This window comes from Neopsephotus bourkii, unplaced genomic scaffold, assembly GCF_033783945.1.
Source record: "Neopsephotus bourkii isolate Nb327-2 ecotype Australia unplaced genomic scaffold, CSIRO-AGI_Nbou_v1 NB_745, whole genome shotgun sequence".
Classification (NCBI taxonomy): Eukaryota; Metazoa; Chordata; class Aves; order Psittaciformes; family Psittacidae; genus Neopsephotus; species Neopsephotus bourkii.
Window position 1 is genome coordinate 1,133,891 of NW_026901243.1, and position 144,179 is coordinate 1,278,069.

Sequence of the window (144,179 nt, forward strand, 5' to 3'; positions counted from 1 at the left end):
CAGGTGGGTTTTTCAAGCAAAACTATAACTGTTTCTGCTTTCCTGCTCCAGGTTTAAACTGAAACGAGATCGTGTAGCATCTTCCTCTTCATCATCAGATTTTTTATTCTTCCCACAATACATGCTTTTGTTCACAAGAGTGTGTTACCAGTTTTTTGTGTTCACTGATTTGGCAGGAACTAGGGTAGCTGTGTCAAGGACAGATTTGGGTGCTGGTGTTGCATCCATTCATTGAATGTCCAGGTTCCCCTTGGCAATGCCTCTGTAGTCATCACCTCAGACCTTTGCAGAGCAGTTCACATACATTGTGAATCTCTAAATCCCTTCTTTACAATTTGCATGTAGCACATTCTAGGAGAGGAGGTCTTTGCATGGTGAACATTTTACCACTTTCAAACGGAAGAATTGGTAATTTCAATGTCTTCTCTGTTTTCGAATTTCCAAAGTCCTAAATCAGACAATCTGGGGTTATTAGAGTGTATTATGTCTCTCAATTGCCTCAATTCATCTGCTGCACCTAGTCAGATGAATTTCCCCCTAAACTGAGTTAACTACACTGACAAAAGCTCCCTAGAAAGGAGTTCAAATGAGTGCCTCTGACATTAACAACTGCATAATAGATACTTAAACAGTGTGAGAGGAATTTCTCCCAGAAAGTCAATACTGCAGGAAGAATTGCTCTTTGCTTTCTGTTTACAAAGCTGACAATAGTTTTTCACACTCTGGCCCACTTATCAGAGAGAAAACATTGATGATCTATGTGCAATGAAATGTGGTTTTTCAGCTTCTTGTCTCTGCAGAGAGACAATGGCTGTATGGAGAGAGACATTGTGTGGAAGGTTCTTCCACATTTGGTGGCTAAATTCAACCTACAATTGAATGGGATCTATCAGATGTGTTTTCCTGGCTGAGGCTAGGAATTTGTACCTGCCCTGCTAAGATTATGTGAACAAAACAAAGTTATTTAATGGAAGTGCCCATATCTGAGGAGGGCGGAACAAGTTTAAATGGGAGTTTAGAATAAATGAGAGTTCAGGAGTAATGGGAATCTGGATTGCCCTCCTCACCAAGTTACACTGCATTGGTTTTAATTTGCTTTTGTTTTGGTCCACAAAAAAACCCTAACTTTGTTAATAAGTTTCTTCAGCCACATTCTCTGTACAATACTGAGGTCTCTGTAACGAATCTTCATCACTGAGGTCCTTCATAGTTTTGTGCCATACTACACTTCACCAGCACTTGGCAAATCCTTTGCTTTTTCAAATACTTGTTTTTCTTCTGACAATGGATGTGTTCTAGCTGAGCATGTATGATCCACTTGGAACCTGTCTCAAGTGCTCCCTAGAAGTTTATCCCTTGCTGCAGTAATTACTGTTTTCCTCTTTGACTTAATAACATCTAAAAAACTTTTTTACTGTGAACAAGCTGCAGCATTTTAGATAGATAATACTGAATTTGAAGAATTTCACTCTTGTTCAAGGATTGGAGAACTTTCAGAACTGGAATATTACTATGGATCTGAGCAGCTTTCAAAAGAATCTTCCATTAATTTACATTCTGTAGTGAAATTAGGTTGGTATTTGAATAATTGAAGTTGCTGAATTCTATATATCTCTTGTTGACATTAGGAAAGTTGCCCATTGACTCTTAACACTGCTTAGCTCCAGAGATGTAATACTTAGCATGTCACTTCTAACATTTTGTTCAAAATAAACCACAGCTTTTTGGATTTTGGTTTGGGTTTTTGGTTTGGTTTTGTTCTGGCTTTGTTTTTGTCTTTTTTTCCAAAGCAAAACATGTATTTTTTTCCTTTTCCCTTCCCTTTCCTTCTCTTCCCTTCATCAGCCAAACCAATTCAATCAGTTATTCATGCAGGTCCTAATAACCAGTCCAGCTGATAAATGCCAAAGCTTTCCTCTGAGGTGGGGGAGCTGGGGAAAACCCAGAATTGAGACCTAGTCTGTAATTTTGATTCCAATCTTTATCCTGGTCCTGCTCTGGCCACAGTGACAGTAATCCTCTCAGAGACTGCTGGTGCCTGGCCAGTGATTGAAGCAAGAAAGGAGAAAATCATCCAGTCTTCTTTCCCAGCTCACAGAAATGACTGTGATTATAAATAATCTTCTAATTTACAAACAGATCCTTGGAAATGTGACTGTCATGAGCCAAGGAAGGGGCGAGTTCAGACTTAGCCAAGAGGACAAGACATGATTTGGCAGTGGGAGGATCAGGCGTTATAACTTGCATTTGTCCCTGCTGCTCTCAGGGAGATCTCTGCTGAGCTGTGAGATGCATATGGACCTTCTCTCATCATAGACCAACATCCTTGGCATTTCTCAAAAGCCAAAGAGCTTTGCTGGAATAGATCCCCAGGAGTCCTCTGTTAGACTCCTACCTATGACAGGGAGAGAGCACTGGAGTTTAGTGGAGAAATAGATCACACAGGCACTGACTTGATGGGAAATGCATGATGGGATGCAATAATAAGCTGCACCCAGTCCAAACCAGAAATCACATTACATGCATAAATTTATTACATGTAATAAATTCCTTCATCACTGCAGACTGAAGCCTTATTTCTATCAGATCCCCATATTTTTTAGCTGTGAGCAGATAAGATGTAATTAAATATTATAGTTTCTAACTGCTTTATGCCAAAGAGTTCAGAGTTAATGGTTGATAAGAAACAGCCATTGATTAGGTGTCCCATTGAAGTAAATCTGTAAGGGTTGAGGGAGTCAGGTTCTTGGCAACAGTGGCCAACTTAATATTGGGTTCTTGCTGCTGCTTATTTTCCTCCTTTGTCAAATATGATTCACATGTGGAATCAAGTGAAAACTGACAATAGGGTGCAAGCAGTTGTCAGGGCATGCCAGAAAGAAAGGGAAATATATACAAATGAGCTTTAATTTTAGGTGGGAAGAGTGTAGGTGAGGTTCAGTTAGTTGTCTGATGATCAGGGATGGAGTCTAAGAGAGAGTTCATCACTGAGCACCGTAAGCAGGGCCTAATACCATATACATGCATCATAAGGGGGGACCAAAGCTCTTGCCTTCTCTGGTCTTTGACTGCAAGGCCAATTTAGTTCTCAGAATAGTCTTCCAATATATATAGCAGTCTCCCAGTACATATAGCAGTCTCCAAATACCTAAAGGGGGCATACCGGAAAGTTGGAGAGGGACTTCTGACAAGGGCAGGTAAGGATAGGACAAGAGAGAACGGCTTTAAGCTGACGGATTAGATACTAGGAGCAAGTTCCTGAGTGTGAGAGTGGTGAGGCCCTGGCACAGGTTGCCCAGAGAATCTGTGGCTTCCCCATCCCTGGCAGTGTTCAAGGCTAGGTTGAACAGGACTTGAAGCAACCTGGTCTAGTGGAAGGTGTCCCTGCCCATGGCAGGGGGTTGGAACTGGGTGATTTTTAAAGTCCCTTCCACCCTAAGCTATTCTATGATTCTATGAATACCACCATCTGGGAAATGGCTATTTTGAGATAACATGTCAACTTTCCTGGTTTTGCTTGTATGATCCAACAAAACATTAAATGCACAGGGAATTATACCAGTACAAATGATTCCTCTGCAAGCATGTGCTGAAATCAGAAGAGATTTTAAGGCTCTCAAAATGTATGGTATTACAGCAGTGGTGCAGTGCCTAGGCTCTTTGTGGCACACTCCCTCATTAGAGTCTTTCTGGACTTAGTCTGAGGGCAGACAGACTCTTTCTGTGAACTGCATTGAGTCACAGTTCAAACTTTACATCCCCAGTGGGAGGGAATGCAAGTGGTTGCATGTGGAGTAAAGATAATTTAACCACTAAATTTGATTTACTACATGGGAGATTGCTTAAATGTCGTGATCATCATGGAAGTCCTTGTCCTGGCATTTTGCCATGGAAACCACAGGGGATCAAAGGAAAAGGATGCCATTGGCTGTTTTTAATCATGGCTCTTTCTGATGGAGAATTACATTTTGTAGTCATGAAAAGCCACTTCACCAATGAACTTACACAAAGAAGCTCTAAAAGCCAAACTCAGAAATTTCCAGACACATGATAGCGTTTTCTATCAAATTCAGAATAACAGTGTGTGTCTAAGAAAAGCAATGCTATTCTCATTGTAAACCAGGAAGGACGGCTTCTGCATGGAGAACACACAGCAAGGGTCAAAGATGGTTGGGTTGATTTTTGCCTCAGACTTCTTAGGGAGTTAAGATTAGGCTGGAGAGGGTGCTGGGCCATCTAGTCTAGGTCATGCTTTGCCTAGAAAGGTTGGACCAGATGATCGTTGAAGTCCCTTCCAACCTGGTATTCTATTCTATGTTACATGAATATATATGCACATGAATACGTATGTACACAAATATATGTACATGAATATATATGTGTATGTACCTACAAATATAGGAATCATTTAACATCTCTTGATCCTGGCAAAAGAACCATACTGTGTTTGCAGTTGCATTATTATTGCCTCCATGAGTGAGTCTTACCTCTGAAAGATATTCACCTAGCTCATGCTGTGGTGTTGCTTCATTACAGTGGATTTGGGGATGCTGGGGCTGGTACTGATTCTTCTGCTGGTACAGATGAACTCAAAGAAGGTCTTCCATTTTAAGAGTGATTTGATCTATCTGGCTAACCATGCAAAATCTGAGATCATTATGTCCAACTCTAAGAAACTGCCTTACCATCTCATTACCTCCTTCTTAGCCTTTCCTTTGTGTCTTCTTCAGGACTGGTAAAAATAAATTATATAAAATTTAAAAAGTACATTAAAGTTATATATTAGGAGTAACATCTTAGACACAATGTCTTCATGATGGTTTTATTGCTTGTTTTCAGCAGTTTCAACCACACAGAAGAACTTCCTCTGAAGCAAGGAGATGAACCAAATACAAAGAAAAAATAGCCAATTCATTGCATATGTACAGATTCAGAACCAAATAAATAACATTGGTCAAAAGGCCATGAAACAAAAGACAGAAATTTCACCAGTGCTGAGCAAGCAGGCCTGTTCTCACTGGCATGAAGTATACATCACAAGCACCTAGGTATATAAAAGTCCACAGAAACAGTGATTCTCTGTTCACAGCCAGTTTTTCTCACTCTTTGCTGTCAAAGCCTGTTTACAGGACGGCAGAGCAGAGGTGCTTAGTTTGACTGAGAGGAATCAGTTGGCACCAGCTACTGAACAACAGCTTGAGGTGTTTGAAACAGAGTATGAAAAATGCACCTTTGAATTCAAAAGTGCCTTTTTGAACTTACCATTTTCAAAGTATCAAAATTTTTTTTTATTTCTTTTAATATGCTATAGATTTCCTCTATGTACAAATTTACAACATCGACAAAACCAGGGTATAAAACACTAGTGCTCTGCTGATGCCAATTCGCATGTCCTAAAGGCATGGCCCTCAGAACCCAAATGACTGTTGTTTCCCGTACAGACCTGTCATGTAGTTTCCAGCCACAATGTTTGTCTTCTTCTATGTGATTTCACAGTATGCTAGAAATAACCAGGATTTCAAACCCAGGGTTCTTCAGTATATAGTGCAATACCATGTAAGCAAACAAGGAGTTAGGATGTTCAGGCAGTAGGAAGTGGAAGAGACAGTCCATTGGCCTGGAAAACTCCTAATTCTTAAAAGCCATAGTTTACAACTATACAGGTCTCCAGGGGAAATAACAAGATCAGCCACTGTAATTATATGTCATCAGACTGGTATATAAATGCATGGTTTGGAGGTGGGGTGAAAAGTTGACTGAAAAAAAATGGATTGAAATCCATGATTTTGGGACATCTGACTCCAGTCTGGGACTTATTTTCCCTATTACAACAGTTTAGTTTCAGAATGATAGCAGAGTCATTCCAGATTGATGTGGGTATCCGAGGTCAAGAGTTTGGTCTCTTGCTCTTCGAGGGTTGTCTACAATCAGGAAGCGTATGGTCCTTGCCTCCATGAGCATCAGTGTGTGGAAAGTGCAAAGTTGCATTGCAAGTCAGGGAGCTTAGGACCGCAGTCCTCATCTCCAAGACTATGGCACATTCATTGGTGCAGGGATGCCTCGGTAGGAAGCACAGGGCTGTGCCTGGGCTGTGCCAACACGCCAGTCAAGATCCTTTCGTCAGTTCAATGCCCTACCTGAAAGCAGAGAGGCTGGGATGTGGTGGGGTAGAAACATGTTTTACATTGGCTTTGGTGTTAAATCTAGGTTCATCTTCCAGAGATCATCCCTGGCAGTGTTCAAGGTCAGGCTGGACGGGGCTTTGAGCAACCTGGTCCAGTGGAAGGTGTCCCTGCCCATGGCAAGGTGGTTGGTACTGGATGATCTTTATGGTCCTTTCCAACCTAAACCATTCTGTGATTCTATGATTAAACATTGCTTCACAACCTCCTTGCTTCTGACCCAGCATGTATTTCCATAGACCATTTATCAAACCAAGTTGAACTTGTGCAGACAGAGTAAGATAAGCTTCTCAAAGACACATATTGGCATTCTGAAGTTTGAGAGATTCACTTAGTCTGAAAACCTGCCAGTTTTTTCCTAGTTTAAATGCAAGGGTGAAGGTGGAAGGAATGGAGACAAAATAACCTCAGCAACGACCTTTAATCCTTGCTATGGAGCCAAGTGATGTTCACTCCTGAGCTTTCTTTCTGCTTTATAAAACTGTCAGTCTTCTGATAATCAGCAGGTGCATCTCTCCCTAGAGCTGAGATTTGGTCTTAGTTCATTTGCTTTCATAGCCCTGTGACACAGACACCATGCTGCCTTTTTTTGCTTCTGAGCTGAACAGGAATCAAGTGGGATATTAAGAAAGAAATAAATCTGCCAATCCGTTAATGTAAAAAGCATATTTTCTCCATTGACACCATCCTTGAAAAAAACAAAACTGTTTCCTAGGCAAAAAAAATGACAAGAAATGAAAGTAAAAGAAATGAAAAGAAAAAAATAAAATAAATGAAATAAAATAAAATAAAAAAATAAAATAAAATATTCATGTGTTTCCTCTCCTGGGCTTTTTTTGGATAAACTGCTGTAATGATGCATATAGATTTTGGTTTTAAAAAATAGTTTCAATTTAATGCCCTGAAATTCTGCAAAAGCCTAGAATTTCTCTACTGCTCTTTTTTAAACTCTTAAACATGCTCACGTTCTCATTTCTTTTTGCTTATGAGAAGGCCACACAGTAATATATATCCCTGCTGAATAGAAATATCTATAGTCTAATGTTAGCATTCAATCTTGTACCTCTAGACTTTGTGACAATAATTTGTTTTTTATATTTTAATTGTTCCATACTTATTACTAATTGCTTAATAGTTTAATAACTGAAATATATAGTGACTAATTAACAGGAGGGTCTTGATCTCTCACTGGCATAAAAAAGAAGCACACACTTCCAAGCTGCAGATATAGGTATTATTTTGAAGGTAAACTCCAGTTCAACTCTGATGTACCTCAGGAGTCACTGTCATGAACTGATTTTGGTGCATGTGGATCAGAATGTAGCCTGATTTCTCTTAAGGAGTTTGGGAGTCCAAACTAATGCTCCTCAAACATACCTAAAAGCCTGTCACATCCAGATATGCCTCTTAATCTTATTTTGTAGCAAATTAATGCACATGCCTTCACTAGAGTCATTCCTGTCTTACATCAGAGTTAAAGGGGTCAGGCTGGTGGTTTGTGAGGAACAGTGGCAGTCCTGAGCACTGCATTGTGTATTCTGTGTGAGTTCAGGACAATACAGTCTGGATTGTTCTTTGGAGCTGCAGTGAAGTCTCTGAACTCTATTTTACTATTGAGTTGGAGGAAAAACAGAGGAAAGGAGGCCCCCAGCATATGAAGTCTCTCCCCCAGTATAAGAAGGATGTGGACCTGTTGGAACAAATCCAGAGGAGGCCACTAAGATCCTCCAAGGGCTGGAGCACCTCTGCTATGGAGACAGGCTGATGAGGGCTGGAACTGTTCAGCCGGGAGATTACGCCAGGGAGACCTTAGAGCAGCTTCCAGTACCTAAAGGGGCCAGCAAGCAAGCTGGAGAGAGGCTTTTGACAAGGGCAGGCATCCCCCCTTTTGACAAGTGGGAATGGCTTTAAACTGACAGAGGGGAGATTTACATTAGATACTAGAAACAAGTTCTTGACTGTGAGGGTGGTGAGGTCCTGGCTGCCCAGGTTGCCCAGGGAAGCTGTGGCTGCCTCATCCCTGGCAGTGTTCAAGGCCAGGTTAGATGGGGCTTGAAGCAACCTGGTCTAGTGGAAGGAGTCTCTGCCCATGGCAGGGGGTTAGAACTGGATGAGCTTTAAGGTTCCTTCCAACCTAAACCGTTCTATGATTCATTCTATGATTAGCTATTGGGACAAATTCCAGCACTATGGCAGTTAAAAGACACCCTGATCTGAATGCCATTATTCACTTGATTGTTCATATATCCCCCGAGTGAAAAGCCCTGATTTAATCAATGACTCCTCTATTCTCTTGAAATATGAGGCCAATGCAGCTGGGCTGGCAGCTCTGCACTGCCTGCATCACTAGTATTGCCATGCCTGTCATAGCAGGTATATTCAGCACATTCATTTAATTTCTCAAACACCCTTGACAGCATAATGATATGTCTGGATGTTCAGTGATGAAATAATTGCACGTAGGCTGCCTTGGGGCACTGTTGCTGGCATGCTTATGTAGTCAACATTATTTTGAAGGAGCCCCTCAGTTTAGAACACATCCTATCTTCAGGCTCCAGTGAAGAACTGCCTGATGGCAAATCTCATGGGCTGCAGAAGGCCCTGTGGCATGGGTGAATAACCATTGGATTTTTTTCCTGTCATGTTTCTAAAAGTCAAGCCCCTTCTTGCTGCCTTTGGCCTATGGTTGATGCTGGCACAGGTTAGCATAGGGCTGAAACTGAAGAGAAGCTGTAAATACAAAGCAGAAGGTCATCCTGAAAATGTTATAAGCACAGAGAGACAAAAAGGAAGGTGAAGAACAGAAAGAAAATGCACCGTGTGTCCCACTGCTCAGGGCTCACAGACATGGACCTTCTACCCCAGCAAGGCTGCCTAAAAAAAATGGGTTTCCCTCACATCTCACAAAGGAGGTTGCTGGCAATGCTGCATCACTTATGCTCAACAGGTCTGTGCTCAGACTCTTCCTCTGGTTGTCTGGTACCTGGGATCCAAGTTCACACCTTAGGCACCTCACTGGATGCATTAACAAGATTGGGCAGTGCTCCTGTGCAGCTCATCAATTTTGTTGGGCATAAATAGCTACCATGATAGATAAAGAGTGCAGATGACTTTGCAGCCTGATCAATCAAATCTCTCACAGACTCTCACTGCTTCCAAAATCTGAACCAGTGAGAGGAAGCATTTTACATGTACAGAACCACTCAGGAGCTTCCTTGCAGCTAGCCATTCACCCAGTGAAACGTAGCACTATGTCAAATCCTTGCTTTGAACCAGGCACAAAACAATCCCCGGCATCTTCTGTGTGAGTCCTAATCGAGGTCTGAAAGCACGCACCAGAGCAGCACTAGCACCAAACACAGAGAGGGTCCTTGCATCTGAGAACCTCATGAAGATTTCAATGGGTACCTTGTTCCTGGGGTGTCAGGGCATAAGTGTTTCAATGCAAGCAACATGGGGAAACTTTAAGCATTCTCTTGGTTCCTCTGGAATCAGAGATCTGCAAAGAGAGGATTTTGATGATCTTATGGTACATCCATACTGGATTCTAACTGCTGATACAGTTTCAGTGTAACATAGCCATAACCAAGATGGCTTGCATCTGACTAGCCTGGGGTGTCATCAGCTCTTTAATTCCAGGACCATTGAGATCATTATGACTATCTTCAGAGTATCTACTGATCCTTTTAGGTTTTGAGGGCTGGGTAGCCACAGACACACTGTGACAGAATCTGATCTAGCTCACTGAAAACTCCTGACTGCTGTGTTTACCCTTCACAGCAGTTGTATTGGAGTATCTCATGACCCTTCCTGACTTCAGACCTCTATGCAATTCTCAGTACCACATGTGGAGAAATACTTTGGAAGCATCGAACTCAGATGGTAACAGGTACAGCTCTAGGGAGGATTATGGTATGGAATAACTGCCCCACCAGAACTGAGGAAGGACCTGGATGTCCAAGTCTGAAACATTCCTCCTGGGCTGTGATTTGTTGGCAGTGAATCACAGATGATTAAGGCAAGCAAAACAAACCTCAAACCCACCAAGGTTAAGATGCTTCCCATCAGTGAACTACATTTCACTATGAAGAAAAAGAATTTCAGGTGCTGTTAGCACTTGGTAAATGAGTTGAGACCTCTTAACCCTGAAAGAGGAATGTACATGTACATGCATTGGAGACCCAGATTCTCCTTTGCAAGGACATATTACAGTAGGATGACAGCCCAATTAATAAGTATACGGAAGAGCTGGGCAGGGATTTCCCACCCTCAGTGTAAAACTGGTGCAAGCCTCTTTGATGCAGTTGGGTGGGACACAAACACGGGCATCCACATCTGTGTCGTCTATCTTCTGACTGGGTTTGGGACTGTGGGGATTGTCTCAAATGCAATGCCTGGGAGTGCAAGGGGCATCTGATGCCCTGTAAGCTACCAGCCTGGCATATTGCTTTGACACCTCTCCTTTGCCCCTCCACCAAGAAAAGAAAAATTAAAAAATTACTGTTCCCTTGGTTTTAACAGGATCTATGTGCATTCTTCAAATAGGGATTGCCCCTACAGAGGCATTAATAGGCCTCTATAAATGAGGCAAAATACACATGCACGTCTTAAAGATCTAACAATGCCTTTATCACAGGAAGAAAGCTCCCCTCAAAAGGCAAAGAAGAAATCAATTTAATAGCTGCTTCACTCCTTCCTGACTCCCGGAGTGCCAGTTATATGCTGAGACAAACTTGCTCCGATGAAAGCAATTTTGTTTGCTGCTGTGAAGCACATCTGGAGAGTGGCAGGTCTTATTCAATTAAGGATTACAGGGTTCTACATCTCCCTTCCCTGGCAGTGTGTGCTAAGTAAGTGCAAACGAATTACAGACCAATTGTTTTCCCCGATCCCTTGTGACCCTGGGTAAGCTAATGCACCAAGATCTATGGGTGAACTTCAAAAGAATGAAAAACGCAGCCATGCTCTCCTTTTGGCATCTGTACCTGGATTTTATACATGCAAATTGAGTTACCTATTCATTGAAAACAACCAAACAAAACACAATGTCATGAATGTAGTGCAGAGAAGGGCATTCATGCTGCTCCTTCTCAGCGACCTGCTTTTTCCAGAGGGCACCCACGGGTGCTTAGAGAGCTTTTGCTAAGAAGGATGGTGGGCGATTAGTGAACACACACTGCAGCACTGTGGCATTCTCCCAGGGTCTTTCCTGGTGCTGCAGCTTAATCTTCACACATGTACAATGCAGAGGCAAGTGCTGTGCACGGGCCTCTCCCCTTCCTGCTCATGTTCCTCCCATCCCTTCTCCTCATGTCCCTGACTCTGTCTCTGGTACCTTATCGCCACTTCTTATGAATAGAACCTTTGGCACATTCATATGTTTGGCTCCCCCCCCCCCCCTCCTTGCCTCTTCTTGCCTCCTTCTTTCCTCTACTGGCTCATTTTTTAAAAAGTGCAATTTATCTGTTTCAGAGATGCCAGTTCTGGTAAAGCCACCAAGGACTCAGTCTCTCCCCTCCCTTACCACCCGTACTTCATTGTTTATGACACTTCAGGATCTCCCAGGCTCTCCTCAAGTGACTGGGACCTTTACTTGTAGTTATCAACCCCTGAGGGCTTGAAACTTAAAGAGTGAAAGGTCTGAAAAGAGAGAGAGGAAAAGTATCTCTCTCCCTCTTGGCTTGTCTGATCATGTTCTGGATGCCAGTGGCTCTTCCAGCTTTGTGTCCTCTGTTGGCTCATGCGGAGCATGTCAATTCACAAGGATTTGTCATTGTATCACTGATTCCTGGGGGATTCTTCTGTCTTTCAGTTTGTCACTTGGATGCTCAGTTCTTGGAGAGGCTCTCCCCATCACACCAGAGAGAATTCGGCCTGGAAGCCAGAGCACCGGCGTGTCTTTGGTGAGCACTTGGTTAGCATGGAGATCTGGGTGCTGAAGTTGGTACCATTGCTGCCTAGGGAAGGGTGGTGATACTTCATGTCTGAACCCAGGAACCGCTCCAGATGCCACCTCCGCCACTTTCGCTTGAGCTCAGCTTGGACCTAGGTGATGGGAAGACAATAAAGTCAGCAGAGTGGAGCATTTTGTATTGCTCTGGCATGACTGTGTGAGCAGCCATGAGCAACCCATCTACCGAGGGGCCAAGAATTATTTTATAAAGGTCACTAAACTCAACCTGGTCAGAACTTTCAGACACATAGAAGAGAGGTGACACTCCAGCAGCATCTGGAATCAGAAATCCGAGCTTCAGCAGAAAGGTGAGCACAGGGAATTTCATGTCTGATCCAGTGAAGGTGCCAGACTACTTAACTTTAATGGCAACATACACTATACTTTGTGAATACAATTCCTTTTTTTTTTTTATTGCCCTGTTTTTGTTCAAATACAAATGATTTAGTTACAGATTGTTTGTAAAGCTGTCCATTCAACTGTCCTTTTTTGATATAAGTTACTTGTTCCTGTTCAGGGAGTTTACAGATGTCATCTGTTTGACACTGTTCAGATTCAAATCCTGAACAAATCTGACCACTATCCCTGTCCCCTCTTGCAGCCTTCTAGTTCAAACTTATAGATAACAGTCTGAATCAGACAAACCAGCTGTGTATGAGGGTCTGTGGGATCAGCAAGCACAGGAACAGTACAATACCAGGATGCAAACCCCAGAACTGGAAATGTGGGAAAGGCAAGATCAATGCCTGTGATGTAGAAACATGTTTACCTGGCACTTGTCTGTGCCTAACAAGTCACGTCAATGCCTGTATTGGTTTTGGGTCATTCATAAGTTTGTGTGGTACTGCCCTGCTCTGCTCAGGGTTACTGGCAATGGTCTCTGCTGGAGCTGGGCTCTCTGCCTGCATGCCACTGTGCAATATGCACATGGTATCAGTATGTCTGAAAGCAGCACCAGAGCTGTAAGAGAGCGCTTTGTGATTCTGGACACCCTTCTTCTCCCTAGGAAGCTGGAGCACAAACCCAGATCACAGCTTCTTATTTCTTGCCCTTGGTCAGTTTATTGAGCTGAAAGTGCTCCAGCTCACAGCAGCTCCAAGTTTTTGGCTGCTCACACCTACTGGGTAGCCTTAGGTATGAGTTTAATCAGTCTCTGCTGAATTTCTTATGGACAGATGGAGCATGGTACAAAAATATCACTGCACTAATGAGCCTCTACCTTGGCAGTGGGCCTGATTCTGTGTAGGATTCTTTGAGGTACTGAACATAAATACAGCTTAAAAGATGGCTTTTAGCCTTCCCTGCTGAAGTGGTCCTTTTGAATCAGGGTTTATGCATAGTCATATGGGAGTTCTGCTTATGCTATCCCATGAGTAAAGGACAGACTCAGGAGCAGCAACCCTACTGTGCACACAAGATTCTTGATATGTTTATTAATTGTGCTGGCAACTGACAGGCAAATGGCTGAGTTGTTTTTTTCTGGAGGCAGTGATTTGACTTGGATGCTTCCTCCCCAGTATGGTAACATCAGGAATGGCACACTTCTTAATCCGCTCTCCACTATCATTCAATTTGTCTTACCTGCAAACATAATCAAACAACACTGTTGATCTTACCTCCCCGTTGAGAAAACAGTACAGAACAGCCACCACAAATCCCTAGGGAAAAGGAGAGAACAGCCTTTTAGCACCTCTCAAACTCACTGCAGCCTTGGAAAAAGGGCACATTGCTGGGGGACTGCTAAGACTCCCATTAGAAAACACTTGGTTACACTACATTGACTAAGGTACCTTGCAACAGATGTATGTATGGATGCCAGTTCAAAGATTGCTCCAGACTGGTATTTAAAGCCATCCACAGTCAGCTCAGCTCAAAGACGGCACTTGGTCATTCAAACTGAGGCAAAAGGATGGAATACTAGACCTAGCTTTCCTGCTTGGTCTTGTCAGCTGAAATTCAGGAGATCTAAACATGCTCACTACTACATCATCAAGGTCAGAATGATCTTTGACATGATATAGTGCTAAAATTCCTTTTCATCTCCCTTGCAGTAACACTTCATTTTTAAGAATCGCAGATCTCCCTGAAAAAAAATAAACATCTCTAGTCCTTATGGTTGTCAACACTAAAGACAAGGAGTGAGTGTAGATCCACTTGTCTCTCACAGGAAAGATGCTGGAGGTGAAGTGATGATGATGTAGATGGGGACGTTAACTCATTCACTAGTGCAAAAAGCATGTCACTGACACATGTATGGTACACAGTGACAGACACATCCTGCTGCGGGCTGTGAGAGAGCAAAGTGGTTATTGCTGATTAACAGATGAATGCAATGGGACAAAATACATAAAGAAGTGCTTCTTTTCATGGAACAACAGGTTAACAGCACAGCCCTGGAACTGACTGAAGTGAAGCATGTAGGGGGCTCTAAGAAGCAAACTTCATCAAGGATTTCTAGAGATTAATGTGGAAGACAGCACCATTGCCCATCCTCACAGGGATTCCTATGCCAATGAACTGGAATCCTGCTTAAGCAGAATCTACAGGCTGGACTTGGCTTCTTAACAGAGGATAAATTTCACTCAAGTCAATTGGCTGAAGACAGGCTAAGCTCCTGTAAATGGCCAGAAAGACACTCCTCCCAAAGGTGAATTATCTCATCTCACACCACGTCAGTAATAAATAAACTGAACGGAGGTGCTAATTTTTTCCCTTAAGTACAAAAATACCCCAGGTGACTAACTTCTAGAGGTACATTTTCTTTTCAGGTGCTTAAAATGAGGACACAAAATCTCCTTCTGGAATTCCAGAAGGCAAACTATAAAATTATCTTCCATCCTGGCCAAGCAAAAGTATAAGAGCACTGCACGTGTCCAGAAAAAACCCATCTCACACATTTACTTATTCCCTTGTCAATTTTGTTACATTCCTCTCTGCCAACAGACCTGGTGGCCCAAAGGGTGGCTTACCTGGAATGACCCAACCACGAGCTCAAACACCAGCTTAACTTCTGCTTTGAAATTGTCAGGGAAGAAAGCAAACATGATGTAGTGAATGCCAAAGAGAGGGATCAGCAGCAAGGTGGACTTGGCCAGCCTCCTGTTGGAAAGACAAACATGAATCATAGGGAGAGAGGGAAGAGGAGCTAAAGGGCTGATGAGAAATCCTGCAGCTGAGCCCTATGCAACCCTGAAACTTTAATTTGCTCCAGTACATATTTACTGATTACCTGGATCTTGATGGTGTAGCCTGTATCATGCATGTTAAGTGCCTTTGTATGCCCTTAGGAGATGTGATATGCGCCACTTATGCTGAGGTCCTGGGAACATCCAGCCTTTTAACAGCAGTCTCAATGAGGCAGCACAGGAGGCTGTCTTTGCCCAGAAGGTAGAAGTGTCTGGGCTACAATGATATGGAGAGTACTGGGACAGCTCCTCACAGCCTAATCTCCCCAGGATCCTTCTGACAACCTGGGCTGGGATCCAGTGACACATGGAGGTGGACCCTCAGCTGGCCACAGTCACTGTATGGCAGTTCAGACTAAGCAAGGATCATGCTGGGAGCATTTCTGTGGGCTTGCTTTCCTCCTCATTCACAGTTCTCATATAAATATATATGTGCCTCCACGTAAGGCAGAGTGAGTAGCCCTACTTTATTTCCCCTTGGCCCACAGACTGAAGATGGCTGGTGATTTCACATATGGTGACAACATAAAATGTGACATCTTTATTCCTAGTAACTACAATGGAGGTATTTCTTTATCCCTTCTCTCTTCTTCCCCTCCCACCAGAGATCTTTATTCATCTCTACAGACTAAATCACCAGCTAGCACTGTCTTTGTTTGCTTGGGATTTCTGAAAATTACAGCTTCTGGGAGAGAAATGGTATGTTTAGCTCAGAATAATAACATGCTATTGCACAATGAATGTCTCCAAAGGAGGGGGCTGAGCAGTATTAGTTCTTAATGGTAGCAGGCTAGGTAATCAGAAGTCTAATTAGGAAGAAGATATTATAATTTATTAAATATAATCATTATTAAAATATAGCTGATGGAATAAAATAAATCAAGGGCCTAAGGAAGTTTATAGGGTTTTGGCTCCCTTGGTCACCCACATCCTCCCGCATCCTCCTGTCCCAGAGGCTTCTGGAGGAATTGAAGCTACAGCTGGGATGTTTGAAATACTTGTTCTTCCATCTGCAAACCCTTCACCTCCAAAGTCTCATCAGGCTCAGTCCCATCAGACCATCTTCACTTATTTGCCATCTGCATAAGCCCACTGGGAAGGCTGATGTGCCAGCTTTATGCAGATGACGATCATCACTGTATCTCCCAGCAGACCTTTTCAATTTTCCCTAGGCCTGGACCAAAGACAGCTTGACATTTAAGGCTGTTGTCAGAGGCTGTGGTTGCCCAGGGGAAGGCAGCTGGGTGCATCTAATTCCAGACAAAATGACTGCCTGTAGGTAGCCGAGGAACTTTCTAGGAATTTGCCTTTCCCACATCATTCTTCACTGGCAGGTACATCCCTGCTCCTAGTGAGTAGATCTAGCAACTGAATCCTCTCAGATGTGTTGCTCTGCCAGAGGATTGTCACTGGTGACTGTCAGGGTACATGATCCTCACTCCTAGAAGCAGCTCTGATCACTGTGATACATGCTAGTATGACCCAGCCCTAATTCCCTCAGCTCCCAACATACAAGAAGGCAACTCATTTTCTAAGCAGATAACAGTTCAGTGAATGCCAGCACTGGCTTTGCAGAGATCTCTCCTCTCTCCCTAATCTTTCAGGAACAGTAAACCTAGAGGATATTGATGTGATGCTATCCCAGTGTACCATATTCATAGGTACACTGTTTGCAAGCTCCAATGGATGAGAAAATGTCATTTTATCATTGCAGATAACACTGGGGCCTGGATTGTGGCAATTAAAAGGTCATAAATGCCAAACCTTAGGAGCCCCCTCCTCTAGTTTGCACAACACCCCAGAACAGTTCCCAGCACTGTGCTTCCCAAAAATATGATGTTTTATATTTCAGTTTGGCTTCAAGGCAAGCTCCCTAAGGTCCTGTGATATTTAAAAGACTCCCCCCCTAAAATGCTGCAATGAGGAGGATCATCATCTTCAGTCATGGTGTAATTTCTTCCAGAGAGCTAAAGCCTGGCTGTACATGAGGCAGAACTTGCTTGGGAGATTGTCCAAAGCTGGTTACAACTACCCGCTGGTAGCCAAAAACCTCCTTACTTGCACACCCAGCACAGTGCACACTTCTTAGATCCACCCTCTCTGACATGGTGACAGTTAATTTAGTGAAAACACATATCCACTAGTCTGCACTGAGTCTACTCCGCTCCTTGGGGAGGATAAGAATGAACCGATATTTAGTCATCATCCTTGAACACATCACAGAAAAGTTACCCAGAAAACTTTGATGGTAATATTGATCTATGAACATGTACAGAATAGAAACAGATTAATTTAGCTCAAGATTTCTGTCACAGAAAACAACTTCTATTTGCCTGAAATATTGCTGTCCCATTCTTGCACACCTGTCATTTTCAGAAAAATGATCTGGGAGACTTGTTTTCACAGTTTTCCAATGCATTAAAGCCCAGTTCACTATCCGTCTGTAGCATTAATGAGTGAGTCAGCAATGCACCTGAATTTCCAGCCTGCAGCTAAATTGAAACTGGTTGGAATTGAACAATACCGTCAACATGTCAACTCATCATATTTTTATAAAATAAACCACATAAAATAAACAAGAGAAGGAGGGAGAAATGCAAATGAGAGATCCCTGATGTTGTTAGTTTAAGACATATTTATCTCAGATTTGGCAGGAGGAACACACACATATCGTTAGCGTCATGTATGAGGGTACAAGTCTCCCGTAGGCCCTGGTTCCTATGTGTCAGGTCCAGGCAAGTATTTAAAACGTTCTAAAGCATCTTGTATAGCTTGGACACCTATAAGCGAGCAACTTATTCCTGTCCTAATGGAACTTGGATGGTTTTTTTTCCAGGTGGAAACGGAAGGTGAGGAACTGTAGACAATATTATTTGTACTTCAGGAGTACCTCCTGTCTGGCAGGCCAGTCTGCGTTACTTACAGCCAGGTTGTGCTATGTTTGTTTACAGGCAAAGAGAGCTTTCCTGGCAACTCCCACTACATTGGAAAATGTGAAGTAAAAAGCCCTGAACCCAAAGCTCAGCATGACCTCTGAGGTAATCTGGGCATGACCCTTCCAATGCATGTTGGCAGCACTTCTACTGAGATGAATGGGAGCCAACTGCTCCAGGCTGCTGCTTAGTACTAGAACATATTTCAATATGTTGATTTAATCTATGTACCTGTCCAAAGCTGTTGCAATCCTGGGGGTACAAAGATACAATTCCTAATTGGAAATACATAAAGGGAGGTGAAAGAAAGAACAGGGTCTGGTAATGTTGGTGTGCTATGATGACAGAGAAAGAGGTAATTGCCTTTGGCTGCTGCAGGGAAAAGTTAAGGTCAAATACTGGAATTTCCTTACACAAATCTGAGACTCTCTTGAGGTAAATGAAATGCATAATTTACCATAACAGGAGAGAAAGACTAAGTGTGGAGGCTGGTCAGTATTTAAGGAGATATTGATAGTGTCTTTCATCTTGCAGAAAGATGAACTAGGCTCAGCTTTGTCCGGGTGCCTAAGTGCACAGCTTCCTCCAAAGACAAAGATTTAGGAGCAGTGACCATGCAGACACTGGACTTTTATGTTCTCGTTTTTTTTTCTAAGAAACATTTAATAAATATCCAGGATAGTTGGAATGCTGAGCCAGGACAGTGGCAAGAGTCAAAAATATTCTGGGCTGAACTTTCATTTGCATTAAAGCCAGAATAAATTAATGCAGATAAACACATGACTTGCAGTCTCAAAATACTGCAGCTAAGACCAGTCTTGGCCACTGAAACAGCACTGATCTTACTTGCATGTTCTTAGTTATAAAAAGCCCCATTAAGGCCACCTTATGTCCCTGGAATAGAAGCATTATGTCAAGCAAAATTTCTGAGACAGTGCTACTTTTCAACAGGGAAGACAAATGGATTGAATTACTGAAATTATCATTACTGTTGCTCTCACTTCTTCACTGTTAATTGCAGGAGAAAGCCTTCTCACCTGTCTGTTCAAACTGATGTAAAACATGCCCACCTGTTTTAGCAAATCCTCCTTTTTCTGATTTCTGATCAGCTTATTCAAATAACAAATGCTTGATTCTGATCAGTGCAGACAGATGCAGTAATGAACTAAAAGTCAAACGGGTTTCCCAAAAGACATACAATATGGTTGAAAAAATCTAGGACTTACGAGTATTGGCTGGTCTCATTGTGTCCAACATCTGGGGAATGCAGCTTTTGGACTAGGATACGGATGATGCAAATGAAGAGAATGAAGTTCACCTGTTGGGGTGGGAGAAAGGAAACAGAGAAATAAAAAGTTACTATTTTGCTTGGGTGAAAACAGCCCATCCTTAGAGGGGACTTCCTTTCACAGCAATATTTTTGCCATGGAGCAAGCTGCTGTTAAAAAGCCATGAGCAGAGAAACCCAATCTGGGAGCACAAAGTAAACCGACACAGGATGCAGCCATCTTGGGCCTGACATCAGTCTGCTTGGGACTTTGTGTGATACATCCCAAGTATGATGATGTCAAACCCATAGAGCACAGCTATGCACGACGTCCTGCTGCGTGGGGGAGTGCCGACGACAGGGTAGAGAAAGAGCCTTAGGAGTTAGTGGAGCGACGGATATCAAAGCCCTCAGGAGACGGTGACATGGGACCAGATGCTGAGCATGTCAAAGACTGAGGTGATGAGCCAAGGAAACCAAAACAAAACACAAAGCAGTACCCATTCAATGCTATCGGGCATGTCTACTCTGGAAAGAAGCTGGAGACCTATAGCAGGAACAGACCTCACTGACCTAGAGGGAAACATTATCTCCTAGGATGTTAGACCAGGAGTCTAGCTACTACCTAAATTTTAAATGATGCTGTATCCTCTCAGAGTGCTCCACCAACATACTGAAGCAATGTAAAACTTATTTAATAGCAAAGGTTACAGCTAGGAATTGCAATTCCTTAATGGCATGTAGTAGATGGCATGAACTGAATGCAGATCTACTTGCTTTTAAGGTCCTATCCATGGAATCATGCTGTTATTTATGCAATGTATACAACAGAAACATGATAAGAAACCTCTGTGGACTTAGTTTAGCTTTAGTTTGGCAGGCAACCTTTTTCTTTATCTTTTTATGGTTAGAAAATGCACAAATGATTCTGATTTTGAGAGACCCAATGGCTGGAAGGGATTGTGTTAACCAGACAATCCGATTTCCTGCAAAAACAGACTGTAAAATTTCCTCCAGCAATTCCTACATTTGTCTCAACAACAGGTGGATAAAGCAGACAGCAGCACATGTCTCAATTAGACACTCCTTTTTTCAAAGGCTTTGAGTGATTCAAAATTAATTGTATTTCTTGGTTCTGGTGCATTGCATCACTTTTTATCTATCCCATGTCATTTATCATAATTTCTGTTCATATTTATTTGCTTGTAAAAATGGCTTGTATTGACTTGGTGGCAAGTAAAATCTATCAGCTCAAGACAGCATTATCTAGATTAATTACTCTAATAAGCTTTGATAGCACACAAGCTGCAGCAAGGAAGGTAAGATCAGAGAGATTGCTCATAGTGGTCAAGAGCAAACATTGGGACAGAACAGTGGTGAATCAGGTGGAGTGTGATTTATAGGCTTAGTACAGCCTTAGCATTGCATGGTATGGCCATCAGGCTGCTGGAGAAGTTGTTTATTTTTCAACCTAGAGTATAATCAAAGGCACTTGATCTGTTCCCAGTGATTAATCTCATATATATCTATCTTACATATCTTATATATTTTATGTATCTGTACTTCTTCCTTCCAATGATATCTATGCTTTATTCCCATGGATATGGAGAAAATGTTGCATTCCTCCCTGAAGAAACCTGCTTTTCATCAGATTGCAGTTATCACTCCCTTCTTTTGTGGCAGGTTTATATGATAAGTGCAGAAGGATAGTCAGAAATTTCTGGGTAAATTTTGTTTGGCAACAAGGAAATGATTTATTGACCATATGCTGGCGAGAACAGCATGCATTTCTTGACCAAAAAGATTATCTTGCTAAAGGAAAAATGCTATCTATAGCTTTTTATGATAATATAAATATTTTGAGATGTGTCATCTAAATATTGTATTTATTTTCAGTGAGGTGAACAGAGTAAGATGGAATTACTCAAAATGTTTCAGTTTGGGATCCCTGTATGGCAAATACTACAGAAAAAAGTCTTCTTCTAAAGGTCATAATGTACTTGGAATAAGAAAAATTTATGTCTAAGAAAAGATTTCTGTTTAAAAGAGGCATATTTGGTTTGATTTTTGTTGCATTCTTTTTCTTCCCTTCCCACATACTTGAATTTATTTAAGAAAACTCAAAGCTAAGTTTAATTTAAGTTCATTTTAAGTTTTGGCTTGATACCTGACAGAGGAAACATGTAGTATTCAATGAGGATGGAACAACTCTAAGTTACTCAGAAGTGTCATGGTTTCTGTGGGCAGAATTGGTCATAGCCAGAGAATTAAAAAGTCAAGTGCTTCTGTGATTTATCTGGACATTAGCCAAGCTTCTAAAGGACTTACTTCAAAACCACAAGTACATGCTGGATGCTATAGTAAGAGGCAAATATCTGCGGAAAGCACCTAAATTCTTTTTACCTAGGTAGAAATTTGTGGTAGGACTCATCCCAGTTTTACTTTATAGTGTTGACATCTATAATTGAACAACTGGGCTCTGCATATGGTCAGTTCAGAAAATAAAAACATTAATGGCACGATTCATCTGATGTAATTTAGACATCCACTGATTCATCAGACAAGATGAGCATTTCCTGGATCTCTAACCATGTTCCTCAGCCTCCTTGTGCTACACACACCCATGGCCACTGCCCCAGGCAACTAGCTGAGATGGAAGTGGTCAGTTAAATGAAATGAGCTCCACCTTGGTTGCCTAGTCACTCAGACTCTTCCTATGGTTAAAGTTGTTTATCAGGAGGGTGAACTTCCTCAGCCTAAACCAGGCATGCAATATACAGTGGGATTTTATCTGCCAGTGCATTTCTGTTGGACATTTACAGAACACTTCTCAACACCTCTTCACCCCCCCCACTTAGTATTAAAGATGGCTTTGCAGCCAGCAGAATGTGTTGATACTTTACCAAAATAGACACCAAAATAGGAGTTTTAATGATCCACCAGAATGGGGATTCCACTATTTCCTCCCAGCACCTGAAAAGAAACAAAACCAGACTTAAAACATCAAGGAAAGCAAACAAGCAGCTATGTAACCTTCTCTGGTACTTGGTTCCCTAAATACTGAAGATAGCTATGATAGATTATGTGAAGAGGAGTAAATCTGGTGTGCATGAACTGGGAAGGGCTAAAGACTTGCTTTGCAGCGGCTCTGAGTACTGGGAGTTAGGAGGTGCCCCAGACGTAATGCTGTGGGCTCCTTTCCCCTTGGTAATGGAATGGGCTGGAGAATGTTATGTCAGTATGAATGTGGGGGAGGATGGTGATTCACTTAATTTCTCCTACACTGAGGTCTGATACAAGGAAATGCCATCAAAATCACAGATTCATGAGGCCTCTGATGCTATCAACTACCATGGACAGGGGTTTTGTTAAGCACAGAGCAATTGGCACCATCAGAAACAAAACCAACCATGCCCTTCTGAAAAAGATGATAGGCACCCTGTGGCAGGTTTAGTCCAACTAAATCTGTATAGCTGCATGAGTTAGGGATATAGTCAGAAAAGTCCAGAGTCCAGGGTATGATTTATTTCATCCTGAAGCGAGAATTGTCTGCAAACCACACCACTCACCTAGGTCATTTGGAAGTATATTTTAAAGCTAACAGGGAAAGGACAGAATAGGAATGATGTGGAAACAACTAGCATTGCCTGGGACACATTTATCTTCAGACCTTACAGGAGTCAGGTGGCAGAAGGAGCATTTTTAGGAGGTCACTGATGAAAATTGGTCTGCGTTCATGTTAGAAACAGATTAGTGGACTCTACTGCAAACAATTTCACCTGCATTCAGCTCATCTAATTCAAAATGTTGAAAGCACAGGTAATAGATAAGGAGAGGTACTTTTAGGGCACAGTTCTTGAGACCTATTTTTCGCATCAATTTTGTGATAAGAATAGTGCTTCATGGACTGCACTGACTAAATCCCTAGTAGCTATAAAAGGAGACTAAAATGAACTGCTCACACACAGATGTTTATATTTTATCAGGTGCATGTTGCCCATTCATTTAGAATTAAAGTGGCCCTAATTATCTCTAGTGCACTTCATCTTAAAAATAAGATGAATGAAGGTCACTTAAGTTAGAAAGTTTAAACAGAGGCTTAATGTTGTTTAACCCATTTTACATAATTAGATTTTATTTAATCTGGATTCATTTCCTGTAATTTCTCTCTCTAGGCAATTTTAGTATGGAAAAAAAAAATCTATGTGGTATTAGCATACCCTGTAAATTCACACTTTGTTCAACTTGGCACAAAAATGTAGAGCTTTAAAGCCTCCAGAAAATGCAAAGAAGTCTGCATTTTTATTAAGAATTGCTGGAGCTGAGTGGGAATATATGGTAAGAAGGATTGGTATCCAGACTGGTGGAATCCTTTGGCCTCTATCTCATTGTAGAGGCTATTTATTAGCAGAGTAAATAAGGTCAGTTTTATGCAGACAGAGTGAAACCATAAAAGAAGTCAGTAGCCCTCAGGAAATGTGTTAGCATGACTATAAATCAAAAATGCAATGAGAAGTCTGAGCTGCTTTTCTTACTGAGATAAGGACAAATCAGGACACATCTGGAGAGAGAGAATGCAAAGGAGAAATGGAGTTAACCATATGTTGCAAATGCAAGAAACAAGGGCATGCACAGTGAGTACATAATAAGAATCAGATTCTGTAACTCTGGAGCGTTTCCTCACATAAGCCTTACAATTACTACACTTTGACTACTTAAGTAAAGGAGGATTGCAGGATCGGGTCCTATATACTTGCATATATCCTTGAACAGCTCTGATATCTGGCTCATTTACTTAGCTGTATTATATCTGCTCCTTAAAATACTAAAAGATGCTACTAGGTTAAAGAGGATGAAGAACAGATCCTAAGATCTGCCTCGGAAAACAAACAAACAAACAAGTAGTTTTTAGACATCTTCTGTGGGAAGAACTAATGGGAATGTTTATTAAGTATCTGCTGCCTGGGCATATGCAGGGTCAGTTCTGTAGGATGCAAAACTCTGCTCTGAGCACGGGACAGCTGCTCAGCTGGTATCTTTATTATACACAGGATCACAGGGCCAAATGTTACCATCAGGGCTTGTTCACAAATTCCCTGCAAATATCCTGACCAAGGGATTGGGAAACAGAGGCTGAGCAAGTTGACATAAAACATGTGTCTTCAGGAAGACCTTGGAGTGTTTCCCAGGTCTGATTGCCACTGGGGTTAGGGAAGGATGGCTGGGTTACTAAAACTGCAGGGCACTCCTTGGCCTTCCTTAGAGATAAAGGAAGGAAAAATTATAAAGGAAAGTTAATTGAGTCCACAGGCTTACCCAACATCGAAAAAGTAAATCCTGACAATTGTCCAAGCAGTGATGAACACAGAGGGGGCACCTGACAAGAGAAGAGATGGTCAGAAATCATTATCCAAGTTTCCAGGGCTGTTCTCTCCCAACTCTCCAACTCTCCTAACTGACTGAGGTGATGCCTTCCCTGAAGAGTCAGCAAAGGCTTCACATTCTCAGTTCTCACATACCAAACAAGCAACATTTGCCTTTCTTTCCTTTATTCATCTTCCTGTTGCAGTGCCTACAAAAAAACCCAACCTTCTGATGGTGAAATGCAAGGAATAGGAACCAGCTGAGACATCTACAGTTTGGACACCTGTACCTAAGCCAGTCACCACAGGCTCTCTTTAGCATCAATGTGAAGAAATATGTACTCCCAACACACAGAGCACCTGAGATACTTTAGATGTTTGTTTTAGGACAGGAAATATGCTCTTGACTGTATTGCCTGGTCTTCACAGACGATAAAGGGAGCTTGGGGTGACAGATTCACATGTAGATGTCTGTAGTTGGCCAGATGATCCCGCCTCTGCTCCTCACTTCCACCTGACTGGTGTTGCCTTTTCCACCCTTGTGATACCACTTTGTCTCTTGTCTTTGATTAGATTTAAACTGCAAATACTCCAGGAAGGACATGTTCTGTGCTAGTCACAGCATTGCATATTGTTTTTTATCAGTGATTTCTGAGTGCAATGGTAATAACAGTAAGAACTGTAATGACTGCATCAAAATTATTAATTCCTGCACAGTCCATTTTGAATCCATCACCAATGCCCTTGCAAATGATTGATGACTGAAAGGCCAGAAGATCCTTCAAGCATCTATTATTCCCTTGAATTGTCCTTCCTCATCCAAGCAACCTCAGAATACATTACAAGTGCAAGATATTCCCTCTGATTTAAAATCATTAGCTTCATACATTTTTCTTTAAAATCTTCCAGCTCTGACGTACTGGAAGAATGGGTATCTATGCACAAAACAGGTTTAAAGAAGGTCTGACCTGATTAACGGCATCTGAAACAAAGCCTGCTAACATCATCTCGTCTTATGCTTACAGCACAGAGAACTGTGTCTCTTCTGCAGTGTGAACCCAAGCATAACTCCTGTCACTTTCAATGGAACTTACTCTATGGCTAACTGAGCAAATCCCGAGTCCAGGCATAGCCCTATACATGACACAATTTTATTTTTTCTTTTCTTTTCAAGATTCTTCCCTGCTCTAATTACTTCTCAGTTTTAGCTATTGAGAGCACGTAATAGAAAGACATTTCACTTGCATAAATCTTCAGCTAATGGCTTAAAGGGGAAAAGAGGTCTCTGTTTCTTCTTTGGAGAAAGAAAAGAAGTTGATTGGGTAGGATTAATTTGCCTAAGTTTGCAATCCAGCTCTGACTTACTTTGTGAAGAGTTTAATTATGTCTTTATTTTATTATTTTATTATTTTATTTTATTATTTTATTTTGATGTGTTTGAGTGTAAACTCATATTAAAGCTGGAGAAATCAGTAAGCAGAAGGTTACCAGCATTAGCACACAGGTGATGGGATCTCAGGGTAGCTAGCTGGCCTGAATTCAGTAAAAGTGAGAGTTATGGACTTCAGTGTCTGGTTCATTCCAGGAGTCCTGCTTTGCTGGGATCCATCTTTACAATTTAATATCAATGCATGATACCAAGTTTGGGATCCTAGTCAGGATTAAAGGGTTAAATGACTATAAAGATGAGGAGGACTTTCAGTTCTTAAAGACACTGAGGTGCTCAGCTACTAATTTTCCTAGCACAAATTAAGTTCTTAAATGCCTTTGAAGATCTAGGTTAATGGAATTAGGCTAAACTCTCCTGGCCATCACTTGATCTTGCTCCTGGTTGCACTAACAATCCTTGGCAGCAAGGTTAAAAGTCTGTGTATCAAACTGCTGTTAAAAATGCCTGTCAGGATCATCCCTTCACACAGTTTTGAGGAGATGCGTACCCCAGCCAATCAAGATGTACCACCAAAAGTACTTCCTCTCTGAAAAGAAGGAGATGACCAACAGGGTGTGAAGATACAGCCCCTCCACCAGAAGCCAGAAGAAGTTGGCCATGACGCAGTACTGGAAGAAAACCATCATGGCTTTGCAGCCTACCTGGAAGAGAAGAAACGAACAGTGGTGAATTGTTTCCATAGTAAACACAAAGAATTACCAGTAAACCTTGCTGTGTGCATATCTTTGGGATTGCTTTGTGCAGCACCTGAAGCCCTTAAGGAAAAAAAAATAAAGCCAAGAGTCCTAAAGCTTGCTTGGGGTGGACATGCTTGATACACATTAAGCCCTGCATCCTTGATAGACCCAGCTCATGTCTGGATGCTGCTTGACTTTGTGAGGCTTCAGATACCCTCAAGCTTGGAAACCCTGTTAAGAGTCACAGACTGATATGCTGGACCCTGATCCCTACCAGCATGGTTGCTGCTCTCTGTAGGTTTTGGATGTATATCTGTTGGAAGTTGACTTAGTGGCAGAGTGGATGCCAGAAGGTCCTGCCCTGAAGTGTAGCCACTAGCCTCTCTGCTCTGCCAGACAGGGGTCCATAGGGCTGAGCTGTGAAGCAAACCATTGCACTAGTACAGAAGAACCTTCCAAAAAAGGCACTACTTTGAACTGAGAACAACCCATTGACTGATTTATGGTGTAGCCAACAAACACTTAGGTCAGCATGACTGAGTGATCTGTACTGAAGAATAAACAAGAATGTGTGGGAATTTCTTATGGTATTTTTGGCACTAAAGTCAGCGTCTTGAGATATGATGCTCTGAGTGACTTGGACATTATAGTTCCCTCCATCATTCTCAGTGGTGCTGCTTGCTGGCATTACCTGGCTCCTTAAACCAAAAGAAATGAAGCCTCTGACTTGAACAAACTGATTTCCCAGCATAAAAGAGCAGCAGCAACAACAAAAATCTATGTTAATTAGCCCTTGAAAATGAAGTCCAATTGTAATCAATCCACGGTAGATACAACAAAAAAAATGAAGGAGTCTGAGACATGAGTTTGAAGAAAGCCGAGTCTACAAAGAATCGTGGATACTCACTTGGGAAAAGAAGGACTGGAATACATATTTTAAAAATAAAGAAAAGGATAAGAAGAAGAAGCAGGGGAAATACTAATGAGCACGGACAGATTTGATTGCATTGGAAAGGGTGATATTTGAAAGGGAAGGAGGATTGTTTTTCTTCAGGAAATGAATAATTAAACACAGTAGCTTGCTGTGTGAATATTTCACTGCAGCACAGGTAATGGGAACAGCCATCTTATAAAAGAAAACAAAAAAAAAAAGGAAATTTCTTTCTGACACTTGAGAGGCCAAACTCACTGCAAAAACCCCAAAGGTAGAAATCAGCTGCTCAACAAAGTATGTCAGCCCTGGCCATTGTCCCCGCATGTGATGTATCCAGGTTCAGCTGTAGTCTTACAGGTGATCCTTGGCTGCATTGTTACACACATCCACACTGTCTAAGCATCCTTGCGATGTTGATTCAGTGATAGTGTCATTGCATTCTGTGAGCCTGCTTGGGTAATACCCCGTATTTACTAGGGCAGGGCTACAAACACCTGCCTGCTAGCACTTTCTGGTTAGTGGCTCTTCCCTGGTATTCTGCATATGTAACATGTTGAATTTAGAGTAATAATTGATTTGCAACAGCAACAAGCTCATATTTGCCCCCCCCCTCCCCCCCACTGCAAACAGTTGCCATGAAACACACTGATTAAAGAGAAGCTTGGAAAGTGTTTTCTCAATGCCATGTGTTTTGTAGAGGGACTTGTCCCCACCGATCACTCAAAATTCATTCAACCCTCCCTTACCACCCATCAGTATATCACACTGGGTACCCTCATGGGCTCCTCCACAGCAATTTGTATGTGAGGCAGACAGCATAAGCGGAGAGATGCTGCAGGGTGGTGATGGGGGAAGGTGGAGGCAGAGAAGGAAGTTAACTCCCAGAGAGGGAAGCTGACAAGGGCTGGAGATGTAGCAGCATCTTCCCTACAGCATCCCTATTCTCTTCATTTCTCCCTGTCACTCTGTGTGTATGGATATGGGGCATTGTCACACTCCATTTCTTTTGCCCAAAACCTGACTGCCTGCTTGGTGTGTCTACAGCCAGTGGGAATATGTGGGTGTCAGCCCTGCTGGGGTTACTGAATTCTTTCATGGTTTCACTTTATCAGTATTTGGCCCAAATTCAGCAGCTCACAGATGAGACCTGAGGTTTAAGGAAGCAGTTTTGATGCATCTCGACCACACAGTCTTCAAACATGGATTTGCTTTGAGGATTAAACATTGGGCAACCCTTTCTGGATGGTTGTCTTAAAGCTATGGCAGAGGCATGAGGCTGGAGCACATCACAAGGAGCTGCAAGTCCTCATGGGACCAGGAAAGGCTACTCACAAGAAGTGCACTCAATTTCTGCCTAATAGAGACTCTCAGACAGGGATGCTGAGTTTGTAGAGCTATTGCTGTCAGAGAGGAAGTCATGATGAACTCAGTCTGTGGCAGTAGAAGCCACAGAATCTTGGGGGTCCAAATCCATTACCTCTTCTCCCAGTACCCAGTATTAGCAACTGTTGCTTCTGTGTTAGTACCTGGCTCTGCCTCCTTCCCTAACCTGGTGGTAGCTTGTGACAGACCTGAGGTAGATCATGCACATTGGCAGCAGCTGAGTTTTGGCAACTCCTCTGAGGGATCTGTAGCATTGATTCGACATCATCTACAATTGATGCAGATCAATTCTTTGCTCCATGCTGAGGATTTTTTTGCTATTTGATCAATTGCTACCACTCCAGGCATTTTTTTGTTTTACCTGGAAAGAAGATATTTTTATACATCATTTTAAGCATGCAACACTAGCCTATTCCAGCCAGGGATCCCCTGCAGCATGAGGATCTCCTGCACTGGAACAGATTTGGATGCACTGTCCCATCTTCCAAATTAAATCATGGTATTTTCTTGCTGTCTGGGCTTCTTGCTACTATTGCCAAAGATATGTAAGTTTAAACTAGACCAGATATTTCTACAAGAAGTGCAGTTTAGCTGCAGTTTAGTTGACTGCAGTGTTCTTCCATTCTATGTTGTTTAACAGACAACTCAGTGACACATTTGGAAAACAGTTCTTCCTGGCTTTTGAGAGACCTTATTACATGCAACACTTGGTAATGGATCTCTACCTTACTGATCAATTGGATTCAGCTTCAGAATGGCTGTTATAATGCTGGGAAATAAAATCCACATTTAAGTAAGATGCTTTGCCCTTTAGATGACAGACATTACACTGAGATGAGCTATTACATCTCATAGAAGATTTTTTTTCATAGCAAGCAGACCCATTGATGTGTCAGTGTTGAAAAACTAATATAGGCTATGTTTAGAAAAGGTATTTTCAGCAGGAAAAGCAGCATTACAGCACTGCTTTTTCTATTCTTGCCCTTTCACTATCTTATTTACAACAGCTTATTTCCCTGTGTTTCCTCTGGGATCTTGCCCTGCTGATGTCCACATAAGCTGTTGCTACGGAAGGACAGGGATTTCCTGTGCAGACCTTTGGGATATTCACAGGCATTTTAAGGGCTATGAGAATTCCATGCTTAGATGGCAGAAGTCTGCCCTGTAGGAAGAATCCTTGCTGAAGTAGCAAGACAGGGAAAAAATGTACATATTGCATTGTACTGTTGTCCTAAAAGGCTGTTTCCTCAAATATAGACAAATCTTTGAAATAATTTCTATAATTTTCACACCTGTACCTGAAAAACACTGTCCTGCTGGTCAGGGTGTGTTTAACATTCCCTGAACATGGGTGTGAATGCCTACCTTCTGGATAGGACCCAAGACTATAATGACTTAATTTCAAATGGAGGTGCATTACTCAGGCCCTCAGACAGAGCTGCCCTGAGTATACAACTATTTATTGCCTAACAAGGCAATAGAGAAGGCAGAAGATACCACACTTGCATTGAAAGAGAAAGCGACTTCTTGTGGTCATTTTAGGGCAAATATTTAATGAGCTGTTGATACTTAGGAATGTCCACTGTGCTTTCAAGAAGAAGATGGATGAGTGGGGACAAAGCACGTGGTTGGTTAGAAAGCTGTTGGGATGTTGAAATGTACTTGGTTGAAAACCGGGCCAAAAATGTTTGGGTGTCAATAGTGGGTCAAGTTGAGAGCTTCATGGAATGATGGGGAAAGCAACCAAGATACTCATAGCCAGCATGCAGCACAACATACATGTGCTATAGCTACTGTGAAAAATACAGCCCAGGTAGGAGGTGAAAGATCATAGGAACACTGCACTCAAGATTCTACCAGACTTTCTGAGAAAGAGGCAAGAAAAAGGGACATAAGGTTGGGAATAACAAGACCAAGCAATAACCTTACAAGCCTTCTTCCCTGTGCTTAGTAGCACTTTGTATGCTAGCCATGAGAAAAACTTCTTTCTCCTAAAATTGTTGTGGTGAATACCTGATCAACCTAGAAAATGCAGTTCAGATGCTGGAGGAAGTAATTAACTCAGAGCTGAATCTGATAATACATTAAATACATATATGTCATACTTCTTAGCGATAATAACTCTGTTTGAGGTATCCCTGCTCATTAATAACTGCTATCGATTGTCAGTCTTGACCAGCTGCTGAATTTTTCTAGCTCAATATAAGCAGCATAGCTGGACAGGAGTCAGTCTGAGGTTTTGAGGTTGGTCTAAGGTTGTGACACACAGAGTCAACACATGTGCATGCATCAGCCTCCTGTGAACGCAATAAAACTCTACCATAAAAGGTCAATCAACTGCACAGACACACTGCAGTCATCACAGAGCACCACTGCACTAACACAAGCCTCCCTTGTCTTCCTTATTGGGCATATGGTGTGTTACAGGTTTAGGACTTGGGTCAAAGAACGATTTATATAAGAAGTATAAAAGGGCACTTGAGTGATTGGGTATTCTCCCACCTGCCATAGCTGGCTTGTGAATACACTGTGATATAAATGGTCTGATTGAGTTTCTTTGACCCAGTCACAGGAATCCCCATCATGAGACTTGACCTGTCCCTTTCCAAATATGACCTATCCTGTACATGCATGCCAGTGCTGTGCAGAGCCCATGATCTCTCCTCGTACCCTTAAACTCTGCGGCTTCCTGTGGCATGGAAGGTTAGTGGCAGGACACCAAGCCATATTAAGTCACCATAAAGATATATTTAAGACATCATATGCAATCCTAGGCAAAGCTGCAGCTCCTGGCATTATTTATGAAGTTGGGACAGTGCCTTTGGCAAAAGCATGGGCTCAGATTTACCTCAGTCAAGTCATGAAACTTCAGGAAGCTTCAAAATCCCCTTTAAGGTACTTAGGTCCTTTAACTGGGGCTACCACCTCCATGAAGGAGGAAGAGATTTACACAGAGATTTCTGCAGGCCTCTTTGACAGAAGACAGATGACAATTGTTTTCCCAGTGACAGATTTATCCAGCACTTTTCTTTTATGCTGCCCAGAAGACATGACCTATCTGAAGGGCTAGCTGCTGAGTGACTGATGTTGAATTTGCCCACAGCAACAGCTGCTCTTCTCCCCTGCATGGTCAAGGAGGCTTCCTTCATCTTATTTAAAAGCTTTTTATAGATCCCAATCTGATCCTGCTACCAGGATGCACCTGGAAGATAGGGCACCACTGATCAAGCACTGAGATGCTGAAATTTAGGTCTTCAAGCCCAGGCACTGGCCTAACTCTGTATTGCCATAAATATAGGGCCATTTTAGACACTCATAATCATAACTAAATTCAGGAGTCTCAACCTTGAGCTGATTCCCTCATGCCTAAATTAGGTTGAATAGCATCCCAGGTCTTATTCTGTTGAGATGTCCACCTTAGGCAAAGCATAATGCTATCTGTATTGATGACGTAATAACAAACTAATTGCTCTGCTTGCAAGATTACACAGTATAATTAATTCCCTGTCTAACTGTCATGGCACTGGAATTCATACAACTGACAAATTCCCAATCATATCATAACCTAAATATTGTACAGCACTGCTCATAGCCATGCATTGTCCATTAATTTTTGTGCATGTTAGAGATGTCAGGACAGACTTAGTTTTCAAATACTTTTTTTTTTTTTTCATGGGGTATTTCTCCATTAATAAATGTATTAACTTTTATTTTACAGAATCATAGAATCATTTAGGTTCAAAAAGACCTTTAAGATCATTGAGTCCAATTATAAACCTAGAACTGTGAAGTCTGCCACCACATCATGTCCCTTAGCACCACATCTACACATCTTTTAATTATCTCCAGGAAGGGTGATTCCACCACTTCCCTGGGAAGCCTGTTTCAGTGCTTGACAACATTTTCAGTGAGGACATGTTCATACTATACGATCTAAACATTCCCTGGTGCAAGTTGAGGTGATTTTCTGTTATCCTGTTACTGGTTGTATGGGATAAGAGACTGACCCCCACCTTGCTATAACCTCCTTTCAGGTAGTTGTAGTGATAAGGTTCCCCCTCAGCCTTCTCTTCTCCAGAATAAAAAAAAAAAAGAAAAAAAAAAAAGAAAAACCCAGAAAAAGAATGTTAACTTATCCTTAGCACACTAAACCTTTTGTGTAACAGCAGAAAAAACAAATTAGTAACAAACAAACAAGACTGCCTGGCAAAAAGCCATCAGTTCTATTTTTTCCCCTCATTTTAATTGCAGTTGTAGCCTAGAGTCAACAGGTTGGCAATAAAAAAGCCCCGTAAGGTTTATGTTCTACCATGAAAGGGAACTGAGGTGTATTCAAACAAGAAATCTCTTTCAAAACCAATTGGATGCCTTTGACTTCTTCCTTCCTTCTCTATCATGGAATCTGACAGGCCAGTAATTTCAAATTATTAATTGCTATATTAATAGGTGTAAATTTTCCTGGAAGATTCATGGGGACTTTGGGAGTTGAGGACTTAACACTACCTGTGAATAACGAAATGTGATTAAAGAAATTCTTAAAATGCTGTTTTGATAATATCAAAATGACTTATGATCGAGGCATATAGCCTTCAGTTTGTGAGGGCCTAAATTACCAAGCCAAAAGCCTCAATTAAAGCAATTTCTCATCTATTAGGAATTATAACAAAGACCTTCGTGGGAATAATAATCTTATATCTTGATGATGGACCCTTCAGCTCCTGCTGCCTTCAGGGGCTTCAACTGTAAGTCAACCCTACAAAAAGTACAGCAGATGGATTAACATAACTGATTTCACGGTCGCCATCTATCTCAAGTGCAGGGATAAGAGGCCTCAAACACACATTTTCTCTGTTAACATGCTGCTCTGCATTCGTGGTACCCAAGAAACATTATGCAAGAGTGCTCTTAAGCCCTGGCAATAGCAAATTAATTCAATTTATCCTAACCTGCTTTCCTCTAGGTCACAATACATTGCACTTTCATGTGCCCATCATTTCCTGAAAGCACACACTGGAATACCTACTCCATGTCAGCTGTCACTGGGCAATTTATTAAGCCATTATAACCTGGATTTGAGTCTGAGCTTTTTGATTTGTTGCCGCTTTCATAAAGCAGAAATGCTATTTCTAGACTTATGAGCTGTGCTGTACAGCCATACACATGCATATGCAGACTATTTCAGCAATCTAAGTCTTGCCTGTTCCCATCAAGACTGTTGAAGGATGGAGACATTAGGAAGAACCTATTGGGCTCAATTTCCATCTCTCTCTCCAGTACCACCAATTCCACTTGTACTAGGGCTGGGCCACTACTGAACATGGGTAAAATATTCTTTTTCTGGTTAGAGTATCACTTCTCTAACAATAGAGAATCCATCCACCCATATGGACTTCAAAGTCCCATGAAATAACCTCAGTCTTTCTTTGTGCTTTCACCTCTTTAACGCCAGCTGACAGATCATTGAAAATAATAAGGAATTTAAAAGTGTGTCTCTACTAATATGGGAGTTACATGAGATAATCTCTGTTTTATGTGCTCGCAACACAGCAGAGCATAGCAGGGTCAGATCCTGTACTTACAGAAACCTTGAGAACTGCATTAAAATAAATGGGCCTGTATCAGTTTACACCAACAAAAATATGGTCTGCACGACTGCACTTTATGCCTTGCCCACTTCCCATACAGGCTTCCTCAAATACAACGCTATCTGTTGAATTCAATAGGAAGCTCTTATGTCTGCTTTGCCTCACATAAGAAGCAAGTTTAAGTCCCATGACTGTACCCTCAAGGCTATTTAAGCATTTCTCTTCCACTGATCTTCACAGGGGTTATGTAACTGTCAGTCTTTGAGGTACTTGGCCTTCCTGTTTTGTCTCCTAGGAATTTCTGGGGGCAGCGTGAGTATTTCTAAGATGGTGATTAGCTTTAGCTGCTCTAGCCTCTGCATCAGATGACTCAGAGTTCAGTTTAGACATAAAAATAAAATTATCTTGGTAAATGGGGTAACTGTCCCTATTTTGTGCTCTTCAATCACAGAATAATAGCACTTCTAAACACATCTTCAGTGATAAGGCAAGTCAACCGCAAGGCAGCAACTACAGAGAGAAGGTCAGTGGAGTTTTGATAATGCCTTTCCTCACACTTATCACATTTTCTTTCATTATTGGCAGTACACACAATTGCTTTAAGGTGCCAGCCTGTGACTGTAGCACCGCTGTGTCGAGGATGACGGTCACTTAATGAAAGTTCCTGGTCCAGAGTTCTTCCACAGTCTTTCTGCCTTCACTCCTGGCTTATTTCCAGCAGCAAAGGAAAAGGCAAGGAGATTACTCATCCAAGAAAAAATGTGCAAAACCATGTTAGAGCTTGGTGTCTGTGGTCTAGGCCTTCTCAAGGGTTGCCTGACATGAGCAGTTCAAGGAGCAGAAGGTGCATAACCTCCAGATACTGGAGGAATGGATAACTTTATCCATGCTCTGTGGGCCTGACCTGTGGCCAGCTGTCAGGGAGGCAGCCCAGCCAGAGCTACCACCAAGCTCACCCTCCTGCTTTCTCTTGGTTCTGTTGTGGGACTAGTTGGTGAATATCTGTGTAGGGATATCCATGTTGGACAACAGATGGCTGAAACACTGCCCTTTTCCCCTGCTTCTCCCACCTTTCTACTGAAAACCCCATCTCTCTAAAGCAGAATTCCAAACCCGTGTCACAAAACTTCTTCACTTCCTAGCCTGGCATCCCTCCAGCACCACACATGCAGTGCCTAGCTTCATCCCTCACTGCCATCCATCCTTTCTCAAAATGCTGATGTTTCACCTTTAGCTTCTCTGACACTCAAGGTTTCCTTCACTCTCCATCACTGCATGTCCCTTGCTTCCCCAGCTCAGACCTGAAGACGTCATTTCCTTCTTATCCCACATTCTTTCATCAGAGCTTCACCTCCTAGCACCACAAACCTTCTTCCCAATCCCTTTTACTCTTTACTTGCAGCTGCCAGCCCCAACTACGGTTGAGTCTCTGTGCAGAATATGGTGCAAAACCCAAGGCTTCAGGTGTGGCAGCCATAAACTGCTGTCTCACCAATACATAAGTAACTGTTTGCCATCAGCTCCACAGCAATTACCTGCATTCAGGCCCTCTCACTTAGGTCTGCTTTGTAAGTGTCTATGGGGACTTAGGCAGGTAGATGAATTATGTTCAGTCTAGAAAAGATAACATGCTCCTGGATTGGGTATTGCTGGACAATTTCAAAATCCAAGCAAGAACATTAAAACACTCTTAGGTGGATGGTTAGTCCATTTCCCATGCTGTTGGCTGCTACTGGCCTTGGGCAGGTAGCATCCCAAACCTCTTATTTATAGCTTCTCACTACTTCACACACCCTTCATTCACTGAACTTGCTGCTAAATCCTTAATTGAACACTGGCATTGATTTTTGAAAGCATGGTTGAGGCATGTAGCTTCAGCACCTTTGCCTCCTCTTCCCACCCATTTTTTGGTCTTGTCTAAAAATGTCTCAGTACCTTAAAGTGCTGGTGTGATATTTGAAAGAGAACCAGAAAACATACAATGCCTCCATTCCTCCCCTCTTCTTTCTTCCATTGTTTTTTACTTCTTTGTATCATTTACAGGAACTTTCTCTAAGTCTTCATTTTTCTTTCCCCTCTGTCATTTGTTTTGTAAAACTTACAAGTTTTTAGTGGTGATCGGCAGATATGGAGATATTAGCAGGCATGGAGATATCAGCAGATATGGGGACAATATTCCATAGAAGTTTTCTGGCAGATGCCAACCTCTTAATCTAAACTGTTGGTAAAAATGTAGACCAGGGAGATGGGTGTGTTAAGTTTGTGTTGTGACAGCAATTTCACTGCAACACCAATCTCCTGAAGCCAACAAGAACCATTTGGCTGGATGTCACAGGAATTTGTGGACAGGGTGTGGTGGTTCATGTCAGACACAAGTGGAAGAGCACAGTGAGAAACGTACACTTCACATTAGCAGTGATCTTTGCTTTTGCTCCTTGTGCTCCTCTTTGGGATGAAAATCAATTGTGGCTGCTACCTATTAGGTTGGAAGACTGAGGGTCTCCTTCACTCTACATAGCTGAGAAAACAAAGTGAACTACATTTTACTTTAGGCCTCATTTCTGTTGCAAGACAGACAGACTGTAAAGCACTTCCTTATCTCAGGCAGCACCTTTGCGCCTGGCTGGTCCCACTGAACTCAGTGGTTGGGGTACAATTCTGCAGGAATGGGCTGAGTAACTGAAAAAGTGCCAGCTGATGTATTTGCACATTTTGGGGACTGACCCAACTCCAATTAAAGTCAAGGGAAAGATTCACATTATCTTCAGAGTTCTGCCAGGCTGTTCCCACAAGCTAGTCAGCCAAAGTTCAGCTGGTCTGTGCTAAGAAGGGCTTACCCCTCCTCTCTGTAGGTGGGAGTAGATGTCTTTCCCAGAGGATGTAACTCAGTGAAAAGGATGAGTCTCTAATATTCATTTTACTTTTAGACAAGTGCATAAAAAGGCTTCTGCTCTTCCATATCTCCAACAGCCTGCATACTGGTGCACTCCCACAAGAGCCAGAGAATGTGGATTTGAGTAGCTTCAGATGGGGCTGTGCCGGAAAAGAAAATGTGTTTGTCTTCAACTTCCATGTATAAAGTTGACTTAGGGGCCTGTAGATATTATCAATTTGGCCTGAGGAAAAAAATCTATTTTTCACGCTGATAATATATGTTCACAACTGCTAGGAGTCCCCCACTCCTTTGCAAAGAATTTTTTGTTGGAATTTTTTACTGTAATGCGAAAGGAAAAAGAGAAATGATCTAGTCTTCCTTGTCTGAATCCTCACCAAAGGTAAATTTGAAGAGCTCAGAAAAACTCTCCCTAAATTCAATCTAAAGAACCTGATCTTTCTTTGTATCAAACTGAAAGTTTCTTTGTCTTCAGCTAGATTGGAAATGTAAGTGGCACATCATTATGCAGTCAATATATAATGGTAATGAAACTATATAAAAACCTATCCATAAATCCTCAAAATATCAAATGAAACGACAATCATATAATCATACGATTTTTGGGTTTGGAAGGGACCTTAAAACTCATCCAGTTCCAAACCCCTGCCATGGGCAGGGACACCTTCCACTGGACCAGGTTGCTCAAAGCCCTGTCCAACCCGGCCTTGAACACTGACAGGGATGGGGCAGCCACAGCTTCTCTGGGCAGACTGTGCCAGTGCCTCACCACCCTCACAGGGACTAAGTTCTTCCTAATATCCAATCTAAATCTCACCTTTTTCAGTGTAAACCCATTCCCACTTGTCCTATCCCTACTTCCTCTTCTTAAAAGTCTCAGTACTCACTCTGAGGAACATCACTTGTCGCTCATCTCCACTTTGTCATTGAACTATTATCACAACTCTTAGGGTGCAACTATCCAGCCAATTCTTACTGATTGAGTGCTCCATCCATCAAATCCATGCCTTCCCAATTTAGAGACAAGGATCTTGTGCAGGACAGTGTCAAATGTCTTGCACAATTCCAGGTAGGCTGTGTCAGTTGCTCTTCCCTTATCCACCAACTCCATGGCCCCATCATAGAAGGCTACCAACTTGTCAGGCATGATTTGCCCTCATTGAAGCTGTGTTGCCTGTCACCAACTACCCCCTTATTGTCTATGTCTCTTAGCACAGTTTCCAGGAAAATCTGCTCCGCAGTCTTCCTGGGCACCAAGCTGAGACTGACTGGCCTGTAGTTCCCTAGGTCTTTCTTTTTTGCCTTTTTAACAAAAGGGGTTCCAGTCAGCAGGAACTTCACTGGACTACACCTTAATTGAGCAATTGAAGTGCTCAATTCAATCTTTCTACCAGTTTTGTTATTTTGGGTACTATGTTTCACACCATGTTCTCCAGGGAGAGAAGGGAAGAGGAAGACAGAGTGTGGGAATTCCAAGACAGAAGAAGGTCACTAGGCCTATTAAACTAATGTGAAAAACTGAAAATTGTAAGGAGGTCCCTTGCATCTGGCAATGAAAAAACAAAACAGAAGAATGCCAACAACTGCCAGCTGTAAAATGGCAGTTTCTCATGCAGTATATTAATCGCTGGATGCAGCAAAGCCATGGGTAGCAAGTTTTCCGTTAGAAATGACTGATTGCTGAGACAGAACATATTCTGAATGAATCAAAATTAATAGTTATAGAAGAGGTTTGAGTGGGTGATTTCACAGACCCCTTCCCATTTCTACATCTGAGTGCTTGAAGCCCAGATTGACTAACACACTTTAGTATATGCGCATTCTTAAGCAATTTAAGACAACAGGATGACTCAGTTACACACAATTACAGACATACTTTATGACTGAATGCATAACAGAGAAAGTGGTTTTGGTCTACTAACGACTATTGGTACCTCGGGCAATATGCTGTGTGTATCACAGCCATCAGACTCCTCTGCTGTTCCTACCTCTCTAGCAAATTCAAGGTCCCTGCAGTTCTTTGTTTTCCACTGGAAAATCCAACAGTGGGTTTTTAGAGGGACAGTCTACATGCTTCTACATGAGCCAAGGGATCCCCATTTTGACTAAGAACAAGCCTGGTTGATTTGGACAGCTGGGGAGAGGAGAAGGTATCAGGGACATTTGTAAAGGTACTGCTGCTGAGGCTTTTTGGTGCAGGACAAAAAGCCTGGGCCACATTATGCAGGTCCTGGGACTGATGATCATTTAAGCTACATTTAGTTTTGAAAAAAGCCTTGCTTGCCAACTCAGTGCTTCTGCCCCATAAAAACAGACTGATTTTTTTCACTCATGCAGCAAGACTTTTCTTTCCACTAGGAGTGGGTTTATCAAGGGATAAGGACCAAGGAATTCAAGGAGGCTACAGTTGCCACACATCACTTTGTAAACACCACCCAGAGCATGGTGTGCATTCTGTTTCACATGATGGTTCAGTGTTGCCCATCACATGTCTTTTGGTTGCATTATCCCTGAAATGCTTACTGCCACATTCTCAGGTTCTCTGGCTCACAGAAATGCCCAAAAAATTTCATTTTTAGGGTGTGCATGTTGAACTCAATGGTAATGAAAACTATCTGAATTTAAAATGGCATAGAGTTAACACTGTAACTGAGCTTTCCTACACTAGGTAAAATGAAGTGAAAACGCAAAGCCTATGAATAATTTATTTTCTACTTTATATACACCTACATGTAGTGGAGTTCCTACTTGATTGGAGTACTGACACATTTGTTGGTGGAGAGCTTAAAATATTTTTGTGTGGCTGGTGCATGAAACATAATTTTAAGTCTTATTACTGCAACAGGTAATGCCAAATTCAGGAATTTTGTCCCTTCACCAGAAAGGCTGGGAGAGACCTCTGTCCATTTATAGCCCTGAATCTGTGCCAGAACAGGGGTGCCTTTATCCTTTTTTTTCCTTAAAGGAACTAAATGCAGTACTTTCTCTTCTAACAGAACATTATTATAGCTTTGGTTGTGACCTTTCCTAAAGCAGCACAGCAGTGAAAGCATTCAGTAAATTGAATTGATTGTTCAAATCTCTCCTCAGACTGAATGAGCTCAAGGCCATACCTACCTGTTATACACAAAATCTTCAATAAATTGTGTATTAGGCCCTGGGTATATGAACTAGTACCCAGGTCTCCCAAGTTAAAACTTTATCCTGCAAGTCAAAAGCATAAAACATCCAATTATTTACCCTAACCCAAGTCAACCTAACCCAACCAACCCCATATAAACACAATGGATTTTATAACTATTTCCGTAAACAGATGAATATTAGGAGAGGCATTTTGACTGCACTTCACGTAGCTATTTTTTCCCCTATGACCTAGAAGGTTCTCCAAAATGTTGGGTCAACACGAGTACAGATTTTGCAAGGGGTAGGCTCAGCATACTGTGTCAGAGACAGATTTGTTCCACATAGTTTTATAACCCTTGTGTATCATCCAGCCATTCACCCTGAGCTGGCATTTAACATGAAAATCCTCTGATAGGGAGAAATTCACACAATGGTGGTAGCCATGGGTCTGCCAGAAAGCACACTGGCTTCCAGGAGCTGTGGGTTCTGAAGGCCAAAGTCCTGTGTTTATACACAGAAGTGTTTCTGGATGGATGGTTGAAGCAAATGCTTCTCACACAGCTTTTCCCTCACACAGCTTTTTCCTCACGCAGCTTTTTTGCAGTCATGCCCCAGTCACAACCCAGTGGAAACTCTTGCAGGGGTGAGAGGTTAGTTCAAACTCCATGGCTCATTGGGTTCTTGGCTTCTCTGCCCATTAGCATTGGCAGTTATCTGTGGCAGCAGACAGCAGGCAATTGATTATTCCCGTTTATATTCCATTCTAACTATTCAAGGACCTCCACAATAAAACTACAAAAAAAGCAAACTATTGATAAAGAACACAGATACCAGTAAGCCACAGAGGGCAGAAGGGGCAGGAACCAGCAACAGAAATGTATCATGCTGCAGATATTCTCAGGAAAACGCTGGCAGCAGTTGATATCAAGTGAGAGGTGCTCAGGCAGAAAGGTCATGTAAGAGCAGGGATGGGACTCAGGGTAAGGGTATAGAAAGGCCGGAAGGCAAGGAAGAAATTGGATGAAAGAGAAAAGCAAATCTTTTTCTGGTGCTGCATGACATAAAAGATCCCAGAAGGGATCTGCTGGACTGCTGTGCTGTGATGACTTCTGATCACAACTCTTTATTTTGATGACTTCAACTTCCTGCCTGAATTTATTCATGACCAGTGTCCCCTTGCGTCAATATTGCCTTTAGATAAACAGCTCTTCTCTCTCCTTAATGTTTGCTCCAGCTGATAACACTGAGTTTGAAAGTGGAAAACATATCCCAACTCCTTTATTCCCTTCATTTATCATCCAAGTTGGGAAATCTCACAGTTGCAGACAGCTGGTGTGGGGTACAGATCCGGATGAAAAATAGACAGTGATGTCTACATATAGGCTTCCTGCCTAAACTCCTACAGAGATATGGTGACTGAAATCAGTGCAGCCCAGAGAGCCATCCAAATGCAGGTGCCCTCTTCAAAGTGAGGTGAAGCACTCTCCAGACTCCAGTGAACATATTAATTAGAGCTTGGCTGACTATGGTTACACTTTACACACATAGCTCATGCAGAAGTACTTACCCCGTAGATGCCTAAAGTATCTGGATCTGACTCCCACCCTCACTGAAGGGAAAGGTTTTACTGAATCCCAAAGCACAGGACTGAAAGTCTCCTTTGACCAGCATGTCCAAGAAATTAGCATGGGACTGGGAAATGAACACAGGACTGACAGGAGGTCCAAAATCTTGTAGAGCCCTAGCTGTGGGTTTGACCTCAGAAGACCAGATGCCTATAAACTTTTGACCCTGCTAATTTATTTTATGTTTTTTTCCATACAAATTAAACTGCAACAGTAACACTTTTGTTTCTTTTGAGTAAGAAAAAAAACAACACCCATGAGATCTTCCCAAAGTGCTATCTCATACACATTTGCAAGGTAATTTTTGCTGCATTGCTTAGGAGTGCAACAGAATAAGGTGCAAACTTCAATGCGCATGGCTACTTACTGAACTCACAAAGCAGTGTTCAGATTCTCCACTTTCAAACAGGATGACATCTTTTATGAAGACTGCGATGGCTCTCATTATAAAGGACATGAAGAGGTGCATATGAATATAATTTCGCGTACAGTGTAGCTTTCTGTTGGGAAGAAATGAAATAACATTTCTGAATAGCAAGGTTTCTCAAAAGTATTATTTATTTCTTTATGTTTCTTCTGCCAAGCCATCAACTTACAATTCTGATGTGAATTACTGTAAATCCATTTAAGCCTTTTTAAATACACAAAACATGTGGCAATCCATACATCTGCAGCAGTGTTGCTGCTTTTCCAATTCTCAGAAAAAAAGGTCAAAATACAGAATGACAGAAAACAGATCCATCACACTGCTCTCCACTGAAAATGTTTTCAATTGAGCAAACTGTCCACGATACAGGTCTGTTTTCTACAGAATGTCTGTACTGTAATAATTCTTTTCAAAGTGAAATGGTTCTTCAGGAATAGAAATAGAATCTTAGCAGCTGCTACCAAAATTAACACATATTACAGGCTTTCTGTAGCAATACAAAATATATTTCTATTTAAAAAGGACTCATTATTAATGATATTGAGGACACCACCACTATTTTTCTGTCCCTTGCCCACTAATATTTTGAAGATTAATTATGATCAAGTAGGCCTTTTTTCCAAGCAAGACTTTGTATCAGCTTAAGCGAAATGCCTAATACTCTGGAAATAGGTAATTTGTACAGTCATCAGAACCATAACAAACCTCACTCAGGAACATGATCACATTACCACCTCTTAATGAGTCACTGTGCATTGACAGAGCTTATGCTCTTAACCTCTGACAATGGCAAGATAATGTGACGAGCTGAGTTCTCTGTGCTTGTAGGGGAAGGCAAGTCAAATTACACTGTTTCCAACAAATGGAAAGTGTGAAACAACAGTTTCACCAGCTTGGCTGGCACCTTGTATCTTGCTAAGATGAAACAATTTGCCTATGTGTCTGATTCATGCTTCCCTTGTAGGAGGAGTGGCGAGAGTGCGTGTGCTGAGAAACACAAATATCTTGATGGTTAAAGCCAATCTTCATGTAAGTGTGAGAATAACCCTAGAACATGTGTTATTTCCTACAGCTTTCTCTGGGGGCAATGTCTGACCAGACTGTTATAAATTGGACAACCATATAACGCATTTCAGGGAAGCCACTGGAAAGTGGCATAAGGAGATAGAAGTTTCTTCTGTCTCATGGAGGTCTACTTTTTGCTGTTCTCCCTACACATAAAAAACATTATAATAGGAGATTATCTTATATATATCTTCTTCTTTGGAGGCATCCAAATTTAGATGCCTGAATTTATTATAAACAATAAAGACTGAGGATTAATTCATTTGCTGCAGTCTAGACATCTAATGCTATTTGATATGGTGTAGAGTATCTGCCCACCAATCCATACAGGCCTGGTTCTCCTGAAGATGCTGCATTAAATGTGCCTCCCTTGTGAACACCTCAGAGGCTCTAGCATACCTAGAATGGCTGTGGATATCTATATCTTGCCACAGAACTGTAGCAGGAAACATTTCTGAAATAGACTTTGGGAGGGAGTTTTAGGGTGTAATCACCTGCACCATTTTTAATACCAACTTTAGTAGAAATGCATCGTTCCATAGTATCCATATATACCATACTGACTAGGTCTCTGTGGATTATAACAATTATGTGATAATGGCCTCTAACACAGAGATCTATCACGTAACATTAGTGAGATGAATCCCCCCATAATAACTGGATTGGGGTTTTCACTCTCACACAAAGGCCACAAGCAGCAAGCCAGAAAACTGTGGCACCGAAAGACTAAGGAACTTTTCTCTCTTGCCCGAGATTTAACAGAAGTCCTTTGCATCTATCTGTCTTACAGCCTGTAACTTAAAGAGCCACTATGCCCTGTGAGTCATCCCCTTACCTATGCCTTTTTTGCTCATAGTCTTACCTGAAGAGACATAAAATGATCATAGCAGCTGTGAGAGCAATGAGAGATAAGGTATGTCCAATGGTGTAGCCAGTCTTGACAGTGCCATAGAATGCCGTTTGCTAATGTGAAGGAAAGAAACAAAACATGTCTTTCAAAGAGCTGCCAACATGTATTCCTAAATACACCGTCACTGAGCTTTTATTAGCTTTGTTAGCGAGACAAGGAAATCATCCTGCTACAACTCCTTCACACTTTAAAACCACATCCAATAAAGTACATGACTCAAATACTAGCAGTGTGAATATGAAGAATGAGTCCGGCTGCAGTAGAACTTGGATCACTCCAAAACCAGGTTAAAATTTATGCAGGGAAAAATTTATGCAGGAAGGAGTCTGATTTGACACTTGCAGAGACAGCTACATGGTTATAACCTTGTGGAACAAGAATGACCAATGTTCACTCAAACAGCACGGTGACACATTAGCTCTGAGGTGATGAGTATGATGAACTTCAATCTTGTTAAGGAAGTTTGAAGACAGAACTGGTCTGGAAATTGGTTTGCTCTTTTGGAACGTAGACATTGTGTTTTATCAAGTAAAAGACTAAAATTTTCTCAATGAAATCACAGGTACGTTAATTCAGAAATATATATTAAGTTGGAAATTAGTTTATGGTTTTTCTCTTTGAAAGCACATAGAGGGCATCTCTGAGCATGGGGTACCACAAGACTTAAATCCAATAGGGAATCCTGGTAAAAATAAAATGTGTAAGTATGGCAACAAAACTCCAGCCCTCCTAAGGTTCTCCAGCAACACTCTGAATCAATGCATTTCAGTTTTCAGCTTAAAAAAAAAGGGCAAAAGATCACTTAGTATTTGTTTTTTATGAGTTTTTATGAGATAAGTTTTTATGAGATTCTAGCTCAGTTTGTGGAAAATCTTATTTTTCCAGGCCTTGATATACCCTCCTCTGCCCTCCTTGTCACTATTTTCTATGAAAAATCCAAACAGAAGAACTGCAAAGAGAGTTTAAACAGAAAATCTAAGACCAACCTTGCTTGGGGAAACATTCTGTAATAACAGGGAGGGCTGACATTTTTATATGCTATTTTCATAGGCCTTGACAAGTAGTAGGTACTTTACGGAACCAGTGGGGCTGAGTAGTAATCCTCTAGCATTTGCACAGCCAGCTTGGAGGGGTGTTAAGACAGCTTTCAGAGAGTGTAAAGGCTATGCTGGTCATACCTCTGCTGTTTCTTAGACCACAGGTATCCAAGATGGTTAAAGGCACAGTGTCTTTACAACCCCATTCCATGAATCCACATCACTAACAGCTTTAGGTCAGTTACTGAACACAATTCATAGCAAGAGCTTCTGGTCAATTTATCTACCTGATCTTGCTCATATGATGCCAGGAAGCTGCCATGGTGATAGAGTTAGCCAGAACGGTATGGTCACACCTAAGTCTTGTTTATCTGCACAGATAAACAGAGAGACTTGTACTACAGAAAGGAACAGTGGAGGTTCCACCTTTCTACCCCACTGTCTTGCAGATTCCACTCAAAGCTAACTACATATAGTCTTGTTTCCAGTCGTCTTTGAGTTTGTGATCCCAAAGGCAGCTGAGACTCTTCCAATAAAATCAATCAACTTCATCCTGATTTTGTCATTTTCCCATTATTTAGTTTCCTTCTTGATCCACAGCAGAAGTGTTCCAGAAAAGGCCTGGCCAGCAGAAGGACAGAGCTTGTGGTAGGGGACTGAGTTTGAAGAAGAGGTTGTCCCACACTGTATTTAGGAAAGCAGTGGAATGGGGAAAAGGAAATTAAGAGGTATCACAGGAGATGCCGGTAGTGGGGTGGTAGATGGAAACTCTCCAGTGTCAACACAGGTATAGATAGGCCTTTTGCTTCTTTTGAGTTATTCACAGAAGCAAGTTATGCACAGAAAGATCTTGGTATTTTTTAACAGGCAACTCCTTAATTTATATTTTACAATGACCTACCCTTCCCGTGTACAGAGACATGGCTTTGCCTTCAGCTTTAACGTAGCATGTGGGGTCATCTCTGTTCTGGAAACAGCCAATACTGACTTCTCAGACTGCGTTTGTACTTGCTAATGACAATCACTTCCTATTCCACAGGTATTAAAGCAGAGAATTCGACCCAAGATCAAGAATGGAACTGGAATTTGAATTCAGGTTACTAAAATATTCTTCCTAGAAAAAAGAGGGATCTAGAGAAGTGAAGGAAATGCATACCAGGATGCCTGGGTTCAAACTGTGGACCTAAACTGATTTACAGAATTAAATTAGGCAAATTTCTCTCTGACTTCTAAAAACCCCTGCTTAATACAACTAGTTAGCTTACATGTTAAACTGAGATGAACTGAGAATCGGCTTCCTTGGTTGCCTTGGTTCCTTGTTCAGTAATCTCTACATCTGTGGCTTAGCAGCTGAGATTAGAATGTGAAACATTTACATTTTTAAGAGAAAAAGAAAAGAAATATTGATATCAAGTCTTCTAGCAGCCCTGTACCCAAACATGTTTTTGGTTCATATCACCTAGCCTAAAGTCATCTGGGCTCCCCCTATAAAGTAAATGCAAAGAGGTCCCTTTGGAGAGAAATTTGGGGTGAACTGACCTCTGGAGGAGTCTATGTTCTTCACCATTTTCAGACAGAGCCCATGGGGACATCTGGGGTGCCCCCCCTTTGACTGGATGCAGGCACACAAGGCACAGGCTGTGCATTGTGTCTGACAGTGGAACAGCAAAACACTTGCTAATACGTGGGTATAAAAGGTCAGGCTGGAGAAGGAATCACTGCAAAGACTGTAAGGGCACTACTTCAATGGCTGCATCATCTCCTTCTTAGGGACTGCCAGAATTCACAGCTAAAAATTCCTACACGCAGCCTGGAAGGCATGTTAAGGCACATGAAAAACAACAAGGTGCTTGGTGACAGCCAGCATGGCTTCACTAAGGGGAAATCCTGCCTGGCCAATTTGGTGGCCTTCTGTGATGGGGCTATGGAAGTAAGGGACAGGAGTAGAGCAGTTGAGGTCATCTACCTAGACTTGAGCAAAGCATTTGACACTGTCCCACATGAGACATCAATTTGATAGGTGGACCACTCAGTGGATAAAGAACTGGCTGGATGGCCGCATGCAAAGAGTTGTGGTCAATGGCTCAATGTCCAGCTGGAGACCAGTAACGAGTGGTGTCCCTCAGGGATCGGTGTTGGGACCGGTCTTGTTTAACATCTTCACTGATTTCATGGACAGTGGGATTGAGTGTGCCCTCAGCAAGTTTGCTGATGACACCAAGCTGTGTGGTTCGGTTGATACGCTGGAGGGAAGGAATGCCATCCAGAGGGACCTTGACACGCTTGTGAGGTGGGCTGATGCCAACCTCATGAAGTTTAACCATGACAAGTGCAAAGTCCTACACCCGGGTCAGAGCAACCCCAGGCACAGCTACAGGATGGACAAAGAAGAGATTCAGAGCAGCCCTGCAGAGAAGGACTTGGGGGTGTTGGTCGATGAGAAAATGAACATGAGCCGGCTTCACTGTGTGCTTGCAGCCCAGAAAGCCAACTGTATCCTGGGCTGCATCAAAAAGGAGTGTGACCAGCAGGTCGAAGGAGGTGATCCTGCCCCTCTACTCTGCTCTCGTGAGACCTCACTTGGAGTACTGTGCACAGTTCTGGTGTCCTCAACATAAAAAGGACATGGAACTGTTGGAACAAGTCCAGAGGAGGGCCACAAGGATGATCAGGGGACTGGAGCACCTCCCATATGAAGATAGGCTGAGAAAGTTGGGGCTGTTCAGGCTGGAGAAGAGAAGGCTGTGTGAAGACCTCATAGCAGCCTTCCAGTATCTGAAGGGGGCCTATAGGGATGCTGGGGAGGGACTCTTCATTAGGGACTGTGGTGACAGGAGAAGGGGTAATGGTTTAAAACTTAAACAGGGTAAGTTTAGACTGAATATAAGGAAGAAATTCTTTCCTGTTAGGGTGGTGAGGCACTGGAATAGGTTGCCCAGGAAAGTTGTGAATGCTCCATCCCTGGCAGTGCTCAAGGCCCGGTTGGATGAAGACTTGAGTGCCATGGTTTAGTGTAAGGTGTCCCTGCCCATGGCAGGGAGGGGTGGAACTAGATGATCTTAAGGTCCTTTCCAACCCTAACTATGCTATGATTGTATGATTTATCTATTTTTTATATTTTTCTTGTTGTTTCTGACTTGAAACCAGTAGGTGTTAACAGTGCATGAAGTGTTTTCAGCATGGAGGGTTATCACTCTGTTCTGTACTTCATGTCCCACACAGCCTGCTGTTCTTGTTTTTTCTATCCCCTTTATTTCTTCCTCCCTAAATTGAAAGCCAATTCAACAACAACAAAAATCTATTCTTCCTCACAGTCTAGTACTGCTTGTTCACCCCCCTCCGCCACCTTTCACACAAATTTAGACTTAAACAGCATGACAAAACAGTGGAAATCAAAAGAAAATAATAAAGAAAGAATTAAAAGGACATTGTTCTCTTGGTAATGCGGCACTCTGGCAATGCTGCAACCCATTGGGTCGCCAGAACATGTCCCAAAAATTCCCAAATCCCCTTTGCAACTGGAACAAATCCCAGAGCTCTTGAAGGAGGACCTTCCAGAGCAGACCTGTAAGAATGGCTTTGGTAACATGCAAGTGGTGCCACACAACTTGATCTGAGAAAAGGGACACTTGAGGATGTGAAGTGGTGGCTGACCTCTAAAGCACACTAAGGCTCTCCTCAGTAAAACCCTGAAATTCTTTGTGCAAGTTTCCCTTTGCTATTTTCTGTATTCTTTCACTATTAAGGCTAGCTGAGTTCTATTCAGATTCTCCATTAACTCTTTGAGTGCCTTGGTAATGTGTGACCATACACAAAGACCTACCACCACGTATATTTATTTCATATTGAGATTCTTATGTCAAACATTCAGAAACACTAGCATATGTCATACAACAAAAGAAAGGAAGGACATATTCAGCCTGGAGAAAAGAAGCTATGGGAAATCTCGGAACAGCCTTCCCTATGGTAGGGATTGGAACTAGGTGATCTTTAAGATCCCTTCCAATCCAAACCATTCTATGATGCTATGATTCCCTTGCAAAACTCAGTAACATTGCATGGAAATATGTGTGCTCCCTACAGTTTTCTGTATCTTTAGCTGGCTGAGATCAGCAGAGCAGTTGTGTGGCAAGTTGTGTGCTTTAGCACTTTTTAGGCTTATATTGGCCTAGAAATACTGGAATCACCGTATCTACTTAAGGATAAATATAAATGTGGAGGGCTTGTTTCAAACATGGAAAATTCAGCACCTGAAATTAAGTGTAGGTATCACAAAGACGCTAGTCTGATCTCTCGTGTTGATTTTCTGCCACCATTCTGGAAATCAATGGGAGGATTATCTCTTTGATCAGATCTGTGCTTCCAGAGATCCTCAAGAGTATCTTTCCTTCTTGAGAAATCAAGAGTGTGAATGAAAAAAAAAATTGGCATAGGAAGATCATGTGATTCTGATATCAGTCTCAGGTAAATCTTGATGTCTACCCATCCAGGTTTACAAACCTCTTCCCCTGGAGTGCTGTTGGAATCATATCCACAAGCTACAGCATATGGCGCAGGGTACACATCCGTCCAGCCCTGGCTTGTACAATTCCTGGTCACATTTCCTGGAAGAGAAGGGAAAAAGATGATTTAAAAAGAAATGTTCAGCTTGCTGTTCAACAAATATCTGCCTTTTGTTGATTCAAATGCCAGAGGACATTTCTTGTAACATTTAGAACAAAATTCTTATACTTTTTGCTCTTTTACGAAGTGTTTACATTACACAGAACACATAAATGAAAGGGATTCATTGGGTTGTAAAGTTCAAACCTCAAAACCAAGTAAATTTTAATACTGAGGTGCCTAAAAAAACAGTCTCTTCTAATGGTACTATAATGCCAATTTTACTTGGACCTTTTGTTTGTTGGCATTCCACCTGGATTGTTTGAGAATGTTACTGTCATACTGCCTTTGTTCCTGGAAAAGATTTCCTCTAAACAGAGCAGTGAATTATTTATGTATTTCACTTCACACAAGAGAAGCCAAGAGAGGGATAAAGCGCTCATTTTATAAAAGGGAGGGATAAAGCGCTCATTTTATAAAAAAGGCCAGAGGTCTGAATGCAGTCCTCAGAAACCAGACCTTATCTACAAGATGAGCCCTGACTGAATGTGATTTCTGGGAAACCTACCGCACCGAACCAAACACTTCAAAATCTGGCTATGAGGGGAGAAAAACCAGATACCTACAACCTGTATTACCTGTTTTAACATGTATAGTTAAAGGCAGGAAGATTTCCTTGACTCAAGCAAGTTGAGTGCCTAGGGCTTCCAACTGGCTAAAAAAGAGCCTTAATTAATATAAGGATGTCCCTCTCCTTCAGGCAGATCTGTCAAAACTGTGAAGTTCACATTCCTCTCTGGTACTCTGCACATCCTGGTCCATCTGGAATTATAAGGAGACTGTTCAGTGGAAAGCAACTCTTACTCCTTAAGACATCTCTGCTTCCTGTACCAGCTAGACCTCAAACCCACATTGGCTATGGGCTGTACAGACATTAAGCAAAAGAAGGAGAAATTAACAGTCTGATCAGGACAGGCCTTACCCTAAAAAGTCTGTAGTCTAAAAGGCCAAGATTGATATTTGTCAGACAGAAATAACAAAGAAGCAATACACTGCACATTGCAAATTCCCCCAGAATCCACACTAAACACTGGTCTCTATCCTGTCTATCTCATGCATATCACTTGACTGGGGCATTCCTTTGGTGTCATTTATTGAACAAAACTGCCTCCCATCCCCCACTGGAAAGCTGGTACAATAAACGAGAATGAACAAGCAGTAGTCAAAACTCGGTTCTGAGATGAAGAATTACATCAGTGAAACTCAAGAGCTTTGTAAATATTTCTAACAATCAGATTCTTTGCACAAGAACAATAAAACTTCTGCAAACAGGAGCGAATCAATTATGCAGCTATGAGTCATGAAAATGTTCAAGCATCACCTCCAGGAATTTCTGACAATTGAGTCATCTGAACATCTTCCTAAGCATAGACCTGTTTCACACTGAAATCAGCAGCAGCCTATCCCCTGGTTTAATCCACTTCTTTAATATCTGTGACAAGTAAACTTTGACACTACACTTGCCCCTGTAATTTGTCTTTACAACAGACCGAAACTCCACAAATGCTCTGATGGCTTTGTTCATTTAACAGCTGCTCCAAGAGAAGTTAACTAACTTTAGCACAGTTTGGTGAGTTGTTGTTCCCCAGGCTTTCTCTGCATGATCACTGTTTGCATTTCTTTTTACCAGGGTTCCTATTGGGATCATAAGAGATCTTGTGCAAACAAATCAAGGACATGACTGTTCAATACATTGTTTTCTTTTTTTGCTTGTTTGGTGTGTTTTTTTGTGGGGTTTGGTTGTTTTTTTTTTTAGTTATGCAATTTCTGTTATTTCTTCTTCATTACAATGGATTCCATTATCTGAACTTTTCTGGTTCCTATTTCCTGCTCAAAACTCCTCCTCTCTGTTTGACAATGCTTTTAGCTTTCACGGTGGTTTTGATTCTTTGCTGCTTATTCTCAGTGTACTAAGAGGTACTTATTTCAGCTTAATTTTCTCCTATTTCTTCTTTTTGAATGCACTTCCTCACAATTGCTTGATTGTTTTGTAATTCTCACTGCTCTCAATGCTACTTTCAAAAGTTGTCTTAATGCTTTAGCAATGTGGAAACTAAGGTAGAGGGAATCACAATGATACATCATCACTGGGATGAAAAAATAGTAATAAATGTCCCAGATTTTAGGGAAAAACACTTCCCAGACACTTTTTTTCTATCGTCCTTTGATGCTCATGTCACTTTTTGATGCGCAAATTCACAAACATGGTGTGATACAACAAACCTTTCTAATAACTCTCATATTCTGCACTAGATGTCTGGGAGGTGCAAAAAGTACAAGGTTAGAAGACACAGATTTTACCACACCATAATTATGGCTCAAGTGATGGATAATGTCTACCCTCAGAGCAAACAACTACTACCTACCATATTAACATAAAATTTGGAAAAGAGCCTCACAAGCTTAGTTCTTACTCTGACATTTACAGGCAGCAAACTTTGGACTGAAGTATTAAACTGAGATTTTTGTGCTAGAAGGTCAAATCCCAGCTCTGCCACAGACCTCCAGTGAACATGCAGCCAGTTCTTATGATCTCCCTGGTGGGGAGATCTGATTATTGGTGGGGTCTCAGATTCCCCACCAGTAAGTAGGACTTCCTGAGACACGTAGTAAAATCTGATCTTCTGTCAATGGGAAGGCAAAGCATTTAAAGCACCAAAAGTTTTATATGCTCTTTCCTGAACCATCTCTCATTAACTTGTTTCTCAATGCACTAATGCACTAATGAAATACACTGATCCTGCAAAACTTAAGTGGTAGTATCAGGACAGGGCTCCTGGACTTGCAAATGGTATCTCCAGCCTTTGACAGTTCACAACAGATCCAATACTTTCTAATTTCCGATTAGACTGAAGCTAAATCTTACTAAACTGTATTCCAGGAGAATTAATGAGCAAGGAGACCAGGGGTTTATAACTCTGTAACACATAATTAGCAATGCACAGTGAAGGAGATGATGCACTAAGAACTGGAAAGCATCCTACTGCTAGTACGTTTGTGCTCCAGGCTCTCCTCTACTTTGTAGATAAAGGAGGTTCAACTCCCAGTGTGAAGAGTCCCTTTAATGGGGTTGGTATTAGTTAACAGCCATGAAATAATCTGTCTTTTGTCAGGTTTGTATTTAATTTTGATCAGAAAAGTTACAACTTCTCTAATCACTCAAGCTGGTGCATCTACTCCTAAAAGCCAAATCCATTCAGATGAGATGAGACCACCCATTTAGAAAAAAAACAAACCTACAGAAAGTTTCAGCTGAAAAAGCCACAACTCCTATTTATGATATCAATAATCTCCTAACGTCTTACTAGAACCCACCTCACAGCTTTCATAGAATCACAGGATGTTGGATGTTGGAAGAGGCCTTTGAAGGTCATCTGGTCAAAACCCCCTGCTAAAGCAACCAACCTTGATCTGGCTGCTCAGAAGCATGTGGCACTGGAATAGGTTGTCCAGGGAGGTTGTGAATGCTTCATCCCTGGCAGTGTTCAAGGCTAGGTTGGATGAGGCCTTGGGTAATACGGTTTAGAGCAAGGTGTCCCTGCCCATGGCAGGGGGGTTGGAACTTGATGATCTTAAGGTCCTTTCCAACCCTAACTATTCTATGATTCTATGATTCTATGTCCAGATGCCTTCTGGATATCCTTGGAAATCTCCAAGGATGGAGACTGTACAGCCTGCTCCAGTGCTTGGTCACGCTCACAACAGAAAAGTTTCCTTATATTCAAATGGAAACCCCCACGTTTCAGTTTGGTTGTGGTTAGAAAATGCAAAGCAGTTAGAAAGTGCAAGGGGGTTTCATTCCTTCAGGCATGCATTTGTGAATGGGAGCCTTGTGTGTAACACAAGTCCTCTTCTGGGTGCTGTCAGGAGCACAGAGCAAATCCCTGGTTCCCATTTCAGGCATGCACAGTCTCTGCAGAAGCAAGAGGCATTTGGTCCCATGAGGATGGGATATTGTCTGTGAGATGCTGCTACTGATGCTGCAAAGAGGAGGTAAGGCAACTAGGCTAAACTGTTTTTCATTGTAATGTAAATTAAGTGAAATCTCTCCACATCTGCCAAAGGTGTAAATTATGCATGCTGGGAGATCTCCTGGCTTGCAGATGCACAATAATTGCTAAGGTGCAATAACTCGATTGTTTATCTGAATCTTGAGCAAAGCATTGCAGGGAGACAATTAGAAGGATCTCAGCATCCCAGAGCTCTTTTCACTGCTGTCTTGTCTCTTTGCAGATAGCAGGACAAAGGAGTTTAAAAAAGAAGTTTTGAAGGGAAAGAGGTGATGACCTTTTCATATGGCTCCCTGCTAGGTACGAGGGGATGGATGTGTAATGGGAGCAAAATAATAGTGCAGAAATGAGAAAGAGAGGGAAAAAGAAAAAAAAAGAAAAAAGCTAGCTCTTTAGAGGCAGCAAATATAATGTGCAGAGGTAATCCTTATATAAGCTAAAGCCCTACATAGCTACTGCCGGAGAACCAGGAAGGGAAACTAAAGCAGTCAGCTTTCCAAAAGAATGCTGTGGTATAAAAGACACTGCTTACAGAAGGGAATTACAAGTGTAAATATAAGGCTAGACCTTTTGCTCATTTATATCACTGTTTATGACAGTCAATACATAAAAGACTATTGAAAGGCAAGGGGCAAAGCCACAGGCCTGAATAACCAGTTCTGGTGAAGCTTTACTGCAACAGTGCCTTAAAGGCTTATGTGTAGTGTGACGGGCCACAACTGTTCAATCAAATCACGGCATTTCTTGGTGCTGCCTGAGACATGAGCTCTGCCTCTTTGCAGATGTACTGACCACAGAAGAACAAATGGGTCAAGCCCCAGTGAAATCAGCAGGGTCTCTCCTAAGTTCAACACTGTCTGGTCTGCTGTTCAGTAAACACTACCCAACTGCAAAGTTAAGCAGACAAGATAGAATCATAGAATCATAGAATAGAACAGTTAGGGTTGGAAAGGACCTTAAGATCATCAAGTTCCAACCCCCCTGCCATGGGTAGGAACAACTCGCTCTAAACCATATCACCCAAGGCCTCGGCCAACCTGGCCTTGAACACTGCCAGGGATGGAGCATTCACAGCCTCCCTGGGCACCCCATTCCAGTGCCTCACCACCCTAACAGGAAAGAATTTATTCCTTATATCCAACCTAAACTTACCCTGTTTAAGTTTTAAACCATTACCCCTTCTCCTGTCACTGCAGTCCCTAATGAAGAGTCCCTCCCCAGCATCCCTATAGGCCCCCTTCAGATACTGGTAGGCTGCTATGAGGTCTTCAATCACCCTTCTCTTCTCCAGGCTGAACAGCCCCAACTTTCTCAGCCGATCTTCATATGGGAGGTGCTCCAGTTCCCTGATCATTCTCGTGGCCCTCCTCTGGACTTGTTCCAACACTTTCATGTCCTTTTTATGTTGAGGACACCAGAACTGTGCACAATACTCCAAGTGAGGTCTCACGAGAGCAGAGTAAAGGGGCAGGATCACCTCCTTTGACCTGCTGGTCACACTCCTTTTTGATGCAGCCCAGGATACACTGCTGGCTCATGTTCATTTTCTCATTGACCAGCACCCCCAAGTCCTTCTCTGCAGGGCTGCTCTGAATCTCTTCTCTGCCCAGCCTGTAGCTGTGCCTGGGATTGCTCCAACACAGGTGTAGGACCTTGCACTTGGCATGTTAAACTTCATGAGGTTGGCATCAGCCCACCTCACAAGCGTGTCAAGGTCCCTCTGGATGGCATTCCTTCCCTTCAGCATATCAACCGAACCACACAGCTTGGTGTCATTGGCAAACTTACTGAGGGCACACTCAATCCCACTGTCCATGAAATCAATGAAGATGTTAAACAAGACCGGTCCCAACACCAGTCCCTGAGGGACACCACTCGTTACTGGTCTCCAGCTGGACATTGAGCCATTGACCACAACTTTGTGTGCTGCCATCCAGCCAGTTCTTTATCCACAGAGTGGTCCATCCATCAAATTGATGTGTCTCCAATTTAGAGATGCGCCATTCAAGCCAATGTAAACTGCTGTAGATATATGTATATATTCATAAGAAAACAGAGCTTTCCTGATGCTCTACCTCTGCCTGTTTTCCTTGAAAATCTGCTTGCAGTGTGTCGTGGTGATTAATGATCATGTACGTGAAGCACGACAAGAGATTGCACTTCCTCCATACACTTTTCCGTCTTTCTAGTATCATGTCTGCTGTCAGACAGGACTTCACCGTCTGGCCCAGCAGCCACTCTTGGTTTAAGCAAATGCTTCACAAAGCCCTCTCTAATTTCCTAATACACATGGTATGACAGCAAACATATTATGGAAACAGAATTGATCGTTGTAATCAATTATCTGAATGCTCTCATTTTTCATTCTGTTTAGCTTGTGTTGTGCAGAATCTGGTACATGGCTCACACCTAACCTAGGCAGCTTTTTCTTGCTTGCAGGGTGATTCAGAAACTCCCTCCTCTGGGTAGCAATGACAGAAGGAAGGAAATTTCTCTTAATGACAACAAGCAGGACTGGCTAGACTCCAAGACAAGATTTGGTTAAAGTCCCCTATGCTTCTTTTTAGCATTAAAAAAAGCCCCAGTGAAATAAAACAAAATCTAATACCTGTAAGCTCGTGATGCAAATGTCAGAGTATTCCTGGTTTTAATTCAGGTTTTGGGTATTCAGGTTTTACTAACTGTTTTAATTCAATTTCTTTTGAAGAAAGAAGCATTCCCCTCTTCGTATCCCAAATCACTCTTGCCATTTTTTAGTTGGATTGACAAATAACAGTGAATTGACAGTACTGGTACTGATCAAGAAACATGAAGGACTTTTTTTGGTCTTTTATCCCAATTGGGTGAAGATCTGTAGAATCTTCCTAGGAAGCAGAGCAGGTTAAGCAGGTAAATTCCATTATGGCTTTACATCTTGCATATCCTGGTGACTGTAGAAATATCTTCTTACCTCTCTCAAATGGAGGCTGCATAAATGCTAGTGTTCCCCTGAGTTTATCTTACTCCTATAGTCTGAATTTTTCTTACCTCTTTTTAATAATTCTCATAACTTTACATTTCTGAGTTTCATTTGTACCTTCCAATACCTTTTCAGTCCTATGATTTCTTTATACGTTGTATGAAAACATACCTCTAAATGCTTATTTTAGACCTGCTGATGGACAATTTCATTGAGCACCCCTCCTCTCGTATATCATGAAACAATCGTTTCTCACCTACTTTCTCCACAATGTTCATGACTGTATCCACCTCTGGCTTACACTCTTTCAAATAAAGTTTTTAACAGATGAAAAAGCATTAATCTAACAACTCTACTTGTAGCTACAGTAGTCTGTCCATACCATTACTCATACGTTGTTTCAATGATCCTGCCCTAGTCCTCCTTTGGATGTAAACCTCTTACTATCACCTGACAGACCTCAGCTGCAGCTTCCACGAGGTCTTCTATCCTTGATCTTGGTCCCTCTGCTGCCCACACAAAAAGCCCATGGGGTTGACACCAAGTCTTCTTCCTCTGCCTCCAGGTTCCTTATATTCCTATACAAGAAATCGAACACTGCTCTACAGTGATTACTTATTTTCATCACTGTTTCTTAGGAAAAATGGAGAGATGTTCTGCAGCAAAACACTGCACACACAATTTATTAAATGGGATAGATTTTTTCATACAGGAACAAATACATGTAAAACTTCAAATTCAATTTCCAGATTTATAAATGTATTTTGGAATGATGTGGAAGAGATACGAATCAAAATGACTTTGCAGATTAGGTTATTCCAACTAGTAAAGGGCCTGGCAGAGGAACGGCATGATTTATTCATGGCACAGCAGAAGAGAAGTGACGAGTTAGTGGAACCAAGATAAAAACATAACATTTTCTTGATGGAAGGCATTTGATCTGGGTAGGAGTTAAACACTGAACAAGTGAACAGAATAAATGTAGAGAGGTAACTGTATTCCAAACAATTTGTTGCCTATGTCCAGCTCTTAAGATTTTTCTCTTTGTTAATTTCTTTTTGCCTCTCATCTTTTTCAAATACACACTTCAGACTCAGAAGCATGTCAGAAATTTGTGTCACAGGTGAGGTTTAGCTCTTTGATCTTACTGGAAGAAACCCTCTTAATTGGCTTTTAATGGGAGCCTGGCTCAGTCATAGCTAAGGCGTGTTTGCTTTTGTCTTCTCTCTTCTCTTGCTCTTTTTTTGTAACAGCTTCTAAAGGAGAGGGGAAGCTCTGCTCTGAGTGGCAATCTGTCCTACTTCTCTGTCATCATATTCCATGGCTGGAGACTGATTTTATTTGTTTTTTTCCCCAGGCAGAAGCTATTAAAGCAATAGCAGTTCTTACTATTTACTCTTCTTGAGATGCTTCTGAGATCACCAGAACATCTCTAGTTCCAATTTTATTATTGATCCATCCTACTGTTGCTAGGAATACCTGACACTTTCAGACAGCTACAGCTTGAACTAAAGTAGATGACGAAGTAGATCTGGGAGAAGCTTGTGGGGTAAGCCATGACAAGGTATTTTCCAAATTTGCTTTATCTGCCTAAGTCATGATTTCACAACGTATCATTCTTTTAGTACACTTCCTACTTAATGTTTCAGGCTATTTTAAATTATCGGTGTTTTATACTTTAATGCCATAGTACAACCTTTGTCATTGTGTCAGCAAGTCACAAGATAGACACAGCGTTCAGTTTCTTCATTTGTTCTTTTTCACATCACTTGGCCTGCATTTATTACTGCCACATCTCCAGCTCTCTGAAGCTTACCACACCCTATATTTTGGGCTGTCCTAACTGCATCAGTGGAGCTACCTGAAAAGGGCTTTTAAGCCACTTGCTTCAATGAGGGGCTCACCCTCATGTTATTTCATAGGGAGCTTTTCTCTTTGTGCAGTTCCGTAGAGTTGTGTGTATGTATGCCAGAACACAAAGAGATGAGGAGCAGCGATAGCTGGGTATTGCTTCAGCCTGAACCATTAGGACCTCTATGTTAACAGTAAATGACATAAATCCATAGAATCACAGAATGATTTGGGTTGGGAGGGACCTTAAAGACCACTCAGTTCCAACCCCCTGCCACAGGTAGGGACACCTTCCACTAGACGAGGTTGCACCAAGTCCCGTCCAACCTGGCCTTGAACACTTCCAGGGATGGGGCAGCCACAGCTTCTCTGGGCAACCTGTGCCAGGGCCTCACCACCCTCATAGACTTGTTTACTTCCGTCCTAATAAAGTTGGGTAATGTTACAAAGGATTAGTTAATCTGTTTCAAAGTGAAAGTATGGAGTGAAAGTGTAATTTCCAAATCTCTCTTCAAATGAATTGGAAAAAAAAACCCCAAAATCCAAAGAGACGACAGAATTAGACCTTTGCTGTCCATGGAACTGACATCTGTCAGAGGCCAGGAATGATACAAACCACATTTTGTGTGCAAGTGCTCACAACATCTGAGATGAGCACAGGGTCAAATGATAGTTAAAAAAACTTTGGGCACAATATCAAAAAAGAGAATGACAAAAGACAATGACAAAGCTCTTGATTTGTATTTGTTGAATCAAAACGTGCCACAGACAAAAAGATACTTTCTAAATTCAAATGAAAAAAACTATCAGATGGAAAAGTACGAATGTGCAAATTTAAGATGGTAAGAGGACATGAAAGAATAAAACCAAAAAAGATGTAATCTTCACGTTGAGCTTTCATACAGCTAACATTAGGTGATACTGAGCCTTATTACCTGTCCCATGTAGACAGGAAGGAGTGAGGCTGAAATCAGTAGAAAACCCATCTTGATCAACACATGATCTTGTCTGAATTCAGAAGTTTATAAATCCCTTGACTAGATCGAGTCACCTTTTTGATGCAGCCTAGATGTTTTAGATCCCAACTGCCATGGAAAAGCTTGCTGTTTTCATGAATCAATGCTGATAAATAACCCTGTCATTTCCAAATTCTTGTTTAAAATTGCAAATCTAACCAGTGTTTGCACAAATATGTACCTTAGAGGTGACACACAATAAAACAGCAATTTTTCTAGTTGGTGTTAGCCATGGGAGTCTGGTTACATGACTCTCATCCCACCCTAATCCTTGCCTGAAGAATTGCACAAAACCGTCTGAACGAGCACCATGGAAATCAGCTTATCAAACTCTGAGTGCATATAAAAGCCGTCAACAATAAGCACAGACAGTTTCATGCTTGTTCTAAGACTCCAGGTAGCCAGTAAAAACATTGCTTTCATGGATATACAAAGCCAGATATGACTTGGAGCATTTACTTCTCAGCATGTAGGATTCCAGACAGCTAAACAGGACAAAGAGCAGCAGCTTGAAGCCAGGAAATATTCTGAGCCAGAGAGCATTCTTAGCAACAACATAGGGGAGGGGCCATAATTTTGTTGAAACAACCCAAGATTCATGTGAGACCAATATTTAAAGACTTAGCTTGTCTTTAATAAGCTCATAATTCACAAATATATCCTGTGAACAGGTGCAGAATCCTTCAGTCTCCTAGCAGTCAGTGAGTAACACGGTCTGGTCTCCTTCCCTGCCTGTATCTTTGGCTCGCTGCATATGAAACACAGTGGGGACATCAGAAGAACACACAGAAGCAGCCCTGGAGATGCCCCGCATCCTTAAGACCATCTAATCACTTCAGAAGCTCATTAAAACTATCTCCAAAGTTAGTCTTTACTTCCCACATAAAACCCCACTGGAACCTTCCTCCAGTTTCTACTGTGACTCTATTCATGGCAGTTTGCAGGTTCTCCTTTTGTTGAATATTAGCTTAAATTACTCTTTTCCCTCCTTGATTGCATTCTTCCAGTGGAAACCCACCTTCTGTGTTACTAAACCAAGCAAGTGTCACTAAGCCAGCCACAATTTTCTAGTCTCTTCTGGTATGATGAGCTTTTTATTTACCAGAATAACTATCTTTCATGCCTTCATTTTGTCAGTTGTTTACATGCAACAGGGGATGACTAAAAAGCAGTGGCAATGTATTTGGAAACTACAGTAGGATGAAGCAAGACATGTCCGACATTCTTGCACTCTGGAGGAACAGGAGTAGCCTTGGAGAAGCTACTCTACTTCAGTGGCTGAGTTTATTTCAGGAGCCTTCCAAGTACTAATCCTAATCGAAGGATCCAACTGATAGAAGGCATGACTGAGGAATGACGATGTCCATTATTCAAGGGGACATGTGGAAACTTAATAAATGCTTCAGGTGGGCAAGCTAAGTGGTACTGTCATCATCTGTGATTTATGATATATCAGTATAATATTCATAGAAGTTTCCCAACTACTTCCTTGCATTGTGTCTTTTCTTTTGCATGTGCACAAATGTCAAAATAGCTCTGAGAATTTCTGTGGTCTTCTACTGATATGGGTTTAGAATTTCAATCTGCTGGAGCAGGTTATGTCTAAATGCAATAAGAAGATGGCAGAACATGAACCACTACTGGATGGCAATGCCAGTTAGACACTCTGATGGCTTCCCATCCTCATAAAAATGCTCTGATGACAGTGCCTGTTCCAGACAGCACTGTCACAGTTTGGCTACACCTGTGAAGTTGTGCACTCTCCAGTAATCCAGAAGAAGTATAAATTCATGGTGTGGGATCCATCAGTGTGAACAATATCTAGTCCCTTGTATCACTCATGCCCAGTGTTTGGCAGTGTGTTTCTAACACCAGCAAAGAGTTTTTATTTGGTGAAAATGATGAACAAAAGAGCTAAGTGGTTGAAAACATTATGTACTGGAGAAAGGGGGGAAATCAGGGACTTGTGGAGCAGAGGAGAGAAGATACAGCTGCAGCTGTGGTAATATTTGGTAACAATGCTGGTGTGGTTTCAATGCACTTGATCAACATTGAAGGATTTTGAGTTGAACTATGCGAATGCATGTAAGTATTGTGTGCTTACTTCCATGCAGATTAAGCTGCCATGCCTGGCTGACTCTAGAAGAGGTACTACCCACCTGCAGACAGGATAGCTCTGTTCTAGATGGTTTAAAAATAAGAATATACCAGTATTCACAGTGAATTGCAGTCAGTAGGCCCACTAAACAGAAGGAAGAGAAATGAAGCAGGAAAGGGAAGCAAAAGGTGTTCATGAGGAAAATGGTTCATGGGAAAGGTAAGCAGAAGTAAATTTAGAGCACTAGATGTAAAAAGGAGTTTGGCAAGCCCAAAACTCAGAAGGAGGTCACCTCACTGAGTAGGATTTCAGATCTTGGTTATTCCCATCCTTGCCCCCTTAATTAATCTCATAGTTAAAGCCTAAAAACTGCCAGTGTTATTTTTTTACCGTTTAACTTGTGCATGATGGACAACTTGCTTTTGGAGAAACTGCAGGAAACAAATCTCTATTATAAATGTCATCTTCCATATTTTGAAAGGAAGCTGCAATGCTGTGGTCAAGGGATAGCAAGTAATGCATTTTAATAAAAAAAGGTGCCAAAAATATTTTCATCTAGTTCCTTCATATGGTACTGATGAATGTCATGAAATAATAAAAATCTTCTGGATTTGTGAATGGCATAAAAATTTAATGTCAAATGACATCAGGACTATGCTAGGCATTTTAAGGTTTCTAAATGCCACAAGATATTTTATCCTTTATTTACCATGAGAAATGATATTAGTCATTTGGAGAGCATATTCATTGGCAGGAAAATCACATTAACTCTTTGTTTCCCAGTATTTGACCCTTTTCCTGCTTTAAATATAAGAGATTTTCTCTTGCTCACAACTTGGTATAACCTTTCATGTTCCTGCAAAGGGATCAAAGAGTAAGACATAAACATTAACCGGACGACTGATTTTTTTGAAAGTTATTCAATGTTGCTCACTACTACAAAAGAAGAATTGCTCGACAGAGTTTAATGGCATTAATTTTGCAACAAATACAAGAGGCAATCTTACCTTCCCTTTATTTAAGACGTATGTGGTTTTCACATTTGTATTTGACTGTGCAAAGTGCATAACTCGGAGAAAATCAAAGCTGCTGTTTCTGCTTTGGAAATGGCATCAGCTCTTCTGTTTACAGAATAATATGCTAGCACATATGCTCTGCAAAGGCGGGATTCAACCATATAGTAAGACATTCATATCTGCCAGAGCCACTCTACAATCATTCCATTGTAAATGGAGAGAAGTACGTGGTTTATCCATGTTATTCAACTCATCCCGAGTCGAAGTCTGCTGACCTGCACCTCTGAGGAACCTATTTCTGGCTGCTGACTATAGAACAAGCTCAGAGATAGGTTTACATATGGAAAACTGTAAAGTCAGTTCACATGAATGCCATTCCAGGTTAGAAATTGGTTTCATAAATACAGGTATCTTAGTACCAGTACAGGCTGGTGCTCATGGACTTAGACCCCCAGAGTATCTGAGATGGCACTGGATGTTTATGTTTAAGAAACTAATGGAGCTCTCAGTGTCTACAGTGTAGATGCCTACCTGTGAGCTTAGTGCCTACATTTCTACTACACTCAACAGAAAATTTATCAATTCAGGCAATGACAACTAAAGAGCTGTTCGGGTTCCTACGTACAGCTCTGACTGCACTGACCAGATTACTGTTGATGTTAATGGGATCCCAGGCACCTACCTAATACAGACACACCTGCATTAGAAACAGCAATAATGAAGAGCACTGAATTCACTTTCTCCGACAGAGCAAGTCACTCTGTGCTTTATCATACTAAGCAAGGTAAGACAAATAAGAAATAGGTATTGCCATGGTGCTGTTCATCTGATCTCTTAAAATTGGCTCATTTATGATGAGATGAATCATGCCCTAGCCATCACTGACCCAACCAGCCAGCTATCAAGTGACTGAAACCCCTGGATGACAGTAAGATGCAGAAAAATACATTTAACCAGAGGAAATTCATCCAAAGCAGTGTGAAATTAACCTAGAATGCTGCTGGTCTTGCCAGCTACAAGGCTAGATGACATTTGTGAAGCTTTGCTCACAGAAGAGCACAAAAGCCAGCAGCCATATTACAACATGGGTATGCAGGAAAGGGTCATTGGTTGGCTTGTTTTTGCGGCTATTTCCTGGCCTGGAACATTAAGTGCACAGAGAACCCAAGTCATGTCCTAACTGTTCTCAGTGAAGTCTGGACTTCTCTCATGATACAAATCATTCACTTTCCTAAGCATAGGTTTTTTGAGATACCCTTAACTTATCTGAGAGACCAATGACACCTGAACAACAGGAGAACTGCACCTTTCTGCAAGGGAACGTGGAGACCATGATGTCCTGGGATATCTTGGAGAGTAGTACTTGCCTCTGAGTGGGCAAGTTTATTCAGTCTCATAAGCCCATCCTACCACACAGTTAAAGGCATTCCACTTTCATATATACAATACAAACGTATGTGTGTACATATATACATATATAAAATAATCAAATATCTGCAATACTTGCCTCATTGCTCTGCTCTGGTAGGATAAAGTATAAAAAAAAAACTTAGTTTCTTTTTCTTCCTGTTTATCTAACTCTGTCAGGTCTCTAAAACCCAGTGAGCAAATGTGCTGAGCACACAAAGCATCAACAGCTGGCAATTATTCCACATGGCTCAACCAATGCTCAGAGTCTCATCCTGCAAGATGTGATATTACAGCAGCTTCTGCCTGCTTTCTCTGCAATGATGAACTAGGGGGGAATTTTGGAAACAGCAAGATTACAGCACTAGGATAGGAATCCAGGATTTTGAATTTCCCATCTGGATCTGCAAAGAGTTTTGGTGCAGCCTTGGGCAAGTCATGTAATCAGCGTGTGCAGGTTAATCAGTGTAGTGCCGTGGTCTGTTAAACAGGGACAATATTGTATCCTTTCTCTCATTGATAATCTATCACGCATGTTTGGACTGCAAGGCTGTAAAAGTGGAGACTTATCAGCTCGGTGCATAATCTTCATTGCAAAAGCATTTAATTCTCTGTGGAGGTCTGCAGGAATACTATAATAAAAATAATAAATAATGACTACAAACTACCAGGAGACAAAGAGCCCTGTTGCTGCATGGCCCTTGAGACCTGAGTTTTAAATTAAAGCTTCCCGGAACACCCCAAACGGTGAGTTAAGCTACTTTCCCCATTAACCTTCCCCGCCGAGTATTTGTCAGGTTAATTTCCTGGCCTGTGGCCAAATCTGTCATTTCAGCAGAAAAATACTTCACTATGTACAGTTTCAGCTTGTTTATTTTATGTCAGTGACTTAATTAATTACAGTGCTAAACTGTTTTTTGTACAACAAACATACTATTATACGGTTGGATTCAATTTTCACTGCACAACATCCGTATTACTAGATTTCACCAGGAGCCATTTTTGCATCTGAATGATCCAGAGCAATATGTGGCGCTGCATGAAGGATAAGGAGGTTGCTCTAATGGTCTGGGCATTCATGTATGGCTTGGAAACCTCCTTTACCTTGTGCCAAAAGCTTTTTTCTCCCTCTGATTATACCAAGAAGTATGCCCTGGGATATGATATGAAGCCCCACAGGCAGTAAAGCCATAAACCCACTTCAGTGCACTGAGCTGTCTGGTTTTTCTTACCAAGAAAAGTTGTGAGGAATCTGAAGTACTTTGGGCAAGGCCGTACTACAACTTCTCCCACCTCCGCTTCAGGCCAGCATGTGATGTTGTCCCATTGCCTCCTGCAACCTGGGGGAAAAGAGAAAAGCAGATTGTAGAACAAAGCACAAGTGGGATCTGCTGGATGGAGCAGAAGAATTGGGGCAGAGCAGCTGTGCAAAAGTGCGTGGAGCTTATCACCTTGATGCAGTCTCCTTTTGGAAGGAAGGCACGAAATATTTCCTTTAAACTCGCAACGTTAATCTACCCCAATCCATGAAATTCAGCAGTGGTGCTGTCTGTAATATTCAAAAAATATTACAGAAAGAACAGTAGATCAGTGCAAGAACTAGGCAAATCAGAGTTAATAGAAAACGGTGCCTTTTTTTTAAGATGAAAAAGGCAGAAATGCCTAGTTAAGTATCTCTCTTCCTTGCCCTTAGCTCTCTGTGTTGAATTAAAGCACCTGGTCTGAACATGTGAGACATGCTTCCCTTCCCTCAAACTTGGGTCACTACCTTTTTCTTCCCCTTGAAATGAGATGATAGCACAGGGGATGTGCTCAGCAGTGAGGGGATGTTGATGACAATCAAGGGATCAGGAGCCAAATCCCTTCCCCAGAAGCATTTTTTCTCCTTAAAAAGGGAAGAAGGCACAAAACACTCCTGTGGGCTGAAGAGGGACAGTGTTGTTGTTAGGGAATGCTCTCTATGGAAGGATGGCACAAGGTGGTACTCTCCTAGCTGTCCAACCTAGGAATGAACGCATAACCAGTGCTGCTAACTTCAGGGAGAAAACTTCAGGGTTTGTTATAAGTAAGCATTTCTGAAGATTTTCTGCATAGAATAAAAGCTTTCTGGGAGACAAAAATTGCATGTCCTTCCTACAGAATTATAATATCTTGTTCTGATTTTGCCCTTTAATTTCTGCTTTCACAACAGGCGTTTATGATGTCACACACACGCTGCACTGTTGAAAGAACTGAAGCCAAAAGGACCTGGTAGAGCTGAATTAAAACAAACAAACAAACAAAGAAGTCTTGTTTTTGCCTCAACATATTACATATTTTATTACATATTTGCTAGAATTTTGAAAACTTTTTTTCCCCCTTCGGGCACATGCACTTCAATTGCTGCCTGGGATAGACAGACAGGTTGTCAACAGATCTCACTTTTTTAATAGCACCTCTGCTCTCAGATGTTTGTCATGCCCTATTAGATTGCAACACTTCCCCAAATGTGACTAGCATGTTACTGTTGAGGTCAACAGCACAACAAGAGAAACTAGACTATGAAAACCATTGTCAAGCTGCAGTTCTTGATAATTATATCCCAATCTGAAATTCCTCCTTTAAATCATTTCTCACTACTTCAGCTAAGAAAAAGGCCGGTGTCATCACCAGTATGTTCAGACTGAGAGAGTGTGCTGTCTCAGATCAATAAAGAGAGCACACAAAAACGCTTTGAAGCTGGAAAAGATCCCTCAGCTCTCTTTCAAAGTTATTTTACATGTTTTTCTTTTCTTCTTTCATGAGCAAACAGAACTTTTCAAACAAAGTCCTGAAGTGAGTTTATCGGAGCCTGAGAAACAGAATACCTGGCAGTATCTTCCTCGTGCATGCTTTTCTGTAGAATTCATTAAAATTCAGGTTCAGGTTTCTAATATCAGGTTCAAAGCTCAGTTTCCACAGTGTCATACTTATCTGCCACCAAACAGCCAGCAGCTCCAAAAGTATTAAGATATTAGCTATTCTGCCCATGGAAAATAGATGATTTTGTGACAAGGTCTTTCATGTTCTACAATCTTTTCCTCCATCAACCTCAATAAATTATAATGCACCCATTACCTCAGGACAGGTAATAATGCAAAATAAAATACAAGGTGATAGTATCAGATGGGTTTTTAAATGTCCTGAATTCTGCATTTTGAGAATTTTTGTGATCTTTATCTGTTTCTGTGTAAGCGTTTTTCATCACCACCTGTGATGCATGAAAAAAAAAAGCTTTTAGGTGCTTACTTTTGTAACAAAAGCTCTCTTTAATTAAAATAAAGACACACAACACTGGCCTTACAAGACACACAAAGTGGATGTTTAAACATTGTTGCCTCTGTAAAGACCTCTCACACATACCTACTGGCTCTTCAACACTATTCTTCCTTATTGTCCCACCATATGTGCTGACAATATTTGTGCAGCTTCCTGGAAGGATCCAGGTTTTAAAGGTGGGATTTGTTTCTCTAAATTTATACATCTAAAAGTCAGATCTAAAGAAGCCAATAGAAACCAAAGCTCTGCCTGGCAGTTAATGTAGCTCACTGTACGATGGATATCTAAAGTTAAGAAAATGAATCATTCTTTGGAGATATCATCTTCTCTCCAATGACTGGAAGACAGCCTGCATAAGCAACTTGAGTTTAATGAACTGGAACAATACAAAGACTGATACCAACAAAGTGCTTTGCATTTGCAGTTCAACACTTGCTGCTCGCCCTGTAGTCATCCCATGACAACATCTGGCAAAAGTCTGTGCCTGTCCATCCAGAACATAATCATTATCAAATATCATTCCAGAAAATGTTTTTCTTTCTCTCAGATTGATAGACCTTACCCTGGCAAACTGCTGGGATCAGGGGGTTGGCAGGCAGTATTCTGTCATGTCAGCATGACAGACCAATACTTAAGAAAACTATTTGAGGGCAGAAACAGCAGCAGTGTGCCTCGGAAAAAGGAAATCCCTCTCTTCCCTGTGGCATCACTTCGCCTTCATGAATGTAGTAAGGATGAAAATTTGTTTTGTCTGATCAAATCATGTTTAGTGATTGCTAAGTGCTTCTCCATTAATTCATTCTGAACGTTGCCCTTTGTTGCCTCCCTTACACTCAGTATCTGTAGGAAGGATGCAGAGGTATTTATCAGTTCTCACCCAAGGCAGCAGGTACAAATGAGCCATGAATACATGTGCCCTTCAACTCCACTTTGACAAAAGGAACTGCTCTGCTCATTTGCTTGTTATTGAAAGCCGAGGAATACATACTGCCAAGGGCTTTGCTTTGGAGAGGATTACAAGTGGAGAAGCAGTATGAAAATAAGCATGTGACTTTTTCAAGACAGTACCGTTTACCACATCCCTCGGTAATCAGGTACAGTCTTTAAACTTTTCTTATCATAAATACATATATATATGTACATATATATGAGTCTTTTCAATTAACTGCGACTTCCATATCTCAGCACTGTCCTGCTGTTGTCTGGTAGATCATGAAGTGCTTTCTGGAGCCAAATATCTTCTTCTGGAGGGCTGCAGGGGGAAATCTTTACTCTTAACAAAGCTTCCTCTTAACCTTCAGATAAGCAGATCAAACTGCTCATCATTGCCCAGCAAGCCACACAATTAGGGTAAATACCAGCAGCCACCTCTCACCGTCTTAAAGCAGGCTCCTGAAGGGCTGGAGGCTGTTTGCCACACACAGGAGCTGTGATCTTTATGTCCAGCAGCTGCCTCTTTGCAAGCCAAATTCCCCAAGTGCAAGCCAAAGGCTCCGTTAGCCTCAGCTGGGCTTTGCAGAGCCTTCCTCTAAGGAATTCTGCCTCAGAAGTGGCTGAAAAACACTGACACAGTCCTGGCTGCAGTGGGTTAGAAAACTCCACTACAGCTGCAGAAAGTGGAAACCTTTTCCACTGTATCTGCTAAAAGCAAATCAAAGCTCAGGCCCTCATTTCCTCTCTCTTTATAAGGTTAATAAACAGAAACAGGTCAATTGTCATGAGACTCGGGTATGCAGCGGTTTTTGAACTGGAAGACCAGAGTGCAAAACCCATTTATTTGTGTCATATCTACACTTACAGCAAATACATGGTGAAAGCTTATCTAGGAAGCAGCAGAGAGTAACTTTCCTTCATGAATAAACATGACTTCCAGAGCTCTGGCAGGGCTCTAAGATGTGACTAGGTTTCGCTGAGGGAAGAAATGAATGGCAGTAGGATTGTGCCAGGCACTTTCTTAACACAGGTGAACTCCCAATTCAGAAAAAAATAAAAGCTTTCAGCACATTTATTATTTGCACTAAATTTTCCCTGATGAATGGGGTCACTCCTGATCTCTTCTGAAAGTCATTCACACACAAGACTTTTGCTCTTTGGACCCATGTAAAGATACCCATTTGATGCCTGAGGTATCTTGGGATCTCTGCACGCCTCTTACTACCCACAGGTAGGTAACAGCAAGGCAAAGGGCTTCATTAAGCCAAGCTGAGATATCCCTCAGGGTACTGGCTGGTGCGCTTGCAATGGAAACTCATTTTCAACTCCAATCTGATGTCAGCAGGCAGTTTCCAGCCTCTCTGGAGTTAGGACTGAAAATAGCTATTGGGTGACATTTGTCCTCTCACTGACAAGCTCATGCAGAAATGCAGCCTAGGTGCTCACCTGTGGTTTGCCCAGTTTGGTCTCATTACAACCAATTAGCAACCTTCTTATCCCAGCTGAGCCCTAAGCTTTTGCCTGACTGAGGAATACAGATCCCAGAAGATGGTCCCTGCAACAGTCTACTAACTTGGTTCCAGACAGGCAGCTGAATTCAATCCCAGTAGAGGTTAGGAAAACCCATCGTGAGCTCTGGGTTACTACTACTGCCCCAGACTCCAATGAGCAGAGAGCTCCTGAATCAGAATAATCTTCCATCTAAATCTTAAAAGTTATATGTAATAATAAAAAATACCTTAGATAGGTTCTTTTTCTTCCATAAGCTTTCTAATTAAATTCATTTTTCTTCTGAATCTCTGGAAATTTTTAAAATTCACTACCTCTTGGGCCAAGGAGTTGCAGAGTTGAGTTCCACAGTTTAAATGTCCACTGAAAAAACCTACATGCTTTCTGAATTTGCTTTGAACCTGCTCATTGCTGGTTTCATTAGGAATTGCCTGGTTCTTTTACAAAGACAGAAATATTCATAGCCTAACTACAGTATCCCCTTCCCTGGAGAGAAAGAAACCATAAAATCCTCTTTCATGTCCTTCCTCAGGCATCTCTTTTTCAAGCTGAAGTGTCCTAACCTATTTAGTTGCTTCTAGCATGGAAGCAATTCCCTCTCATTTCTCCCTTGTATCTTTTGTGGTTTTAATTCTACCCCATCCTGCCCTGCCCTGGACTTGCAGAATAGAGTTTCACCTTATTTTTCTGCGACAGATTGGGTTGACCAGGGCTAGCTTAACGCCAAGGTTTCAGTAAATTAATCCTCCCACACTTCCCTGCAAAATTCAACCCTTTCCCTCCCATATTCACTGCTGCGCCCCTGTCCTTCCTCCCTCCTCGCAGCCCCTCTCACATATTCAAGTATCCTGCGGGCATCTCTTCTCCCCCAGCTTCATCTCATCACCTTTTTATCGACGCTGGCAGCCTGCTCCAAAGCAAACCCATCCCCTCAGAGCTCCCCTTTCAACTTTCCACGGCTTTGCATTTAATCTGAATTTTTTTGCCTGTCATGCTGCCTGCTATCACTCCAGCACTGTAGGCAGGATGTGACTGAGAAACCACATAGCTGAAGGAAAACCACAATTCTGCCAAGGGCATGCAGAAGCCTGATGCCACCCCACCACTGATGTGCTCTTTGTAGTGCACTGATGGCTCTTTACTCATCCACCACTGAGGGATTTGCAGTCCCGCTTCAGGAGAAAATCAACTTGGGCAATCACAGAAAATAAAAAGTATCCCCAGACTGAGGGTAAGTGAAAGATTTTACCTTGGACTTTGCCTCAATATCTGTGGCAAGCCAGAGATACTGATTTCATTTTTCCCACCCTGCATACAAGCTGGAGAGTAACAAGAACAGTGTTGCTTGCTATAAAAACTGGTTTGCACTTCTTCCAGTAGAAGCTGTTCAAGCACTCAACAAGAAGTATTAGGATATATTTCTTCCTAAATTTTTCAGAAATTTGACTCAAAAGACACAGGAAGGATACCTCACCTTAAACCCCCAGACTGAGTCATTCTAAACAGCATGAAAGAAATCACTACGACTATTCCTTGAGGATTATTTTAAAGCACAAAAATCTGTTGGTTTTGCACAAAATCTTTTTTGCACAAGAGAATCTGTTTAAGCACAAAAATCTGTTGAACTTCACAAAAAAGCTGAGTCCTTCTATCCTCAACATCTACTAGAAAACAAGTTTAAAGAAATAATAATCAAAGTTTCTAATATTTTAAGCTTTCTTAACCAACAAACTAAATACTTGACTATTTCCATCCGTTCAGATCACTTCTCTTATAAATCAAATTTGTGAGCTGAGTCCTTCTGCCTAATTCCAGAACATGTAAACTGAAACAAAAGATACAAGACTTAAGACAAAGTGCTGTGACATGCAGCATGCTTAAAGGGTAATTCCAGGGCTTCCTCATTCCTTGCTCAAATCCCCCTGCTCTTCCAGAAGTTGTAGAGAACTGTACTTACAGAGAACCAGACTTTGAATTTAGGTACCTGCTTTTCATAAATGGCTTTTCCCATGTGGGCACCCCTAGACAGCAGTTCATAGCAAAGATGATCAGGGTCAACCTCTAGCAATGTTTTTTCTTTTGACTGTTAGGGAGACAAGAGGAACTACACTGATAATGTAGGGAAGGGTAAAATGGAAATTTCTTCTACAAACTGCAAGCCACAGACTGCCTGTCCTGCTACTACAAAGATACTACAGTCCTTACTCAAAGCTAGAGAGAGAGCTTCACCATGTAAAATCTTCACAATCTGGCTCTTACTTATTAAATGTGCTGGAGTTTGTGCTGGAAATGTCCTTCTCACCCATACATATAGAGGGCTTTTTGTCAGAGCAGGAAGGGTTGTGTGGATGCCCTGTATCTTAGCTCTGTAAGAAGGCATAAAAAGGACCAGAAAGCTTTGGTTTCACCTAAAGCTATTTTTAATGGTTAAAAGGCAAGAAAAACTAAAAGCTAAATTTGTGAAACAATGATAATTTAAAAGCTTTCCATAACAGAACCCCTACTTAGGCCTGGTGGATGTAAAGCATGTTAACTCTGACTTCAGCTTCTCACGTTCTCATGTTCTCCATGATTTCATTTTCTTATGTTAAAAGGTCTTGATATCAAGAAATAAACGCACCTGAGTACAGAAAGTTCAGTGCATAGTAAAATCAGTGGACAAATCTCCACCGACTGCAGCAGGTTTTTGGATCTCGGCCATATATTGTAACAGGAGTTCGACATATCACGGCATATGCAATATTTTCCAGTATACTTACCCTACATAAAACGGTGGATACCATCATGAAAGTGCTCTGATACAGTCAACAGGGAAAGAAAAATAAAAAAGGAAGGAGAGATTTCTCAACCAGAAATCTGACAGGATGTGAGGGGGACAAACACAAGCCATTGTCAGAAACAAAAGCTCTTCATAGATGGATTGCATAGATGAGCAATTATCCAGAGCCTTGGAAATGCTTTGAATTTGCTTTCTATTAGTCTGTAGCAACCGCATTTTATCTTTATTTTTATAATGTGTGCATAACTAAGGCTGTGCGCATTTATGTATTATCCAATGCTAAATAAAAAAGAAACCAAAAAGCCTGATGGCATTTAAAAATGTTACAGATTCTCCAAACTTAAAAAGCCTTTTCCAGTACAAGACTTAGATCCACTAAATGGCTGCTAATCCCGACAAGTCACAAGACAGCTGTTCCCAAGTCAAATAAACATTGCTGTTTGCTAGAAAACTTGCAGCCAGGACATGTCAGCAACAAGCAAAAAAAAGCACAGCCTCCACCTCTACAGTATATTGAAGCAGAAAACCGATGTTGCAACATCTTATCTCATGATCATGTCTGTAGAAAGGTGAGGTCAAGGCAAAAACCAGCTCTCAGCTCTACAGGGAAGAATGATGAGGTGCTGTGCAGAGCTGAGTCTGAATTTCATCCTGTTGCTTGTTCACATCTGGACTTCAGGCTTAGACAGTGACAAGCAACTGAGGAGTTACCACTGTTCAACTGGGAATTAGCAGTCCTCAGAGGAGAGGTGCACCCTCCTTAAGCAGTGGGTTACCAAGCAAGGATGGACAGCCAAATAACAAGCTTTGTAGGGAAAACACCTTTGAGTTCTATTTCCTCAGAAAGACTCATGACCTGGAAGAATGGCCATCACCTTTGTACTGGATCAAAGCAGAAAACACAAAAGTCTGGGGGCCGCTCACATCTAAGGGTTGAAGCTGGGTTTACCCCCATGGCAACATACTTCCTTCCAATGTTTCAGATGCCAGCTTTCCTAGCACAGTCAAGGGAAGGGTATCCTCTGAAAACTGCAGGGCAGATTTCTTTCAAATTTCCAGAAAGCAGGATCCACCTCTCTAAGAGCTACATCATAAAGTGTTGGTGGCTGGGAAGAGTGCCAGAGCAGATGGAGAAAGCATTAATGAAGGAAGACCATTTGCAGTGGTCTGTCCCAACTGAGTATCATGGCCACTGTTTGTAACTGGAAGAGAAATCTCTGTTAAATAAAAGGCACCTTGACTCTGATACTGATCATCTAAGGGCGATAAATGAGAGTCTGAGGTTTAAGGTCTTGATATCACATGGCTGAAATTTCTGCTGTTGTTAGGAAAGGCCACATTTTCAAGGAATGGAGAGGACTGACATTATCATATCTGGAAGTTGCCTGATGCTGCTGATCAGAGCAAGACTGAAACCAAAAGGACCTTTGTATCACCTAGACCAGAGTAATACAGAAAAGTAAACAAAAAAATAAGGAAAGACGACATGGAAACAAGTCCTGCAGGTACCTTTGCCTTTAAAGAGATTGTTAAGGTCAAGTGTAGTTACCTATTTTAGGCTGAACTGAATTGTTTTCCAAGCTTCTTTGAATATGTTGGCTAGATCATAGCTTGATTTAGCTGTCTAGCAGTAGTCCTTTAATGCCATTCCTTATGTCCCAGGATATAGAATATTTATGGAGGAGCTGGTGGATACAGGACAAGCCTTATGAGAGCCCTACACGATTCTGAAATGATAACTGAAGGCCACACTGATTACCCAAGAGCATATGTTAAGAACTTTGATTTGTGGCTAACGGTTCACAAAGGTCAACCCCTATCCAAGGGTCTGGCTATTTTTCTTGACCTTTTTTTGGACTGTATCAACCATGGGGACAAGCCTGCCTGCTTCCCCTACAAGCAAAGCCTCTCTGTAGACTTTCTCAGCCTGGGGACAGGTCTCTCCTCTGGCTGCACCAGTGGCACATTACATGAAGTGCCCCTCAGATATCTGCCAAGATGTGTATTTCCCCTGGAAGCTGCCACCCTTCAAATCTGCCACTTCAGTGGCTCATCTGAATGCTCCCTCTGCTCCTGAGCTTAAAACAGTGGTTTTTTTTGCAACAAACCCATCCATCCTCATATATGTGGAGGTGTAAAGAGCAAATATATGAGCACTTGGCAGGTCTCAGGGATGTACCACCACCTTGACACAGCCAGAAAATGCAACATCGCCCCAGCCTGAGGTGAATGGTCCATCCATCCCTTTCTCCACCCTGCTGTGTGAACTACCTTGAGTGCCTGAGCTGCCATTAGCCACGTAGCGCCTGCTCTAGCAATGGAGCACCTGGAGAGCTCCTGATAACCAGACTCTCATACAAATCCAACTGACACATCATCTATCCCAGGAGGTCTTACATAACTGGAAGGTGAGAATTCACTTGAACTTTTGCAAGCAAGAAATTATTAATTATTTCTTATCTTACTGCACTATAAACAGATGGCAATGAATAAACAGGCTCCTAATTTAAACTTCATTAATGTTTTTCCAGCTTGACTTTTAATTTCCATATGTTCACAGCTTCTTCTCCCATCAAACACTCCTTGACTTCTTCAAGGGAGACTGACACAGAACCTCAAGTTCCAAATTTGGCTTTTAAAGCTAGTGTCTGCTGTAGCCTGTGGAACAGCAAAAGCAGTATTCAGAGTTTAAACAACATGGGCCATTTCCCACCTGTATTTCTTTGCATAAGACAATGCTGCTGATGAGCTTGTAGGACTTTGCTCTATTGCTTATAACAAGTGAGAAACACGTACAAATAAAGCAAATGTGAACAAGCCTTTGGAGGGGATTGGCACTAATTTCTTTTATGTTTTCTACTTTTCTGACTTTCTGATGGGTTTCAAATCCTGCTTGAATGACAGCTCTACACTGCAAATGTAAAGCACAGTGCTGAAGTTATCAGAAGCAGCATGACTGTAGCAACTTGATGCTATTGCAATTTTCACAGACAGTTAGAAAATAAACTGAGCTATCTCCAAGCTACTGAACTGTGGGGAGCAGACAATCAAAATTCTGGTGTGAAAAAGCTGACAGCCTTCAGCTGTGAAGTTCTGAGCCTGTTTCATTTGCACTTCAAGAATTTAGGGTCCGAACCAAGGGTCTTCCCTTCTGGACAAGGCAAAAAAAAAAAAAAAAAAAAAAAAACACCAAAAAGAAAGTCCATAAAGTGACATAAAGTGACAAAAAACATAAAGTGACAGCAATTCAACAAAGGGAAATGCAAAATCTTGCACTTGGGACACAACGATGGCCATGCTGGAGAGGAGCTCTGCAGAGAAGGACCTGAGGGTCCTGGTGGACACCAAGTTGAACAAAAGCCAGCAGTTTGCTCTTGTCACAAAGAAAGTGAATGCAATCCTGGGATGAATTAGAAGTGTTGCCAGCAGGTCAAGGGAGGTGAACCTTCCCTCTGCTCAGGGCTGGTGAGATTCATCTGGGGTGCCAGATCCCCATGCACATGAGGGATGTGCATGCTTTGCAAAGGGCTGCCAAGATTATGAGACCTCCACATCTGAGGAAAAGCTAAAAGAGCTGGGAAGAGAAGGCTCAGGTGGGATCTCATCATGTGTATAAATATCAAATGACATTCAGGGGAAAGCAATGGAAACAAGAGGGGCAATGGGCGCACTGAAGAACTGAAAACCAGAAAATTCCATTTTATAATATTTTTTCCCCTGATAATATAAACACTGGACTAGAGAGGTTGTGGAGACTCTGGACCTGGAGATACCAAAACCCAACTGCACATGGCCCTGAGCAACTTGATTCGGTTGACTGCATTCTAAGTAGGTGTTTGGACTGGATGATACCAAGAGGTCCCTAACCTCAGTGATTTAGTGACACTAAGCCAAGGAACTATGTTAACACAGAAAACCATTTCCCACATGCTCAGATAGTAAAGAGTTTTCTGTGGTTCAAAGGCCTCCCCTCTCTGTTCTTATTTTCCCTCACACTCAAAATTCCATGTCATTAAAGTAAACTCCAAAAGCGGGCTGGGATTCCTGAGCCCAAGTGCTACCTGATCTTCTCATCTCTCATGAAGGCTGTTGGCCATACAATGGCATGCTTCCTGTACAGTGGCATGTTCTCCAGAGCTGTTAATCCCACCCAAATACAAGTCACGGTACTTTGTTCAACTGCTATCCCTAAATAACCCTCCTGCTTCTGAAAGAATATCTGACTGCAGAGTGAATTAGTTAGCAAGAGTAAGATGAACAGATAATGAGCAAAGTCAGCTGACATAGACCCGATTTGCTTTACTTGGTTTTTTAAATGAAAAAGAGAAAGTTACTTTAAAATCAAAAATTACTATTACTATTATTATCAGTTTATTTAGGAACTTCAGATTAAGCTGAACTGTTTGCAAACTACAGCCATGGAGAGGTGAAGATTTCTTAAAAACAAAACCAAAAAACCTTCCTCTGTGCTCTGGGATCATTACGTAAAAAAGTGGAAGTCAGCAAGAAATAACGCAGTGGTGAGACTTGCCTTGCAGCAAGCCTTTAGGAGCTCAGCCATACTTCATATAGAGAGGTATCTGCCACCATCTGTGAGTCTGGAAAGCAAAACCCCCTTCAGCCATCCTCTCCTCTGAACCTTTGGGAGAGCTTCCCTACTGCTGCTAACTGTATTATCAGCTAAGCAATCACTGTATTGCATATAGATATCCTGGCTGAAAAAGTATCTGGAGTAAAAGACTGGTTTTTAGTGGGGCTGTGATCACATTCTTCACTTTTGAAATATGTTTGTAAGCATTTTGAAAATAATGCAGAGGCCTGAGGAACTCTATTTATTATAAGTGCCTAAAAACTACAGAGTGCCTTGGAGAATCCCAGGCTGTGAAATCACCTTCTTTATTTGTTTTACATTGCTGTGGTTGGAAATGCCACTAGAGAAGTAGCTCTGTAGAGCCAGAGAGCAAAGAGAAACGTAGAGAAGACAGCACAAGATGCTATTGGGCACCTTGCAATCTGTGATTGCAGTAGCTGCTGCCAGTGTGCAAACTGCTTTCTATGAAGCAATCCTTCAGAACTTCTCATCACACTTGTAGAGTGGGGTCACAGACAGGGCTTTCACTAAACACATTCAGATGCTGGGACTGACTTGGCTGAACTGATACTGCAGTTGCCCAGGAAGGACTCCTGCCTCTTCACACCCATTATAGCACTGCATTGCCTGGCACAGGCATATAGGGCAATGTGGCTTTGAGTATGTTAGACATAACTTGAGCATTCCTAAGGAACTCTCTAAGCAGCTGCTGGGAAAACAATTCCACAGAAATCTGCTACCGCAGCCATTGCAGACTAATGTACAACCTGGATGAAGTGAATCTTCTCTTTTGGGGTGTTATTGCTCCCCAGATACATAGTAGCTTCCTGTGTATTTAAATTGTGGGGTGCTGCCAAAATACTGCATTTCCTATTCCTCTATCTACAGTACTTTTATAAGTCCCAATTGTAAAATAGCTGGACACTTTTCAGTTTGGTTGTACTTATCACCACTAGACAGAAAATATTAATATTTCTATTTTAAAGGATAAATACTAAGGCCAAGAGACCCAGCAGTCATCTGAACTGCAGCAACAGTGCTGCCATAGTTGCAATAATCTAAGAATATCAAGTAAAAGTCTGCAGAGAGACCCATTGTGAGACTAGCACAGAGTGGGATTAAAACATGCTTAGGGTGGGACATCAAGGCATCCACAGCTAATGATTCACATTTGTATAATTACAAGCAGACATGATCTGTGTCATTCACGGTATTTCATCTAGTGCATCCCAGCTATGCCAGCTATGAGACTGGCCCACTCCTTGCAAGGAAAGAGACAACTCACACATAACAAAACTACAGACTTCACTAGTGCAGCACTAGTCCAGCACACGTCTCTCTGTTATGCAATCCAGCAGCACTTTGTCCTTAGCTGTGTAATAAGGGAGGAATAACCAAAATTCTTTTTCCAACATGTCAAAACTCAGGAAAAGCCTTCTGTATCACTTCACAGAAATGATGCAGACAACCTCTCTGACTTGAGTTTTAGGTGCTTTAGGAACATAGTCTGCACCGAGATTGAGATGAGGCATTTTACACATTGTTGCCTGCATTGAGCAGGGAAGAATCCTGCCACTTGCACAGAAACAGGTTTTTCAGACTTTTTTTTAAATAATGCCTCAAATTATATTGTGAGAACTCTTTGGGGGCCAAAGGGCTGGAAAGATCATCTAACAAATACCCCAATGAAAGTCTAGCTGCCTGAAACGCAATTCTGTATGTGATTCTCATCACTCCTAATGATGGAACTGGGATTTACCTGATTTGAATTCCCCTCCAAGCCAGTGAACACCAGGCCAGGAATCATCCATGAAGTGTGGTTACTTCCAGCACAGCTGAGATGCTCACTAAGAACCCCCTCATAGTAAATGAAGATCTTGTGAACAGGCAAGACAATATGAACATCACATCCTAAAAAACATGCCTACACTAGGCCAGAATACACTAGAGATACCTAAAATCAAAGGAAAGAAATCCCTCACCAAAAGTCATTCCCATGCAATGGCTATCTACCTGTGTAAACCAAACTGGTCTCAGTCTACTTAGTTTTGGTTTTCATGGTAAAGAATAGATATCCATATTGAATCACAATTTTCAAGTTACATCCTTACTTAGCTATTTCAGCATGGAGGTAAAAAGATAACAGGGCAGAGGACTGTATGAGCAGTCCTGCTCACAAAATCCAATCCTGTGCGGCAATACGCAACTGCATTCTACACACCCTTTCATAAACGGGGCAAGCTCTGCCATGAAGTCAATAAAACACTCCTTCCTGCAGACCCTCAGAAAGGCTGTTCAGAATCCTCTGATGGTTACAAACTTCCTTTAAAGTCCAGACCTTGATCTCAGAGTGACTTTATTCTCCTGTGTACACAATGCCAGCTTAAACTGGTTTTCCCTGTTTTTGCAATAATCTGCATCTTCTGCAGCCCTTCCCATGCTGAAAAGTTCACCTTTTCTTATCAGAGGTGGTCATGCATTTGATACCAGCTGTATCTCTGCTTAAAGTCTTCTCAAATCTGGTTAACTTAATGGATACTGAATCACATTCCTCATAGGGAATAGAGAAACTCCCATCCTGCAGTCCAGGACTGCTGACACTAGGAACAAAAATTGGCACTTACTACCAGCACTAAAAACCACAGAGGTTTAATTTCAAAAGAAAGGATCGATTGCACCCATGCATATACACACAGTGTAAGGAATGTGTGCTTGAAGACAAAACAGCATTAAGACAGATATTATTGTTTATCAGTTGAAATCTAGCTGCTTACCCTGCGCCAGTGATCAACCTCAGCACTCCCATCAGATGTTCTTAGTGACTAATCTATGTGACACATTAAACTACATCTGTGAATACGCCTCTCTGATCAATACAATTGATAATGGCTTCTAAACAGAGGTTTATTTCCAGACTGTACCAAAAGGGTGCATTTCCTTATTTGCACTCATTTAATTAGAAAGGAAAACATATAATTTGTTAAACCTCGAGTGATTTTCTATTTGCCGAAAGGATGTGGAATGTGTAGAAAGCAGCACACCTACCTGGCCATAAATCAAGGTATTACATTACAAATGGCAGGGAATCTCAACTGCTTTCCATTCTCCTTCCCTGGGGGGACTGAACTGTACTAAAATTACATTCTTCCTCTGAGATAGCGTATTTTCTTTTCAGCAACACTCAGATTAAACTGTCATCACCTTCATACGATTGTGCATCATCAACTTAGATTTCTCCCCAACAAACTTCCCTTTCATCCCTAACCGTCAAAATTCAAAGTTTTATTTCGCAGCTATGCTCAGCTGCATTTATTAAGTTATGAAGCCCCACTCTAGAAAAGCATCTTTTTCCACACACTTGTACTCATATGCTCTATCTTGAACACTCCAAGGGGGAAACACATCTTCAGGCACTCTGAAGTTACCAGCCCACACCATTTTCAAAACAGACTTCTCCATAATATGATTCACCAATGGTCACCCACCTGAGAGCCAACACTTTAGAGATGCTGGTTTCCTTCTGTTGATTGCAGTGGCAACCATGAGTGTCTAGGTAAGAGTCGGGTATTGAGCTCTTAAATACCTGCTGACACTTTGGAGCAAATGGATGCCAGCTGCTTTCCACACAGTTTTCATTGTAAAATTTGTTTGGACACCTGCTGTGCCAATATCAGTTCCACACTGATGTCATCAGCAACCATTTCTACCCAGGACATGCAGACACACACAAAGGACATCTGACGAACTTGGGAGTAGCAGGTATTGTCCCCATGGACAAAAAACCACTCTATAGTGCTCACAACGGCAATTTCTGAATCCATCCCATTTAAATGACTATGGGTAGTGACCAGTGGAAATGCAGAATTATCCTAGTCCAATATTTCAGCATTCCATTATGAAAAACAAACTCCAAAGGATTTTTATGTATTTGCTAGTGCTTGAGCGTTAAAGGCTTGCAACATAACTGTGGTTTTACATCAGAATAGGGAAAAATACTTTCAGTGGCTTAATTCAGCAGAAAAAAAAGAAAAAAAAAAAAAGAAAGCTGTTGTGGATTAAACTTTCCAATGAGAAAAATAATTTGAAAAGCAGAAAAAATTATTAACACTTCAAGCATTTATTTTATTTTCAATGTATGGTACTTAATTGGATTTCTTTAAATATCCACAAAACCAAAATGAAACATTTAGAATGTTTTTAACTACCCTGTCTTCTTCCCTTAATGGATTCCCAGAGAACATTTCTTTAAGCAGCTCCATTTAACTGCACAGGGATAATTTAAATAGTTTCTGAATCAAAGAAAACCATGTATAAGTAGATAAAAGCAGGGGCCAAAAGCCATCCTTGCATTCTGTGAAGATCCTCTAGATATCAGCTGCCTGGCCCAATTTCATTGACACCTTGCAGCCTTGGAGCATACCCTTCCTCCTCTGTCTCATCACCAGGACAGAAACAATTTTGGCATGGGAATCAGAGGGCAGTTCAAGGGAAGGAGAAGGTGGCCGTAACTTCCCTTGAATCAATCCAAAGCCTATGACAACATTAGGCTTTCACTCTCCAGGGAAAAGTTCATTAAGGCACTTCCAGTTCAGAGATAGATGATTGACTATGATGAAGCACACTGAGACACCTCAGCTAGGCGTACCAAGCAGGAAGGCAGCGAGTGAATACCAGCAAGCTATTCAAATTGTTGGTTGATTGAACTGTTCTTTGGAAGTACTTACTTATATTCCTCCTAATGCAAGAGCTCAGCATCAGCTGGAATGACTTCCCAGCTACAGCAGCAGAAGGGGTGAGAAGTGGCATGGATAGGGCAAATGCGAGGATGGGTGGTGCTGGCTTGCAGGCCAGGGAGAGAAGAGAGAATCCCCATACCTGAAGTCTGGTTATCCCCAGTCAGCTCTGCCAAGCACTGGCTGCGCTCCTCTTCAATCTCCTGCATGATGCTGCACTCTGGACGTGTGCTGGACACCTGCAGAAAGGGCAGAGAAGAAGAGAGTGAACAAAACCCAGTTACCTTCAGATATGTGTTCTGGGAATTCATGGCCGTTTGAGCTCTCCTAGGCCACTGCACAATGGGAATAAACATCCAGCCTTATTTTATGTTTGCTTGAGAGAAGGGAGAGTAGCCCAGAGCCTGCTGAAAAACAGCATTTCCCCCCAAGCCTTCCTTTAAAAAATCAAAACAACCTATTTTTCTCTGATGATCATGAGTAATTTTGCTTCTCTATGCTCCAGGAACCCTGCCTGGCTAACCTAACACGAACAGCTATCTGGGGCAGGAAATGGCAGTTTTAATATTTATGTCAAGAGCAGTGGGATCTATGCTTACATGGTTTATTCCCTCTGTTCTCACGTGGCCTGACTCCTGGCTCATGCTAATTCAAAGCAAAACAAAAATAACAAATCAAATAGGAATGAAATCTCAGATGCAGATTAGGAGATCAAGGAGGTAAAAAGCAGGAAATTCCCAGTAATAAGACTTTCACCCCTGAGTGGGTTCTCCTCGGTCAGACCTAATTATATGGTGTTTGCAATACAACAGTGGCTATAAATGTTCAGGTAATTAAACGTGGACTTCATCAACATGTAATCCATGAAGTGCCTTAATCATAAAATTCGCAAAGGAACCAGGAGTTCACACCTAACACAGTATCCCCTTGTCATCAACACACATTCAACTCAGAGGGAACACCTTGCTTTATAGCTATGACAACTGCAAGCAAAAATTGAGGTCCTATTATGGACCATGCTGCACAAACCCCTGTATCTTTCAAAGAGACTGGAAATGGCATTCACCAGGGAGAAACCTATTCAGAAACAAAGCTCCAAAGAAATGGCAAGAGGAGAATGATGTGAAGAGAACAGAAGTCTTGGCTTGAGTTTACACCATCATTATTAAATGTGATGTAGGAAAAAACACGAACTGGGTGAACTTCAGGGGCATGGGATGAGCCTTTGCCTGTAAGACAGTATTGATTCAGTGTTTGCTCTTGCTGGATTTTGGGAAAAAATATAGTTTCATCAGAAAGAGGAAGAGAAAATAGAATAACATAAAAAAAAAAAACAACTTTTCATGCCTCATTTCAAATCATGTGAGCTACTTCTCTATCCATAAATTTGCCAGACAAGTTTGTAAGACAGAAGGCCCAGAAATCCTCTGAAGGAACAATTCAACATTTTTATGTAAACTGCCCTTTGGATTAAAATTATAAAATAATTCAGCATGTTACATTTATTCTCACCATTTCTTACTAACCCAACCTGCTCTTTTCCCTGTTTCACCCCATGTTTTGTTCAGACTGTAATCTCCTTTAGGCTGGGAATGGGCCTTGATTAGTAGTGTATAAACAATTAATTATGTGTTTTTCTAGTCAAATTAAAAATTAAAAAAAGAAAAATGAAACCCAACCAACCAAACACAATGGGTGGGGGTGAAGGGGAAGTTATCTTGGTATTCAAATGTTTCTTTTTCCCAAAAGGAACCATCTTAGGGAATTTTATCTTGGCTAATCTGAAGTACCACAGATTCATTTCGTTTTGATTTACGGTGCTTCTTGCCTTTTTTACTTTAACCTTTAAAAATATGAGGGGAAGCATGAGAGATTTGCAGAACACTTGCTGTAAAGGTTTTCAAAACATTCTGACTTTTTCAAAGGAAAGATTTAACTCTCTGGACTTAAACTGTTGCCAAATTCACTTCACATTTACAAAGAACTCCAGTTTTCACTTCGAAAATTAATTCATGCAGGTCCGACTTTGATCAGGGTTGGCAAAGCGCTGTGTACTTGGACAGCATATTTTCAATTTTTTTGGTGCATTAGATTTTCTACTTACCCCATTAGCAAGTACTTCACTGCTGCATCTTCCCCTCACTACAAACTCATGCCTCAATTAGTTGATTGCATATTTACCTCAACAGCCCAACGTTTACTTCTAAGTGTTTCATCACCTTTCGGTAAAAAAAACCAGGTGGATTCTTCATTAGTATTCCGAAAGGTGGGCTTGTAATAGATTCAGGTACACTTAAAGTGGAATTAAAAAGCTCATATTTTTTTTCTACCAGTCCAAGAGAACAGACATCTGTGTTACACAAACCACTGGAGAAAGAGTGTCCAAAAGCTAAAACATCAAAATACAGATGATTATGGTTTTTGTAGTAATGGTGCTGAATTGCTGTGAGCTTTTAAACAAGGAGAATTAAGCAATGGCTCCATTGACTAAAGGAGCGTTTAGGTGCCTGATCCCCACTGATTTCAAGCAAACCCAGACACTGAGGGGAGATTTAGTTCCCCAAATAGAGGTAACTAACCTCAGCTGAGATGTCCTAAGGTATCCCTCTGGGCCAATAGCTTTCACTCTAGGGGGCATAGGCCAGTGTAAATCGGATGTCCTTCAACCCTCCAAAAGCAACCTCATATACATTAAACTGACTAAAACAATACTAGATTGTTACAAGCAAACAAGCAGTGAGTTTGCAGATGATACCAAGTTAGGCAGGTGTGTTGATCTGCTTGAGGTTAGGAAGGCTGGACAGAGGGTTGTGGACAGGTTGGATCTATGGGCCTGTGGTACAAGGTTCACCAAGGCAAAGTGTTGGATCCTTACCTGTGCCACAACAACCCCATGCAATGCTTCAGGCTTGAGGAAGAGTGGCTGGAAAGCTGCTCATCAGAAAAGGACTTGAGGGTGCTGATTGATGGAGCTGAACATGAGCAGCTTGTGACCAGGCAGGCAAGAAGGCCAGTGGTATCCTAGCCCATACCAGCGGTAGTGTGTCCAGCAGGAGAAGGGAAGTGACTGTCCCCTGTATGCAGCACTCGTGAGGCTGCATCTCAAATCCTGCGCAAAGTTCTGGGCCCCTCACTACAAGAGAGCCATTGAGGTGCTGGAGTGGACTCAGAGAAGGGCAACAAAGCTGGTGAAGCACAAGTGTGATGAGGAACAGCTGAGGGACCTGGGGGTGTTTAGCCTGGAGAAGAGAAGGCTCAGGGGGGGACCTTATCACTCTCTACAACTGCCTGAAAGGAGGCTGTAGTGAGGTGGAGGTCACCCTCTTCTCCCAGTTAACAAGCTATAGGATAAGAGGTAAGGGCCTCAAGCTGCTCCCGGGGAGGAAAAATTCCTTCACCAGAAAGGCTGTAAATGTGGCACTTAGGCACATAGTTTAGTGGTGAACTTTGCAGTGTTAGGTTAATGGTTGCACTCAATGACCTTTAAGGTCCTTTCCAACCTAAATGATTCTATAAACAAACAAACAAAAGAGGCATATATCCACCTTCTCTCCCAATAGGACACATCTTCCTTCATTTTAGCTGGGTAAAAGATAGATGGTTTAGTCTGAACTTTTATTATTCATTCTAGTCCAACAGAGAGCTAGCAAGCATCAGCTCTGAAGGCTTTCATCCCACTTCACTGATTGTACTTGGACCAGTTCAAAATAAAACACCTACTGTTTAGCTGAAGAAGGTTAGTGATGTGTGAATTTAATGTCTAAAGACCTTTAACAGAATCATCAAGGTCAACAGACTCACATTAGAGGCCTTCTAGTTTATGGCTCATTTTCCACATTAACTAAACAAGTAAATAAATAACCCAAACAGTCACAACATCACTCCTCCTACCTCCCTAGTGATAACGCTAATAACCCTCACACATCACAGCTGTCATTGCTATGGGTTAACAAAGGCCACTGGAATAAAAATAAAAAAAAAAAAAAATCACAGTTTTGGGCATCATTCGGAAACAGAAAAATGTGTCATTTTTTTGTTGTCAGGTCATCAGTTCACTTGGCATGATGCTGTGCAGAGCAACAAGTTCAGCTGCCTTAAGACCCCTGTAGTCTTGCCTGCTAAGGGTGATCTTCACTGGGACAAGAGACTAATAACTCTCCTTCCTTGGTGTATTTCTCCTAGAAAAACTTCAAGTATACTTGACAGAGAGCTTGGTACAAACTTACTTTTTTTTTTCTTCCCCAGCTCTCTTTTTTTTTTTTCCTCCTGTGTTGTTTTGGGGGTTTTTGTTTGCTTTTTTCCTGTGGAAAAAGCAGAGATCTGGAGCTTTGGCAACTTTCCCTGTAGCAGTCACCTGGCTATGCAGACACAGGGTTGAGGGTACACTAAGTTCACACTCCCTATCCAAAAAGTGTAGATAAAAGAAAAACATGACCAGCTTTGGTTAACTCACATGAACATGAGCTAGAGTGAACAGCAATGCAGTTTCCTGGGCATATCCACTGTGGGTGAAGGTGAAACTTGGTAAATCCACCTTCTCTAAACCCTCCTGGCATGCTCAAGATGCATGTATAAACTATGGTGGGCTTGTCAGGGGTTGTTTTTCCTGCGTAGACTCTGAGGCCCTGAGCAGAAAGATGAAGGGAATGTTTTTCTGGATGTGATTTCCTGCAAGTCTGAATTCTACAGCAACTCTCAAGTGGAATTATCCCCAAAGTCTTTATTAATGAGAGTTTTCCTTCCCTCTGGATCCCAGCGATTGTTAGAGGATTACCATACAGTCTGCTACTGCAAAAAAAGCTAGTATGAACACTCCTTAATTAAGTACAATTCAAAGGATTGTTACACACTGAAGGAGCCACAGAAATGTTTAGTCTCGTCTATGCCACTAGCAAAGCCAGGCTAACAATAGGCCAACTCCTTTGCTCACACAGCAACAACCCAAAGACAGGTGGGATTCACAGAGAAACCACATCTGCAAGTAGGTAGGAATATGGGCCCACAAGAAGTGCCATAGTACTTCCCCTTCTCCTGAGTCCAGACTGTTTCTGGACTAAACTGAAGCTCACCATATGGAGACTCCAGCAGAGGTGGCAACTAGGGTGACCACTATTGTAATAGGATTTGGAGTCAAACAAGGAAGGAACAGAATTGAAAAGCCTACGGATGATGAAATCACAGTCCTCACCCATTTCTGATCAGCTTCCAAAGCCTACACAGCAGTGACACATGGGATCGCTTCTTGTTACCCGAATGAAAATTTCTTGTACCATTACTACCTTCCCTGACCTTCTGTGAAGGTAGTAAAGGTGTAAGATGACAGCATCAGTTTCTGTAACTTGACTTCAGTCACTGCTGTAAGTAGAGATGGAATTTCTTGCTTGTCCACATTTTTCATGTGGACAGCAAAGGAAATTAAAGGTTTCAGAAGCAGGCCTTATTTCAAGACTCCGCAACATAATCTGAAGTAGCTTCTTCTGGCTAATTGCCAGAAGAGCTCACCATTAATTTCAGTCCAGGGCTTTCATTTATGCTCATTGTTTGTAGGAACACAGGACCAAAAGAACTTCTTTTGCAACAATCTTGCCTTTGATTTCTTTCATGTCATTCCGCTCTGTCTTAAAACTAGATTTTCAGTTTCCTTTTCATCCCTTCCTTTTGAGCATCCTCAGATAAATGCAGCTTTATTCCTAAAAATCTGCTGAGTGAGCCAAAAAAACACTATGAACAAGTACAAGAATGAGCAAAGAGAGTGAGCCAAAGGAAGACCCTGACAGAGAAGTTTTACTTACACTGATGGGTAACACAATTTCCAACAATAACACTGTCTAACTTAAAAGCTGCACAAACTCTGGTGGTCTTGAAGGAAAAAAAATATCACAATGTATTTATGGAGTATTATAATTATTTGTTCTTCTACAGGACCCTTGTCTACTAACTCAAATCCATGTTACAAATATGTCATGACGGTACGGGGAAGTAACTGCTAGATACCCGTAATACAGACATAAACTGGGAGATACGACCAAGTTCAAAACATATCAAACACACTGTGTGGCCTTTGTAAGATCAATAAAGGAGTTGCAAAAACAACTTTTTTTTTTTTTTTTTTAAGCAGAGGAAAGCTATATTCTGCTATGACCTCTACTCACGTTGTCAGTACATGAGTACTCTCATGTAAGGGACCCTCAGAGCACGCGTGGCAGCATGTGTCCCTATGAAACTTTTCCATATAAAAGAGGTCCAGGCAAATACCCAAGTATCCTGACTCTCACTCTGCTGTTCAAACCACTCCATTTTATGCTTCTGCCAAATGTAATCATGCCAATAACAGATCTATCATTTGATGAGAAAAGCAGATGTTTTTTTCCATCTCATCTAAGCAGGCCCTGTTAAACAAAGGCAACTCAGCCAAATGAATCCAGCAGCTTGAAGGCACTGAGACTTCATTTAGGCTGATTGTCCCCCTTCTGTGTGAGGGGTTGAAAGATCAAGGAAACTGCATTGTTTTGCAAAGTGTTTGGAGAACCAAAAGGGCAGGGAAGGGAAGCTGAGCAGCTGTGTTAACTCCTTAGTGACAAGCTTGTTTATGCCTCTCTTGAAAAGCAGAGCTGAATTAGGGTCTAAAGAAAGAAGCAGGACTTCTATTGCAGAAATACAGGGACAGTGCAACACTGACATTAATGGTGATTAGGTCTACATTTCAGAGTAAAGAATGAAGTGTTACAGTATCTTTCTTATGACTGAGCAATAAGCAAGGAACTATAGCAATTGCCCCAAGAACACACAGGCACCAAAACATACAAATTGGAGGGCAGCAAAGGAACTTGCAGCTTTCCCTGAACTACAGGTAACTGGTTGCTTTTCATTTCCTTTTACCTTTGGATCTAAGGAGCAGATCCTGGCTGAGGAAAACTCCTGTTCCTTTTCTTAAAGATTGTTCAGAAACTTAACTACTAAACTGATCAAACCTTTGCAGGAAATACACCTCCAAAGTGTCTGCTCAGCCAATTAGAGAAACAGCAGAGATACAAAGGAAATGCAGACCCAGAACTGCTTGACCCCCAGGACTCAGAAACACAATTTGGGGATCCATGCGCAAAAAGCATGTACGCATAATGTAAACACCTACATTTGTCTACTTTGTATTGATCATCCTTCCTCACCCGAAGAGAGAAGCAGGCACATTTAGGGCATAAATCAGTTCAAACTAAAGGGTCTAAAACAGGTTAGAGGAAACTTACCCTTTATGGCTTCATCCAGGGAGCCTTAGACAAGTGGCTGAGGGGTGGATGTCTAGGCTGGAAATATCTACAGTTAAATGAGATAAAACCCACAAACGTAGGCTCATGTCTAACGTGAATGATTTCCCCTCCTGAGCCCCATCCTTCCCCACGGTGCATCATGAGCAGATGTGAGATGGTACTTGGCAGGATCCCTGTTGAGCAAAAGGCTAGGAAGTGCTCTAAATGGTTTACAGGTTGTTTTGTTTTCAAGATACATCAACACTGAAATGCTGTTCAAAGAAGGCATTTGGCTTCAGGAGAATATGCAGGTAACCTGTTAATACTGTACTTAATTGCTGCTCACCCAGCACTGAGTCAGCTCCTGAGTAGCCACTTCTTGAATGCTGTGCACAGAAGAAAAGATCCCTAATTCAACTTCAGGCTCAGAAGGGACTAGAAAGCCCTGAGTGGATGTCTCAGCAAAACCTGTGAGTTGCATGTGCTCACTCCTCTCTTCTCTGTCCTTGGGAAGATCCTAACTGCTGACGAAGCTTCCACCTATCCAGCTTCGATTATTGCATGGGGCAACCACAGAGGACCCTCAAACAGTCCTGCCTGCTCACCTCTGCATCTCCAGTTCACTCCAACTGTGGGACCAGAGTCTTGCTTTTCTCCTGAAACCAACCCAAGATGTCACAATCCACCAGGTCCACCTGCCACAACACTGAAGATTTGGAGTGAACTCAGATCTGCTCAAATGGACCCAGAAAACTGTAAGGCTTTGGGTCAAGTGTAGTGTAGGAGGGGGTTCCCAAATCCAGAGCAATAAAGACTGGCAGTTTGAGGAATGTCCTAGCATTTAAGTGGTCATTTCAGCATGAAGATTGTGACAAAATGAGTTTTTTGAAAGAGTGATGTCCCTGTGGTTTCTCCCTGGCCCTTCACATTCCCAATCACCTCCCAGACCTCTTGCACTGCCTAGAAGCAGTGTACATGTCATGTACACAAAACCTTCAGCAAACAGGATCCCATAAGCCTCCTACGAGGCTGGCTATTGGATGTTATTTATAACCAGGGAGCTGGATAAAGAAAGCTGGATGTTCTCTGGTTCTCAGAAATACTGCAGTCGTTTGCTTTGAGGAACAACAGTTTTGGTTAGCAACATGGGCAACTACTTTTCACTTTTAGGGGAGCTGAAAGTTCTGTGTGTGTCTAGAAACCCAGTGTTAATCCAGTGTCACTCCATCACCAGTAAAGCAAGGGCTTGAGTGACTGACACCAGGCTTGCCCACCATTCATGCTGAAACCGTCACAGCTATGATAAACTGCAACTTCACCTAGAGCTTTGGGGCTGTATGGAGAGAATGCATTTCTAGTGCACAGGATATTCATTGCAAACTCAGACTTTTGTTTCAGGTTGTTTTGGTTTTGCATGCACTCAGAAAAGGACTGTGAAGAAGACCTGTGAAGACTATCAATTCAGTATCTTTTATTAAACCAACATTAGGCCCAATTCCAGCAGGATTTTACTACTCATATATCACTTCCAGTCCTGAAAAACTGCCCCAACAGGGCTTGTTTGTGCCACTATTCAAAGCTTTCTATTGAAATCCAGGTACATGCCCAGAACAATCTGTAAGTGCATCTCATTTCAAAGAGTTCACCTCAAAAACCCTGATTATGTACAAGGGATACTACAAAAAAAAGAAAAAAGTAAAAAAAAAAAAATAAAAATTACAAAGACATTGGCAAAAAATAATTTTATTCAAAGATCAGGAAGAAATGAATCTTCCTTCTTTCAAATGAAGCAGAAGTGATTTAGTCAACAAGGCTCTGCGTGAGGATGTTGTTATGGATTTATAAAGCATTCTTCACAAAGCATCAGAGCTCTCTATAGAAAAGACTTCAAATCTCACTTTAGGAATATTGGATATAAGGAAAAAAGTAGATGAGATAATTAGGAAGATAAAAGCCTAGATGGGAGATTAGGAGTGATCATAACACCTGGGCAGAGTGTCTGATGGCTCTGGAAAGAAAACCATGTTTAGAGCACTGCAAGGAGCAGCAAAACTCTGAGCACTGCTAGAAGTCTAGCCTTTGCTGTCAAGACCATATTAGCTAAGGAGAACAAGTCTTTCAGCAATAAGAATAAAAAGAGCACAGCAGGGAAAAGAGCGAGATCACTATGCAAAGTGCTGAAATACAAGACAAAACTAATAGCCCCCCAAAAAAGGAGAAATCACATGCAGACCCACCCTCCACTTCTGTTCACTGGTTTCCTTAAAGAACTGGAAGCAAAAATATAATTTTACTAAATACAAAAAGCAATAGTTACACATGGTGAAAGTGATATAGCTTGAATAACTGAGAACAATGCCAGGGCTGGTCTGTGAACAAAAATGGTGTACATTGTACATGAGGGCCTCTCAAAAGAGAACAACATGCTCAGGTTGGATGGTGGGAGTGGTACCATCTGTCTGAAAGTCAATAATATAATGCTTTTTTTATATGTAGGAAGAAGGGGGGAATAAAAATTCAGACAGCTATCAGCAAGTTAATCTGAGCACAGAAGTACACATTTTTAACACCACTTGAAGGAAAGAGTAATTGAAAGCATGGCAGCAAATGGAGATTTGGATAAAATACAAAATGTGATTTATCAAAAGTAAATCATGGCAACGTAACTGACAGCTTTTCCTGATAAGGTTCCTGGGTGGGTTTGGTTTGTTCGGTTTTTGTTTCTGTTTTTTTTTTTTGTTGTTGTTGTTGTTGTTGGTTTTTTGTTTGTTTGGTTTTTTTTTGAGAAAGGAAAATCAGTGGATCTAATGTTTCCTGACTTCAGTAAATAGTCTAATGGCATGCCAAAAGGAATGATGGCCATAATAATAGATACAGGGACTAATATAACAACTGGAAAGAAACAAAGGATGCGACTAGTGTGACAACTGATGGCTGGGATGAAGGCAGAAATACAGAGCCTTAGGGAGGTCTGCCGTGGTATTAGTTAAGGATTCACTGGCTTTATTAAAGATGGAATGAAATGCAGTGATAAAAAGAGAACAGGAAGAAGAAGCAACCAACAAAAAGGTCAGTGAGAATTTGAAACCTCTACTGGAAATGACAAGAGGAGAAGGAACTATTAGTTGACTGAACTTGAGGGATGCTCTACCACATAAACCAAAGCTATCCAGCTAAAATATTACAGGCAACATACTCTTCTCCACATGGTCTCTGTCTCCAGAAAACACCTTGTGGGGCATTTTCTGAACATCCCCAAAGGCGGCAACGCTCCTTGCTGGCCTCAGTGAGCAGGGTGGTGCAGAACCCATTACATCTGTGCACACATGCTTGCAAAGGGCCGACACAGATATACCTACAGCTAGAGATGGGGAAAAAGACCCTTAAAAAGAGACAGAGGGAAATAATTTAAAAGGATAATGACAATGTCTATGGATTAATTAGGATTAATCAGCCATTTACAGCCACCTTCTCCATGCCTTAGTAGCCTGGAACTTCACATCCACAGCCTGGTGTTTCCTGGCTCCTCTTCAGCATCCCTTGATGCTGCATGCTTGGTCACATCAAATCAAGAGAGCAGTAATACCAGACAGCTGCCCCAGAAACTGCAGTCCTGCAAGTTAACTGCAATAAGGCTGGAAAGGCAGGAGGTGGGAAAAAAAGAAATGGAAGGGGAGGGGAGGGAAAGTGGGGGAAAAAACAGCAACTAAACTCAACTTAGGTTCTGAGGAAGAAAGTATGAAACCAAGGCAAAAACCGTTTTGCTGAATCCCCGAAACTTCTTCAAGTATGCAAACTGAATTAGCTGAAAGACAAGCAGCAGCATGCAGAACAGCTAGAGTATCGGTGACAGGAGCACCTACTTCCACAGCATTCGTTCTCAGAAGGGTGAAAGGAGGAAGAAAAAGAAAACTGCTGTGAATAAATCAGCCCCATCTGCTGCTTATTCATCCTTTGTCTTGTGCGTCTTTCAAACACTGAATATAATATGGGATAACAGAAGAGGAGGCTTTCACGTATCCTTTTGATTTCTCTGGGATTTCAATGACCTTAGGAGACCTTATGAAGTGCAGTGATTTCAGACTGACACTCCTGTGCATTCATAAACACGGCTGTGCACAAAGCCAATAACAGGAGTGGTTATTTTTGCTAACATAGCCTACAAATCTCAGTGATTTTTCTCTCAGTGTTACTGAGCAATGACTTCTGGTTTTGCAAGAGCCTGAGCCCCAGAAAAAGCTCAATCCTTTATTAGTGACACTGGTATCATGCGTGTCTGCTAATAACGTAATTACAGCCTGCTTGGCTAATTCACCTATAAGCTGGTGGAACTTCATCCAACATAATAGCAAAGTAACATAGCTGTGAGTTATCCCTTATAATTATTGTTTTAACAACCTGGTCAGTAGTAAATTTGGCCAAATTAAGATCCCAATATTGCTCAGTGCAAGGATTTAGCAGAGGCATCCTGGTGGCTACAGATCAGGAAGCATCTAGTGCTACTTAATCCTAGAATTACAGAAAGGTTAGCTGGAAGGGATCTCTGGAGCACGCCAGTCCAGCCTTCAGCTTGAACTTGGACTAGCACCAACACTACTCTTGCTCAGGCAGAATTTCTCTAGCCAAGTCTTAAAAACCTCCAAGCATGGAGATTGCACAACCTTTCTGGGTGACTGTTTCATTTCTGCACAACCCTTGCAGTGTGGAAATACGTACTATTTGAAAGTGCTCTTCAAGTACCTTTTAAATACAACCTTGGGGACGACGTAACTTAAGCTCGAAAGCCATACCACCACCTCTTACACAGCAGAAGGTCATCTACATAGTTAGGCATCCACTTTTTCACTTTTAAAAATAATCACCAAGAAATTTATACCGGAAGTCAGTAGCCTTTTTGCAAGGTAAGTTGTAAAACACAAACTTTAGTCCAAGCATCTGACTCCGTCTGAAACAGTGATAGCTCCTCACACCATGTACCTCCTGCTCAGCTGCCTGGACCCTTTTAGGTCATTTGTCATCCACTATATTCCTTCACCTCTTGTTTGCAATAACTTCATGTTAGTGATGTCTCACTGGGTACTTCAGCAGCAACCAGTGTAAGACCTTTACCTGCCATCCCCACCCAACACCACTGTCTTGTTAGGGTATAATTCAGGATGCAACTGGAAATAAAGGTGTCACTTGCTAAGCCATCCATATGTACACGGGATGACTAAAAATGATTACAGACAAGTGTATCCATCCCAGGAGGATATATCTTACCACTTCAAGAAGCTCTGGATATATGCAGAGATAAATATACAAACAGATTTAAAATCCCATTAAAAGCACCCCTGCAATAGCTCAAGCTGCCATCAAAGTTTCTAGACACAAAATGCCGCAGAGGAAATAATCACAAAACCCAAGCCATAATAAAGCAATTAAGGTGCATGATTAAAAAATAAAAATAAAAACAATTAAAAAATACATCTTTCCTTCAAAGTTTTATCCTGAGCAAACTCTTCTTGGCCACACTACAAGCTCCTGGAAGTCACAGGCATCTGCAGAAGGCATCCACCACACTAACAACTCAAGCACGGACACACAACAAACATATTCCAAGAAGTTTCTAAAAACATTAATTGACACAAGCCCAGCCAAGTTTTTAAGCTTGCTATCCAAGTCATATGAATGAGAATATATTCTATAAACACATATGTATCTCTACAAACAGTTATAGGAAACATGAGATCCCCATTTGCATGTATTCCACTTACTGAAAGCTGAGTTTAACATAAGGCATGTTTCTTTTTCTTCACTGGTATTATTAATTGTACTAACCATAAAATTGTTAATGAAACAGCACTTAAATTGTTCATAACAACATCAAAACTATCTCCCCATGAAATGAATGAACTTCCTCTCTTGGATCCTCTCCAAACTGTGGGAAATTTCACTACACTGATTATAATGTTTATTAAAAGTTGATTTTTGAGTAAAATATTGTTGTAGTAAATTAACTCCTGCACTTATGTCCTCTTCTCTGTTGATCCTTCTTAATTTTCCAGGGAAGGTGTGCCTACACTTTCAAAATGTCACACAGATGACATCTCTTTATCTCACCTCCAACTTCTGATCTGTATCTTTCAGAAAGCAACTCCAGCATGTCGTGGTACACTGTTAAAATATCCCCACTGACCCCCAGATTATGCTCCTGTTATAAAACCTGTCTTCACTCCCTTTGTGATCTGTGCATCCTAAAGCCAGGTACCAGTCTGATGATGGGTTACCTCCTTTATCAGCCTGGTTGCCTTGTTTTCACACAGTACTGTGAGAGAGGTCATGGTTCTGGAAGGATGGGCCAGGCAACCAAAGACATAATGATCTAAGCGAAGCATTATTTCCCAATCCAAATGATTAACTTTGAGTAAAACCTAATCTCAGTTCAACTGTTAAATAAAAAAGAATCAGAAGTAAAAATAATTAACTTAACCAACAACAAAACCCCAGCAATATTTACTTAACAGAAGAGAAATATAGATGAAGAAATACAAATGGTGCATCATGAAGCTTAAAAGCATTATAAGGGAACCTCAAGACATCAGGAAAATTTGCAGCTGGTAAGAGTTTAATGAGAATTTACTATTTTGAGGGGAGGAGGGATGTCTGGTTGGGTTTGGGTCTTATTTTGTAAGGGCTTTTTGGTGTTTTTTTTAACTGTGTTTTTTTTAAACAAAAGCATTACGAAGTCTTACAGATGGTACAGTCCAGTAGAGGAAAGGTCACTGTTGATCTGTATTTGGAAGCAGCAGGGCAATGTGCATGTCTCTGAAGATGATGATGAAGCTTCTTCCTTAGTAACAAAGGCAGACATTAAACAACATCTAAGAGAGATAAACATTTTAAATCAGCAGGCCTAGATAACTTGCACCTAAGAGCACCTATAATAGCTGGCTGAGAAGGCCTGTTTGAATACAGACAAATACAAAAGCTGCACTCAAGAAAGAACAGATTCACCACAGACCTCCAGTATGGCAGCCTGAATTCTGGAAACGAAGGAATGTGGTGGAGAATGTGGGTATTAAATAAAGTAAATAATTTAGTGTCAACACCCAGTACGTGCAGAGAAAAGGCTAACACAACTGTTTGCTGTATAAACCGAACAGCAGGGAAGAACAAGAATATAATACTCCTTTTCTATGTGGTACTGGGAAGAGCTGTGCTGTGACACTAGCATCAGGAATTTTGCAAAGCACGATAATGACCAAGGCAAGGTGTGGAATGAAGCATAAAATCAATTAGAGGAGCTCTGCATCCTTCTAGAGCAAGACCTGGATGCCTCCATTATATTATATTATTATCTTAATAGACACTGGACACCTATGTTTAGGCAACTCAATCAGGAGCTGAATGTCTTCAGAGGTACTCTGTTATAAGGCAATTCCAACTAGCAAGAGTAAGGCATGATGAGGTGCAAAGTGAAAGCCTATGCAAATTTGTAACTCTCTCCAGGGTATGTAGATTAATAGCTAGAGCAATGGGAAATAGATATGTTGAGTTTCCATCTCAGTTCCTGAAGAGTTTAACAAAGTTCAAGTTATGTTTTATCAGAAACAGGTTGTTGGACTCAACTTACTGGAGGTAACTGGTGAAAATCAGCTGCTTTCCATAACTAGCCAAATAAAATAATCCACTCTTCCCATGAGGGACTACTTTAATCTTAATATAGCTACAACTGCACAGACTTCCTGGGTTTCTCATGTCAGATCTTGGCCAAGGCACTGAAAAGTTACATTCCATTTGGAATTTTCTCAACTAGCTCCTGGCGTCTCATCATGGAAGCCCACTTGCTATTGTTGCTCTATGTTTGGGAAAAAAACCCCAACACACAAATAATGAAACTTCAGTAATGTTCCGAACTTCAAGAGGATAAAATGCTGTGCATGAGTCCTTAAAAACTCCATTGTAGGGGCAGCCCCATCTGATTAAAGCTGTTTTGTTAGAAAATGCCCAGTCAAGGTGTAAGTGAATATCCACTAAAGCTCCAGTGACCATAGTAAAATTACTTAATCTGCAAATCAGTTCCACTGGGGGAAAAGGACAAAAGGAGGGTCTACAGCCAGTTCTTACTAAGAGATGAAGGATGCTGGAAGTCTAGCTGTCCTTTGCATAACACCTTCTCTGTTCCCTTGTATGGGAGAAAGAATAATAGAACCATAGATTGGTTTGGGTTGGAAGGGATCCTAAAGATCATTTAGTTCTAAACCCCCTGCCATGGGCAGGGACAACTTCCACTAGAGCAGGTTGCTTCAAGCCCTGTCCAACCTGGCCTTAAGCACCAACAGGGATGGGGCAGCCACAGCTTATCAGGGCAACCTGTGCCACTGCCTCATCACTGGTGCCTCTTCCGAATATCAAATCTAAACCTCCCCTTTGTCAGTTTAAAGCCATTCCCCCTTGACCTGTCCTTGTCAGAAGTCCCTCTCCAGCTTTCTTGTTGGCTCCTTCAGCCACTGGAAGCTGCTCTAAGATCTCCCTGGAGCCTTCTCTTCTCCAGGGTGAACAAACCCAGCCCTCTCAGCCTATCTCCACAGGAGAGATGCTTCAGCCCTATGATCATCTCCAAGGCCTCCTCTGGACTCACTCCAAGAGATCCACATCTTTCCTACATTTGGGGTCCCAGAGCTCAAAACAGGGGCCCCATAGCTGTACACAGAAATCCATCTTGAACAAAGGAACTGTCCCGGAAAAAGACACCTTTTTTTCTTTTCTTTGCTATCTTCTGGTCTTCAATGCAAAAGCATCCATGCCATCACTTCTGGGTTTGCTCAACCCTACAAACCCAGGCTTGCAGTACTGAGCCAGGGACACAGTGAACTCTGGCTGCATCTGCCAATTACAAATTTGGATGCACTTCACCTAACGAAATCTAATAGATTGTGCAACTCCTACGACTGCAGATGTGCTGTGAGACAGCATTTCAAACCACTTCCTATCTTAGGTGCACATCCATATAAAGTAGGGTTGCACTGTACATGGCTTATCAGACTCATCTGGGTGTTAACCTGGGAACATGGACCCAGAACACATCTGCAGCACTTCACAATCCAATTTCTTTTCCTGTGAAGAGTTTAACCTTTTCCTTGAGGGTCAGCTATGGTCAGAGCTGAAAATGCACCTCAGTGACACAAGCTCATACTGCCATGGCAGGGTTTGCTTCAGCTAGGGAAGATCTTCAAGACATGGTATTGAAGCCTATTGCCAAGAGGCATCATGTCTGAGGACAGGAGTCCTTAAGAAGCTCTTCCCAGCTCCACAGCCTACCAGCCAGACAAGTGAAAAATGAGGATATCCTGTTTAGCCGCCTGTACCTGCCCACCTCAATAAAAAATTGTGTTCACCATCATCTGATTCTTGCCACTAACTTCCCTTCAGTGGGTTTTCTGCCCCAAAGGGTTACTTCCTGCCCAGAATATCCTATTCCCAGTCCTGCACACATTGTTGAGAACCATTATTTGTATATGAAAATTTATGGCACTCTGACATAGCACAAAGCTGAAATGCTTTCAGATTGCAGCAAAACCGGCACCAGGATACAGCTGTGCTTTGTGCTCCCCTCATAGGTTATCAAACTAGGAGTAATTCTGAGAGAAAGTGGCTTCTCCAAGTGTGGAAATACAGCTTTGTCTCTCTTTAATTCCTAAATTTCCATGCTTGGGATCAAGGGCATCACACAGCAGACACCGCAATGGCACAGAGTGAGGAAAGAGAAGCAACAAAGCCTAAAATCGAATCTTTGTACCTTATTATGAGGCATATGTTTTAATATAAGGCCTGTTATCCCAGTAATCATAGCTGTGTTTACTGTCACTTGTCACTTGATGTGCTTTACACGCTCACAAGACCACAGGCAATAAGGGAGTGCTCTTCCTCCACAGCTTTGCCAACCTGGGCAAGAAGCCATCCACTGATGCACACTCCCAACATGCCTGTCCAGCTACTTATCCAAAACTGAGCTTTGCAAGGAGCTTTAGGAAAATAAAAATCAACAATCCTGCTCCATTTAGTTACAGCAACACTCCAGACTATAATATGGACTGAAAATACTCCTGTGGCTGAGTAAATGGAACAAAAACGAAACCTTCAAAAAATAAATCTACAAGACATTGGAGAGTCCTGGATGGAGTTTATCACCATTCTGCAGTTCAGGTCTCAGTTGATCGTTTTGTACATCATCCTTTGGGAAAGGTATGTCATTCACAATTCAGTGACACAAGTTGCTATCAGACTGTTACTGGAGTTATTTGACAGCAGTATCTCATGCCACAGCTAAACAGCATGACCAGATAAGACCATACAGTATAAGTGAACAGAATAACATCTTTATTTTCTCCTAGTTGTACACTCGTTTTCAATCAACACAGCTAAATGTTCCCTAGATTTAGCCCAGCTCCAGGCTTTGTTCTGCAGACTAAATGCAACATATGAAAGGGAGAGAAAACAGAAGTGTAACTCAGCGTAAGTGCACATTGAAAGGTGCAGTTCTTCTCTGAAAAGCCATTAAGAGGCAACAAAGGTCCAGGTTGGCCCCCTGAGAGCAGCAGCCCCCTGAGATGACACAATTAACTCCTTAATATATGGAGCCAATGCAGGGATAGCTTACTGGTCCTTCTGCTGAGAAGATGTGAGCAAAAAATCCCAGCATTTCTTCTGAGAAGCCCGGAAACTACTTGTGACCTGGGATCCAAGCCACTGTGGATTAAAACTCTTTGGAACAAGAAGACTGCAAATTTTATTATTTTTTCTTTCTTTCTAGCCACAGTCATTTGTCTTTTCAATGGCACAAAATTAAATCCAGCTGGAATGGCTTTTAATTAAAATCATACTTTGCTTATCAAAATAAGAACACTTAACTGATTTAAAAAAACCAACCATGGAAGCCTCTGGCCCTCCTCTTCCCCATTCTCCAGCCAAGCTGTGCAGCAAACACACTCTGATAAACCATGTGTAACCCTTTGGAGAGTGCTCCTATCAGCTCTCCTCACCCCATTTATAGGCCAGAAAAGGTCATATAGGACATATAGAGTCCTTATAAAAAGGTATGTACAAAGACTTGTTCTCTCTGGCTGAACCTGCTTCAGTTCAATCCCATTTTAATTTACCAACTACTGGAAATTCCCTATGGAAACAATATCTATATATTTCACTTTAGCCCCTTGGCTTGTGTCATTATTTATCTTCACAGACAAGTGAAGTTTCCCACTGTCTCCAAAGTGCCCTCAGGCCAAAGGCTGAAACTATACACCTGACTCTTTCCTAGCAGACACATCCCACCATCCCACTCCACTCATTAAGGAGCAGTTTTTCCCCAAGCCCAATAATTCAGGCTTCTTGCTAGAGTCCTCGTATTTTGTCAAAGGCTACTTCATATGGTGACAACAAAATTCATGGGTAATGATATGGGCAAGAGTGGGTCCATATGAGCTGTGCCACCCGCCCACATTGAAGTGATCCCTAAGGAACATCTCATGTGCCACACCCTCTGACCATGGGGGAAGACTGCTCTTGCCTGCCCCGCATTTGGGTTTCAGCCTTCCAAGGTTGCTTCCATAACAGTTTTCGCAAGCATTAATCTCACAGTTGGATCCTCAGACAGCACAGCACAGAAATGTTAACGTCAGCAAAACTAAGCTGATTTATTCTGTCTGAGGATGGTAACCTTAGGGTAGGATTTTCCCAAGCACAACTATTAGTTAAATTCCTAGGGCCAAATGAATATGTGACTGAGTGCCTGCATGCTTTTATCTTTCTGTTTTCACTGCCAGTTCCTGCTAGGGAAAGGGATGTTGAGGCAGACGCTAGAACTGATCGTCTTGAACCCCTGCTGTTTGCAATAATCTCATGAGGATTTCCATCAGAATAGCACTGTCACAGGAACTCAGCAGCATTTTCCTTACAGACAGAAAGGAGATCTCTTAAATGCTACTTGAATTGGGAAAGTTTCTCTATTTTTAGCTCCAGTAAGACCATTGCAGCCACAAGGTCCTGGATTACAGAGGCTGAAATAACCATATCTCAGACAAACCCAAGAACACACATTGATTTCTAAGTATCTCCCAAGTAATAAAGAAAATGCAATTTTACGCCTGCAGCTCCTCCTGCCCTCTCCCTTCTGACACTGAGATGTGCTACTTTCAGTCACACTGTTTAAATGCAGAAAAACATAACTTGGGGGTAATCCACTGATATAACCCATAGGAGACACCAAGATTTCCTTAGTCAGAGCTTTCTTAGATTCTTAAATACCTTTAAACTGTAGCCTTCATCCTATATTATATTCCCAGGCCTGGAAATTTTCTTCTCCAATTAAATCTGCTGCTGTTGAAGCGAGTTATAGATCCCCAGACTCTAAGACAGAATATGCCTCCAACTGACAGTTGTGATCAAAAAGCTTTCAAACAAAACTCTTCCACTATCTGATCTATGATATAAAACACAGGTAATTAACCCTTCTCTAAGCATGTCAGTCTTCCAACCTACAAACAGGTAAACTGAAGTTTCCCTCCTTCCCAGAAATGGCTGTGCTAATGTTTACAGGTGTGGCACATTCTGACCATTTTCTCACCTGAAAAAGAAAGTTTAAAAATAAACCATAAAAAGCAAGGTTTTTGTCTCTATTCAGTCTTCTGTCAAGAAAAATAACACAGAACTTGTGAACTTATCCAGTTTCTTGATGAGAAGAAAAAAAGAGGAAAGCTACTTTATTTTTCCTCCCCCGTCAATCACAAATTAAAATCCCTAAGGATAAATATCTCACACTGCACAATTTTACAAACAAAAAACCCACCTTCCTGAAAATATTCATCAAGTGAAAGGTTAGCATTTTTTTGTTAAGGAAAACACACTTGGAAGACAAATGGTCAGCAAGGTCTAATATGAATAGAGTAATCAAGGTTCTTTATATCTTGGCCTTCAGACTAATTAAATCTCATTTCACAGTGACCATGCACCACCCACTCAGTGGACAGCTGCAGCCACTAGCTGGGTGAGCTGTGCATACATAAATGCAATGGTTTCCCCAACACAGACCTCACTGTTGGTGTACAACATCAATTTTAAATTTCTCACCCAACTGCCTACCCCTAGGTAAGCAGCGCATGCCCCTGTGCATGTGCAGTTCGAGACGGTTGACCACATCTTTTCTGGAGAGACGCACCATTGCTGCTGGTATTTTAGCACAGAGTGAAGGATCTGGGAGAGACTCCCTATTGCTCATAGGAGAGCAATCAAAAATATCAATCCTCTTCTGCCTCCCATCTGAAACAAACTTTTACAGGAAACAAACCAAATCTGCCCCGTGAAACACCCTGCTAGGACTGTCAAACCAGCCCCCGGCTGAACACTGAATGTATGGCCAGGGTCATCCTGACGAAAACCTTTCCTTGCCTCTGCTCCCTAACAAAACACTGCCTTTCATGGCTATGATCTATCTCCATGACAGACTGAGTTATGAATGATACTGCTGGCTGGCACAAGAAAGCATGAGTCCACTGTGGATGAATTTCTTGAAAGAAGGGGCAATGATGGGAGAGAGCAGTGCCCACTGTTACACACAGAGCAAAGTCATCCAGTTGGATTTGATTTTTCTGCAACAGAAACATGTCCTGCAGCATGCCCAAATGCACTCACACTAACTTCAAAATATGAACAGACTGAGGGGAAGACTCTCATCATTGGTGGGACCTTCTCACCAAAGAACTGGCAAAGCTGTAATACTATGTGAAACCCTAGAGAGGTCCTGCTCATCTCTCAACAAACCAGTAGCTTCCCAAAATGATCTGCTTCCATCTCCTACTTGTACCAGTCGCAGCCGAACATGGATGTGTTTGTCAAGCCAGGCCAACCTCCTATTCCTGTAACGGTAGGTAGATCCATATTGCAATAATGCCTTGCTCCTGCTAAAGACAGTTTTGCCTTGCTAGGTTTTTCCTTAAGCAGGAGGGTGAGCACTGCTTTGTGAACAGTATCACACCAACTGCTCTCTCTGCATAGCAGCTGAATAAAATACACATCATATAGGAAGGCTCCTCCTGAGACAGCCTCTGTGACAGTCAACACATCCCTTTCAGAAACGGGCCAACCTCCATCACACAAGATGTTGGCTTTCTGGCTCCCAGTGCTGCTCTTGGCAGGCTCTTCTAACATCTCGCTCCCCTCACTGCTACAAACCTTCCTACACTCAACCAAATTCAATCCCATTGAGCATACAAACACTCCTGCACCTGAGCTTGTCCTTTACTCTAAAAGATGATTCCATTCTCCAAAATTAATACAACTGCACAGAGGTAACCACATCATCCCCACAACATCAATTTCCAAGGCTAATCTAGACAAACCCTAACTGCAAAGTGAAACTAAATAAGCAAAAGGGAAGTAAAAGAAGTATATTTTTCTTGCTTCCAGACTAGGTTTTAGGCATTCAGCTGTACATCCACCCCTACCAGAAAGCTCGTTTACATACTGGAACCAAACTCAGAGCTTCTCAGCTTCATCCTGTGCCTGAACTATTGCCCCTCTGTGTCTGTAGCTGAATTTACTGGTTGATCTCCTTCTTTTCATGGTTACCCCATTGGAAACCATTTCTTGCCTGTACTTCTTCCCAGGCTAGTCTGCAAGAAAAATAAGCATCTATTTTTAGGTGCATTGTATTCTGCCTGGCTGGGCCCTCCTCCCAGGGCAGCAATATATATTTAATACTTGCTTCCAGAGCTGACAGCCCAGGAAGCTTGAGTGGTGAACTGGCAGAGAAGAGATAATTACAAAGTAGAAGGACATCAACCTGCCAAGCATTTTAATACCCCTTCTAGAAAAAGAGGCTTGACTTTTCAGCAGTCCTATAGTAGTGAAGAAAGCAAGACTGTATCAAAGACACAGCTGCTGTTTTATTATGATGATTTCTGTTGTGCAATAACAAATCCTGTCTGATCGACAGTAGAGAAGAACAGGAGGAGAAATAACACTGTTAGAGCATTATGCAGAGAAAAAACGTGCTGGAATTAAGGCAGTAGAGGAGAAACAACTGCACCTAGGCTTGCTCAGCGTTCCCAGCACAGGCTGTCCCTAGGAGTGTTACAGCTCTGGGGTACCGCTAAATAGCAACACTTCAAGTGGGATCAGTGGACCCAGTGATCAACCCGTAGAAGAGACTCAGCTCAAATGCGGGATTGTTCCATAATGGATGTATGTAAAGGCTATGGTTCCTAACCCCCCTGCAGCTAGAGCTCATGACTGCTGCACTCGTATTTGTCTGGCCCATTGCTCCTTGCTGCCCTTCCACAGTGTCCTACAACCTCCCCTTTTCCCTCATCCCAGACCTCACCATACCTCCAGGCCAATCCCATGCTGGGATCACTGGTACTGGATCCTGGCCAGTCCCCGAGGCCCCAGTCACAGCATGCAACAGCCACTTGGACTTTTTTCCCTTCTGCACCTCTTCTTCCAAAGAGTAAATACAGTGCTGTCAACGACATCAAGTGTCTTTCTTTTCAAAAACTGCAACCTTTACTCAACCCTTTACTTAGCTATTCTTCTGCAACTGAATTTAGTGTTTCTGGAAGAGGTCCCTTCAATAAATCATGGCTGGTTTATCTCCCTGTAACAACAATACATAATAAAAAAAAAAAAATTAATTGAACAGACAACCAAAGCTCCAGCTTCATAGCTGGAGTTTAAAAATATTTCCGTGATGCTTATTGGTCTCTTAAGACATTTCTGAGGCTCAGGTCAAGTAGACCCAAGGTAGCAGGCTCCAACTTTTAATTTCTTTTCCATCTACAAAACCATCAGGGCTTGTCTAACATAGTTTAACCACAGTTTCCTAGTCAAAGGAGCACAACAAAAAAATGAACTTCAAGAAGTGAAAGCTAAAGCCATATAAATGCAATAGGAGCCCTATGCTGGCAGAGACCTCAAGGAGAGAGAAAGGTTTTTGCTGCCTTATATTCCCAAACTTGAAGATCCAAATGAAAAAACAGTCAAGGTGAAAGGAAACAGATACACGTCAACATTAGGAATCTCTTTGTATCACTATGTAAATTTCATTATAGTGCAGATCACACACTTCCAGCGCAACTTCAGCCACTGACAAACATTCAACTTGGTGTCTCCACAAGAACTAGGGACCAAGATGAATGGACTTCTAGAAGTAATATCTCACACCACAGTTTTATTAAGAGCTATTACAGTCATGACTGACTACTGATATACGGCATATGATTATTTTATCAGACAGACTAAAACAGCTAGAGATAGAAAAAAAGCTTTTGAAGCTCTAACTCTAAAACACACAGGAAACTGCAGGCTATGTGTAAGTTTGAACTAGTGGGTCTGAACTTAGTCAGGTTTGTTAATTATAGGGAGGGGGGAAGAGTAATTAGCACCTGCAGAGGTAACAAATCACTTAGCAAGGGTAGGACCATCAAACCTTATAGAGCTGCAGGGGTGGGCAAGAGTTATCACCACTGTGACAGCAAGAAACTAGCAGGTGGCCAGACATGAAAAAAACTGTGGTATGTCATAAAAATCAGTGTCTCCACTGAGTCTGGGATTTTTAATGCCCAGCAGAACCATGAATGTTAATTTGTGAGCTTGGCTTTCTAAGATACACTGTCGGTCTGTAACACAGAAGGATGGTAGCAATGGTTTTGCAATAAAACCATCTCTCCAACCAGCACACTTTTTTTTCCATGTTGTCCCACTGATAAACATCTTCAGGCTAAACCCAAACAAACTGCTACTCAGCTCTATTTCTCTTTCAGACCTCAGGAAGTATTGTTATGCCTGAAAAGTACATATTTTTATTTTATATTTATATATATATAAAAATATATAAAAATACATAAAAATAAGTATCTCGGTTGTTCCAATATAAGCTGTTGTTTCTCCTGACAAACCTTGCCTCATCTACACTGTACACAAACAGCCTGAAGATAAGCCTTTGACATGCTGTTTGCTGAAACACGTATGGCTTCCCAGGGGAAGGAAGAGAGAGCAGGGCACGGAGGAGCAAAGTTTAAATTTGCCAAAATTGGTGCTGCAAAAGAAACTGTGTGAAGAGGATGAAAAAACAAGAATTGTCCCAGTCACAAAGCACCAGCTCCAGCAGGGAGAAAATGCTTTCACAGAAAAACTGCAAAAAGGACACTGTACAAGAGTCAGTGAGTCGAGCAAAACAGAAGGGGTTGGAAAATCCTCTGAAAGGAACCATTGCAGTGCTGGAGTTAAGCTCATGGCATAGCTGACACACACGTCTCTGCAGCTGTGTTTAATGTCATCCCCCCAAAACTGCAAGCAGCCCAGCAGTTGACACTTGGGCACATCAAGTAATTCTTCACATAACGTTTGGCTTCCTTTCAGTGCCCTGTGAAGCTGGGAACCATCTCAGCAGCAGCATTTTTCTCTGCCTTTGAACATGTCAAGCAAAAAGACTACCTGGTTATATTGTGAAAAAAAAGCTGGGAAAGCCTATTATGCTTAAGAACCTGGATGAAAATGAAAAAAAACCAAATAGATGGATGCAGACATTGCAGGAAACAAGAGGCTTGTTTCAGCATTAGCTCTTTTTGCACTTTCACCTTGCTTTGAAATGACCCCAGGGCAATAAGAAAATCCTGTAACCTCACCCGGAAAGGAGTCCCAAAGGGATCCTCAGCCAGCAGAGGCTGGTGGAAGGGCTCCATGACCCTCCATGTAGCTCCCAGCACATGGCAGGCCTCACCAAGGCGAAGAAATCAGACACATTCCTTTGCATTCCTTGTTGAATCGTCCCAGGCTACTAGCCCCAAACTGCAAAGGAAAAAGCAGTCAAGAAATACTGAGCATAGCTCAGGATTGAGCCCAATCCCTGATGGCACGGAGGATGAAGCAGCTTTAACGGCAGGATACAGGCAACCACATCAGCCAGAACTGCTGCAGTTCCATGGCTGAGCAGTTTTCCTTTGAGCAAGGGCTGAATAGTCCTGGGGAGGATTTCATTCACTCCCTTCCTCTGCAAGAAAGCACGCCTGCCAGGGCAGTGTGGTTTAATCTCTGCTCTGGAACCTCCTAAGGGCTGCAAAAGGTGACTTAATAAATAAGTAAGTAAATAAATAAATAAATAAATTAAATTTTAAAAGCAACTACATGTGTCCCACACAGCCAAGAATGGGATATGGGATGAACTTCTTAAAGGGGTTCACCTCTCTTCTGATAAACAGACATGGGTCTGTAACAGGAAAAAAACTATTAAAAAAAAAAAAAAAAACCAAAAAAACCCACAAAAAACCAAAACAGCAAACCAACCAGAAACCATAACCACTACACTCATTTAAAATAAGAATTAAATTTGGCTACCACAGTATAAAACTGGAAGAGGTATAATCTCCAGCAGGATTTCGATTCTGGCTGTTTCCCAGATGAGTACTTAAAAATGCTGTGTCAGCACTGAAACAGCTTTTCATTCTGTTGTCAATGTACAGCGCTGTTAAGGATTTTTATTTCTGAGGGATGGACAACATATTCAGTATATATAACTGTTTCCTTTTTGCCTTGAGAAAGGATGTTTTACTTAAAGTCTGAACTGCGGCAGCCTGGCCACTTAGGAAAGTTGAAATAAAAGCTGGTTTTCAGTAATGAATAAAGCAGGCTGCAGGGAAAAGCTCAGCTTGAGCAGATTTTCTTCTCTCTGCATTCTTACACAACACAAAAGATACCTGGGGAGGCTTTCGGCTTGCAGTGTAGGATCTCTTAAGTGTGGGCGTCTACCTGAGGACTGAGCTGCTGCTGTAGTCAACGAGAGTTTGAAAAGGTGCACAATAGGCACACAGAGCCATCTGAGATACCTTTATATTCTGTGTTCACAGCATCCACATGGGACTGCCAGACAACACAGTGTCTGCAGGGGTTTTATACTCTCAAGAAGACCATGTGGGATAACGGGTTATCTTCCTACATCTCAAATGGCCTGAAGTGCCCGATAGCAAGCAGCCAAACTGAATCCGATGACACTGCTGACCACCGCACGAGTTCAGACCATCTGGGTCACATGTACACACCTACACAGCAATGCCGAACTGTAGGTGTCCTAATCTGCAAAGGGAATCCCTCTCCGAGGTCACCTGCAGGGAAGCTCACAGACTGATTAGCTGTGAGAGACAATGACATTTATAAGGACCCTGGAGATGTTCCCTGCTCAGATACTGGTTGTGGTGTTACATATTACCAGGTATTAATTGGAACATCTGTTAAACACAGAATCAAGGCTGGAGCCTCAAAGGAACATAATTTTAAAAGACACCCAATAGATTTCTGCTTTACAAAGGAGACATGAAGCACTGATATTTTCCCCTCCAGAGAAGAACTGCATTCAAATAGATATTTTTTTTCCTCTTCCTTCTTGAGGAGATGCAGTTTCACAGGGATGAAGACTGAAAGAATGTGGAACTCATATTAAGCATCCCAACTATCAGGAGTAGGAACATCCCTGAGCCTGCTGCAAAAGCAAGGAGATCATGGGGATAATCACTGTAGCGATAGGGCAAGGGTTAATGGATTAAAACTTAAACAGGGGAACTTTAGATTGGATATAAGGAGGAAATTCTTTCCTGTTAGGGTGGTGAGTCACTGGAATAGGTTGCCCAAGGAGGTTGTGAATGCTCCATCCCTGGCAGTGTTCAAGGCCAGGCTGGACGAGGCCTTGGGTGATATGGTTTAGAGCGAGGTGTCCCTGCCCATGGCAGGGGGGTTGGAACTTGATGATCTTAAGGTCCTTTCCAACCCTAACTATTCTATGATTCTATAATGTCTCAGCAGAGAGTTTTGGTCTCTCTATTCATTCCTTTGGTCTCTTCTCCCCCTCAAATCAATACAAATCAATGACGCCAAGACATCCAGAAGAGTTTATCAAAACAGCATCACCAAGTCTGTTGTCCAGCCCAGTAATAAAATGTATCAGAAAATAATTCCGATTTGGCTCTGAATTAGAAAATAACCCTAGTTCAGTTCTAACACTTGAATTTAAATGCAAATGACAGAAGTGTAAATCTCTTGTCTCCCAACTGTGTAAAAAGTGAAATGGATAGTTAGTGACTGCCCTGAGGGTGAGAAATCTACCTAATGTGTCTAATGGAGAAGTTTAAGGGTATTAGCATCCATTGTTTTCAGTTGACTGGAAAAGTGACTTTGTTAAAGTATATCAGGGTCTCCAAAATTCAGGTACAGCTCGGAGACTAAAGTAGTCTTTGAGTCCCGGAAAGGCTATGCATACAGAAGTTAGCGCTGTAGATAAAATCTGACACAATAAACCACCAGTAAAGCAGCACTAATGTGTGTTTTCCAGCCTCAAGCAACCCGCAACACACACTCCTGTGCATGAAAACGTCCCTAAACTCGCTTTATAAACCAACCATCTAAAAATTACAGAACTGAGTTCTGATGTCACATACACTAACTTCACACCAAGGCTGCACTGACTTTAGGGCACCACATCTGCCTTGCATCTGCATGACTGACAGATGAGTAGGAGAAAGAATATCGGAGGCAAGGACCATAACAACAAAGAAATAATCACACCTGCTCCTGCCTCTTAACCTTACCTGCTTGCCTCCAGGGGGTCAAGCCCTGTTCACACAGCCTATTTATAATTGTGCAGATTGGCAATTATTAAACATTAAGTGCTCTTGCTATTATAGCTCTTCCCTAATTAGGGTTTATGCATGAGGCTAAGCAGTTTAAATGTAATTTGTAGCAAAGCTAATAGCCAGTAGATGCTTCTAATAAAGCTGAAGTTCCAGGACAGAAAAATTAGGTACTTTATTAACAACATCTTTATCAGAAGGAAACTTTGCACTTTTATTTACAACTTCAGAAGCTATTCCGTTTTCTAAAAAACCGGGGTGTATAACAATGCAAGGAGCATTCAAGCAAAAGGTGCCTTTGGGGAGCCCATCATCTTCTTCAAACCTTTCCAAAGGGACTTTCCGAGTACTAATGAATGAACTCTCCCTGCATTATGGGTCATTGTGATGTGAAAGGGTGAAGCTCCTGCCTAGAGAGATGAATCATCACAGAGAAAACCCTTTGGGTCAGGCATGAAGCCAAGCATTCTGCAGGTTGCTCCAAAAGGGAATGGTGACAAGATGACCACTCATCTGGTGAACAGCCTTCCCCAGCCACGCACAGGACCTCTCTGCCATGGCATTAGCTTTGTTAGTTCTGGACAGAGGCCAGTCTGATGGCTGGCATCACGCCCCTGCCCCTCTCTTACCTTGAAACAAAAGGTCCTATATTAATTCCACTGCAGTCCTCTGGGTTCGTGTTTTCAGAGGGAAAGACATCTCCCCTCTTGGCTCAGCTCCCACACAAACGAAGCTGTGATAGCTCATGACTGCTGGAAAACATCTGGGAGCATGGAAAGGAGGGAGCAGTGAAAGAGCAAGAGCTCAGCACTCACTAAGGGGAACTCTGCTTGGCTGCACAAGGCAGGAAGATAAATCACTGCCACAGCACAGGCAAACTCAGCAAGTCTCGTGGAGGGAGCAGGAGATTCTGACCTGCCTGTCTATCTGTCCTTCCATGCTCTCCACCCCACCCGCTGAGCCAGAACTCCAGCCCCTCCTGCTCTAGGGTCTCCAGCCATCTCTTACCCATTTTTTCTGTGGTTTTGGCCCATGATTGAGTATTTGTCTTGGCTTGATTTCCTAGATTTTTGTTCCTACACAGGACTTTCCTCTTCTTTCAAATACAGAAGAGACAAAGTTGATGAGACCACAGAATCGGGATATATTTAATCGCATAATCTTTCACAGGCATTGGAAAACCACATATCCATTTCCACTGAGCCAGCGTGATGCAGCAGCAATCCCATTTGCAACAGTGAAATGACATTGCCATGCTTATGCTGATTTGGTCTGAGGGCAGTATGTGACCTATTGTGTCCATAAAACCAAGCTAAATCCTGCTCCTGATCAAAGCTTGAGTAACAGTTTCATTCTGTACAGATAATTTGACTCCTTTCCTGAACTTGAGCCACAGATGCCATGCAGAGTCTGACAAATCTCCTCCAAGCGTGCTTAGTTCCGACTTAAAAACACCAAATCATCTTGCCTTGGGTTTCATTGATCTAAACAGTGTCTGGTGCCCTTCCTCAGACTGCTAATAAATAGCACACGATGCTGAACAGGGAGATATCCTTCTTGTTCCTTTTCCTTCACTTTTCGATCTCCAATAAGGATCTCCATTTACAAACTAGCCCAAATACCAGGTAATTTTCCATTCCTACCAAACTAAGTCAACGTATGATGTGGCAAGTAGAAGACTCATTTTGACAAGATACCAGTGTTCCCAGTTGCTTCTGCTGGAGACCATCTGGTAAACGGAAAAAATCTATCTTATGTTTTAATTTCCCTCTCCCCACCCCTCCAAAAAATGATAGAAACTCTGTGTGTTTGCCATTTCCAAGGCAGGCCGCCTTGCAGTCAGTGCCTTGGGAGAGCTGAAACACCTCTTTCATGACCTTGGTCCCGTCACTTAGTCATGCCCCAATTGCCTATGTGTAAAATGTGCAAAGCAGCTCTGTGCATCTACCAAGTACCAGGACCCTTCCTTGGATATTCAAGTGGGAAAAGACAAAAACCGCTCAGCACAGTCACGCCACTATGAAACAATGAAAATAAGAGCAAAATGTTACAGCAGCCTCACAAGTCAGCAGTGGACACACTTAGAACAAAACCCAGCACACTCTACTTCTCATTTTCACCTGATGCAGCCCCTCTGGTTGGTTGTCACACCGCTTCTGATCTTATAACAGGGAGGAGTTTGAACCAGAGTATTTTTTAAGTGCTGTAAAAAGGGGAAAATACACGTACACACCCAAACCCACAGGCCAGGCAGCTTTCTCTGTCCATGGTCCCACCTGCCTGTTGATGTAGAGCATTTTGCAGCCACGTCTCTTTTTAAAAACCACCCGTCTCCTTTTAGAACAGACCACAATTCCCTTCTCTCTGGTTCTCCAGAGTTTTCATGATTGAGAAAAATGTCTCAGCTGCAGAGAGGGTGTGATAATTACAGTGTGAAACCCCCTGCTGGCATGCTGGTGGGCTGGAGTAACAGTAACACAATGTTGGAAACTGCCTTGAATATTTTGCATAGCATTTTCTCTCCTTTGATATTGTAGTTTTGCTTGCTTTAGTTTGCTCTTTGCCCTTGTTATGCTCTAAATAAGAGCTTCTAAAATATACGTACTCGTGAAAACATACACTCTGACAACTTTCAGTGCTATAGAGAAGCAATGAGACTTTCAGAGCTACCCAGTGTTGGGCAACTGGTTCTCCTAAATAAAGTCAGTCATGCATTTACACATGTATAAACTTAATAAATCATGCACCTAGTAATAATACTGAGGTTCTGTGGTGAGGCCTTTGTTAAACACATTGCTAAAGGATCTTTGTGCTGGGTACAGGAATTAGGCTGGAGGATTCTAGCAAGCAGCTAGCCTTTTAGTCAAAAATATTGATTGCTTTGTTTTAAATATATTTATGTCACTTTGCAGATTCTCAGTCAAGAGCATGAAAGAGATACAGTTACAGCTGAAGTGGCTGGTTTTTACAATGATCCCATTTCCAGCATTTACACTGAGACTCCTTTCCACCTCTTCATGTGGCTACTTCATGGCAGGAACAGAATAAAAACTCTGAAAAGCATAAATTACACCAGCTGGACAGATTTGGCTAATTCAGCTAGCTTGTGGTCTGAAGACATGTAGAATCCACCAACTGCTTTGAATTATCCACATGGAATCATGGAATAATTTGGGTTGGAAGTGACCTTAAAGATCCTCTAATTTCAATGTCCTGCCATGGGTAGAGACACCTTCCACTAGACCAAGTTGCTCAAAGCCCCATCCAACCTGGCCTTGAATGCTGACAAGGATGGGGCAGCCACAGCTTCTCTGGGCAACCTGTGCCAGGGCCTCATTTACTAGACACACTGGAAAAAAAATAAAATAAAATTCAATTTGTAGCTCTCTGGGCCAGATTATTTTAGTTACAGCCCTAAAAAGTTAAACCGATGGACTAGAACACAATAGGGATTATTCTAGATTCACACCATGCCCCCATCATCACCTACTTCCACACTTGCCTTCTAAATGTCACAAGCTGACTTCTGCAGGAGGCAGGTCTCTGGCAAGCATGGTCTGATGAACTGCAGCAAATGAGATTTGCCCAATTTCCTTTTTTCCACATTTGTACATCATGAGAGGCCAGGGTGAAAGTTTATAACAGCAATTAGAAGCCACATGGCTGCAGCAGTTTTATAGCACTGAACTTCTTGATCAGCCAAGCCTTCTCATTCAGAGTTTTTCCAAGGACATACCAATAAAAATTATCAGAATAACTGAGGAGGGGGAAAAAAAACACCTCTGCTGAGCCATTGTAGTTCCCAGAACCAGGTTGTTACAATTGCAGAGTTAACTTCTGCTTTAAAAATGAGCACTGAATCCCAGGTTTAAACTGAGAAACAAACAACAGGGATTTTCTCTAGCATTGAGGCACTTCAGTATTAGTCACCTTGCAGATCAACGCTGATAAGAAGCATGTGAATCTCTTTAACCCACTAGTATGAACCAGGTCCCAGGAACATTAACACAATGGGAGAATGAGAAAACAACCAACAGTTCCACTAAACCAAGGGCAAGGAAGTGAGATAAAGTATTAACAACAGGATAATAAAAAAGTTGAAAAGAAACCAGTACAGAATTGCACATAGGTTGTGCCTTGCCACTGTCTCAGAGCCTTAAAAGGGGTTGAATTTACTGATAGGAACAGTCAACCCAAGAGCACCAGCATAAGGGCCCGATCCCACATACTGAACTTCAACAGACTACGTGACTTAACCCTCTGAAGGATCAGGCCCCAGAGGACCTCTTCATGCCAACACCATTTAAAGAAATGAGATTTTTGCCATGGGCTTCACTGAAAGCAAGAATTGGAGCAGCTCCAGCAGCTGATTGGATTGCTGCCCCCTTCTCATTTCCCCAGCTCCAGCCCTGGACAAGCTATTTTGGATCTTCCCTAAAGCAAAGTCTGTAGATTCCTGGAACTAAGTGCCTGATCATTTTTTTTCTAATACTTTAATCCGTTTTCCCAGCGTGTTCTTCCTCAAAGAAAGTCTGTGGCGATGCAGACGGATGGCTCATGGTGACAGACTGAAAAACTAAATACGCCCATTTGTCTCATTTCTTAAAGAACAAGGAGAATAAAGGACGGACAAGTGATGCAGTGACAAACCCATGTTACCTTCCACTCTTAAGAGACTCTGGTTGGTTAGTCCAACTGTGCTCACTGGAGAACAAACAGGGCAGCTTTGAGCAACGCACTGTCACCAGTCAAGCAGAGCAAACAGAAGAGACTTGCAACCCTACCCAATCCAACAGGATTCTGGTATGGCACCCTCGCCTTCCAAAGAAGAAAACAAGTGTGGGACAAGACTAGAGGTGAGAGAGGAAAGCTCAGCTACAGCCAACACCTAATGTGTTGTGTCCCTCCCCCCAAGCCCAGTACTGTGTGTGGTATCAGTAGAAATCACACACTGCAAGGAAACAAGCTGCAAGAGGAAAGCCCCAGTGAAATAATGCAGAACCCCGTGTCTGCGCTGTTTGCGGAGAGCATTAGCTTTTGCGTGCACACGTGCGTGCGTGTGCGCACACAGACCCACTGCCAGGAGAAACAATCCCGTTTGCTAATTCCGCGCTGTGCTAGGAGCCATCTGCGGCGGGGGAGGAAGCGCCACTGCCCCAGCCAGGGACCTGCAAGCACTGAAATTACAAGCAGAAGGGACACAGCAGCCAGAAATCACATCCTTTGCTCCCAGCGCCTGCTCTTTCCTCAAGCACTGCATTCACATGAGGTTTTAGTGTCAGAGAGCAGCACTTGGCTGAACTTCTCATGGGCATCTACTTGCTCTTCAACAAGAGGAAGGTCCCATCCGAGAGCCCCCTCTGCCCTGCAGCTGCATTGTCTCCGGGAAACCTCATCCCGTTATCCCCTGGTTTGAGGTGGGGGGAAAGCTGTGCACTAAACGATAGAGCTCCTAAACAAAAACTAAAGCAAACCGAAAGCCAGACTGCAAACCTGAATGACAACGGAACCAAGAGCCAGTACTAAATAAAACACTACCCCCCAGAGAGAATTCCTCTAGCTCAAGAAATCTTCTCACTCGCGAAAAGCAGACATGCCGTGAACGAAAAGAACATTAAGCGATTGCTGATTTCGAGGTTATCGAAGGGAGGGAGCCCAACAGAGATACACCTGCCTTGCACCGACAGCGCTTCCGAAGTTGCCCAAAGTTTGCCCGCAGCTGAGCCTGTCACCCCGAGAACCGGGGAAGCGCGGACTCAGCGGGGCCAGCCCGCCCCGGGCCGGAGCGCGCACTCACCGGGGAGAGGAGCCAGCCGAGCAGCGGCACCACGACGCCCAGGACAGGGGGCTCCATACTGGCCACGCCGGGCCGTGGGGTACCGCGCTCCGGTAGCTCCCAGCGCTGCAGCCAGCGCTGCGCTGCGCTCCCGGCACCGGGCTGCGCGCATCCAGCGAGGGAGGAGGAGGAGGAGGAAAAGGAAGGAGGGAGAAAAAGAGGGAGGTAACACCACAAACCCCCGCGCCCCTCCGCACCACTCCACCGCCTCTCTGCGCGGGGCGGGGCTGCACCGCCTACTGCCACCCCTCCCGCCCCAGGTGCCGCCGGGCCCTCGGGCAAACGGCGCTTCCCGGCCGTTTCTCTCTCCTCCTCCCCGCCCTCTTCTGTCTTTTTTGCTTCCTCTCTGTCTTTTTTGCTCCCTCTCCTTTCCCCCTTTATTAATTTTCCCCTTCGTTTGACTTTTGTCGATTTTCTTCCCTCTTCCCATTTTTCCTTCTTTCCCTTCTTTTATCCTTTTTCTTTCCTCTTTCTCTTTTCCCTTTCTTCTCCTTTCTCCCATTCACTTCTATCTCCCATGTTTCCTTTTCACTATCTTCCCCTTTTCTCTCTCTTCTTTTTGTTTTGTTTCCTTGTTTCCATTCTTTTCCTTTTTCTCTTCTATCACCTTTTTGTTTTTTATTTCCCTTTTTCCCCCATTTTCCCTTCTCCCACTTTTTATATCTCTTCACCCTTTCCCTCCCTTTTCTGCTTCCCTATTTTTTTATTTTTCTCCTTCCTTCCTCCTTCTCTTTCCTTGCCTTTTTACTTCCTTTGTAAATTTATCACATTTTCACTTTTTTAAAATCATTATTTTTAACTTCATAAAGCACTGGAATGGGTTGAGGAAAAACCAAGGCTGAGGAAATCATCAAAGCTCAATTTTTCCTTTTTCCCTCCAAGCTGATGCAGTCACTGTGGGATTCGTCCAGCTGCACAGAGAGAACCTTGCAGATCCACAGCTTGCAGTGCAAAGCCATCTCATCTCTTTGCAGAGTTTGGATACTCCTTACTGGGTTCATCCCTGAGAGATGCTGAGATGGGTAGGGGGAAATGGTCTTGTTAGTGGGGGTGGGGGGTAGAGGCACAGAAGAAGGCTCAGTATTGCCATGAGTTCTACAAGTGTGTTGAGTTGTTCTGGGAAAGGAAATGAAATGGTTGCTTGGGGTGTTTGGCTTCCTGTGAAATACCTGCTCGGTTACAAGGGGCTTAGGTGGACAAAAGTTTGCAAATTCCAACCCAGTTCAGTGAATCTGTGTGTCCTTTCTCTGTCCTTCCCCCCGGAAAAAGAGAGAAAAGTTCCAAAATGCAGGTCAGTGACATGACATTTCTGGGGTTTCTCATTTTGGAGGAACAGCTCAAGACCGGATCAACCTTATTTTTTGATGCAAATGTGGAAATCCCTCCCTTGCCGCATGAGATGAAGCATTTCATTTAAAATTAAGTGCAATGCTCTTTTAAACTCAAGAGAAACCACAAGCATAAACTTGCTTTAGGGTGAAAACCAAAACAAGTCTCATGAAGAAATTTAACAGTAAGAAACGTTGTATCTTTCTTGCTGTCCTTTTATCCCCAGTCCTGCTGGATTTTTAAGCTCCAACAGATGGACAGATTTAGTGTCTTTTAAACCACCTGCTGAAGAGAGAAAATAAATCCTCATATTTGGGAGGCCCTGGAGACAGCTCCCTGATTCCAGGCTGTTCAACTTACTGATACAGTCAGGAAAGCTGCTATTTTTAGAGAAAGGGCTTGAGGGTTAAAATCCTAAAGTTGTATCCAGTCTCTACCTCTTGTTAAAAAATCACTAAACATTTCACTCTTTAAAGTTAACGTGCAAAGCGTGAGAAAAAAGAGTTTAGTATCTTCCCCCCTTGACCCTTTTCAGAAAGACCTGTGCTTTTCTGACTTTTTTTTTTTCCTTTGCATTTTAGATGAAAAATTCTAGTTCTCTTGTTTCTCATTGTAGGCCTGATGGTGGCTTATAATTGCCAGTGTAAAAAGAGGGACAAAATGCTAATTACATCAATTAGTTGTACAACAATTTGAATAGGCAACAAAGCTATATAAAGCTCAGTTTGGATCATAAAATGAAAGGGGAACGACCGATTAGCTGGTCACTGCATCTTGCTTCTAATAATAGCCACTTTGTGTTTGCTTATTTCATTTATTCATGCAGCCTGAAGGCTTTCAAGTAGCCTGTTAAAGACAGATTTCCCTCTGGGGGAGAGGCGAAGGTATTGGCAGATGTTGCTCTTTAGATTCTTTGCAGAGAGTGTATCTGAAGGTTTTGTGTCTCATCACAGTGATTTTACAACGAAGGTCTCAGCCTGAATGGTACATTTTGCCCTGTGGATTGCACTGGATGGAGGTTAAGCTAGTCTGATATCTTGTAGGCATAGCGTGAGCTCCAGGGGGCTGGTAGCAGCCTTTGTGTTTGATTTGAAACCACCTCCTGTTCATTTCATCCCATTCCCCCAGATCTTATGCTGTCAGTACCACTGAACACTCATTATCTTCTTCATGTGGCTAGAGACTTTGTATCAGTCCTTGTTTTGCAAGCTGAAAGCCTGGAGTGTGTCCCATACCTTTGGCATCATTTTCACCCTCTTCTGTACCTGTTCTTTCCCCATTTATCCTCTTTGGGACAAGGACAGGAGCCAGAACAATTCAAAATGTTGGTGCACTGTTGTTTTATGAAGTGGCATAGTGATGGTCATGGTTTAAACCTTTGTTTTTCTTGCCTTGAGTGCAGGAGCGTTCCTGTTGGAGCAAGTCTAGATGATGCCATGGAAATGCTCCGAGGGCTGGACCACCTCTGCTATGGAGACAGGCTGAGAAAGCTGGGCTTGTCCAGCCTGGAGAAGAGAAGGCTCCAGGAAAACCTTAGAGCAGTTTCCAGTGCCTAAAGGGGCTGACAGGAAAGCTGGAGAGGGGCTTTTTGCAAGGACAGGAAGTAACAGGACAAGGGCCGTCTGGTCTAGTAGAAGGTGTCCTTGCACATGGCAGGGGGATTGGAACTAGATGGTCTTTAAGGTCTCTTTCAACCAAAACCATTCTATGATTCTATTATTAGGTGACTTAGTGGTGCATTGTAATACCAAGATGTTTCTCCCCCAAAGGATGGTTCTGTTTTGAGCCCACCTCTGTGTAAATCCATTAGATGCACTGTGGGACATTTTGCTCATTTGCTTCACTTTCCATTAAATACATTGAAGTTCAACTTCTGTTTCACTGTCCTGCTGATAGGTTGGTATTTGCCCCAATTTCTTTCTGTTCAAAATATCTCTGTGAAAGGTTTTACAAGGCTTCAGAAATGTGACATGAGTTTGGAAGTAGCTGCTTGGTGTTGAACAGGATCTCTGCTAATAGACTGATGCAGCCAACTAGAAGGCCAGAATTTTTCCTTATCTCAGTCATGAAAAATTCCAAAAAGCCTTGATCTAATTCCTTGTCACATCACTAGTAGCATAGTTACTTCAGTGATCACTGTCTTGTGCTAGTGCATCTTCTCTGTGGCTATCTTATGTTGTTACCATTATTTAACCCTTTTCCTTAATAATTAACATCTGAGCTGAAGCATCCATCATTAAATGGCTTATCTTTCTGGGAATTGCTTTGGAAAATACCAAATGAATGTAAGAATATTTTTCTGGAGGGTAACAGTAGAGGTAAATAAAAGCAAGTAGGTTTTTTCCTGTCTGTGTTTTTTAACTCTCTGTCACAGCAATCAGAAATACAAGAAGTATTAACAGTAGTGTCTAGAAGGACAATATTTGCGAGTTGATTCATGCAGCAGTTTGCTGAAGGCTGGGTTTGCTGTTATGTGCCCTTGGGGTTATGTTCCTCATTTAGCTTTCTCTGGAAACCCAACACAGTACATCTATTCTGCTTTCTGCTTTGTAACTTTATTTAAATAAAGTAATGGCATCACATTCCATAAACAAACTGTGAAATGTATTTCTATGTATTATTTGCATTGGGATTAGTGTTAACAAAACAGTCACTGTGTTGTTTTCCAAACAAGACAATTAAATCCCTGTACAGGACTTCATTGTTTGCAAAATGCAATGTAAACAGTTGGTGGTTTCCTGTGTTTTAAGTCTCCTTACTCAGGGTAGTGTGAGCTTGTGTGCAGATACTAGTGTGGCCCTAGGAGAAGCCTAAACCAAATTGACCACCATCCAGAAGAGCTAAAATCTCTTCTGTCCCCAACCATCCCCAACAGTTACACAGTGGAAAAATTCCAGAAATTTCCATCTGCCCATATCCTCATAAAGCTGAAAGAGCAGCAGAGGTGGGTACATCAGAGCAGAATGTAGAACATCTGAACAGAATGTTTCAATTAAAAGGATCTGCTCGATACAAGCAGTCTAGAATCTTGTCCTTGGTCTCTAGGGCAAGGGCAAATTGTCCAGCTCCTGTTGCTCACCTCAGTCTATAAGCTAAAGATAGTAATGATTACCTACCAAACTCCCAGGAGAGTTAAGGATTAATAGCTTCATAGTACTCAACATTTATTTTCACATAATCAATGCCACTGGGTGCATAAAAATAAGCTTTGCAATTACTATTACATATCCACAAGGGACCATTCACTCATGAAGTACTTGGATGAAACAGTTTTCTTACAAGTAATTATTAAAAAACTAATCTTATTTATGTTTGGGCTGTAAAAAGAGAAACTCTTTGGTCTCGGGAAGAACAAATGCAAGCAAGCAAACAAACCAGCAAGAACTTTCTCTGAACTCAAGATGGCAGTGTGCTGGAACTAGACTGAAGGTGAATAGAAAACCATGCATTATTAAAACAGCGCTATTTACACTGGGAACATTGTAAAACCACTCCAAGGTACATGACGTGCTAAAGATAGAGGAAACTGGGTGCCTGCCTCTCCCTACTTTCTCCTTAGAGCTTTGCAGAGCAAAGGAAGACAGAGGAAGCAGTAATGACAGTGTTATGTGTATGGAAAGCTGATGAGCAGAGTATTTGGCATCATTACAACCATATTTCTTAAGACAAACTGTGTCCATTGGAGGTAGGTTTCCTCCAAGGCTGTGGCCATCATGAAGAAACATCTGGCCCTCATGAAGAAGAGTCTGGCAGCAGAAACCACATAGAGCAGGGCAACCAACTTGTTGATTGACACCAGAGATTATACAAGCTAAAAGGTTGAGGTAAAACATGGCACTCTGGAGACTAAGATAAAGGCTCCACCTTATCATTAGAGGATGTGACATGGCTGATGTTTTTGTGGAGGAGGCAGGAAATGGAACATTTTACACAGCCTGGTCAAACACATCTGAGATGCTCTGTACAGAGAGTATTTTCTGCCAGTGTCCACAGATTAAAATCAGTTTCTGACTGGGTGATAAGAACCTCTGTAGCTGTGAACTGTGTTTCAGACCTTACCAGCTGAAAACAGGAATTTCTACATTGTAACTGATTTCTGTGATAAATGTTGGTTTATATTGTAAATACATGTTGTAAGTCATGGTGATGAGGAATACACAGTGAATAGTAGATTCAGGAGTTCTTCATAAGCTGACTGCTTGCACTTGTTCTCCAAGATCTGGCTTTACCAGTTGCAGACAAAATCTGAAGAATCTCAGACTGGATGTGCCTGAGTTTACTGGGTGCCTGAAACCAGTTTTGAGAAGTCTGAACTGCCACATTTCTCTTAGCAAGAATTAAAGTGGAAAAAGATAGCATTTCAAAAGTCAGCATTGTTCATTGCCTTCATGCTATTAATGAAGATCTATGTGCTCTATTTAGCCGGTTTGTGCGCTGTGAATGCTAGAACCCTGAGGGGTCTGGCAGAGCCTTGGGGGCTGTGAACTCTGATCTATGGCGAGCCAGACTCAGGGAAGGAACTGGAATGCTCAAGTCAGTGCACAGCAGAGCATTTCTGGCCACACTGCAGAGCAGTATCCCTGGTTTTACACTTCCCTTTTTCTCTTCTTTAACTCCAGCCCCAGCATAAGGAAAGATCCAGCTGATGTCCGAAGCACTGAACATACATACTCACTGGGATTTCTCTGTCACAATACCTCCTCTTATTTATTTATTTATTTATTTTTATTTTCCACTTCGGATATGAGCAGCAAACTCAGGCTACCTTCATTCTCTTCTTTTGCATTCAAAGAGGGTGCTCTTTCATCTCAACAGACAATTGCCTTGATCTTTCCAGCTGTGTTCAAGTCAATTTCTTGCAGAAGAGTGCTACACTTGGTTGGCAGCTGGCCAGCTGTACAGTGTACCCAGACCTCTTGGGCTTGTCCCCAGCCGCTCTGGGCTACCTGAAGGCATTGATTGGGCAAATGGCAATGGAGAATAGGGAGAGGAGAATACAGCTCCTTCTTTCCCCCAGTCCGAGGGGAGTTTTTGCATCTCAGTCGGAACTAGACACCTAAGTCTGAAACGTGCTGTCTGTCTATCACACATCTCAGAAATACGGTTGTTTCCAAAGAGAAAAAAAGAAAAATCAGAGACTCTCTGAGCGGTTAGTATGAAGGTATCTGCCTGCTTGGAGGACTCTCCTGTCAGCTCACTGTCTCAAACCCCAAACAAACCAATGCAACTCTCATATCAGTTTAGAATGAATCTCTGCAACCACTTGGTTTTATTTTTGTCAGTCACCGAACACCCTTGTAAGACTTTTTCTATTGATCTATTGATCAAAATCGATTGATTTTTCTGCTGTTTCACTGGGATATCCTTTGTTTCCAGCACAAACCTGTTATTCAAAATCCTTCCTGCAGCAAAGAAATGAGATCAGGTCTGTGTGTCTCTTATAGAAGAGTTATAATCTCTTGTAGAAGAAGAGTCCAACTGGCGATTTGTTTGGTAGCTCTTACTCCATCCCTTCTTACTATGCATCAGATCTTAAAGACAGACTTACTGTCTGATGCAGTTCAGGTCTTTCGGTGGAGCTGAATATCACAGTTAAGGATTTAATACTGCTTGCTTGATTCCTTTCTCTGATGCATTTCTTACGTATTTGCTGTCTCCAGGATATATTTCTGCAAGCAAATTAAGCATCCTTACTATATGTTAATGTCCTGGGCCCAGCCCATTTACTGGCTCAGCTTAAACCATGACAGTTAACGAAACATTACATCTACTAATGGAGATAAGTCTTATGTTCGAAGTCCCTTCAACATACATGAAAAATAAAACTCACTTTCTAAGGGGAATAAAAAAATGACAGTTCATTCTCTTTAATGAATGTTGCTTGGGGAAGAATTGATCTCGCATGGATGTAATTTTACAGACCGTTTTGGTGTGCTTTTTTTCCTTTATTTTTTTTTCCCCCTCTACACAGCCTTTCTTCTGTTGTAAGCAGAAAATAGTTTCATGCCCCAAACCTGCCAGTCTGACTATACAAAACAGGGAAACCCTCTTCTAATCCAGGGATATTTGCAGACTAAATCCTGTTAGATTTAACTGGATTGACAACAACAGATTTTTCATGGTTCCTGTCATTTTTTGTCAGTGTAAATGCCAATGACATGATACCCCAGAAGCAATCATTTCACCAGAGAGGTCCCATTCTCATTTTCAATATCAAGAGATGAATGACAGCAAAGGAGTTAAAGTGTATGGCTTTACTTTGATACCTGTGAATTGCAACCACCTCCAGGAGGTTTGACACTGGCTTTTTCAGGGAAAAAGATTTTTAACCCATGAATGTTGCTGTAGCCATCTAGAAAATATCAGGCATATAAAGATATATTTCCTATGGAAAGCTAAACATTATCCAGGAAGGTGACATAATATATGTTGAAGGAAGTGAAACATCAAGGCTTCAGTGCTTTTGAGTTAAGATAATGGCATTGAATTTATTAAGCTTTACTGATGTGTAAGCTCTGTGCTGATGTCTCCTGTATTACCTGGTGACTCTGAAAAGTGTCTGAAAGGATTTTGCCTCCAAGATGCTACTTTGCTGTGCCTTGGACTCACTCCTCATATATCAAAGGCTTGGCATAGCCCAAGTGAGGTTCACAAGGGTTCAGCAAGTTTTTATTTGCTTCAAGAAAATAATATGACCCTTGTCATTTGTAACATCAATCTTCTTCCTGAGTGCTACCTTATCTCTCTATTTACACTCAGTCCTCTGTGTTTTTACAGGGTCTACTTTTCTGTGTCTACCTCTTGGATTGCAAACCCTGTAGAAGAGAGCAGTTTTTCGTATTTTTGTTGTGTGCTGCACCATGCACATTTTGATCAGCAAACAAGTATTTAGGCTAGGGATAGCAAAGAGCAATCACTCATGTTCCACAATTTCATCCTAGGCTGGAGAGAGCCTGAAAACTGAGCTGTATGCAGCTGCTGAAGGAACAAATATTCTAATGCAAACATTGAGGACAGCATCAAACATTCATGGATATAAGGTTTATTTTTTTCTTTTCCTCAGGTACCAACTTTTTGGTTACAGATAAAATAGAGCACCAACCTTTTTAAACAAATACCTTTGCTGACCCCACTGAGATCTTACTGTGATGAGGCATTCGCAGCAGGAGAAACTGGGGGTGACGGATGTGTTTTGCACACAAAACAGCCCATTGACAAGAGCAGCTGGGCTGGAAAACTTATATCTTTTCCCTTGTTAATGCCACTAGTTCTCTGAGGGTGAATTCAAAGGCAGCTGTGCCATATCTCGCGCTGTTTGGGGAGGTGAGTGGGTTGTACTCACTCTGCAGTGAGTCATCCCCATCTTGTTTAACTGCAGTTTACCAATTTTCATTTGTTTATGTGTGTGTTCCAGGCATATCTGATCGATGATACATGTGGCTCTGGAAACTTACTGCATCAAGTCTCCACACTTTCCATCAAAGTTTTCCAGCAGTATGGGTGGAAACCACAAGACACAACATCAGATATGCAGATACAATTTGCAGATCTAAAGGTGTTCTGATTTACCCATTTATCCATGCCTAAGTCAGACCAAGGTTTTCTGTTTCCCATAAATACCAAGGATGACTGTGAAATGTGAGACTGTAATCAACTCCAAAATGAAATCCAGTCTTCCAATTTGCTTGGAAGTGAGAAAATAGTAATTTTAAACAATGTAAAGCTAACAAGGAATCTCTTAATTGGGGGTTATAATCAGCTAAGGGCTCATTTTAAGAAATCATCTACAGTCAGGGAAACTTGTTCTAAACTTCAGTTACTCAAACCCTATTGAAGCTGGTTATACCAAGTGCTTAGAGCAAAATGCCTATTCAAACTGTTTCCTGTTTGAGGACTTACTCAGGGGTTTCCCGAGCCGAGTCAAAAGTGTCATAGATCAGATAAATAGGACTGTATGTCAGAGCAACCAGTCAGGCCCAGGCAAGAGTCAAACATCATATAAAGAGTTAGATATCACTAGCAGCTGTCTTCCATCATCTCTCTGCTGCCAGTGCATGCCACACTCATGAACCACAGGCTGCAAAACACACTCTGCAAGGGAGATGGATGGTTTTAACTCTTCAGTGCAAGCAGGGTGAAATCTGTTTCACCTCAAGGAAGAAGAATGGCAATTATACCTCCTCTGGAGCTAGATGGTCTGAAACTGGAGCAGGTCCAGAGAAGGGCAGCAAAGCTGGTGAAGGGTCTGGAGCGCATGTCTTATGGGCAGCAGCTGAAGGAACTGGAGTTGTTTAGCTGGGAAAAAAGGAGGCTCAGAGGAGACCATATTGGTCTCTACAGCTACCTGAAGGGAGTTTGCAGCAAGGGGGGGGTGAGTCTCTTCTCTCAAGTAACAAGCAATAGGGTGACAGGAAACAATTTCAGGTTGTGCTGGGAGAAGTTTAGACTGGATATTATGAAAAATTCTTCACCAAAAGGGCTGTCAAGCACAGGAACAGGCTGCTTAGAGAAGTAGTTGAGTCACCATCCCTGGAGGTATTTAAAAGACGTGTAGATGTGGTGCTTACGAGCATGGTTTAGTGATGGATTTCAGTGTTGATCTTGAATCAGATTATCTTGAAGGTCTTTTCCATACTAAATGATTCTATGAGTCTATGAAAACCCATGTGTGACCCACTCATCTTGTGACTACAGTCTAGACCATTCTTCTTGGCAAGGCTCTCATCTAGGAGTACTTGGACATGGCTAGTGAGAGGTCTTCCAGATGTGCCCTGTGTTCTGGTTTTGGCAATGTAGTAGGCCACTTCAGGCATTAAAATTGTGGTCTGAGTGGAAATCTTGATGCTGAAATGCTTCCAGACACTGCATTGTTGAGGGTTTAAATCGGCAAAACAGCATAGCCTCTGAAACAGGACCCTCAGTTCAAATCTGGTATAGTTCGTCACTGCAGCTATTTCAGCAAGCTGACACTCCTATTTACGCCTTCAATTTGGTAGAATTTAGGCTTCTTTTTTTTTTTTTAATCCATAAAGCCAGGAAGTGCAATAGTTGTACAAACAATAACAATCTAAGCTGCTATTATGTGCTTGGAGTAACTTTAAGTTGGGAACCATGGAAACAGTGATCTGTAGGCTCCTTCAAAAGATGGTCATCATCTTGATATCCACATCATCTTGATACAAGCATTTACTTTTGCTTTGGTATATAATTAAAAATTATAAATTATATTAAAAATTGTAGATATATTAGTGTAACTCTTTATATACCATTCATTTACAAAGCCTATAAAGACATTTCCATTTCTCTGTTGTTTAAAAAGGGAAAAATAGAGGCAGATAGGTAAAAAGTCCATTATTTTCATTAGAAGCATTTAAAAAATCATTCTCTTATCTAGCCGGGGTGAATTAATAATCATACCGTGGAATCAATCTGAATATTATTTATAGAAGTTAAGCCATAAAAGTTTGACATGGTCTTTACTTATGACTCTTTCACGTGTATCTGACAGTGATAATATTTGGGTAGATGTGCTATGGAGAACTTGAGACAGCTTTTATTTTCAGGCATATGGACTTTGTATGCACTGCAGTGAGCTCTGTGTGGCAAAATACTTAGATTATGCCCATGTGACTTCCAGGTCTGCTGCATATCATCATCACAAGGTGTGTGTTCAGGGCTTGATTTCTGGCTACTGGGCGGATTCACGTGGCACGTCAGGGAATATCAGGACTCTGCTCTCCCATGCTGACCTGGCAATCCTACAGGGCTGGGCTCCAGCACTGCAGAAAAGTTTCAAGTCCTTCTTATTTGCACAGAAGGTGGTTTAAGGAAAACACTATCTGGAGTTCAAGACGTAGCTAGGCTGTGGTGCAGGCATAGCTGGCATTCAAATGCTGGGTCTAATCAGCACACTATTTATATCTTCAGGCAGTTATTCATGAGTATGCCACATTGATAAGCTAGATCAACAGACAAAAAGATTGATTACAGCAGAGGTACCAGGAAAACCTCAAACCAGCATGATGAAAAATTAATCCAAAGTAGAACCCAACCTCCGGATCTGGCCAGACTTTAGGGTACGCAGATTGCATCTTCATAAGTAGATGTATTTTCCCATAGTGAGCTCCTGGAGGATGATCCTGTTTTGACCTGAGCAAGGTAGACCGTGATCTTCCTTGGCTGACAAACGTTCACAAGGTGGTTCTCTCCAAGGAGCTGGTAAGTAGATCAGGCCTTGACAGTGAAATGAAAACATGAAGGAAGCATGGTGCTCTGGATAATTAAGTAATTAAGTGTCCTGGTTTTGGCTGGAATAGAGTTAATTATTTTCCTAGTAGCTAGTACAGTGCTGTGTTTTGGCTTTAGTCTGACAATAATGTTGATAAAATGGTGATGTTTTATCAACAACTGCTTGTTGCTCAGTAGTGTTTATCCTGATCAAGGACTTTTCAGTCTCTCATGCTCTGCCAGTGAGGAGGGTCACAAGAAGCTGGGAGAGAGCAGAGACAGGACAACTGACCCAAAATAGCCAAAAGGGTATTCCATACCACAGCACATCATGCCCAGTATATAAGCTGAGGGGAGTCATCTGGCAGGGGCTCAGTCTCAGGGACTCACTGCTCAGGTCAGGTTAGGTATTGGTCAGTGGATGGTGACCAACTGTAATGTGCATCAGCTGTGTTTATTATTTCTGTGGTTTATCTCTTCATTTTTGTTGTTTCCCTTTTCATTATTATTATTATTGCTAGTTGTATATTATACCTTATTTTAATTATTAAACTTTTCTAACTTCAACCCACAGGTTTTACCTTTTTCTGATTCTCCTCCTCATCCAACTTAGGGGGGGGGGGTGAGAGGCTGTGTGGTACTTAGCTGCCAGATGGGGTTGAACCACAGCATTAAGTAATTGTATGATTAACTTGGGCATATTACCACAGTGATGTGATTAGTTTTCATCTTACACTGTATCTTGTTTTTTCTGCCATTTTAGATATCTCTGTTCAGGTTTGAGGTATGTTTTTTTTTGCCATTTCAAGCCAGCTTTGATAGCTTTCTCATAGGTGTTAGCCAAGGAGGGCATCTGCAGAGTCAGCACTGTGATAGTATGTCAGTGACAATATCCTCTAATAGTGATCTGGCATGCTGCAGTATCTTCAGCTGTAGATACAGCCAAAACTGTGGGTCCTGTAACTGTGCAGAACCATTTACCATATGAGTATCTGGAAATTTATGAGGCACCAACAGTCATATTTAATTCACATTAATCTTCAGTGAAGTCACTGGAATCATAAGGGGGATGAATCTAACTCAGATGCAGTACAGAAATGGAATCAATTTAAAAAAATATAGCCATTTTTTTCATAAAAATGTCTATAAAATCAGTCTTCCACTTCAGAATATAGCCCAAAGGCTTGAAGCTGACTGAAATTACTCAAATGCAAAAAGAATGTTTAATTACATGCTCATTTGGGAGGAGAAATGTAATACTGTGTCCCTAGATTCATTTTTCAGACTAATTTAGTAGTCTTTGCATTGACTATTCTCTTCTGATGCTGGACTTAAAAAAATATCCAACATGGAAATTTTCCTTGTGAAGAAGGGCCCATTTCAATTATAGCTGCCTAAGTAAAATTTAAGTAAGATGTTACTATACTAGATCAAATCATGGTCTACGTGGTCCCAGAGGCTGTTGTGACAGTGACAAGCATGTGGTAGACCTTTCAAGGTACTGGAAACCTGATGCAAAATATACGCTAGGCTATCATTCAGATAGCCAACTGTTCATGCTAAGCGTACACTTCCTTTATGGAACCATGTGACAGACATGGTCTCAGGGCAGACAGTACGGATAAAAAAAAGTAGGAGGCTGTTACTGGGGAATGAGATTTTCGATGTCACATTATTTGCAATGTAGCAAATCACCAAGTCTCCTTCTTTTACTGGAACCTCAAATGCAAGGAGCAGTTGGGTGATGAGCTGATTTTTAGTGCTTAATGCATGGGATCCTTCAGTGGAGCAGTGTTACTGCAGCACAATCTCATGACATCCTGGGACAAGGTGAGTGGGTCAAACAAAGGACATTTAAAAAGTGTGTCTTACGATAGTAGTGCAAAATGGGATGGGTCTGGTTTGGTTGCAAGTAGAAAGAGTTATGAAGCAGTCAGCTATGGAGTAATTTAGCCACAGGGGTAGTTTCTTCCTAATCCCCATTTCTTGATTGTTTTATCTCTGGAGAATTTCAGTCCTTTCCTCCAAACTCTCCAGTATTTTTAAATCATAGTATTTAACTCTGCATATGCTTTTAAAAATCTTGGCTGGCTTCAGTTTCTTACAGAAATTGGTTAGGTTTTCTGACTGTGTGTGAAAGTAGTCCCTTGAATCAGCTAGTATTTTGGGGGTTTTCAGATGGGACCATTAGCTCATCCACTCTGATCTTTTACGCAGTATATGGGATGGGATGAACCTCACCATTATTTAAATAGTGAAGTTAGGGATAGACAACCTACTCTAAAACAAACTGGTTTCTCTCTGCTCCTTTTACAGTCAATGGAAAAGGCTGATTCCCTGTAAAGGGTAATTCATTCTACTCTATGACAGATTTGATTCTAGGATGTATAAATTACTGGGACTGTGGACTTCTTAGTGAGTTCACTGAACAGTCTTTGGCTGAGGCATAGCTCCTAGGAAGATAATTTGTGCCTGAAATTGTCAAGAGATGGAGAGTCCTCTACTTTCCTTTCTGGGCTTCCCATGGGGTTGTAGCCTCAGGCAAACCCCTGCTCCAGCATGGGGTCCCCACTGGGCTGCAGGTGAGTATCTGCTCCACCATGGACCTCCATGGGCTGCAGGCACACAGACTGCCTCAGCATGATCTTGCACCGCCTGCAGGGGAATCTCTGCTCTTCTGCCTGGAACACCTCCTGCTCTCCTGCACTGACCTTGATGTCTGCAGAGCTGTTCCTCCCACATATTCTCACTGCTCTCTCTGGCTGCAATTGCTCCTGCACAGTAGCTTTTTCACCTTCTCAAATATGTTATCCCAGAGGTGCAACCACTGTCACTGATGGGCTCAGCCTTGGCCAGCTGCTGGTCCTTGGAGCTGGTTTGCATTGACTCTGTCTGACATAGGGGAAGCTCCTGCTGCTTCTCAGAGAAGCTATCCCTGCAGCCCCCTGCTACCAAACCTTGCCATGGAAACCCAGTACATGGGCACATTCTGATACTAAAGCAAGAAGACTGATAAAAGTGAAAGGCAAATAATTTAAAATTAGCATAAAGAAGCTTATTTAATTGCAAAGAAAACAAATAACCCAAGGAATTAAATATCACCAGATAAATTTAAAGCTAAACACAAGTTTAGGAGGGTGAGTATATGGTTTTAAGTGGCATTTATGGATACTGTGTTCCACCGAAAATCAGTGGATAATAGGATATATCTGTAACAATGTTAAGTAGAACACATAAGTCATGCTTTGGGGTACAAATAGCAGTGATAGGGTACAAACCATCAAAAAGGCAGCAGGATCTGTTTTTTACTGGCAGCTTCTGAAATATGTAGTAATAGGTGGTGCTTGAGACAGATCTGACTTTGAAACTGATGCTCTTCCCTGCCACATTACATAGCATATTACAGTGTGAATGAAGGGGTGTATATGGTGCTTTTCAGAGAAAGAAATAATTACACAAATTACAAAAAGCCATGGAAAAGGTAAGAAATGCACTCACATGTCCTGGTATATGTTAGTTGAGATACCGTGTCTAACTCTTCATTGACTATACAGTTAAATGGAAATAGGAAGCCTAAATTTTGAGTCATCTGGCTTTCTGTCTTGAACAAAAAGGCCGTGGGATTTGTAGCTAAGATATTGAGCACCTGTAACAGATGGTCTCATTAGAGCCTTTATAGATGTGTCTGAAATAATCCAAGTAGTTTGTAAAGGACAATGCATCTAAATCCTAGTCCCTTTGGACTAGCTGCCTTTTTGGGTATGAAAAGAGATATAATATTCAGTCCAGCCTGATAACTGTTAAGTGTATGCTTCAGTTAACTCTGGTGTTTATACATTCCTTTCTGTATCTGAAGATCTACCCTGCTCACAGTGTCTGGGTGTTAGGGTGGACATCAGACTGAATATAAACTAATGGTGTGCTCCATCTGAGATAAAGGTAAAGCCCGTAACAACTTTCATGAGGGTCAGCGTGGTCTGCAGATCAAATCAAGCTATTCTTCTTCCTGTGGTCAGTCCTGGTGAGGTCAAGCCTGAATCCCTGTAGACAGTTCTGCTCTTCCCTACCCCTTCTGGCTTGAGGGGGGTTTGAAGAAACTAAAAGGGATTGAGAAAAGGGCCAAATTTGTCAGGAGCCCAAAGCACACATCTCATTCAAACACACTGAGGAACACAGTGTGACAGACAGGCCTCATTCAGAAGAGCAGCAACCAGCCACAAAGTTTCCACCCTGTACTGACCCATAGGATTTTCCCACAGAGCTTTGTACTCCCCCATGTTGACACACCTTCTACAGAGGGTGGAGCTAAAAAAAAAAGAGGAAGTTATTGTGGTTATATTCCCAATCAGTTCGTATTGGTTGTATGGTGATACTGAGTCACATGAGTCCTGTTCAGTACCCTTAGAGTGTGGAATGATGATATTTGCACAGGTTAAAGAAATATTTTGCAGGCCTGGACTTGGCTAACATGGAGATGGAATAGGTTAAATAACTTCTTGAGGTTCCATCTGGGCTTGTTTGTGTGATTCTACATCCTAAGCACTTGTCTTGACATTTTTGATTTATCTCGGGTGTATAGGGAGCAATCCTACAGCTGTCACAGCATGCACTATTGATTTATTATGCTAAAGTAAATACAAACTGAAACATGAAAATTCGTTAAGAGATTGTTTATGCCTGTGGACTCAATATGTTTTCAAAATGATGCTCTACAATCTCGTTAGAGTCTTGTTCGCATTCATGGATTCACCTGTTGAGTGGCAAGAGAAGAAGAGTGCACAAAATTGATCCTTAGCACTGATGTCTGATTCCTCGAGAATTCAGCAATTGCTTCATCATTCTGGGATGTCAGTTTAAATCAGGTGAATTCAATGACTGTATTAAAGCTCTGAAGTAGAATTATAGATGGGTCAAACACTGAGGAAGGAGGATAAAAAATGCAGGATTCCTTCAGGCCCTTTCTTAAAAGTACAGCTGCTAGCTTTGTTCGGGTCGTTCCTCATATGCTCTGACTCAGATAAAAAATCCAAACAACACATTCTGATTATTTGTAATAGTGTTCTGGTCTCTTATTATCCCTTGAATAACCTCCCAAGGAATTTTCTAAAAGGTAGTCACAAAGAGAATTTTTATTCCTTTTTAGGGAATGTGTTTGCTTCTAGATACATGAGTAATTCTCTCTAATGGTGTCTGCCTCAGATCTCACTTAGCACTGCAACATGACAAAAAGGTAAATTAAATGTATCCATTTGGATGCTTTTAATTGGCAGTCAACATCAGTGGTTCCAGTGAGAAGCTTTGGACTGAATTTAACCAAACGGAATTTCTAAAAGGTTTATCTTTATTGGTATCTTTATTTAAATGCCTCTTTGGGCTCTTTTCCTGCACAGTGGTTGTAAGAAGTCAGATAGTTATTTCCATGTCCGCAGCTGCTTTTGCAGTGATAAATATCTCTGTCTTCCATGTTCTGTGCGTTGTTATCTGCCTGTGATCTCCCTTGAATGTGCATTGATTACACTCTCCTTAGGACTGAGGTTTTAACTGTTTTGAGGAAAAATGTTAAAATGTGATTAAAGGTGTTATGAGCTCCCAAACCATCAGGTGCATGGGGGAGTTGACTCCTCTGCATGGCTGGTGCACAGATGCATACACTATCAAGATGTAAACAGGCATTTCTGTGCGCTTCAGAGTGAGAATGGAAGGTTGGTGTAACAACAGTGGTGACACAAAGAAGATAAAATGTGGAAACAGTCAGCATAAAGATGAGATTCATTCCACATAGCTCTGGAATTGTTTTCCCTAAGGATCCCTTAGGCTGTGGTTTCATTAATCCTGAAATATGCTCGATGAGTCACACTCTAGTAATGTCACACCTTATCTGGCATGGAGGATTTGTCCTAATGATGGTTTTGGATAAGAAGTGAATGGGAGATGTAGTCTAAACAATTTACAAGTTAGGACCAAAGTAGAAACCTGAGTCACTTCCCTTTGAATGACCTGCAAAGTTTTCATCAGTGCCCACAACATTGTATGTTTTGGAAGTCAGATAGTGCAGTGCTGTATTTATATAGCAAGGTCCTGTGAATAGTGGATAGTTGCAGGATAGATATGGGATAGGATCAGTGCAATATTTGTGGGATGGATCTAACAGCTGCAGGATGTGGCTTTAGTCCATGTAGCTTTCCAGGATGGTGTGCAAAGGGCAAGCAGCAGCCCTTCAATCTCTTGACTACTCCATGTCCAGGGCCAGGTCTGTCCCTGCTGCCTTGGTGGCACCTACAGACTGCACAGCAGAACTTTTCGTGTTCACATGCCAAAGGTATTGGAAAGGGCTTAAGCTCAGCTCCTGAACTCCACCCTGAAGTGATTTATGATAGCTCAGCTTCTGAACTTCACCCCATAGTGATTTATGAGAGCTCATATACTCCTTTCCACCAGTTCAGGTGTAAAGATAAACCCCAGCAGAGTGACAGAGCAGGCAGGCTGTCTAGTAACTGCTTCAATGTCAGGTTAGAGCTTGGCTGAACTGGCAGCTCAGGCTTTCCCATGAGCAGAGCAATGCTGATAATCCTCTCTCTTCTGCAAAGCATTTAGTGCTCTCCAAAGGGCAACACAAGGTAGGAGTTAATGGTGACGATTATCTGAATGAAATATTTTGCAGACACATATTAAAACATCACTGGTGAGGGCTGGCTTGTTGCAAGATGCAGTTAGAGATGCTGTTTGAAGTCTGTGCCAGCTACCCTCTAAGAAGAAGGAGGACAACGCAAGTGTCATCTTTACAGAGAAAAGACTCTACAAATTGAGATCCACAGGATGTAAGGAAGCACTACCAGAGGAAGAAATCCACATTCTTAAGTAGTTGGAAGGGAGAGCAATCTACTTAATAACCATTTGAGAGACATATATAGCAGCAAACAGAGCTAGGATACTAGTAAGCTGTGGCAGAGAGGCACTTGATTTATTAGTTTCAGTGTGTTATCATCAATTTACGCCCCTCCAAAAAAACCTAGGCAACATAATTGCAGGGACACAATATCAGTGTGCTTTAATAAGGGAGCTGGTTATCAAAAGGAATACCCTGGAGGAGGAAGCTCAGGGCTCAGATGAAGATATTTAGCAGATGGGCAGGATTATTGTAATCCTACTCCAAAATAGCATATATTTTATTTTGCTGTAACCAGGGACCCAAGTAGAGTGCCCAGCTTAAAGGAAAAATGGAAATAATATGATTATGGAAGATAGAAGAGGTGAGAAAAGCTTGGGAGCTGGTGGATTAGAGAATTTGAATGACAGGAGAGAACTGTTGCTCTAGCTGCCAAAAAGGATAAAAAGCTCAAGGTTAGCCCTGGTAAAGCATTCATCCAGACAAGTAAACCAGGATGGATGGTGAAAGAATGAGAATCTTTGAGATGCACATTGGCAATAGTAACTACTCAAGCCACAGAGTGTGACATTCATCTGATGTCAGCCACTGAGCTGACAAACTTCATCTCGCTTTCTGAACAAGAGAGATCTAGTGAGTACACTGTGGAGTGAATGATCTGTTTCTCTCTAAAGTAGATGTCTAAATCTGGATAGATGGACAGTCCCTCAAAATGCTTATTTCCCTCATGAACTGTAAAGTAAAGCAGGATAACTCCTGCAGAAGGTGCCCTTAACAGGGGATATATAACCTTAGGTGAGATGCATCCCAAGAAAAAGACTCCATCTTTAGGGGGAGCAGATCTGTCTTGGGATTGTAATGGGGGTCTTTCAGAAGTCAGCTGGTTTAACTCATGAAATCTGAAGATGCATATCTAGGCTAGTGTATCTAAAGGGCTGCAAGAAACATTATTCCCTTTGAAATACCTAAAGGGGGCCTACAGGGAAGCTGGAGAGGGCCTTGTTATTAGAGCAAGTAGTGACAGGACAAGGGGGAGCAGCTTTAAACTGACAGAGGGGAGATTCAGATTAGATCTGAGGAAGAAGTTCTTCCCTGTGAGGGTTGTGAGGCACAGGTTGCCCAGAGAAGCTGTGGCTGCCCCATCCCTGGCAGTGTTCAAGGCCAGGCTAGATGGGTCTTGAAGCAACCTGGTCTAATGGAAGGTGCTCCTGCCTGTGTCAGGTGGTTGGAACTGGATGATCTTAAGATCTTTTCCATCCCAAACCAATCTGTGATTCTATGATTCTGTGAAATTAATCACGTAAGTACCCTTAACCTGCTTGCCTTCTGGGATGAGAATCTTGTGTTTTAGAAGTTAGAGAAGCTCCAGTTGTAGTCTACTGGGAACATTACAGGATACTGACTACACAAAACAAAAGTTCCTTGCATATGCTGAAATGTACTGACTTGGAACATGAACCAGCTTACATGCAGTTTTGTCTAATACTGGGCATAACCCGCAGTAGACTTTAATGCCATTCAGTAGAAGAATGACATCAAATTTAGAGGCAGAGAGGCTTTTTTATTTGCTCCCTGCAACCACCTGGGTAAAAGAAATCATCTACCAAGAAGCTACGGAAACTCCAAAAGGGCATGAATGAAGATAGGTGGTTTCTGCTGCTGACACTGAAGTCCTATACTTAGTCCAGCAAGCTTAACTCTGGTGGTTAGCATGCAACACACGTATGCTTCTTAATTATGAGAATGATATTTTTGGATTATCATGCCCAGCTATGAAAAGTCTGCGTTTGTTACACAGAAATCTGAGGAGGAAATCAGTCTTGTGAGCAGTAGAGGGAAAAAATGGAACATACGCTGCATGAAAGCTTTGCCATTGTACAGCTGCTTTCCCCATCAAATTATACTTGTTTAAGAAGGCCTTCAATCCCAAAAACATACAGGTGCTGGAGGAAACATGTTAATAAAAATCCAGGATAGCAGGCAAAAATGGCTTAGTACTCTGAAGCCAGAAACCCTGGAAAACAGAAAGGAAACATTGGTTAATCGTTATCCTCTGTGTAAAGATAATCAGGGTGAGGTTAAAAGGCTGCATGTTTTTCCCTGCTTTTTAATGTCTAGAGTGTGAGATCTAGGTTTTTTGGTTGAACTGAAATCTGATATAAATCAATTATTTTGGAGAGTGAGCTGTGAAATCTCATCTTATTTAAGCTACCTTCTTTGAGCTGCACTGTTTGAAAAGTCTTTCCCCACGTTAGAATCCAGCCCACGGAGGAGGTCAAAATACTGTGCTGGCATTTAGTCCAACCAATATTTGTCTTGCATTTTCTTTACTTTCTGAGTCTAGCACCAGCTGTTGGGGCAAATAGAAAAATATGAAAAGATGGGTAGGTTTAAGTTATTTTTATCTCTGCAGCTGTTGAATAGGAATCTCTATGAGCATCTCAGTTCTGTGGATAATCTCAATGTAATTAGAAGGTGTAGGTAAAATTCAGATATTTAAAATTTTGTTACTATTATTGTTCTAGAATTAGCAGTGGTTACAAGCACACAGTTCTGCTCTGCGTTGTGCATTCTCATAATGGGAAACAATCTTGGCTTACATTGGTTGCAATAGACCTGAAAAATTTCTTTTTGCACAAATCCTGTTTCACTTCTTTTTTTTTTTTTTAAGTCTGTCAATTACAACACTGAGGGTGTTTATGGCCAGTTAACAATTAAAGAAAGAAAGCTGGTATCTTTAAATAATCTTTTCTAAAAATGTTTCATTTCTAATTATGAGCTTGTTATAATTAAAAAATATTACCTGTAAATGCTAAAATAAAAGGGTCATTTAGGATTAATGATTTGGTGGCCACAAAATTATTTTCTCCCCTTTTTATTTCATTAAGAAACTCAAGTTTTTGAAGTTGACCCAAAATATTTGTCCTACATTTTTTAAGTTTTTATTTTTTGGCACTGCAAACCTGTGAAAATTTAGTTACTCAGCTGCAAACAACAGAGATTGTATCAATAAGGCAGCTGACTGGAAAAGTCTTAGTAAGCTAGAGGGAGAAGACTGGCTTCCAGCACTGTCGGCCACCTACTAAGTCTGCCTCTATGCTACTTCTTGCACACCCTAGTAATATATATCTGTTGCTTGAAAGACAGATCTCTTTCAGTTAATATGATTTTTTTTCCTATATATAATATAACCATTCCTGCAAAAACTTATCAGCTCACCAAGTGTGTTACACCATTTCCTGTGACATGAAGCTTCTTAAATTTTTCATCCCAGATTCCATTCTGAGGGAGAGTACAATCGCAAGCCACCTCTGGTAGTTTTTTTCCCCCGTCATTATTTAGCTGGAATGACACAGCTCTGAGGTGCTATTCTCACAAACCATGTACAATTAGAGAGCATACCTTAATTCGAGGAGTATCAATAAGCCCTTTTCCTCCACATTTGAACCTTATGTATTTAGTCTACCAGACATGTTCGTGTAGTCACTTCCTACTCTAGTGCTGCTCTGTGCAGCAAACAAACATTAAAAATAGGTACGCTGAGAAAGTAAAACCTGTAAAAATGTCCTTTGGGATCAGTCCCCAAATCTGTCTCAGTATTCTGTTTTTAATGTGTCCAAAGCAGTTACCCATGGACAGACATAGGAATATGGCAAGTTTCTTTGGTATATTCTCTTAGCCTCCCACATTATGAGACTTGGATGTGAGGTGGAGGCTAGGAGGACTTCCTGAGATGAGGTGATGTGTTTGAGTGGTTTATGAGTTTTCCTTTTTGGCATATCTCAGTTCTTTTAACTCATGAAAATCTGCTTCAGAGAGTTTCACAGTTCAGCATCCCTTTTCTGGTATCTCCTTTTGTTTTGACCTTGCCAATTGCTAGTTTGATTTGATGTGGAATAGTTACCACACAAGAAAAACAGGGAACATTTGTCATCCCACTGCCAGGGTAGCTGCCAACCTGTTCAGTTGCTCCTCATTCATATGCTTTCTATCAGTGACCGATCATCTGTTTAGCAATGGATCTTTCCAGTAGCTTTTCCAGAGTTACTATTAGGTGATCAGAACCACACAATTTTCAAGATGCAAGCACATTATCCATAATGTCATGGCAATGTCTTCTATTTTTTCCTTTATTTATTTTCCCAGAATTCCTAAAATTTCGTTTGCTTTTTTGGCTGTTACTTGCTGCTGAAATGGCATTTCCATAAGAGAATTACTCCCCCAAGAGCTCATTTTTTCAGTGGTAATAGCTGTGTCAGAGCCTGGCATCATGCAAGAAAGACCTCTCACTCTTCAAACTTCAATTTGACCCTTCCTGCTGAGGAAAGTGGAAAGTGAAAATCACTGCAGCTTTCATCATGCCTGTTTAGCCAGGTACAGAGGAGGCTGGGAAAGACAAACAACCCTTCATATGTGACAGAGATAGGGAGCAACGTTACCTCATTTTCTGAGTTAGAGGTTGTATTTGCATCCCCCAGTACCATTCGAATAGCATGGAAGTTCAAAGCCATCCTTATAATCTCCAACTGATTAATGCTGCAAATGCATTTATGTGAATGCACATCCCAGGAGCCCCCAAACTGCTGTCAGGACCCACTACATTATGTACAGACAGAGAGCAGACACCAGTTTTTGGTAAGGGCTTTTACAACCTGTGTCACAGTTTCTGCAACCCTTTGTGTCACGTATTAAGTGGTGTGGGTGAGTGTGTGGAACACCAGTGATTCAACCTTACTTAGGGCACAGGGTGGATGAGAATATTTCTTTAGAGGTAGAGGATGTTTGTTTAGGAGACTGGAGATGGTGCAATGGTAAATATTATGGTTTCATGGAAATGTTTCTCCCTTATGACTTTTCTATACATTTGTCACAGTACTGGGTAAGGTGAGGGTGGAGGAAGTCTCCCATGGGTTGTGAAAGGGAAAGTCATCATTTAAAATAACAGCAAAATAAGCAGACCTTCAGTATAAAAAATAAACACCTCACCCACTAACCTTAAATATATTACTCTATTATTCAGTAGAATCAATAACAGTTAATTTTTCTTGTGCATAAACCACTGCTGGTTGAAGAACATACGGGTTTCAAAATATGCCCTCATTAGAAAGAAGATATATTTTAATAAAATCCTTTAAATTGTCCTTAGATTTTTATTTTTCGAAAGTAAGCTTCGTTCATCTTTTACACACTGGAAGAAGATGAAGCTAAGAGAAAACCTCTGATTTCCTGGAATTTCAAAGCTTGCACTAGCTAATGAAAAAAAGTAAAGCCAGAATTCAGTGGAAATATCATTTCTTCCTTCTACTCAATTTTCATTACAGATATTACATGAGATCTCTCTGTTGCCTGCTGATGCCTCAGATTTAGCATGAGGGACAATGTCAGCAGGGACAGCTGTGTAGAGATGCAGACAGTGCTGCTGTCACAGAGGATAGGCAGTTCATATGGGCATGGTGCCAGAGGTTTTACCAAGTTCCTGGGTTGGATGAGGATCTAGAAAAGCCCCAGTTTCTGGTTAGTTCAGACATATTTTCAAAAACATCTGGAACTCTAGCACAGATAGAAGGAGTAAAAGTATGAAGTCCAGCAGAAAACGCTCAGATTTAAAATCCAGGAGCCTCAAGTTCAATCCCAAATTCTGGAAAGTCAGTGTTTGCATTTCATAAACTAAACAGTTATACCCTAATTGCAAAACCAAACCAAAAAAAGAAAAAACCTGGGATATGCTAAAAATACATGCAACCCTTAGACTTGTGCAATGAAGTTCTTAAATTTCTGTCCATGCAATCAACATTGTTTATATCACTAAATCACATAAACAATAACCCAACAATAAACACAAATCATGCGCTTATTGGCAAGAGGCTGGAATGCAGGCGGTGCCTTTGTTGAATAAACAGGCTACTGAATGACTCTCTGCCGGGGAAAAACAAATCTATTGTGAAACAGAATTGGGGCTGCATTACCAAATTGGACATCATACAACGGGGATATATAGATGTTTTCAATACTAATATTGTAGTGGAAATTATTTTTCTCCTGTGTAACATTGATTTAATTCTTTATTGAATTGATAGCCAAAAACCTTGAATCATCTTCATCAAATGGTTTGGATTGGAAGAGACCTTAAAGATCATCTCATTCCAATCCCCTTCCTTGATGCCTTAAAGATCTCAAACTCCACCATTTCACTGTAGTCAAGGTTGCCCTTGAGCTTCACATTCCCACCAGTCCCTCCTTGCTGGTAAGAGCAAGGTCCAGCAGAGAACCTCTCCTTGTTGGTTCCTCTGTCACTTGCAGAAGGAAGTTATCATCATTGTATTCCAGGAACCTCCTGGATTGCTTATGCCTTGCTGCATTATTCCTCTAAAGATATCGGGGTAGTTGAAGTCCCCCACGAAGACTAGGACTTATGAATGAATGAACTTAGACTTATGACTTATGAGGACCATCCTATCTGTCTATAAAGGGCCTCAGCTGCTTGGTCTTCTTCATTGGGTGGCCTGTAGCAGACCACCACTGCCATACCACATGTCCCTACCATCCCTTTAATCCTGATTCACATGCTCTTGGTCAGCTCCTCATCCACCCCCAGGATAAGCTCCTTGCATTCCAGTTGGTCACTGGCATAGAAGGCAACACCTACTCCTCATCCCCTGTGCCTGTCCTTCCTGAAAAGCTTGTGTCCTTCCATTCCAACACTCCAGGCACAGGAGCCACCCAACCACATCTCTGTGATGCCAATAAGATCATGGCCCTGCAGACATGTACACGTCTCTAATTCCTCTTATTTATTCCCTATGCTATGTGCATTTTCTTAGAAGCATTTAAGTTGAGCCCCCAATGAAGCTGACTTACTGGCTGGAGTGGCTGGAATTCCTTTGTGCTGTTTTTCAGGTGCTGTGCTGAGTTGCAACCAATCTCCAGGCTCTGAGCATCTCTTGCTGGCACTGGAATCAATGCAGGATGGATTGAGGTTCCCTTCCCTAGGAATCATCACAGGATTGCCAATTACTTCCAGTCATGGGTCTTGCCTCAGCATTTTTCATTACAGGTTCATTTGTTTTTATTAAATAGATGGATAGTCTAGTGATCTGGTAGGTATTATGGGTTTACATTCAGAGGACAGGCTTCAAAGCCTCCAGTACATCATAGGGAATATGATCTGAAGCCCAGCCCATGGTAGTGGAGACACTCACTGTGCTTGACTCCTACCCAGAAGTCATGATTTCAACTCCCTTATTCATTAATCTGATCAAACGGCAACAGTGATAAAAATTTTAGCACACATGCAGGAGAAGAAAAAGAATTAATTTAGGATTGATGAGGATTGGCAGAGCTGTTAGGCACCCAACAGTAAAGTAAAATTGATACTAAAGTTCACAATTCAAAAGAATTCACTGTCTCATTCAAGAATCAGGGCTGAAAGAGCAGAACAGATATCACAGGACTAAGACTTGAGTAGCTCAGTCAGCAGGGAAGGTGAAGAAGGGACAAAATATCCATTTTAATGATGCCAGGATCAATTTCATCCAATATTAAACTTGTTAGTAAAAGCCTTTCCTTTTCCCAGCAAAGCTACCAAATTTGAGATTACAATACAGTTCTTAAATCCACCATTTAATCTGACAGGTTTAGCATGAAGACATTAGCAGCATATTCATACCTCCTCTTTATCCCTCCGCCATTAGTGGCTGTAGTTTTGAGATAGAATGTCAGTTTTGAGTCTGAGATAGAATAAATGAGGATTGAGAAAAAAGATGAATAGAATTTTGAGCAGCAATACCTATCTTCCGGCTTCAGAGATGAGAGAACAGAAAAAAGCCCAACTTCAATGCTTTAAGGAAATCAGAAGCCTTACTCACTGTAGCTTAAATCAGATGGATTAGCTGGAGTAAGAAGATGTAGTAGTTGGATTCCTGTTGTGATGGTTAATTGTATTACGCTGATATTGTCCACAGCTGAGTGTTGCATGTTCCCTCCCTTCCTGGTTCCTGATTAGTGAAAAATGGGACTAAGAGGTTCTTAATGGGATTTCAGTTCATGTACTGATCCACCCCAAAATGTTGATGTCCCTCTGTAAACTGAGTTCTACCCCAGTATAATAGAATATGTTATTCCCTGAAGAGGCATCAGTCTAACTGGAAGAGCAATAATGTTATTTTACTTTTGACGTGAATCAATGGAACTGACAAATTAAAAGGGTGACTTTGCAGATCTGGGATTGGAAAGAAGTGGGAGGGACCTGCCTTCATTTCATTTCACTACAAACTTCCAGTGTTGTTTTGGGGAAGATGTGTCAGACCACATCATTAGAGATATTCAAATTCTTTGGAGATCCTCAAAACTGCCACTTAGACACCCCTATTCACGTCCAAGTTCAACTCTGTCAGGTAGCCTCGAAAACACCTGGAAGTATGTTCACAGAATATGAACAAATTATTGCAAAAAAACCCCCAAATGAATCCTTTCCAATCCTTAAGCTTCGAGACTTAATGTTACATATGAAACACAAAAATCTACCATTGGGAAAGTATAGCGCCTTGGCCATCATATGGTTGAGGCAGACACTGAATGGAGTGAGGTGACACCAACCTTCTGTTACACCAAAGTCTACTGATGTCTTTATGAAAGCTTTTACTATTACAGGACAGATTGTAAGCAGTGAAATGAAGAGAAAAAAAATCAACAGTGTCAATTCGGAATATTAAACTGGGATGAATTTAAGAGGGATTATCCAGATCTTACATTCACAGGAGATTTCATGTGATCTGTCAGGCCAAGATTAAAATGTCAGCCCTATTTTGAGAGTTACTGAATTTACACAGTGTCCAAACTACATTAACCTGAAACTCACAAATCTGTCTAAAGAACATATTAAGGAAGACAAAGGGATTTACACAGTTTTCATGGCTTTGAGACAGAATCTGGTAAAAGGATTTTTTTTGCACAGAGGTAAGCAAAGGCCGCAATAATTGTTCTGGAGTTTTTCTTAAGATAATTTCTATAATGTGTTTCATATGGTAAAACAATGATAGTTGACAACAGATAAATGTACAGCATTTGAGTGTAAATTCACTGTAAAATTTAAGATAACCTGTATTATTGACTTGTAGATCTAGGATAAAAAAAATTAATAAAAAAAAAAATTAA

General features: G+C 41.8%; 1 protein-coding gene across 1 annotated transcript; it reads right to left on the reverse strand.

Annotated features, from left to right (window-relative positions):
- Window positions 1–11,749: 11,749 nt before the first annotated feature.
- On the reverse strand, window positions 11,750–116,786 carry VIPR1 (vasoactive intestinal peptide receptor 1). Its single transcript, XM_061354783.1, has 13 exons — window positions 116,546–116,786; window positions 82,996–83,092; window positions 66,244–66,351; window positions 50,493–50,596; window positions 44,908–45,008; window positions 42,921–43,053; window positions 26,821–26,974; window positions 24,837–24,897; window positions 22,424–22,493; window positions 19,480–19,571; window positions 15,105–15,234; window positions 13,752–13,793; window positions 11,750–12,227 (listed from the first exon to the last, which is right to left on the reverse strand). The coding sequence occupies exons 1-13, from the start codon at window positions 116,600–116,602 to the stop codon at window positions 12,036–12,038; spliced, it is 1,341 nt and encodes a 446-aa protein (XP_061210767.1). The 5' UTR covers window positions 116,603–116,786; the 3' UTR covers window positions 11,750–12,035.
- Window positions 116,787–144,179: the final 27,393 nt, after the last annotated feature.

What these genes read in the sequence shown, in the direction of transcription:
- VIPR1 (XM_061354783.1), bottom strand. Translation starts at nt 116,602, where the DNA reads ATGGAGCCCCCTGTCCTGGGCGTCGTGGTGCCGCTGCTCGGCTGGCTC. An exon ending in ACAGCACTCCAGGGGAAGAG is followed by an intron (nt 45,009 to 50,492) that starts GTTTGTAAACCT and finishes CCTTCACATTAG; the next exon opens with CAAACGGCATTCTATGGCAC. An exon ending in TCGTGGTTGGGTCATTCCAG is followed by an intron (nt 13,794 to 15,104) that starts GTAAGCCACCCT and finishes CCTTTTCCCTAG; the next exon opens with GGATTTGTGGTGGCTGTTCT.